At 47.7% G+C, this 141211-nt stretch overlaps 5 protein-coding genes across 11 annotated transcripts in view; 3 read left to right on the top strand and 2 right to left on the bottom strand.

Annotated features, from left to right (window-relative positions):
* Positions 1-41538, top strand: part of EPHA10 (EPH receptor A10) — a 47390-nt gene extending 5852 nt beyond the window's left edge. The window contains exons 3-17 of one of the 5 annotated variants that reach the window (XM_066638466.1): positions 12462-12617; positions 13010-13354; positions 22015-22142; positions 23479-23651; positions 26136-26152; positions 26945-27056; positions 30062-30117; positions 31924-32049; positions 34799-34984; positions 37607-37668; positions 37778-37981; positions 39766-39915; positions 40086-40279; positions 40940-41077; positions 41424-41538. In XM_066638466.1, the coding sequence (XP_066494563.1) occupies positions 12462-12617; positions 13010-13354; positions 22015-22142; positions 23479-23651; positions 26136-26152; positions 26945-27056; positions 30062-30117; positions 31924-32049; positions 34799-34984; positions 37607-37668; positions 37778-37981; positions 39766-39915; positions 40086-40279; positions 40940-41077; positions 41424-41538 (2162 nt within the window). Of the gene's footprint in view, positions 1-12461; positions 12618-13009; positions 13355-22014; positions 22143-23478; positions 23652-26135; positions 26153-26944; positions 27057-30061; positions 30128-31923; positions 32050-34798; positions 34985-37606; positions 37669-37777; positions 37982-39765; positions 39916-40085; positions 40280-40890; positions 41078-41423 lie in introns of all 5 variants that reach the window. The other 4 variants (XM_066638465.1, XM_066638469.1, XM_066638468.1 and 1 more) reach the window with 4 other exon arrangements.
* A 28091-nt stretch (positions 41539-69629) lies between these two features.
* AIRIM (AFG2 interacting ribosome maturation factor) lies at positions 69630-75137 on the top strand. Of its 3 annotated transcripts, none has more exons than XM_066638741.1 (5): positions 69630-69687; positions 70818-71099; positions 71994-72173; positions 72942-73060; positions 74344-75137. In XM_066638741.1, the coding sequence occupies exons 2-5, from the start codon at positions 70819-70821 to the stop codon at positions 74550-74552; spliced, it is 789 nt and encodes a 262-aa protein (XP_066494838.1). In that variant the 5' UTR covers positions 69630-69687; position 70818; the 3' UTR covers positions 74553-75137. The 3 variants fall into 3 exon arrangements, with proteins under 3 accessions (XP_066494838.1, XP_066494837.1, XP_066494839.1); XM_066638740.1 differs by having other exon boundaries at positions 69668-69728; XM_066638742.1 differs by having other exon boundaries at positions 69668-69728; positions 74375-74512.
* Positions 75138-78521: 3384 nt separating this feature from the next.
* Positions 78522-83633, top strand: DNALI1 (dynein axonemal light intermediate chain 1). Its single transcript, XM_066638704.1, has 6 exons — positions 78522-78638; positions 78749-78888; positions 80649-80818; positions 81316-81494; positions 81983-82147; positions 83249-83633. Exons 1-6 carry the CDS (start codon positions 78558-78560, stop codon positions 83282-83284), a joined length of 771 nt encoding a protein of 256 aa, XP_066494801.1. The 5' UTR covers positions 78522-78557; the 3' UTR covers positions 83285-83633.
* On the bottom strand, positions 82776-106704 carry GNL2 (G protein nucleolar 2). Its single transcript, XM_066638703.1, has 17 exons — positions 106584-106704; positions 103297-103381; positions 99921-100015; positions 99595-99734; positions 93972-94156; positions 93271-93337; positions 92280-92438; positions 91748-91861; positions 90445-90573; positions 89381-89485; positions 88952-89110; positions 88010-88117; positions 86291-86691; positions 85816-85895; positions 85590-85681; positions 84435-84606; positions 82776-83000 (listed from the first exon to the last, which is right to left on the bottom strand). Exons 1-16 carry the CDS (start codon positions 106645-106647, stop codon positions 84460-84462), a joined length of 2130 nt encoding a protein of 709 aa, XP_066494800.1. The 5' UTR covers positions 106648-106704; the 3' UTR covers positions 82776-83000; positions 84435-84459.
* A 10147-nt stretch (positions 106705-116851) lies between these two features.
* RSPO1 (R-spondin 1) lies at positions 116852-133939 on the bottom strand. The gene is made up of 5 exons (XM_066638759.1): positions 133828-133939; positions 125608-125799; positions 123063-123212; positions 120353-120541; positions 116852-117000 (listed from the first exon to the last, which is right to left on the bottom strand). Exons 1-5 carry the CDS (start codon positions 133937-133939, stop codon positions 116852-116854), a joined length of 792 nt encoding a protein of 263 aa, XP_066494856.1.
* Between the last annotated feature and the right edge of the window lie 7272 nt (positions 133940-141211).

The following is a 141211-nucleotide window of genomic DNA, read 5'->3' as shown; positions in this document are numbered from 1 at the left end:
CCAAGCTGTGTAGCAGATCTTGTGCAACAACTGGACAAATGCACGGCTTTGTAGTTGTGTCTTGCTTCAGATCTCCAAGAGCGCTTGGAGCACATTCCCCTACCCCCATTTGGGAGCAGTTCTTTTTCAGTGAAATGTGATTTTAAAAAAAATGAAAAGTAGACACAAATCAAGAAAACCGCTCAGGCAGCAGATCTCTCTTGCTTCTGTCTTGGAGAATGAGCCGAGTTCCGATTAATCCTCTCCAGAACAGTGCCTGATAAATGTTCCTTAATTTTGCATATTTGGCTGGCTTTATGGAGAGACTTCTCCGTGGCTGAGTTTCTTTTTGATTTGGTTCCTCTAAACTTGGAAGCCTAATTTTGGAAGAATAAGGAAGCAGACTTGAAAGTCTCCCAGCTTTCTTTCAATGGCCGCTTTCATCCCATGTATCTGGTGGACGGGGGGAGGGGCATTCTTATCCATCGTTCATACAGTAGTCAGTGGAGAGGAGAGGTGACAACTAGGCTTTACAACTGTACTATTCAAGTTTGCCTGAAGACACCCAAAGCCAATGCAGAACGCAAGTCACCAGTGCAAACCAGAAGTCACTTCCACTTGCATTTGGGAGGCCCTCTGAGGCCCACCAGCTGTGGGCTTGGCATCTGTGGATGGTCAAATCTGTGGATAAGCAGGTGCTATTGCAACTATCACTCTCATGCCTGAAGAAGACATGAGACATAGACTTGGGTCGAGGGGCAACAACTGTAATAAACAAGTAAGAATTTGCAGCAGTGTTATCTAACCTAACTCAACCAGATAAAGAGCCCCTCAGCATCACAAGTAAAACTTAAGCTCTCAGCCACATGGGTGCTATGGGAACCCTGGATCCAAGAGGGTTATGGACCGAAGCTAACCCCTGCTCTTCCCAACCACCCTTTTGGGTAAGGGGAACCAATTGTAGGTCGCCTTCCCCCAAGCCATTCAGCCTTTGGGGTGCTGGTGCTACCCAACCCAAGAGAGGATCCCCTGCACTTCCTTGATGTCATGTGGTCTCTAGGGGTTGGTCCAAGAATCCGCTCCTCACTCCTTGAATGATACAGGACACTTGCTAGTCTTCACTTGCCAGTCATGTACCGCCCTTGCTTCCCATACCTTAGCTGCCCCCTCGGTTGTGACCAATATATCTACTACTAGACCACTACTCATACATGCAGCATGCAGTTGGTGAAGACTGACCAGCAGTCAATCGAGTGGGGGGGGGGGCAAAAAACTTCTGCTTGACCAATGCATCAAACAGCTAATTCCATCTTACCTTCCTGGGGGAGTGGACTGCTGCTTCAGCATCCAAGCTGAGTCCAGCAGGTGGGTGATGGAACCTAGTAGCCCAAGCTGTTCCACAACCCAGCACCTTCCAGGAAATTGCCCCCTCCCAATTCTTGTGCCTTTCCTAAAGGCATGGGTGGGGCAAGACAGCTCTGTTCCCACAAATTGTTTGGGGGAAAAGGTGACTTTAAAATAAAGTTTACAAGAAGCTGCTTTATCCGGTTGAAATTTTTCTGATTGATTACCACAAGTGATTAATAGTGCTGCCTCAGTCATGTCAGCTCAGGAGTAAACCTCATTAAGTTTAATTGGTCTTAGGTAAGCATGTATAGAATGGCAGTTGAAGTAAATAAACATTTTAACCCTCATAATTAGCACTAAACAATGGGTGTCAGTTTTACAAAACACATTGATTATTGATTGATTCAGTGGATGGGCTGCTTCACCAAGTTTTATAAGCAAAAATAGACAGTCTGTCAAATGTATTGATAACTTTGTTCTTAGCAATAGGCTGCACTTATCTGAGGGCCAAACTACAGATTATGATAAATTCATAAGTCTGTTGTTTGTGCATGTTTTTTTTGTGTGTGTCCCTTTTGGATGAAGAGGTTGCAGTGGAAGATAAGAACCAAAGCCCCCCTACTACACTGCTATTGAATTACAAAAAAAGGGGAGGCCAAAGTCACAGGTTTATTATAAAGTGTAGTTTGGTCCCGAGTCTCAAATCCTGTTCCTGTGGAAGGTGAGAGTGATGGGTCTCAAGGATTCCAACAATCTTTATGCAACTGACCAGAACTGTTGGTTTCTATTTTCCTGTCTGCCCCTTCTCCCTCACCTTCCTTAAATTTCCCATGCCTTCCACGTGTACAGGAATAACTTTCCCTTTTGTCTGGTTAGGGGCCAGAGCATGGATGAAAGTAAAAAAATGGATGCATGTTAAAGCATTGCCTCTGCAGTGAACATTGGTGCCTTTTTCCAATCGTGATCCACAGCCACTTGCGTCTTCTTGGCACCACAGTGCATTCTGCCAGGCTTCAGAGCTTGGCTTGCACTGCAGAGCTTGGCCACCTTTTTCATGGAGTGAACCATGGCCTCCACTTCCTTGACTTCATGGCGTGTTCTCCAGTGGGGTGCCTGCCACAGGCATCTGCTGAGGTACGCCTCAGCTGCCGTGTCACCCTGCCTTGCTGGACTCTGCCTTCCCCTTTGCAGATTCTTTGGCTGCTTGCTGCTGAACCATGTGACCCCTGAGCCTTGGCTCAGCCCCATGAGCCCCAAGGGAGTTGGGCTTGGGGCTGGTACTCACCGGTGCTTGGGCAAGCAGTGCACTGAGCCCACTCCTTTTTTCATGCTGCACCATGCACCTTGAGGGCTTGGGGCATTGCAGGAGTGCAGCCACACACAGTGATGTCAATATTGTAGAAGTTTGGATGAAATTGGACGAAAGAAGAAAGTATGTGGACGAAGTTTGAAATGTGGTTGTAATTTAAAATGGCTGAAAGAGCAGAGTGACCAAAGTCAATGATGCCAATAAAGGTTGTCATGATGCCAATAAAGGTTGTCGGAATTCGACCAAAGTCAAGTGGATGAAAGTCGAGGTATTGCTGTGTTGGATGAAGAAAGAGGACCTTAGTGGACTATTCTGGGTACGTACTTTTGTGCCACAGGAAACCCAGCGTATAAGCAGTGCCTGACACTTCCCCCCCTTTCTTCTTCCATTCACACAGCAGCCTCAACAAGGAGACTTCAAGTGACACCCAAGGTTAATATTTACCAGCTGGGTTTCTTGCAAATGAGACAACTTCAACCAGCCATCCCATTAATATGATGGAGATCCATTTCCAGAAATAACTGTCCACCACTTCCTTCTGACAGGGGTGTAAATTTGTGCTGTAGCAGAGCTTCCATTTCAATGTGCTCGTCTCCGGCTTTGACAGCCACGGAGGGAGTTGGCTCTCTGCGTTAGCATTCCACTGGCGTTGAGGCAGGAAGGCAGGCTCTGCTGGAGAAATAGCCGTGCGCTTTTGTTGGAGCGGCCTCGCCTCCTCACCTGCCAGTCAAATGCTCTTTGTCAGCCCGTGAAGATCTAATTAGCTTCCCAGGCCTCTGGGTGTGATCTGGTCAGAGGTAATGGGACTTTGAACCGATTTCACGAAGGACTTGGAAAGCGGCTCCCGCTCTTGCCAGTTTTGCAAAAATGCCTCCATTTCTTGTTTGTAAGAGTGTCTTCTTGTTGGAGAAAGGGTCACCCTGACTGCAAGCGCTTTCTGGGAAAGCCGTTTTACTTCCAGTGAGGCTTGTGCTGGAGAGGCTTTTGGGGGTTGTGCCCCAGAGATCAGCGTTGTTCAGCATTCAGAGATCAACCCTCCCGCATCTGAGTTTTCATCTTCTGCAGGGCAGTTCTGTGAACATAAAGTAATAGGGAAGAGCCCATATCATTTACTGCTTAGAACAGTGGTCCCAAAATATTTTAGCACCGGGACCCACTTTTTAAGATGACACTCTATCAGGACCCACCTAGCTTTATGAGACTTTTAAAGAAAGGTGATCTGGAAAGAAATATTTTTATTTATTTACTAGTAATTTATTTGCAAAACAAAACAAAACAAAAAAACCTCAATCCGTTTCTCATAATGAGGCAGCCCTAAAGCTTGAGGGGCTTAGTTATAGGACCCAGCCTTCACCTGTCCCCACTATTTTCATTGGCAGACTTGGGGGAAAAAAGACACCAGAAGAAAGCTCCATTTATCTCCATATGGCTGCAATCCTAACCACACTTTCCTGAGAGTAAGGGCAGGAAGGGCAGTTCCTGGGGCGGGCAGGAAAGAAGCATTTTGGGGCAGGGGGAGGGTGTGTGGGTGGGTAGCAGGAGGTGGGGGCAGGATCCAGTGATTATGCCAGATCCTGGCCTCATTCCCAAGTGCCACGGAGCAGCCTCTGACTGCTGTGCTCTACTTGAATTTGTTCCACCTCCTGAGGTGGCTCAGATCCAAGTACACCATTTGGGCCAGTGTAGCACGACACGGGGTAAGGGGAAAGTTGGGTTGTGCCAATTCTGGCCCTAAACTTGCGCTGGACTCATTGCAAGCCTGCTTGCTCTAGCACAAGTCAGGATTGCGCCTTTAGTCATATATAGAATGTTAGTCGGATTAGTTAGGTTCAAAATGACATTCAGTTCACATGCAGCGCAATCCTAACAATGAGTTAGGCTGGCCCAAGTCCCTTGCACCAGCCTAGGAGGGTCACAAATGTGCTGTAAAGTATGTTTGTGCCTCTGTGGGAGCAAGCTGCACCAGCCCACGGAGGTGCGCTGGCACACAGAGGCTGAAACCGGCCTCTGTGGTGGCTTGTGGGCTGAGTCTTGTGTTGGCAGAGCTCAGCCGACGCAAGGCTGTGAGGTGAGCGGGGAGGAGACGGTTCAGTTCCTGGCCTCTCCAAGTAAGGCAAGGAAAGACCCCTGTCTGAAATCTTGGAGAGCTACTACCAGGCTGTGTTGACTCAAGATGGACTTACACAGTAGAGGCAACTTCCTGTGTAGGGGTAGTGATGGCCTTAGAGCACTGGTTCCCAACCTGTGTTCTGTGGATCACAGGTGATCTGTGAGATTCTGAGAAGTGGTCCATCAGGCCTCAGAAAAAAAGGATTGGTTTTGATCACTTCCAGGATCTTGGTGAGCAAGCACTCCCCATGGACCATCAGAGAGGGCAGAGAATGGACCACAGCTGCAGCATAAGAACATAAGAGTCCCTCCAGATCAGTCCAAAGGCCCATCTAGTTCAGCTTCCTGTATCTCACAGTGGCCCCCCAGATGCCTCAGAGAGCACACAAGACAACAAGAAACCTGCATCTTGTTGCCACCCCCTTGCACCTGGCATTCTGGGGTAGCCCATTTCTAAATTCAAAAGGAATTGAATAGTCCACAAAGCATACCAGAGGAGTTTGCCTTGCTGCCCACTTCTCCTTTGCTGGTCCTCCTTCCTCTGAAGCTGGAGGTGCATGGCATCGCTATGTGAAGCTTCTCTTCGCCCAACTCCCCATCTCTCCCCCTACCCCAGTGCATCTATTGCTTTTCAGCGGCTCTTGCCCTAGCAAAGGGCAAGGATGTGTTGGATGCATTCAGGGATGGGTTGGTAGATGAATGGGGAGAAACGCTTGTGCTCAGCCTGTGACCGAGTTCTGTACTGGATGATGAGGATGATGAGAGAGAGAACATGAATCTTCTGTCTGCTCTGCTGATTAAGCCAAGGGATTCTTATGACTAGCTTTAATTGGCTGATGAAATCAGTAGAAGTGTCAAGGAGCATAATTATTCTGTGTGTAATTGCGGACTGGTAATCATTAGACAAGATTTGTGGAGGCAAAGTGTAAATTGCTATCCAGATCTCTCTCCCCTTGCTCTCTTTAAACTTAACCTTCAGGAACCAGCCACCTTTCGAAAACCTCATGAGGCTCCATTGTGGAAGCTGCTTCCCCGCAGCCCTGTTGCCTTTTCCCAGAGTTAAGTTGAAAAGCTGCTTTGTGACCTTCTGGATGTCAAGCGCCAGCGGTCTGATTCCATTGCCATTTGAGTGGAGCCTTTGGGACAGGCTCAGCTAGTCCTGCAATGTTTTCCAGTGCCTAAAGCATCTCATTCGTACTTTGAGACCCCTCACTCTGCAGGGGCAGCAACAACCCATTTCCCCACCTCCTTAACCTCAGTCTTTCTTCACATGTTTCTTATAATGAAATGGTCAGCCTGCAATGTGCTGGGATTGCTCCCAGACCATGTGAGAAAGGACTGAGACGAAAGGGGCCGGGGCCTGGATTGTTGCCTCCATCTGCAGCAGGTTGGAGAGGGGCAGTGGTAGCAGACTTGGGGTTAAAGGCATCCTGCCTCTGTTTGCCACAGCCCCCTGCATCTTTTCTGTCATCTGCGGGATAGCCCTGTGCTAGGTGCAAAGCACCAAGGAAGTCTATGTGCCTGCCATAAACTCTTCCTGATGATTGATCAACCGATATTTGGACTCACGGAACTGGGCACCTCCAGGAACTAACTTCTCCCTAAATCTGGGCCCCTGTTCAAGCCAAGTAGATTAAGAATGCAATCCTATCTCTAGCGCTGGCGCAGCAGTAAAGCATGTTTGTGATGACTAGTGAGCAGTCAGTGCTGATGGGAAGGCCTGCATTGTCCCACCAGTGCTGTATCCCCACTCATGCCCACCATCGGAGGTGAGTGAAGCGCTGAGTGGCTCATGGGCTGGGGCAAGGTGGAACAAGGGTGAGGAGGGGGTGTTTCTGAGTGGGAGGATCAGGGTGCAGATCAGGCCTGGGAGGGAGAGATTGGTGGAGGAGACCTCTGCAGTATCCTAAGACTCATCCGGGGCCTGACAGCAGTGGCGTCACTAGGGATTGTGTCACCTGGTGTGGGAGGCCAGCATGTCACCCCTATGATAGACCCCCTCCCAGTGCATCACCCCCATAATGGACCTCCTCCCATGCAGTAGGCAGGGCAATGTCCCAGGTCTGTGGGTGTGGTGATACACAATTGCCCAGCCCCTGCTGGTTTTTTGGCTATAACGTTTGATAGAATAGAGATAGTTCAGTGCAGTTTGTTTCATTGCATTCTGCCTGAAATTACACATTGATTGATATATAACATAATGGTATTGTTTGAAAATAACATGGTTTAAAAATTTTAGCCAGTAGTGCTGTCCCCTCCCTGTGCGCATCATCCGATGCAACCTGAACCCCCTAGCAGTGCCACTACCCGTCAGCCTTACCTGGGCCTTCTTGAACTTGCGCCAGCGATATTGCTGGCACAGATCTGAGAAGCCCCATTGGGCAGGCTGGAGTTTTACACGGGGTAAGGGAATAAATTTTTCCTTCCCCCCCCCCCCCAGAAGACCTCCATCCTGCTCCTAACTTGCTCTGGATATGGTGTAGACTACTCAGTGCCTCTGTTCCAGTGTGGGTTAGGATTGGGCTGCTTGAGGGCTAGCTCAAAATGGGTGTAAGCTTGTCTGCAAGGCTATGATTATAGTAGTTTTCTCAAGAGAGTGAGCAGTGAGTGACAAGTGGCTGAGAGTGAGGAATGAGGTTATTTGGGCTTCCCTGGGAACTTCCAGGTTAAGCTAGGGAACTTCTGGAATCACCACTTCTTCACTCAGTTTTATGGGGTGTCCAGGTTACATCATCAAGAAATTGTTGTTCTCTTGTTTCTCTGGGCTGCTTCCCTTGGTTTTGAGAGCTTAGAAAAATCTGATTTCTTTATTTTTAATAGAACAGCCTTGCAATTTTGTCCACTGTATTTGGACAAAGCAATAGTGAGGCTTTTCTGGATCCCTGTGCCTTTTAAATTGAACACTTTTTCTTGGTTTTTCCCTATTTCAGCACAGTCTGGGGATTAGTACTAAATTGCTTGTGGTTGCCCGCTGGGCAGCCTCTGAGTTGCCCTACTGATTTCTGACTTGGGAAGGGAAGTTGTGTGACTTCTGTTCTTAAGAAGAGATACTTCATTGTCAGGGCTTCTTTCCTCAGCAGTGGGGGAATCTCCAGGCCAGGGGTGTCAAACATAAGGCCCACAGGGCAAATGTGGCCCCTGGAAGCAATTTATCTGATCCCCTTTATTATTGGGCTGTCCCAGTGTGATTTGGGCTCTCTCATATCTTGAAAATATGAATAAGATTTGCACATTTTCTCTGGTCATTTGCAGGTTATGTTTCTATGTGAGAACAAAGTGCTTTTTTCTGGCCATCATGTTCTTAATGATGTCACTCTCTGCTTAATGATGTCACTTCCGCTTCTCAGTAGGCAGCATGAATGCTAACCGGCCCTCTGTATGAAATGAGTTTGACACTCCTGCTCTAGACTGCCAGGGCTTCTGTTCTGCTCTTTCATTTGTTTCTGAAGTTGGCAAGCATTCAGCATAGCCTGTGGGTTTGTTCTGTGCTGCCCTGACACTTTGCAGACACAGCCCACACTCACTCCAACCAAAGATGCGATCATCTGATTCTTGTGGGAGAACTTAAGCAGGCCAACCGGCTGCAGGAACCTGCTACATAGCCCGTGTGGGTCCCTAACTAGCCTACATCAACTCCATGGTCCACCAGGGGTCTTTGCCTTGTGCAGATGAACTGTGGAGGTCAGCACTTCTGAAACGGCAACAGGCTCCACCTTTGAAGTTGTAGCACTTTGGCTATAAAAGAAAGGTGTAATTTCCACAAAGGAGAAATGTCTTCTGCCAAGAACATCATAGAGTTGAACAAGGAGATGGTGGACCTGTTCATTTGGCAGTGACTCACAAAAGGGCCCAATCCTATCCAGTTTTCCAGCACTGGTGCAGGTGCAATGAAGCCCCACAGTAAGGGAACATATGTTCCCATACGTTAAGGAGGTCTCTTTGAATGCCTCCCCACCACAGGATGCAGTGCAAGCCCCATTGGCAGAGCTGCACCGGCCCTGGAAAATTGGATAGGATTGGGCCCAGAGTCATTTCTTCAGAGTATGAGCTGGGGGACATTCTATCTTCATGGTGCCTCCCTCTTGTTCTCCTTCATGCTATCAGTGTGCGAGTGCAAGAGAATGAATGTATCTTATTGCCATATATTTCTTCTCAAAATATTGTTTTGGAGAGTCTGTGAAGCTTCTGTATAATTATTGTCCGGAATTGTATGTGACATGCCATGTCTGAGATAATTATGGGGGTGGAAATCGTAGTGAAGGAGCGCATAAATTTCTCTGGCATTTCCTTCTAAGAATAAATGACCCCCAAAATGACACACCTTCCTGCTTGTTTGTACAACGCTAGTAAAACTTAGGGTTATGAATCTTTGGCTGCCTGATGGACACCTTTCTCCCTGCTGCACAAATTCTGGAAGTATCTGCGCGTTGCCAAATGAGTACTGAGCTGGTAGATATTCATTCTTAAAAGAAGTCTGTTCTCATGGAGCTTTTCAGTCCTTGAATGCAAGGATAACTTTTTGGTCCATGTTGGGGAGAGAGAGAGAGAGAGAGAGCGAGAGAGAGAGAGCAAGAGAGCGCATGCATGTGTATATACCCATATCTTCTAAGATCTTAAGACAAGCCCCGTTGGATCAGGCCAAAGGCCCATCTAGTTCAGCTTCCTGCCATACCCATCATGGCTTGTAACCTGTGATGGACTTTCTTCCAGATATCTATCCAATCCCCTTTTAAAGGCACCGTTACCACATCCTGTGTCAAGTAGTTCCACAGACTCTCCTGTAATCAGAATGGCTGAGTTTGTCTTCTGTGCTGTTCCTTTACATTTAATTTCTCCTGTGAAAGGTCTAGCAGGGTTTTGAGAGAAAGTCAACATCTGATAATTTTGTCACTGCGACACACTAAGAATTCTGAGGGCCAAACCGTCCCAACATGTTACCTTACAGAGGTTTTGAATGGATGAAAAGGCACATTGGGTTGTGGTGGGAGTTGGAAAGTACAGCAGGCAATTCATTAAGAGAGATTTTTGCAGGAGAAAAATGAGTGTCCAATCTTCTCCGAGCGCAAAGTTGAAAGAGCCATTTTAATGGTATACCCTGCCCAGTGAACAAATCTGGTTCTTTACGTTGAATGGTGCATGTATTGATCTTCAGTGCTGTTTTGTTCTCTTCCTGCCAAGTACAGAGGGAGGGGATGAAGTGGCCTCCTCTGCAACCCAGTGGGGCTCTCCGCTCACTGGAATGCTCACTGCCTGCAAAATATTGATTACTCTTTGTGCGATAAGGCAGCGTGAAGCACCAGCACAGCATGTAGAGGAGGAGATGGGAAAAGTTCTGTCTTTGCACAGCGGTGACATTTGCCATCTCATTGCCTTCCTTTCTTCTCACTCCAGGTGAACTTTATTTTAACCGTTGCGTTCACAGCAGTCTGTGCCATGCTCTTTGCTTTGGTGCAGGCTGTGCTGTGTCCCTCTGAGTAATTGTCAAGGTCATCCATGTGCTGGCATGAGCTGGATCGGAATGTGGGTGAATAGCCAGATTGCGTTACGGGCCACATTCTGTGTGGCCTGGTCCCCAGAAAGCTCCATCCACCTACATTCACTCAAGTTTTATAGCTCGTGGTAAAATCTTTTAATCTGAGAGCTGTGGCAAGAGAACACTCCAACCAAGGGTGACATTGTTTCAGGAATAGGGAAGCAAGGACGTTCTCGGGTGACCTTGTTTGTCTGTTTATTGAAATGCGCACAAGTCTTGTGCATGAGATCTGGGAACCAGTCTCATACCAGTTCCCTTATTAGATCTGGGAACCAGTCTCAATTAAGTATTCTGCCACAGGTCAAGCCAGCCTGGTGGTGGAAGGAATGCACCACCAGCATGCTCAACAAGGCAGTCAGCACATGTGGCTGGTGGCTGCATGTGTGCCAATGGACATGCCACCCACTGCAAAATACAATAAGTTGGTGGGGGGGGGGCAGTAGGAGGAATGTGGGGGAGGGGGGAGGCAGAATGGGGGAAGGCGGTTGCAGTCCTGTCCAACTTTCCAGCACTGATGCAGGTGTGCCAGAGGGGCATGCACGACATCCTGCAACGTGGGGGGGGGGGGGCGGTCACGGAAGGCTTCCTCAGCATAAGGGAACATTCCTGCATCAGGGCTGCATCAGCACTGCAGAGTTGGATAGCATTGAGCCCGGAGTCTTGCAGCAAGGCAAGCATGGGCAAGGCAGCTCACATTTTGTGCATACTGGGTGGAGGCTGCCTGGGGCAGATGGGGGCTGATTGTGTGACTTCCTACAGGGCTACTATACGCGTGTTTTCCCTTTATTAACTAGTTTATTGGAAGCTACCAAAGTGTAGCCAGACAATAATTCATAAGAACATAAGAAAAGCCCTGCTGGTTCAGGCCAAAGGCCCATCTAGTCCAGCTTCCTGTATCTCACAGTGACCCACCAGATGCCTCACGGAGCACCCATGACAATAAGAGATGTGCATCTTGGTGCCTTTCCTGGCATCTGGCATTCTGAGGTAGCCTACTTATAAAACCAGGAGGTTGCACATACACATCATGTCTTGTAACCTGTGATGGACTTTTCCAGAGGATGCCTCCAGTTGCCGGGAGCCATGCAGCGGTCATGACCTGTGAAGGGCAGCTTTGCCTGTGTGAACCTTGCCTCTGCCACTAACTCTTCAGGTGACCGTAGGCAAGTCACTCCCTCTCAGCTCCAGCTGCAGTATGGAAATAATACTTACCTTACCAGGTTGCTATAAGGAAGGTATCAGGATAATGCTTTGCACGTTCAGAGTGCTAAGTATTTTTATTAGCTGTATGTTTTAAAGCCATCTAAGAAAGCCAGCACCATCACCGCATCTTGCGATGGTGAGTTTCAGATTAAAAATGGATTTTGTGAAATATTAATCCTTTTGGTCCACCTAAACTTACAGTTTCATCAGGTGGCCTTGAATTTTGTTGTTGTGAGATCTCTCTCAAACCCACACTCCATTTGATTTATAATTGTAGATCTTTCATCCATATTTTGTGTGTGTGTGTGTGTGTGTGTGTCTGTCTGTCTCTCTGTCTGTTTTCAGAACTAAAAATCCTCCAAAGCTCTATCCTTTCCTCATAGGAAAGGTACTTTAACCCCCTGATCAGCTGAGTTACATTCTCTCTCTCTCTCTCTCTCTCTCTCTCTCTCTCTCTCTCTCTCTCTCTCTCTCTTCCCCCCCCCCCCAAGTCTTTCCTTTTTATTTCTTTTCTAATGGCAGGCTCAGATTTTCTGATTGAAACCTCTTCATAATTAAATACTTGCTAAAGAGTGTCTAGTATGCACAAGAAGGTGGAAGATGTCATCTTCCCCCTCCAAACTGCTTTCCCCAAGCAGTGTGTGCCCACAAAAGGGCTCTGCTAGTTTTTCCTGGGGTTGCTAATGTAAGTCATGTAATGCAAATATCAAGGTGCCAAATACCCCCAAAACTGACAGGCCTGCTTAATAAGCTTTTGCTGTTTGCCTTCACTCGGTTTCACAACAGGCCTCTGCAAAAAAAATGGTCTGCTTGCACCCCTAGCAAAAAAAATGGTCTGCTGAGCACCCCTAGCTCAGGCCAGGTGTTGTCTTCTGCAGCATTGTCCCCTTTCAGGCTCCTGGGCAGTTCTTGCCAAACTGCTTTGCCCCAGAAGGTCTTCAGTCGTCTTGGCTCCACTGCCCTCTTCCTGTCTTCTTACAGCGTGCCCACCGGGTTATTATAAGAAGTCGTCTCGGCTCACACAGTGCTTCCCCTGCCCTCCCCGCAGCTTCACACAACAGGAAGGCTCCATGTTTTGCTTCTGCCAGGCAAGCTATGCCCGAGCTCCGTCGGACCCTCTCTCTGCACCTTGCACCCGTAAGACATCTTTCTTTTTTAGGGGTACATAGAAATTGCAACTTAATTAATTGGCCCATGGGGGTGAGGGCAAAAAAAAACCCAAAAACTGTTCATAGCTAAGCAGCCCAGTCCTCCTGCTGCACAGGATCTCTTGCCTCCCCCCAGGACCTGGAATTTCTCCTACAGAATTTCTCCCTCTGTAGAAGGAGGGAGGTTTGTAGAAGACCAGGCAGATGCTACTATGTTTTTACTCACTTCTTAGAAGCTACCACTCCAGGTAAGCAAACAAGAGGCAGAATGACCCTCTGCTTTTGCTTTGTAGCTGGCCTCCTAGTGGTTTTCTGAAATGAGATTCCAATGGAATTTGCTATTGTGCAGCAACTGTGCCTGACCAGCTGTCTTGCTTGCAGGGCCCCCGTCAGCTCCCAGAAACCTCCGCTATAGTCTAAAGAAGTCAATGCTGATTCTGGAGTGGAGCGCACCATTGGACTCGGGCGGCCGTAGTGACATCACCTACAACCTCCTGTGCACCTGCCGCTCCTCCGCTTCTCAGCAACAGTGCGAACCGTGTGGAAACAGTGTGAGCTTCATGCCACAGCAAAAGGGCTTGGTGGACAGAGTGGTCACCCTGGGGAACTTGCTGCCGAGCGTGAATTACACCATCCGCGTTGAGGCCCTCAACGGTGTCTCAGACTATGATACGTCTTCATCCAAACAGCCCTACGCGGAAGTGACCATCTCCACTGGCATGGCAGGTGGGAAAGCTGTTGCCTGTCCTTCCTGCTTAACCTGCTTGTCTTCCAGCCTCTGAGGAGAGATTGCAAGTGGGCAATACCTCCCCCCCCCCTTCCAGTAAAGGTGCCTCTCATTTTACACAGGGCTTACATTCTCAAAAATCAACACATAATTATCATAAGAATGTATGTAAGTGGTACGAGTTAGGAAAAAGTCATTAACTACAAGACATTGATGACTAGCAACTTCTGCTTGCCCAAGAATGGTGTGTAGAGGTAGGGTTGAGACTACAGATGTCATTGGCTGAGAAAGTAGTGGTGAAAGCTAAGATATCACATAAGGAAACCAAGAAAGTGATAAGCTGCAGCTCCATGAATGCCATCACACACGTGGCACTCGACTGTGCTGTGGGAGTGTGTGGGAAAGTTGACCATGTTTCAGAAATTTGCCCACATAAATTAGGTTCCACATACATTAATTGAATGAGTGTGTTATTTCAAAAACGTGTTCAGGGCCTGTAATGTCCATGGCGGGAGGAGGCCCCACCCCTGGATGCGTTACTGAGTGCGGGGGGCTTAACCTGTAGATGAGGGTTGGTCGGCGGCGGAAAAAAAGGACGAGAGGCAGATACAGATACAGATGGTCTACTTGCGTCAGCCGCTTTACATTCATGGGGCCTGTTACGTCACAGGCCACCGTACCTCACGCAGACTCGTGCCGTCGTCATCTGATAGACTCTTTCCCCGACCCTTCCCGCTCCCTTGCGGTTCCAGGCAGAGTCCTCCAACTGGTGTCTCTTGGCCAGAGGTAGGAGTTCTCGAGAGCTGCCGCACTGTTGTTTGGGGTCAGACTAGCTGGCCTTAGGAGGACCCCAGGTACCTCTGTGCTTGTCCTTCAATCAGCTGGCCACCCTGGGGTATGGTTGGCTGTGAGTCCTTGTCTCTGTAACCCCAGCTGTCCTGGAGTCACCCCCAGGGCCCGGGTGGGTCCTCGGTCTGGGAGATCCCCCTCCCGGCCCCCTCTCTCCAGGGCTGAAGTAAGCACAACCCCTTTGGGGGTCTGGATTTTCCCAGTTAGGCCGGGGTGGCTATCCCCTTTGACCTTCCCTCTGGCCTTACAACCCGCTGGAGAGGAGCGAACTCTCTCTAGGCTTCCCAGGCTCCTTATGAAGCCAGCCTTGGGTTTGACTAGCTCCACCCCTTCTGGCCACTGGCTGCTTGCTGCTCCCAGCTGGCGCTAGGCCCTACTCCCATGTAGGTGTCCTGCCTGGGACTCCAGTCCTGGCAGTACGCAGGCCTTACCCCCGAGGAGGCCTGTACCCCTGAGGAGTCCCCTGCTCCTGAGGAACTCCTGGCCATTGGGACTGGGCCCTGGTGACAGAGCCCTAGTTCTGACTTTGGGCTAGAGGTTCTTTTGGGGTCCAAGGAAGAAACAGGTCTAGTCCAAGGTTGTCATGAAAGAGCTTTATTTATCTGAAATCTAAGAGCATCAACTTACCGGAGTCCTCCTGACATAGAGAGGCATCTCCAGTTCTGTTTCTAGATGACCCGCCAAGACTTGCAATGTTTCTAGATGACCCACCAAGCTACGCAGCCTGCTTGGTACATCAGCAAAACCTGGGGGGAAAGCAATGGCCAAATTCATGGGCTTATATAGACTTGGGTGTTTACTGCTAAAGTGGTACAGCAAGGCATGTTCCCATGGGAGAAGAACTGTACTCCCAGAGGAGAAGAGCTATCAAGCAGATGCAGCCAAGTTGATAAGCACGGTGCATCTTATCTCATTCTCATAATATCCAGCAGCTGCAGTTCAGGTCATTGTTTCGGTCCTGTATTCTCATCTTCTCCTGGGAACAGCTCAGTGGGAAAGCAGACAGTTCCCAGGGGCGGGGAGACCACAGAAGATGGTTGCCAGGCAGGGAAAATGGTTGCTGGGCCTTACACCATGCAAATCAAACCTGTTTAAAATGAGAGGTGCCTGTATGTGGAAAATGGGGATTTCCCAAGTGCATTAAATGCTCCCTGTGTGGCTTTGGTCCTCTCTGCATGCTCAAGATGCAAACAGACACGCTGTAGCAGAGGGGATGGGACTGTGGCTCATTGGCAGAACATCTGCTTTGCTTGCATTTCCAGGGGTTTTTTTGGGGGGGGGGATGGGACCCTACCTGAAACCCTGGAGAGCAGTCACCGGTCATGCAGACAATTTTGAGCTAGATGACAAATGACCTGCCTCTGGATAAAGGAGCTTCCAGGGTTCCTTCCTAGTGTCTGAGCGTTCCATGCTCACAGGAATGTATAAATCTGCCTTCTACCAAGTCGGATCACCAGTCTATCTAGCCATCTATACCAGAAGCCCCCAAACTCTGGCCCACAGGCTGGATCTGAGAATTGCATCCAGGTGCAGCGGTGCCAATGCCTTACCATTCCGGCGTGAAGTGACCCATTTCTGTGCAGTGAATTTGCAGAGCCTTGCACCGTTGAAATGATTCTGCTGGGAAATGGGGGTGCAGGGCCTCCTGGGATGATCGGCAATGGAATTGTCTGGTACAAGGCTCTGCAAATTCATGGTGTGAAAACAGGTGACTTCACGCTGGAAGGGTAAGGCTTCAGCAGTGCTGTGCCCTGACATGATCATTGGCTGAGCTATGGGCTGTGGTTTGGAGACTACTGGTCTATTCTAGACCATCTGTTCTTTCTTCTCATGGATAACAGCTTTCCAAGTTTCCAAAGACGGGTCCTTTCCAGCCTCACCTGAAAGTGGTGCCAGGGATTGAATTTGGGGACCTTCTGCACTCAGAGGAAGTTCTATTTGCCACTGAGCTACATGCCTTTTGTTCTTTCAATAGTTATTTTATTTATTTTTCACATGTTTATACTGCCCTTCCTCCAAGGAGCTCAGCACACAGTTCCCTCTCTCCTTCTGTCCTCACAACAACCCTGTGAAGTAGGTTAGGCTGAGAGATAGTGACTGGCCCAAGGTCACCCAGGAAGCTTTGTGGCTGAGTGGGGCTCTCATGGCACTGGTGGCCTACTAGGGAGGATCATGAGTTCTCTGGCAGCTGCATCTGTGGTGTAGATAAGACAATGCATGGATTTTGCAGAGGGAGGAGTCCCACTCCATAGTTGTAACCCTACAGTTGCTATTTTCCCTTGGAGGGATGTTCTATCTAGTTGTTCCAACTAGAAGGTGTGTGTGTGGGGGTGGGGGGTCTGGCTGCCCTTACTTGATTGCCAAGGGAAAGTCCTTCTGGGCATGACTAGAATTTGGGTGGTTCTTTTTCCTTGTCATCACTGTATAAGATTCAAGGTGGAGCAGCAGCACTTCTTCTATTTCAGACCTCCCAAGAAAGACCAATGCTGTTGCATCACCTCTCTTTCCCTACAGTTATGTTGTTATGTACAACTTAGTCTTACACAATTATGCAAACCATGTCCCAGCCAGAGCCAGTAGAGAGGAATACCCTCAATTACCTGTTGAAAGTGGCTGACAACTTACCTTAAAAAGATTAAATTCTGATGGGTGGTGAAAAATAATTTCCCTACCATTTGATCAGATGCTCCAGCTTGTGCAGTTGCCTCACTTGCTCTTTGTGCAAGAAATTCGATTATAGTGGTCCCTCTTCATCCATGGGTTCAGCTTCCACAGTTTTCAGTATATGGCAGTGGGCTCTCAGTATTTGTGAAGGATTCATTCCAAGACCCCCTGTGGATCAGGGGCAGACCCAGTGTCTTTATGTTGGGGGACAGGACGGGACATGAGCACTACCTTAACTCCAGAGCCCAGGTCAACCAAGCAGATAAATCTGGGCTCCTGCCTGGACTTGGAGCACAGATCTACCTGCCTGATAGACCTGGGCTCCAAGTTGTGGCCTCTGTAGCCAGCGTTTGCTGGGTGGTTAGACCTGGGGTCCCTCCTGGACCTGCCAGGCAGACCTGTGTTCCCATTTCGGCTAGGCTCTGTTGGCACCGAAGTCATGCCCAGTGGGCATTCCCCAGTGTGCGACTTTGCTTCCTATCCCGATGGGTGCCCTTCTCTGCTGGTGCAACAGTTTGGGGGGGGCACACACCCATGCCCCTCCCTCGGATCTACCCATGCTGCAGATACCAGTTTTCACAGATAATAAAATCCACCTGGAGGGTCTCACAGGACCTCCCAGATACAACCTGAAGTGCCTTCTGGTTTGTTTCAGAGACTTCTGGAGGCCTTCTGAGACCTGGAACAGATCCCCCGTGGATACTGAGGGCCCACTGTATTCTGAAAATATATGTCTCCAGAGTAATCAGAATTCTTCCTAGGGACTGGTTGCTGTTCCAGCACCCAGGGATTGGCTGTTGTAAACCTGTTCTAGGAGCTGCCTTTCTTCTCTGGCCTTTTGGGAGGGGGCACTCATCTCCGTTGCCCCTTACCTGTTGCCTTGGGTGTCCATGAGACAATTGGGAAGGAAAAGAATGTTTTCCAAAGTAGCCTTATGTTTTCCCACAGCCAAGAAAATGAGACCCTAGTGAATGATGATAAAGAGTAGTTTGGGTTGCATACTGCAGAATAAAAATGGATCAACTCTAGGATCGTTCACAGAGAGTGGTGGAGTACAGTGGCTGAGTGGTTGTGACTAGATCAGTGATTCTCAGATGTTTAGCACCGGGACCCACTTTTTTAGAACTAGAGCCTGTCAGGACCCACCAGAAGTGATCTTATGACCGGAAGTGACATCATGAAGCAGAAAATTTTTTTAACAATCCTAGGCTGCAATCCTGCCCACACTTACCCAGGAATAAGTTCCATTTACTATCATTGTTAAAAGCATATACATAGTAGCGAATTAAAAGTACAGAGCTGTAATATTTCCCCAGATGCAGTCACCTGCCATGGCAGCATCAAGTCTAATATATTAAAATAAAATATTGAAATGAATGGTGACCCACCTGAAATTGACTCGCAACCCACCTAGTGGGTCCTGACCCACAGTTTGAGAAACACTGGACTTGATACTAGGCCAGAAGCTCTCGATCTTCTGTTGTGTTGTGGTGTGATGCCCCAACCCAAAGGCAAAAGCTTGACGTTGCCCCTTTAAGGGGCAGGGAGGGGGGAAGGCTGCGATGTGATTCCCAGGATTGTGCCATTGCCAGGGGTGAGAGGGGCTTTCATTGTACTCACCAGCAACAACAGCAGCCTCCTGGGGCTGCGAGGAGCCCCTCTTGACTAGAGGTGGGAAGAAAAATGTCTTCCCACCTCTATGCCTCAGAAAATGTAAAAATAAAGACTGCAACCCACTTGATCGCGTTGGTGGTTTCTAACATCCAGGGACACAGAGAGGTCCTCCGGAAAAGCTGAGGGTGTTTGGTGTGATATGGAGTCACTGGGCTTGGGGGCAATGGGGGAGGGAAGTGAGAGCCCAATCCTATCCAGTTTTCCAGTGCCTGTGCAGCTGTGCCAATGGGGTGTGCACTGAATCCTGTGGTGGGAAGGCAGTCACAGAGGCTTCTTCAGGGTATGGGGACATTTTTGCCCTTCCCTGGGCTGCATTGTGGCTGCACCAGTGCTGGAAAGTTGGATAGGATTGGGCCCTGAGATTGGATTGCTTGCAGCATTCAATTTAGCCTATCCTTATTCCTTGGTACTCTTTGCCTCCTACCAAGGGAGAAGCAGGTGCTTGTGAATGTATCATAAAAGGCTGCTGTTCCCACCCTCAGAAGTGGCTGAATTTGCTCTTTGGGGGATGCAGACTCAGAAGTAGCATTCCTGCACTTAGAGATGTATCTTTCAGGGACTCTTAATAGTTCTGGAGATAGTTAGTACCTTGTTTTTTGGTTTCTCACTGTGTGTCAAGCTATTGCGGGCTTGTCCAGAGGTGGGAAGTTCAGATGGGTCCAATTCCTAACCCAAGGGTGGCATGCTTCACTCAGAATAAGAAACAGGCTCCGGTTTAGCCAACTGAATCCATACTCTGTGCCTGCTATTGCTGCAGAAACCGTTCAGTGTCTGCATACCCCTATGAAGGTTTCAGCAATGACCACGGCCACCCCTTCCTTTCTGTAGTCGCAAGAGGTTTTTTTTTCCCATTCAGAGTGTATGGAGAAAGTCCATACACTCCATAGAAAGTCAGGTGGATCCATAGAAAGTCAGGTGAAACCTCCATTTTTCCTAATGTGGACCCCCACATTTAGTGTGGGACTAAATGCAAATGGATGAAGAGTTTGTTGGAGCGACACGCCTGCCAGAGATTGAGAGTAGCTTGCCTAAGGCAAATCTTGAAATTCATGACAGGGGCAAGATTCAATCTAGTGGGGTCCTGAACACTGGCAGGCTTCCCCAGCCCCATGCCTGAGGCAAAGGTTTGCGATGGCGCCCTCCGCAAGATGCTGCCCCCCACTCACCGCAACGAAACGGAGCCTCGCACAGCTGCAGGACCAATTAGAGAAGCTGTCTGAGGCTTTCCTGCAGTCTTAAACTGTGCTTCCTGCAAACCAGAAGCACAGTTTCTGACCATGTCGGGGAGCCTCAGTAAGGCTTCCGTGTGGTCCTGTGCCCAGGGCATTTGCCCCATTCAGTTAATGGCAGATCCACTACTGGTCCTGAACTGCAGTTCAGTTCCATGACCACTTTGCTACATCAGGTGTTTTAAGTCTGCTCTAAAGTCAAAGCTATGCTGTACCAGATATATTATAGGAAGTTTGGGCACAGATTCCAAAGATACTCTCAACGAGGCTTGAAAGCCCTTCTGAGACTAACACTGTCTGGCAGTTCAGCATCCAGAAGGTGCTACTCTGAACCTGACAACCAGGACCAGTGGCAATCCTGTGCTGCCCAGGACCAGGGCCACAGAATGCCCCCCCCACCAGTCATGCCCAGGGGCCTTCTGCAGCCTCTGGAAGGCCTGAAAACGTCACTTCTGGTTTTCAACCAAAAACCAGAAATGACTCCTAAAGGCCCTCTGGAAGCCCTGAAAACCGGAAGTGATATTTTAAGGCCCTTAGAAGGCCTCCAGTTGGGGGCAAGAAAAGCAGTAGGGGAGTGAGAAATGTGCCACTCCCCCAGAAATGGTGCCCCTGGGAATTTGCCCAGCTTGACTCCTCCCCAGGTATGCCAGTGACCAGGAATCTATGAATTCTATGCACCTACAGAATTTCTGTCCCCGGGGAAGATTTTTGCATCCCAGTTAATCCCAACTACTGTTAAAGGAGCAGTTCCTGGCCCTTATAATGGTAGACAAACATGGTGAACCTCCAGCAAAGAGAATCAGAAGAGGTAGCTGAGCTAGATTTCCAGTAACACTGGGACTTCAGTGCCTGACCAAATGCTCTGACCTAGTTCTTGGCAAATCTTAAAAAAAAAAAAAAGTCAAAAGCAAAGAGAGAGGCTCACCTATAGAGTTCTGAACCATCAATTCAAGTCCCCTGAATGGCATCGGAAGACCCCAGAGCCTTTCCTTGAAAGAGGGTGTTGTAAAGACATGTACACACAATGGAATAGCAGCGTATAGATGCTTGCGATGAAGCATGTGTGTTTGTGTGTGTGTGGCGTCCCTTACATCGTAGCCTGGAAGGAGAAGGCGTCCTCCTTCCCCTGACTCCCAGCTGCACTCATTGCTTGGCTCTTTTCCTTTGCCACAAGCGCAGAGCTCACTGTGATTGTTCCTGCCGTCCTCCTGGTAGACTTGTTAATTAAGGAGAGCCTCATGGCCCAGTGAGCTGGAGTTTATAAAATCACACCAAATGGTGAATAATTTAATGTTTGCTTTTCCAGAATTCAGGCATAGTTGGGGGGAGTTTAAAATATTAATGAAAGCGCACTTTAATCACAGCATGAGTGGCTCGAAAACCTGAATGGTTGTTCTACTCCCTTCTCTGTTTTTTTCCTTTCTTTTTTTTATTTAAAGCTCCTGCATAGTTTCCGCTTTCTAGCTGAGTCTTCAGCATGTGGTCCTGCTTATTAGATTGGAAGTGGCTGAATCTGTCTTTTTTCCACCCACCCCAGAACTGACTTTGATTGGCACCCAACATGATTTATTAGTAGTAGCGGCAAAGAGAGAGGTGGGCTTGTGTGGGTGGCCTGATTTGTGTTCTCTTTTCTCACGCTGCCTAAAAGCAGTGGGAGCGGAGAGCTGGGGAGGCACAGTGGCTGAGAAACGGAGCTGCAACTCAAGAACGCCCTAGTTTGAATCTTGCCTCTGCCACAAACTCGCCAGGTGACCTTTGGCAAGGCACTCTTTCCGGTCTCGGCTCTCCAGCTGCAATTTGGGGATAATGCTCACCCTACAGGGTTGTTGGAGGGACTTACACAAAGGCAACATCTGTGTACATTGTGCACCCTCAAAAGTTCTGTGCAAATGCAAAGTACTGTTATTAATAATAAGTACAGAGGAACTGTTTTGCTAGAGCTTCGGGAATCGGTGGAAATGGAACTCCAGGGCACTGAGCTTAATTTACTTGGCTGTTCAGCTCACTCCCAGTTTCATTTACCAAATGTCTTGCAGCCTTCGATTGGGGGGGGGAGGGGTATAGGAAGGGTGTGTATGTGTGTCCTCATGCCCTAGTAAGAGCTTTGCTGCACCTGTGCTGTGAAGTGACCCGCTCAGGAGTTGAGTCCTACAGGGTCTGACAATTGTGAGTAATGGGAGGAGGCAGCAGTGCCAAGACCAAGATGCTGATGACCAGCCTGTCTTCTCTCTTTGCCTTTCCAGCCCAGAGTCTTGTCGCTGACATCCGTGCTGACAGAATTGAGCAGAAGAGCATCTCTTTGTCTTGGCAGGAGGCCAGCTATCCAAGCACCACCAACATCACTGAATATGAAATCAAATTCTATGAGAAGGTAACAGCTCCTTCCTGGGGGGGGGGGGGTTCTGTGTGGTCTTTCCACCTTTGCCTTGAGGTATGAAAGGTGGGATCCCCCAACACCATGCTTGAGCTGCTCATTTCAGTAAGAGTTTGCCACTTGTGAGACAGTTGGAGAGAACCTGTCCAGGGCGATTGCATCAAGGTGACTCTTACATATTTTGAGTCATTTTTGTGCGAACAGAAGCTTTCTTTCCTAGAATCTCCATCATGTAATGTGGTTCTATAGCAGTGGAAGTGATCTTCTTAGGCAAATTTCTTCCTGTTCAGAACTTGGGGAAAGTGGGGAGCAGTCTGGTGCTCAGACGTTCCCCATTTCGATGTTGAGCTGTGGGCCATTCATTTTTCTTGGTGATGTCCAGGGGAACATCACCACCTAACAGGGTGTCTCTCGCCAGGCAGCCAGGGATTCAATTTTTGTTTGATTCTGGCCAAAGCTCAGTCCATTATATCTCGGTGCCTGAGCTGCTATGCCAAATGCTACCCTCCCCTTACTGCCCTGCCGCCACCTCTGCTACTCCTCCTCCTGTTTCCTGAATTTGAATAGGAAGAAGGGGATGGAGTGGAAGAAGAGGGAGGAGAGGAGAGTGATGGGCTAGAGCAGTGGTCCCAAACTTACCAGTGTCACAGTGCCCCCATAGCCTCCTCTTCTCACTCAACCAGGTGCTGCCATCTTGGATCTCATTCAATCTTGTGAGTTCCATGATGGTGACACCCAAATCTTGTGAGATTCAAGATGGTGCACAATCACAAGATCCAAAATGGTGACACCCAAATCTCACAAGATTTGGGCACCACCATCATGGAACTTGCAGGATTTCATGCGGCACTTGGAAGAGCCAGTAGGAGAGGTGACAGGGGACATCCCACAGTGTCTCTGTGAGTGTATTGTGGTGCCCTCAGGTGCCGCAGGGCACAGTTTGGGAACCGCAGAGCTAGAGCATCAGATGTGGACATGGGTGGATGGTTAGAGGCAGGTGGTCTCCCTCTACGAATTCTCTGCCTGATGTGACTGCCTCAGTTGGCCTTGTGAATTGGTGGGGCTGACCCTAGCACACCCATTTCTGATGAAGAAATTTCATTCTGTGTGATGCCTCAGATTGAGCATCTTGAGAGGATATGTTGGGAGGGGAGCTTGACAATGCTTAGGTATGCTTGAGTACCAACTCCCAGCAAGGCCTCATTAAGGACCTCCTCCCTTCTTAGCTACCTATTCTAAGGCAATAAAACCAGATAGATTAATGAACTGGTCACTTCTTATGAGACTTGTGGAGAAGTTCTCCCTTTCATTTGAATCTCTGGTTGTTTTGTAGGACCAGAAAGATGAAAGCTACTCCACTGTAAAGACCACCTCCCCTGCAGTCACCGTGGGCAACCTCAAGCCCAGCACCCTCTATGTGTTCCAGGTTCAGCTACTGTCTTCCACATCCCAGGACCGCAGAAGCTACAGCCCCAGCATTGAGGTGGAAACACTGGGGGAGAGTGAGTTTGCTCCAGCAAGACTTGGAAGCGCCCAAAGAGGAGGGCTGCTGTGACAGTCTGTGTAATTACAGTCTGTGCCTTTTACAATCTTTCCTTGGAGAGGGAAGTGACTGGAGGAATGGTCTATGCATGTACTGGTCTAGCCACCTGGTAGGAGCTGCTGTTGGGTCTGCAACCCTGAGTAGCTGAAGCTTTCTTTTTATCTATGGCCTTTCCTGTGGCACATCCATCATAAGAACTTTATAATTGCTCTCTCTTGATAGGAACCACCACATGCCCCAGAGCAGCTCACAAGTAAGATGAGGTGGTGATGGCCATCCCTCTATTGTTTGCCACCCACCACCCTCGTAGGTTGTCCCATCTGCAGCATGGAGGGGCAAGAAGAAGAAGAATATATAGGTGATAGGATAATATGCATTGAATTTATACATCAGAGTCCTTTAAAGATGACACTCCTATCTGTCCTTCCCTCTGTCTCTCTCATTTTATGCCACCCTTTCTCCTCCAAAGAGCTAAGGGTGGTGTACTGTTCCCTCCTTTGTCCTCATAACAACCCTGTCCTCACAGGGACAGGGTGAGGCTGGAGGCTGGAGGTGAGGCTGAGAGATAGTGCAAAGTCACCCAGGAAGCTTTGTGACTGGGCAGGGTTTAGAAACGGGATCTTCCAGGTCTAAGTCCAACTCCAGAAGCACTACACCATCCTGGCTCTACTAGGGGTGCTGCTCACCAAGTGAAGGCCTCTGTCGGGTGCCAGAGACCTTGAGGTGCTGTCTAGCATCCTCTTCCTTCCTAGGATCTAGACTGGAGACTTTTTTCGTGCTTGGGAATGAGCCTTGGCTGGAATGTGGTTCCCCAAAGGCTGATGGCTGCTTCCTGCCACCTGTCATTCATCTATTCAAGCAGCTCTGCCTGGCTCCCTGCCCTTTGCCCGGGCTGCTGTCTTTTCCACAGCTTCCGTTTGAAGTATCTCATTTCACCAGCTAACCGGGAGGGAGCTTGGCAAGACGGTCGGGTTTCAGCTTGCTTAATAACCCTGCCCGGCTGGAAATGAAAGCGCTGAGGTGATGGACTCAGTATGAATTTTACAGATTGTGTTTAACGGGGCTTTAAATTGCATCCATTTGCCACACAAGACGGTTTCAGAATGAATTGAATCAAATAAGAAATTTCTTATAGAATGTAGCTGTTTGCAAAAGCCAGAGAGGCAGGTATTAAAGTGTTGAAGGAAAACCACTCGGCAAGCCGTACGTTTTAATATCTCCCCTTCCAAACAGGAGCATGTCCTTAATGCCGCTTAATCGGCGGCAAGGCTGCATGGTGGCGGAAAGCAGACAGTTTGCCGCTTGCCCACACCTCTTCTATCTTGCCCTTTCACCTGATCGCACAGGCTCTTGCTTCCAAAATGGGATTAAAATGTAAATGGCCATAAAGGCAATAAAGAACTGTTGGATATCGGGAGAGGAGTTTTTTTTTTTTCAGAGCTAGAGGAAAATACGTTTGCCTTATCGAAAAGAAAGGAGGCTGGATCTGAAGCCCCCGGACAGCTGTGAATTGAATCTCATGATTGCGTCTGTGGCCTTTTTGCCTGCTATGAATTTGCGCCATTTGAAGCCGATGCTGGAATCCATTACCAGTTCTGCAAGCCCTCAACGGCTTGAGTTGGTCTGTTTGCTGCTGCTGCTGCTGCTGCTGCTGCTGTGTGTGTAGATGTGGGTGTAGAAACTCCTGCCTGGGGTCACTACGGTTTTCGTCACTTGGTGCAAGAGCTCAGTGCGTCACCCCTATGATGGACCCCCTCCCTTTCCAGACCATACAGAATAAATTACAATATTGTATGCAAAACCTAAATGCAGTGGCATCACTAGGGTTGGTGTCACCCCCATTCACTTTATTTTATCAGTACAGGTCACCCAACAAATCAGAAACCAACAAAACAGCAGTGGCCAACTTGATGACCCTCACATAACTGAATAAGGGCTAGTAAGTTCTGATACATGGAATTGAGAGCTGGCTCATACTAACACCTGATTGGTTCCATGCAGTGTCATAATAACACTTCATTGGCTCTCAGAGCAATCAATCTCATTGGTCAGTTTTGAGTTAAGGAAATCCACTTTTTGTTACCTAAGATACTTTCTGGTTAATTGACCATACCATTTGATAGAAAGCAAATATTTCAATGGTTTTGTTTCATTACATTCTGAATGAAATTACATTTCCAATGATATAATACGATGGTCTTATTCATAAATTTCAAAAGGTTTACAAAATTTTAACCACTAGTGGTGTCAACTCCCCCCCCCCCCAGGGTGTCACCCATCCAAGGGTGTCACCTGGTGCAGTCTGCACCCCCCCCCCCGTGACATCACTGTCTGGGACCTCTTCTTGGACCAATAACTATAGCAATGATCTTACACAGATGATTTTGATTGCAAGGTTCAACTTACCTTGGAAGGTGGAGGTGGCTCAGCTTGGCTTAGGGTTACAGAGGCAAATCTTATGCAGGTGGCCAATGCATTCATGGACTCTCACCTCTTCCAGGACTTTGCCTTCTTATTACAGAAAGTCCAGGACAGTCTCATTCTCAATTCACTACATGAGGAAATAGTTAATTTTTCCACCTCTGGCTGAACATCAGGCTTTCCAGGACCTGGATTCTCAGCTTCTCTCTTTCCAACTAGGCCTCAGTTTTAATCTGATCTTGTAAAACAAAAGGGGACAGTCTTGTGTAGCTGTTGACAAGCAAGTGTCCCTTCTGAAGAACCTGAAACCAAAGAAGGGAGTTCATTCAGCAGCATTCCATTCTGTGGTGCTTCAAGGAACACAGAAGGGTTCTACACTGGCCCACTTTAATTTCCACTTCAAGTCCTTTGGCTTATCAGAGAAATGAAACAAATTTGGGCCCAGTTGGTGGAGCTAGGAAAGCCGAGGAGCTTGCTATGGTGGGATGGTGAAGGCCCCATTGGATTCTTTCACTGGGTGCTGAAGAGAACTTGATGAGGCTGGAGGATTTAAAACTGAGACCCGAACTTCTTAAAACCACCCAAAAGTTTACTGGGGGTAGGTGGGTGGGAGGGGAACTTTCTGCATACATTTGTGCAGACAAAGATGCATGCCTAGCCTGGGTGATATGGGAGACGGTCACACTTTGTAATGAAGAGTGGGAGCTGGTGGTGGTGTGCATGACAGCTTTGGCACCACAATTTAGCCCTGGATCAAGAAACATCAGCAGTGCTGTATGCTTAAACCTCGGTTTCCATGACTCTTAACACCAGTCCTTTCTGTCCCCCATCTCAGCTGTAACTGTAGCTTCGAGCGAACAGAGCCCCGTGGTTGTGGTTGTTGTTGTGTCGATCGCTGGGCTGATTGTACTGGTTTCCATGGTACTTGGCATAATGATCTGGCGAAGGTGAGCTTGTCCCCAGTTGCAACACCCCCCCCCCCGTTTTTGCTGAGTGATAAATATATTTTGATCAGATATATTCCATATGAGAAGCTGCTAGAATGTAGTGTTGGTGTCGAGTCCTGCTATCTGGCCCCCTGAAGCAAAACACAGAACCCAGACAAGGGCTCTTTAAGGGTTCTGGCCTCAGCCAAGCACATGTTAAGGCAGTGGTTCCAAAATTCTCAGGGATGGTTTGGGATGCTATATGTGCTTGCAGGGGAGGGGAGGGGAGGGGGCGGTGATGTGATCACCATGATAGCACCACCATTTGGGATTAAAGGGTTTTTAAAAAACTTACCTGGGGGGGTTGCTGTGGCTCTCCGGGGAATCTGTGACCCCCTTCTGCAGGCCTCCCCATGCCTCCAAACTATTATAAAAAGCCATTTCTGGTTTCACGATGAAAACCTACACCCAAGCTGCTTCACCTTTCACCAGCAGCAAGTTGTGTCAGTACAGGGGAGATGGCGATTGTTCCTGCTTGGACATGGGTATTCTCACCCCACTTTGCTCATTCCCAAAACCACCAGCAGGGTGTGTGTGTTTGTGAATGGTAGTGTCTGTCCACACTAGACAGGAGGGTGCTACAATTATGTTCATAGTATTTAGCAAAAAAAAAAAAAAAAAAAAGACCCTGCAAATCAGGCCTGAAAAACTCAGGAGAGGAATGAGGAAACAGAATGCAGTATTTGGATGGGCTGGGTGCCATCTCAGTGCCTTGCAAAATGCACAGAATGTACAGATGAACTAAGGATGGCAATGATCTGGAGTCCTGAAACCCAAAGAGAGCTGGGTTGAGTTGCAGGCCAGAAGAAGTGCCTGTTCTGGCCTCAGCCTCTGAGTCATCTCGAACATGTTCCCAATGTTTTTTCACTTGCGTATTCCTTGGCAGTCCATTTCCATAAATTGTACCCCTCATATTAGCAAACTGTTTGTAATTAATATAGTTGCTGTTATTTTAAATTATGTTTTCAACTAATGATCCATATCTGATAACACAGGCCAACACACATTTTGCTTCCTTAAACGTTACACCAATTCCTGGGTATATTTGGGGTGCCGATTCAAAAATGGCATCCGTTTTACCCTATCACGTCTAGTTTTGGAGACAGAGCATAGCCTCTTTAGTGAATGGTTCAAGCAGCTTCCTCATGAGGAAGTCTACACCATGGCTTCCTCATGGTTAGAGGAAGAGGCTATACCAGGGGTGCTCACACTTTTTTGGCTCGAGAGCTACTTTGAAACCCAGCAAGGCCTGGAGATCTACCAAGAGTTTTTTTTTACAATGTTCACGCCATCATAACATATAACATTTATGTGTACAATGTATGTTGGTGTACCTTGAGCCCCACTGAGTATAACAGGACTTACTCCTGAGTAGACATGCCTAGGATTAGGCTGTGAGGCTGCAATCCTAGCCACACTTACCTGGGAGTAAGGCCCATTGAGTACAATGGGCCTTACTCCCGGCGTTTCCTCCCAGAGGCACCTGAAGGGGGGGGGTCGGCACTCCGCGATCTACTCATTTTGCCTCGCGATCTACCGGTAGATCGCGATCTACCTATTGAGCACCCCTGGGCTATACTGTATAACCAAAACTAGACGTGATAAGGCAAAACGGATGCCATTTTTGGAATCGGCACCCCAAATTCATATCAAACCACCATAAAGTTTGGGAAAAACTTTTCTGACCCTCAATTTTGTAGGCCTGTGTAATTAACAATTTGATGACCAAACACTAGCAGTTGGTGGGGCTTTCACAGTGCCAGGGGTAGGGTTCGGGTTCCTGCCTTGCCTGTTCAAGGGTTCAGGGTATTCTAATACAGACCTGTCTTTTTCCTCCATTTTTAAATTCTTTTTTGAGTACCCCTGGAGGTCCTGGCAAGTACCCCTTGGGGTACACGTACCCCAGGTTGGGAATCACTGGTCCAGAACATTTGTTCCCCAACATTTTATTACTGGGAACCACTTTTTAAAATGACACTCTCTTGGGACCCACCTAGCTTTACAAGACTAAAAAGAAAAAGTTTTACTTTACCAGCCATTCAAGCCTCTGTTTTTATCCTTGTTACCATGGTGGGGGATGGGGACCACCTTCTAGAGCAGTGTTTCTCAAACTGTGAGTCATGACCCACTAGCTGGGTCGCAAGCCAGTTTCAGGTGGGTCCCCATTCATTTCAATATTTTATTTTTCATATATTTGACTTGATGCTTCCATAATATGTTACTGCATTTGGGGAAATTTTACTGACCTGGACTTTTAACAAGCTACTCTGTATATTCTTTTAACAATAATAGTCAATGGGACTTACTCCTGGGTAAGTGTGGGTTGCAGCCTAGGATTGTTAAAAATTTTCATCAGCAGGATGATGTCACTTCTGGTCATGACATCACTTCAGGCGGGTCCTGACAGATTCTCATTCTAGACAGCAGGTCCCAGTCCTAAATGTGTGAGAGCCAGTGTTCTAGAGTATTTGTAGAGCTCCACATTCATTGGATTGGAACCATTCTGGTGGCTTGCATTCCCCTTCGCCTGGCCTTTGATAAGAGGTGAAGCCTACTCATGAGTAAATGGACACGCATGGCTCAGCTTCACTTTCTATAGGGCTCAGTATATTTTTCTTGTCAGCTTGGAGGAGGGGGGATTTTGTTGAGGCCTGAGTTCATTGGATCAGGACCATTCTGGTGACCTTGCATGTCCTTGGGCCTACCCTATGAAGTGGACCAAGGCACGTTTGCTTACTCATGAGTAAATGCGCATGTGCTGCTCCATTTCAGTTTCCATAGGGTTCAATACATTTCCCTTGTCGGCTACCAGTTTGTCAGTTTTGCAATCCACCAAAAATTGGGTCGTGACCCACTGGTGGGTCCTGACTCACAGTTTGGGAACCACTGGTCTAGAGGCGTGCACTGGGCTTAGAGTTGATGACCTGTTTGCTAAGGCCTAATGTGGGGGTTCATTCTTATTGCAGGCAGTGTGGATACAGCAAGGCCAGCCAGGATGGAGATGAGGAGCTCTACTTCCATTGTGAGTGGAGGTTGTGGGAGGGTTCTCTTCCCCTTTCCCTGTCCTGAAGTTATAAACAAAAGGACACCTTTCTCAGCAGAGGCTTCCTCCAGTAGTGCTTGTCTCTGAGAAGGCCAATTCAGCACAGTGAGGGGACAGCAGCCTCTCTCTCAGAGTTTCAGCAGCTAGCTTGGCACCCCCCCCCCCAACCTTCCTGCAGGCATTGCCCCGGATGACTGGGGAGGTCAGCAACATAAAGCAGTTAGTGGCGATGCTTCTGCTTCCCAGGTGCAATGCCTGTCAGCTCTTCTCCCTCCCTGGCTTGGACACATCTCAAGCAGGGAAGATGATTTAGCAGACCATGGCGGTCGGGGGAAATTCAGATGTCAAGAATGATGAGCACATTTCATCCACCTGCTCTTTTAAGGCCTCTTCCTCTCCCTGGAGTGTCTCCAAGGCAGCCGGATCCTGGCTTATGTTGCCAGCAGGGCTCTGCTTTCATATCCCTCTTTCTCTGTGCAATCTTTGATGACTTCCGAGCTGCAGCGAGCAGCTTTGGCGTGCGGAGTGGAGAGAGATGGCAGATGGTCCCCTACTAGTGCCATGGAAAAAGTGGGAGGGGTTTTCCTGGTTCTTCAGCCTCGGTCCAGAAGTCTTGTCACCCTTGGCTCCTGTGAGTCAACTGCAGGTTGCTGCTGTTCCCAGTCTGCATATTCTGCACTGTACATAAGCTCACTAATGTAATATGAAGGCTAAGGTGCAGAAAGCAAAAGAGCAAACAGACTAGAGAAATACAATAGATTTGGCTTGGATCCCACAGCCTATCTCACCTCCAGAGCAAACAGAAGGGTACATATCTATAGGAGCCATGCCCAGCCCTTGAGACATAGCAAAGCTGGCTTTCTTCTTCTTGGGAGATGGGTGGAAACAGCCAGGGAGTCCCTATCACATTCCAGACCAGCTCAGAGTGTCCAGTTTAGAAAATTGGAGCTATTTTTAGTTTGAGCAACCAAGACTAGGTTAGACCAATGGCATTATTTCTTGCCTCTCCTAAAGCTTCCTTTTCCTAAAGCTATACCCAGTGTGAATTGGATATTGAAGTGTCCAGGGGCAAAGGATGTAAAATATCTTCCTACAGAAACTCACAAGTGTGAACTCAAAGCAAGTGGTATAACTTACATTACTTTGGGTCAAACTAATATGACTTTAATCATGTCAGTGGCTCTGGCACCCACACACACACACCCTTGGGGGAGGGGTTTCTGGTCCAGCTCAGAACCACAGTTAAAGTACCCCCTCCCTGGTCCTGATTCCAAATCAGGCAGAGTGGGTGGGTGGGATTCTCAACAGTTGAACACGCCAGGCCAAAATAATGTGATTAAAGGCATATTCAGTCTTATCTATCAAAGCAAGGACTCTAAATTTAATATCTGTTGATGTGCACAGCAGAGACATTGTTCAAGTAAGGAAAGAAAGATGTTCAGTTAAGCTGACTGTATCTTTTTGCTACCACAAAGTGGTGTGTTCTTTTCTGAACTGGGTGGATCAGCCTGTGGCTGCCAAGTCTTTCTTTGCATCAGCTAAGATATTTTTAACAGATTAGGTCACAATCCTTTTTATCTTGGGGCAGACAACAATGGGGTTGGACATGAAAGTCTGGCTTCCGTGACAGAGGAGACGTTTAGGAACAAGAGGGGCCAAAAGCTTTGTCTGTCTCAGATTCTGCTGGGGGGGGGTTCACTTCTCGATCCTGCTGGGAGGGGGGTATTGCTGCTCTGCAACTGGCTCAGAGTCCTCATTGCTGTCCTTTTGTTTCTCCCACTGCAGTCAAGATTCCAACCCGTAGAACATTCATGGACCCAGAGACCTGTGAAGACCCCCTGCAAGCTGTGTACCTCTTTGTCAAAGAACTGGATAACTCCAGTGTCAAGATTGAAAGGATCATTGGGACAGGTGAGTGCTGACCATCAGTGTTTCTTGCCCTTAGGGAGCCTCTCAGAGCTTGCAAGCTGAAGATTGACTTCCAGAAGCAGCAAGGAGGCAGGGAGGACAATGACTGCCTTTCTTTCCTATTCCTTCTCTCACCTTGTCAGTTCAGCATGCCTGCCCGGGAATCAGATGCACACCAGCCAGGAGCCCCTTGGACCAGTAGATGTCACAGCGTTTGCTGCTGCCAGGAGTTCCAAGGCCTTATTGTCTTTTGACTGCAAAAGTGAAGGAGAAAGACTGGCTGACCTCTGACACTGATCAGGGAAAGAAGGGCTGTTGGGTCTGTCCCAACATCCCACCTCTGTCTACCCAAGAATACAGTGGACCCTTAGTATTGGGTGATCTGTTTCAGGACCACCACCCTGTGGATACTGCATTTTGCGGATAATGACATCCTCCAGAGGGGGCGGTGGCAGGTAGCACTGCAATTCCATACCTGCAGGCTGTTCCCAGCCCTCCAGAGGTCACACATGGCCTCCCCACACCTCAGAATACCTCCTGGACGCAACTGGAAGCTACTTCTGAGGCCCTCCAGCCACAGGCTCAGCATCCACAGATGCTAACCCCATGCATTACATTACCCACTGTTACCTGCAAGGGAAGATGATGAGCCTGACCTCAACTAGACAGAATACCCTGTTGACAGCTGCTCACGTCTTTTCTGGCCTTGCCAAATTGATACTCCCCCATATCTTTTCCCTTCCCTTCACTGTCTTGTCTTTTCAGCTTGTAAGTCTAAGGGCAGTGGGGTCTGCTTCATGTTTTGTTTGATTGTGAACTGCTTTGGGAACTGATGTCTGTCTGAAGAGCAGGATAGAAATATAATTTCCTCCTTCCTGGTAAATCAGAAGCAGCCAGGCTTGCCCTTATTACACTATTGGGGAGCCTCAGGAGGGCAGGGCTTGGATAGAATTTTCTCTTGAAACAATTGCTTGTATCCAAAAAGTTGGGCCACGCCTCTCACTGCTAGGATTGTGCCCTGGCCTTACTTCTGGGAACCAGGTACCTCTTGTTGCATATGCACAAAGAGTACAGACTATTTGTGATTGTTGTCCTATTATAGGAGTGGCCAAACTTACTTATGGAAGAGTTGTCTGCTCACCATGAACATTAAACTGATGTCTTAATCCAGTGAATTATCAGTTTATACCTAGTAATAATGCTTGCACCTTTCTTACAGTCAGTTCTCTTTATATGCAAATTCACTATCTGCGAATTTGCTTATCTTCGAGGGGCAGAATTGCCACCTTCCTTTCATTATCTGTGACTTCTCATTTTCTGTAAAGTCTGTGCCAATGCGGGGGGGGGGCTCAGCACAGCTGCAGGTAGGCAGGCTGGTGGGGACAATAGAGGTTGCGAGAGGAGAAGAGTTAGTGGTCTCCTTGTGAGCAGAAGGAAGCCCCGTTGCTATGCAAGGGGGAGAGGAAGAGACAGTATACAGCACTATATATAGCAGAAGGGAGAGAGGGTTGCAGTAATTGTGTCCAACCAATTATACTCATTTTTTAGTAAATTGTCTGGATTGGGTCAATTTTCCGCATTGAATGGGCATTGGGATTGGCACCTGGAGAATCGCTGGACACATTTGTGTCCACTTCTAGACTTGCCCCACCTCTTGGGGACTCCAGCTGAACCTTCACAACCCAGGCAATGATGAGAGGCTGATGATGAGAGGCTCTGGATGACCACTTGAGGACTGTTCTGGGGCTGGGCAAGCCCAGGAAAGGAGCCAAGTGACAGGTGGAGGAGGAAGAAGGGTGAAGCAACCCCCTCCCCACTGCTGAACTCTGGGGTTTCACGGGCCAGCAAGCTTCAATGAGGGTTAGACAGCACAGAGGAGGAAACTTCAGGTGTTGATGAGCCCTTACTATCACCCAGCCCCATAGACTTTAAGTAAAGATTCAGGTTCATAAAGTTAATAGAGTGTATGGTGAAGAGGGCTCCCTGGAACCAAACCCCATTTCCCCCATAGGCTCACTGATTCGGTATCCGCTAATTCAAGTTTTCATCCACTAGCTTTTCCAGGAACCTAACTCATTAACCTTGCAGATAATGAGAACTGACTGTATTTACCTTTATATTACTTGTGATGCAAAAAGGAGCTCGGTCAACATTATTTCTGAGAGCCACATAGTTACCTGCTTCCTGTTAGCGTTTGATCTAGTCTCTTCAAGCATTCAGGTTGCCTGTGGCCTGCCTCCACATCACGCTGTAAGCTTTTGTGCTTATACCGACCTGTGAAGGGAAGGATATTTTCACATCCGTAAGCAAATAAACAACGTTAATAGATGCACAGGGGACGTGGGGGAGGCACAGAGATAGGGGTTCCCCTGTATTCCCATTTCCACGGAAGTGAGGGCCCCTCTGCAGATACTTGTCCCTAGGGGAAAGAAGACAGGAGGGGGGCTCCCATCACGGAGGGGGGCTCATTATAGAAGGGAACAGATCTCCCAAAACAGCAGTGCTCTGCCTCTCCTCATCAAATGCTCTCATCAAATGCACTGTGAAAACCTTGATTCATCAATTCTTCTTCACTTCTAAAACATTTTGCCCAAGAGAATCTTGTGCGGGAAGGTGGGAGGAGCTGAGGAGGACCACACCTTGGTTAATGGTCCCCTTTCTTCTATGAGAATCAGTCCTCTTGCCACATTCTTGCCTTTTTTAATATACAGCATCAGATACTTGGGTTTTAACCCCTCTCCCTTTTGTCCAGGAGAATTCGGAGAGGTCTGCCAAGGATGCCTGAAACTGCCCAGCAAGCGAGAGCTGCCCGTGGCCATTAAGACCCTGCACATGGGCTACTCAGAGAAGCAGAAGCGCACCTTCCTCAGGGAGGCCAGCACCATGGGGCAGTTCGACCACTCCAACATCCTGCGGCTGGAGGGAGTCATTACCAGAGGTACATTCGGCAGACTCTGCCCCTTGGAGAGTATGAGTTTGGTGCCCTCTTAGGCAGGGTCTCTGAGAGGAATTTTATCAGGGGGTACAAAGTTTCTTTTGGGCCCCTTTGCAAAGGGGGAGGGGTGAAACAGATCGGGGGGGAGAGTGGTGATGGGCGAGCAGAATAGGGGCAGGGAGGGGCAAAACAGTTGGGAGGAGGGTAGAGACAGCTAGAAAAGTCTTTGGAGCCCATGTCTACCAACCCATGTGGCATCAGTAGTATCGCCAACATCTCTAGTTGTGGTAGTGTTGCCAGCATGCCCTGTGGGCGACAAGTCTGAGTAGATAGGAAATTGTGAGATCTCAGGAAATTTCTGGGCCCACTTCTTTGGCTCCTGGGCCCCTTTTTGACCCTGGGCCTGGGTACAAATTACCCCCTTAACCCCCCTCTCCTAGGCCCTGCTCTTAGAATGCACAGCATAGACTAGCCGGTGCCTTGGATCTGGGGATGCCAGGATTAAGGACCTCCAGATTCTCTTTCCCCGCCTCCACACCATGCAAGGGACCATTGACTTTTGCACAGAGGAAGGAGGCACCAATACTGCACTTGATGTTCCAGGCACATCCTTCCCTACTGTAAAGTCCTGTAAAAAGCAGTTGGAGGAACACTCTGCCTTAATGCTGTGCTTGCCTCAGATTGCAAGACAGCACAGGTGGCTCTGTTAGGTGGGTTGTTAACACAGCGGGGGGAGGGAAGGGCATTGCATTCTGAGCAAGAGTGGTCCAGGCAAGCAGCCCCCCTATTGCCGCACTCCTTTTCTTTCTCGATCAATAGTCATTAAGTGACTTCAGCATGATTACACACTTATTTGTGGCCAGCAAACCAAAAACAGCAGCTGCCTGGCCTGATTTCCAGGGCTGCAGCTCTGCCTAATTGACTCGGTGATTTAAGGCAATTCGAGGAAAGTGATTTGTCCTATGAAAAGGCTGGAAGTATACGGATTGTTTTTTCTTAATTGCTCGCTGTGGAGTTTTGCCGTGTTAATGCAGGGAGCTGATCTGGCAGTGTTGTTTAGGAATCCGATTATCCCTTCAGAGCCTCTGGGACTCGGCTCCTTTTGCGTGTCTCTTCCAATGACTTGAGCTCAAATACTTAATAGAAATTCTGTAAGGGTTGCTTGCAATACCACAATGATGTGAATCCCCAGCCCCCTAGCAGGTGTGCTCCTGCTCAGGAATACAGCTAGCCTGATTGGGGAGCAGGAGAGAAAAGGGGGCACCTTTTTTCCTTTCTCCCTCCCTTGAGACCTTCTTCTGCTGCACTGTATTAGGGGGTCAGGACTAGAACCCACTGCCAACTGTGAATCGGAGTATTTTTATTGCTGTGCAAGGGAAGGGTGGGGAGAGTCTGAAGAACAGGAAAGAGAAATAAGTGCCCCTTTTCCTCGTCTACCTCCTGTTACATCCTTATAAATAAATGGAAGGGAAAGACTTAAAAAAAAATCTTGCGGCACATACTTTCCCGCTTCACTGCAAGGTCCTTTCAATGAGCAGTGGCGTAGCTAGAGGGGGTGCAAAACACTAAGTTTTGCAGGGAGCTGCACTGCAACATGCATGCAACCCCCCCACCCCCCCCCCCCGAGCCATTCTGGGCAATGGAAGAAAAAGAGAATGCCTCCAATTTACCCTCACTTCTGGGTAAAATGCATGCTTGCATGCTATGCCACTGACTATAAGCAGTTAGAGACTTAAGCAGGCTGGTTCTTTGCTCTCTATTTTCTTAACTTTTTTTTTTTTAAACAGACACAGTAGGTTCGCAGTATTGTCTTGGGGTTCATTCTCCAACTCCTCACAGATACTGAAATCCGTGGATAATGAAATCCGTGTAGTCGGACCTCACAAGAGCTCTAGACACAAACAGAAGTGCCTTCTCAGTGTGTCCAGAGGTCTTCTGAAGTGTGGTCTCAACAAACTAAGATCTTCTGAGGTCAACCTCCTTGCACCTCAGCAGGTCTGCCAAAGCTTTCAGAAAAACACTTCTGGTTTAGCAAAAAACTAGAAGTGCCTTTCTGAAGACTCTGGCAGGCCTTCTGAGGCACAGGGAGGCCCCCCATGCAATCTCTGGTTGTGTCCAGGAGGTCCTCTGAGGTTCTCTATCACAGGCTTCTGATCCGCGGTGAGTCAATCTGCAGATGATGAGGAATGACCTGTATTTCAGTATTCTTTTTTTGTGGTTTCTGCACAGTCACACATAATAAGTTCTGCATATACACAGAGTTATCTTCTGAAGCTTCCAGATCCTTGACGGTTAGGGTGTTTCAACAGTGGAACAGTTTGCCAAGGGAGGTAGTGGATTCTCCCTCACTGGAGACCTTCAAGCAGAGGCTCAACAGGGACCTGCTAGAGAGGCTCTAGGAGGATTTCCTACTACAGGCAGGGGGTGGGACTACATGACCTTGTAGGTACTTCCAATTTTATGATTCTATAAGTATGGCATCAATGGAACTGTCTGCAAGCAGAGGCTTATAAGGGGAGCATAAGAATCATTGTGATCAGACACAACAGACAGAGCCAGGGGAGACCTACTTTCAAGGACGTTGAGTGCTTTCAAGAGAGATCTTATTCTTGTTTCTCTGTGTAGGGAACACAATGATGACTGTGATGGAGTACATGGGGAATGGGGTGCTGGATTCTTTCCTGAGGGTGAGTGCCTTTCATGGATAATAGGGTGGGAGGCCTGCAGCATGTCCTGTTTTTTATAGCCCGTATCAGCCCCCTTGGCAATATGTCTCCTCTTCCTCTTGCCTTGCAGAAGCATGAGGGGCAGCTTGCAGCTTCCCAGCTACTTGGCATGCTGCACGGGATTGCCTCTGGAATGAAGTATCTGACAGAGATGAGCTACATCCACAAGAATCTGACAGCCCACAAGGTTCTAGTGAATGGGAACCTCCTCTGCAAAATATCCGGCTTCCGGCCATGTGAGGATGGGAAGATGGAGATGGTCTTCAGCACACTGGTAAGTATTTGGAACAGAGCTAGCTCAAGTACTACCAGTGGTATGAGTACCACTGGTTGAGAAACTTTGCCATACAGAAACCAGTTGAAAAAGGGCCTGTTAGCTGGGTATCAGAGGTAAAGCACTGGCAACAGTGTAACTTCTCTGGGTACCAGAGGGTATCTGGGTATCTCTGGTTTCTTTGCTGCCAGCACAAATAAACAAAACCTCTATTTTATATTTATATGGATTGGAGAACAGGCAGACAGCTTTAAACACTCATCACTCCACAGCGGTGTTGTTCTCTGAGAGTGTAAACTAGAGAATGAACAAATGCAGGTCAACTTGGGTGCAGTGTGTTCTTGTACATCCCCCTTCTCAAGGTCTTGCCCCTTGCCTGCTGCTCTCTCATAAGAACATAAGAAGAGCCCCGCTGGATCAGGCCAAAGGCCCATCTAATCCATCTAATCCAGCTTCCTGTGTCTCACAGTGTCACCTGCATTCTGGTGCCCTCCCTTGCATCTGGCATCCTGAGGTAGACTACTTTTAAAATCAGGAGTTGCATATACCCATCATAGCTTGTAACCTGTGATGGACTTTTCCAATATTTTTATTTATTTTTCACATTTTATAGTGCACTTCTTCCAAAGAGCTCAGGGCGGTGTACACAGCTGCTCCCCTCCTTTTTGTCACTCTGTGAGTTAGGTGAGGCTAAGAGAAAGTGACTGGCCCAAGGTCACCCAGGAAGCTTCATGACTGAGGGGGGATTTGAACCTGGATTTTCCAGGTCTAAGTCCACCTCCCAAACCACTACACCAGGGTGGCGCTCATTTTCCTGTTCAATTCCTTTTTAAAGGCATCTGTGGCAAAGAGTTCCGCAGACTAATTACACACTTTGTCTGTCCCAACTCTCCCAACACTCAATGTTAGTGGAAGGCACTGACTGACCTGCTTTGATTTTGTAGTGACACTGAGTAGATATGATTACCTCAATTTCTCAGTTCAGTTGGCACTTGAGTGGTCCAAGTATAATTTTTGTGAAACTAAAGACTGCAGCCATCGCTTAGATCTCAGAGGTTTGACATGATACCTTACAGGTACTATTTGGTTAAATGTTTGGGAGCAGCTGGATAAAGTCATCTGAAGGAAGTCAACTAGCCAAAATTTTTTAAATCTTAGTATTTTTTAAATAATACATCATTTTATATGTCATTCAATGCATAACTTCATGCAGAGTGCATTGAAACAATCCCTGTTGGAATATCTCTATTCTATCAAAAGTTATAGCCAAAAAAACAGTGGGAGGGGCTATGGTGCCATCACCCCACCCACTGACCGGGGTTGCCCCACCCACTGCACAGGAGGAGGTTCACCATGGGGGTGATGCGCTGACCTCCCACACCGGGTGACACAAACTACTGCTGTCCAGCTACTGTGGTGTTCTCTGTGCAAACAACATATGGATTGTGCTGGGCAGGCTTGCTTGTGCATTGCTTGTTATTCCTTGCCATACCACCCATGGTTCTGCCAGGAGAAGCTAACCATCACCTGAATATTCCAGAACTTCCCTTCTCTCCACCCCTTGAACTGCTGATTGGGTCACCCCTGATTGGGTCACCAGTTCATTCCCAATCAGTTTGGGCAGAGTTTTCCCTTAGCAATCAAGCTTTAGATTTCGGCCATCTTTCCAGCAACAGGAGAGCAGGGCAGTGGGGACAGACAAGGTCAGCATGTGTGTGCGAATGATGTTCCTGGTCCTTCTGTACTTGAAAGCTCCATGTCTTCCTTTCTTTGTGCATGTCTAGGGTGGCAAAAGTTTGGCGCTGTGGATGGCACCAGAGACAGTCCAGTACCGCCGCTTCAGCTCAGCCAGTGATGTATGGAGCTTTGGCATTGTCATGTGGGAGGTGATGTCCTATGGAGAGAGGCCTTACTGGGACATGTCCAACCAGGACGTAAGTGGCTGTGGAGAAGGGAAAAAGGGGGGATCTCAATAAAACTGGGCAGGCAATAACTCCATGAACTCCACCATTGAAGGAGGAGCAGACCATGTTTTCTGCAAAGACCACCAGTGAGGGGCCGTGCCCTGCTTTTCTTCATGGTGGTGCATCCGTTCTGCTTCCAGGTACTGAGGGCCATTGAGGACGGCTTTCGGCTCCCTGCACCTGCAAACTGCCAGCCAGCCTTGCACCAGCTCATGTTGGGTTGCTGGCAGAAAGACTGTAGTGAGCGACCCAAGTTCTCACAGGTCCACAATATCCTTGGCAAGATGCTCCAGAATCCTGAACCATTGACAGGCACAGCCTTCAGCTATACTAGGTGACTGTTTCTGTTTAACCCCTCCCCCTTACTCCATCCCTGCTGTTTTTGGATACGGCCATTTCACCCATCTCAAGCTCCAGAGTCAAGGAGGTCAGAGTGCCAGGCAATGAACCTCCTTGTCCAAAGCAGTGCCCGATGGTTGACTGCTGCTTGACTTTCCTGCAAAGAAGGTCTTGGTGAGATGTGATAGTCTATAGCAGCGGTTCTCAAACTTTTCAGTCTCTGGAGCCCTTTACACTCCAGAAAGGAGGCTTGGGGAGCCCTGCCCATGCACAGAGTCTAGGGAAGCCCCAGGATGCTGGTATATGTGTGACGTGACGTAGAATTGAGCCCAATACCAGTGAAGGAGGGAAACAGGCAACAGGAGGCAACAGGAGGGAAATGAGAAAGGAGAGCCATGCTCATGGCGGGAGGCGGGAAGGACAGAGGAGCAAACCAGGCAGGGGGCAGCCACTGAATTGTATGCTTGGGATGTCCCAAATGGGGTCTTGGGGAGCCCCAAGGCTCCTGGAAGCACACTTTGAGAAATGCTGGTCTAGCGCTGAGGATGAGGAGGAGGGATGGGGTTGCTCAGCGGTGATTAAGGCATTTGAGATTTCTTGCTCTGTCACCTAACAGCTCCTCTCTCTCTGCTGCCAGGACTCTCAACTCTAACAGCCCACTCTCTGAATGCACTTTCCCTTCCTTCAGCTCCGTGGGGGAGTGGCTGGATGCCATAGACATGAGCAGGTATAAGGATAGCTTTGTTGCAGCTGGATACTGCTACCTGGATTCCGTGGCCAGGATGACAGTTCAGTGAGTGAACCTTCTCTTCCCTGGCCCCCTTCCCCAAGAGTCTGCTGCTTGCTACAGATTGCAGGGCCTCTCTCATGGATCAGAGGAATATGGGAGGCAGGACTGGCTGACTGGCTTTGGCTGCAGCTTCAGACTCACTCTGGGATTAGATTTGCTGCTCTTACTAATAAAAGGCTTGGTTACTATATGGGCAGCTTTGTGGCTTCTGTTGGATGTAGTTCCACATCTTCCAAGCCATTGTTTGCCCATTTAAATCTGGCCATCCCAGTGCTGGTAGTTCGTTTGGTGTAGGTGAGCTACCTTGATAACACTGTCTGGGGTGGGGGGGTGGATTCCTCTCTTCCAGGGATATCCTGAGCCTGGGGATCACCTCACTGGAGCACCAGAAGATCATCCTGAGTGGGATCCAAGCGCTGCGAGCTCAGGTGATTCAGATGCATGGCCGCGGAGTGCAGGTGTGACAGCTGCCGAGCTGGATCTGTCCCCACCACACTGATCTGAACTGTGGCAGGAGCCAATAGCAAAGTCTCACTCTGGCCCTTAATGGGGCTCTGTCTCTTAAGACTTTCCCCAAGAGAGTGGAACAAAGGCGACCGTGTTCTGGAGCAGAGAAGTCAAGAACCCCCTTCCCCCTTCAAGGGGAGGCCCAGAGCAACCCACTAGTAGCAGCCTGGAGAGTACAGTATCTTTTTTTATGACCTCTCCCCATCCATTCACCTCTGTTGTACTTTGGAGGAGCAGCTGAGCTTTTGGTGCTAGTAAAGCAGGAGCCCAGTACCACATTTTCACCAATCACTGGGACTTGACAAAACTGTCCTAGCAGGTTTTCATGGTTAACTGGGCTTCTTTTTCCCAAACCGGCTCCTTTACCCAGCCTTTCCTCACTTCTGCCACCTGCTGCAGGTGAGATGAAAGACCAGAAGATCCCCAAAGGATATCCACTTCTTCGAGAAGTGAAATCTGACACTCCCGTCCTTCTGCTTAAGGCAGATAATGTCAGTAGGGAGCAAGATGACACACAACTGACATAGAGGAAAAGGGTTAAATTCAAGGGCTTGGACTACCTTGATGGTGCTGCTATTGTGCCCTCCTGGTCCAAAATGCTCTCTCACCACTGTTCTATGCACAGCTGGCAAGAACGAGTTCAAGGGCAGAGAGAGCCCCATGCTGCCACCCTCTCCTAGGTGCTCTGTTTTCATGGATAAAGGAGTTGAGAGGTTGTGGGCTGCCCACTTTGCTGAGCTGCAGCCCAAGTGGCACTCTACCCACTGGACTGCTGGGTGCCAAATGCCTTCCACCTTTGCAGTTGGTTCTGCATTGATCTCCGACGCCTTCAGCCACGGAATCCTTTCCTCCAGTTCCCATCACTAATATGGGTCATCTCCTGTCTCCTCAAGCAGTCCTTGCAAGACCACAGGAAAACTCTTAATGGGTTTCTGGACATGGCAAAGTTAGAGGAATTAACTGGCACCCTTGGTGCTAGCTAAGATCCTGACATCTGTCAGGATTGTTGTGGCTGAAGGTCCTCCAGACTGGACCGAACTAGTCTGAAGACTGAATCTCGTTGACAAGGTAGGAAAAGGAAGGTGTATTTTGTGCCAGTGCCAGTTCCAGTCTACCCTTCTGCAGATCAAGATCATCTCTCTCTCCCTTGGATTTAAGAGACTCTCATCCAAGGACTCGGCTGGAGAACATGCCTGCAGAAATTTGAGATCAAGAATCAAATCAAGAGACATGCTGCTGTCTGGCAGGTACTGGCTTGAGCCATATTGGAGCCACTTGGCTGGTCTGGGCAGCTCTTGTGCCCGTTTTGCCACATGAAAGCATCTGACAGACATGCTATAGTGAAGTTCAGGACCTGAAGTCGATGGCAGGGGCTGCTGGAAAGCTCCCTAAGAGCATCTGCCACCTCTTCTGGCTGCTGCTTCTTACTGCCCACTTCTCTTCACCAGGGTGGTGTTTGCCAAATATATATATATTTCTTTTCAACGTGGCCTGATTTAAATGGGCTTCTGCTCTCTTGATGGTTGTGCCCAGATCATTTTTGCAGGCTATTTGTAATTGTCTGAAAAAAAACTGCAGGCCCGTCATGAATGGAGGAAAAATGAAACTGCAAAGGAAAGGAGCCAGCACAGAAAATTGGCAGCACATCGAGAAAACAGTGTGCCTTTGACTTCAGATGATCCTGATTGGTGGGGCTTTCTGCAGACTCTGATCCCCAGCAGAAGTTTTCCCTTCCAGCCCTGGGCTTCCCTTTCCACCTGTTGCTTTTGTGCAGAGACACAAAAGGGTAGAGCACATTTTTCATTTCTGGGGGAACCTTGACATTGAGTGCTCTTTTCAGTAGGACTCTGAAGCCTGCTTCTTTCCTTTCTCTCCCGCTGGTTCTGTTGGGTTTCTGCCTGACTGCTCAGTCCAGTGTGCATAAGGCTTTAGGGGTTCTGGAGGATAACCACCCAGCCGCCTCTCTGTGGTGCGAGGCTCTGATGGCTGTGTAAGGGGCTAGCAATTGCTTCCGTTTCAACGCCTGCTACCTCTGGTCTTAGTCTGGTAGGGTACTCATTTGTTGCAACAAAAACAACAGAGTTTTAAATTTGGGCAGGGTTTCACCATAGCTAGAGAGAGGATCATTTATCTGTGCACTACTGTGGTCAGCCTCTTACCCTTTCTGTGATGCCTTTCTGAGTTTTCTGCCTTGACATTGGCAACTATCATTTTTAGTGCATGCTGGAGCATTTTCATCATGGGCCCACTTTCTTGGCTCATTACTCCGTTGTATTTGACGGTTTATTCCTCCACAAACAAATAACCAGTCCAGTCTAGCTCCACCATGCTTCTCCGCATGTAATATTTGTAGAAGCACCTCCAAATATACAAGATCCTGTACAGAGGCAAAAGGAAACAGTTGCCCCCTCCCTTCAGCTGGTTCACATTCTAAATGTCTGGGGATAGGTGTGCGTGCTTGAAAAGGATGGTGTGGGTCTCTTGGCCCCAGTCCCCTGCCTTCAAACACTGTTCCACGACCGTTTTGGTTCTCCTAGAGTCTTTTCTTTCCAGGGGGGAGAGAGAATCCTTGACATACATACATACATACATACATACATACATACATACATACAACCCAAGCGCATATATGTGGGAGGGCACATATAGGGAGGGCAGTCATCCAGCGGTTTGGGCATCTGCAAGGGAATCTAGAGGGCTGATTGGGCATTGTTTCCAGTGCCCACTGAGGAAATGTAGCAGTCCTTCTCCTTCCTGACAGAACTTATATTAAGAGGAAAAGAATCAGTAGAATTATATTAAAAGGGGTTACAAGGTATTTGTGACAATCTCCCAAGAAGCACCACATTCTCTGAGAAATCTATGCTTCTCCCTACGCTGAGAGTACATAAAAACTACAGCATAGTTATGCCCTAGCTGTACACATAGGGTAGATTTGTTGCCACTAGGAATGCAGGATCAGGTCCTTGATTTCACCCCTCACCCAACTTGATTTCTGCCTGCCTACTGACAATTGTCACACTAAGGGTGCAATCCTGACCCGGGCTTGGGCCGGTGCAAATCCCTTGCGCCGGCCCAGGAGGGTTGCAAACATGCCGTAAGGCTGGAACAAGCCTCCGTGCAGGCAGAGGCACCAAGCCTTGCGTCGGCCCGGTTGGGCCAATGCAAGGCTCTGAGGTAGGCGGGGAGGGGGTGGAGAGGAGGCAGGAGGAAGGGGTTCCTGGTTGGGGGAGGGTGGGTGGTGGGCAGCCCTGGGGACAATTATGCTGGATCCCAAGCCCTGTTCCGGGAGCAGCTTCAAGCCTCCAGAGGTTCAAGCCTCCAGAGATGGCGCAAGTCCAAGGAGACCAATAGGGGAGAAGGCAGAAGTAATCAGAAAACTCAGAAGTACATTACATTACAACTCAGAAGTAATCAGAAAAGTTTCCCCTTTCCTCTGGCTGAGTCGCTTTTGGCCCCTATCCTGGCCCTATCCTCCCCCAAAGCCCCTATCCTCCCCAAGCCTCCTGGCTTGTCTGTTCCAGCGCAGGATAGGATTGCACCCTCAGTCCCCTGAGAGGAGGGAAAAAGGTGGGGAGCATCTTCTCCTTGCTGTTCTTCTGTTACTCTGTTATCCAACCATCTCCATACACTTGCATCCGCACCCAAGCCTTCTCTGGGTAACGTGCAAGGCTAAGCCCGGTGTCAGAGTCAGGAGGCCTATTGCTCTTTTAGTTAAGCACCAGGCGGCAGCATGGTAAGGAGGAGATCTGCTTATCTCGAGTGGGAAGCAAATTGGTCTGGCTTGCACAGGTTGGAGGAAGGCAGCCATGGCAGATTCAGGGTGAAAGGCAGCCCTGGTCTGCTGTCCCCTGGCACTCCTTGCAGTCTGCCACTGATGCAATCCACATCAGGTAGCTGCGTGGATGGACGAATAGTAACCACACCCGTGCTCTGAATGTCAGAAGGTCTCCCCTATGGAAATTGTCCACTTAATTGCAGAAGGCAGTTGGAGTGGAACTTCCCAGCCCTAGGATGCTTTTAAAAAAAAATACACTGAAGGCAGTTGTACCCACTTCTAATCTATGAGGAAATGCCAGTCTCACTACTGGTGGTGTGGGTGTGTCTGTCTTTTCTGCTCAGCAGAGGGGAGTTTTATTTGTTTACATTTTTATACCACCTTTCCTCCAAGGAGCTCAGGGTGATGTACATAGTTCTTTTTCTCTTTTTGATCCCACAACAACCCTGTGAGGTAGGTTAGGCTGGGAGATAATGACTAACCCAAGGTCACCCAGGAAGCTTTGTGGCTGAGCAGGAATTTGAACCGAATCTTCCAGCTCTAAGTCCCAAACAGTCCTAGCATTTCTTTTTCCTCCTTACTTTTCTTTTCCTAGCCAGTACGGCCACTGACACAATACCGACTAGCTTGCCCCTCTTTTCTCCAGGGCTTCCCTGATTCCGTCAGCTCTGATACAGTGTGGTGTTCCTGCTGCTGGTGCTTTTTTTTTTGGTGGGTGCGTTAATATAATCCGACATACTCAGGGAAGTGGAATAAATACAATTACAACAGGATTTCTTGCATTGAAAGCCCAAAGCAGGAGCAGGTGGGGGCAGAGGATCTTGCTGGATAACCCAGCTGAGTGCAGGGAGTGTGCCCTTCCATGCTCCTTGCTGCTTTGTGGGGTTCGCTTTTCCACATTCTCTGCTGGTGTGGAAGAGCATGTCCTGGGTAGCATTTTGGTGCATTTTGGTGCCTCAGCTTCTGGAAGGTCCTGTTTGATCATCGGTCCTGCGCAAACAGATGCAGACTTGGGAGCCAGGGGCTTTCTGAGATCCCTTCACCCTGTGTGGGAAGTACTGTAGTTACCTTAGCAACAGCAACTAAAGGAAAATCATAAGATTTGTTTAGTGATACTGACTTTAGCTCTCTTCCCTCCACCCCCCACACATTGTCCGCAGAGCCTCTCTATTGAACACTTGCACTACACCCAAATGAATGGGCAACTGTGGATTCCATTCTTTCTTCCTCTTTCAAATCTGTACCAGCTCTCTGAAGATTTTCTGGATTAACTTTGCAACAGCATGACACATGATGTTCTTCAGGAGCCTGGGAGTGTGACAACAGTACCATGATGATGATTCGCAGGCTCCATCCCTCACCAATGAATAATTGGTCGCATCCTGCCGTAGGGGGCTCCTGCCTTCTCCCCCTCTTTCAAAGAGTGACTGCCTGCTCTCCTCCTGATTACCTGATTCACCCAGCTGACTGCACATGTTGAAGCCTCTCTACCACAAGTCCAGTTTGGGAGGGTTGTGGGAAGAGAGTGCATATCTCACACATGCCCAGTGCAACCAAGAGTGGGTTTGAGCCCTGGTGAATTTTTTTTTTTTTTTTTTTGCCAGTCTCCCAGCAAGGGTGGACCTGCTAAACATTTTTACGCAAAAAAGAACAACCACATATGCAACGTGTGTGCAACCTTGGGCATTTGCGTTTGCATGGGAGAGGCAGTATATAAATCTTTTAAATAAATAAAATATTTGAGCTCCGGGCTTCCTTGGGGATCACCGAGCCCCAATAATTTTTACCAACCCCCCCTCCCCTGTTGGCCATCCACATACCACAATGGCTGTATTTCAGCTTAGAAGCTATTTCAACTCAGAAGCATTTACACTTGGGTCTGCCCAAGTAGATTCTTAGCACTTGGGATGTTGCAGGGTACTTGAGGCGCACAGTAGTGAGATGGAGACCACACATGAGCTGTAGCCCAAGATTGTGTTGCTCTCATGCCACAAGTTGGCTCTCCAATCCTTCTTTAGTATCTTTCTGTTGTCCTCTGACCTGGTGACTTGACTGTGTGGTTGCAGCTGCTGTTAGAAAGGGTCAGGAGTCCCCCTCTGTCCCAGCTTCCCAGTCTGACAGTGGATTGGATGGGGGGGGGGGTTTCTCCAATGCCATGATCAAATCACGCAACTTTCCTGGAAGGTCGCCAGAGAAGGTAGTGCAGAGATGCTGAAGCCAAGACAGGAAGGGATCTGGGGTGAGTGGTTTGACTTCAACAAGAGGTCAAGTGTCTTTGACATCTCCCTGTTTCCCAGAGACACCATGAGAAGACTGGGACTGAGAACTTTGTAAGCAGCAGCAGTAGTAAAAATCTTGTTTTAATTTGCTCCTTTGCCCCAACACCATCACTACCACCATCACCCCCTCCTCCAAAAAATCCTGGATTCAGATTGGTTCCTCTTACTGCTTTTGATATCAGTGAACCATGTATTCTATACTCTAAATATTTATTTGAAAAGCTGATCTATATTTTTGTACAAGCAAATGTCATATAAGAAATCATATGAGGGGGAGTGAAAATACTGTGTGCGTTTCAGACTTGGAGTGTTTATTGGAAGAACCACCAGGGTGGTAATAAAGAGCTGCTGAAAAATGTGCATTAACTGAAGCGTGTGACAAAAGAGGTGGCAAGTGCAGGAGAGTCAGCAGTTCTGGCGTGCGTTTATTTTGGAATGAATGAAAAATTGAACTGAATCAAGGTCCATTGGCTTCAGTTCTTTGCAATGAAATGAACAGCCTTCAGGGAGGGACTGTGGCTCAGTGGCCGAACACATGCATTGCATGCTGATGTCATCCCTGGGATCTCCAGGTAGGACTGGAAAAGATCTATGTTTGGAACCCTGGAACAGCACAAGTCAGTGTGTAGAGATTGCTACACCGACCACTGTGGTGATTCAGTATAACACAATATCATGTGTTCGAGGCACTTCTAAACCATATGAATTTAGTGGGGATATGAATTGAGTGGGGATTTCAGAAGCCAATTTGTTGCCATTCATGGGATGCTGGTGGGGTTTTCAGTTTTGCCCATGGCCAAAGTGCTCCTCTGTGGAACTGAAAGCTGGCAGTTTCCATTTTGATTTTCCCGCAACGCGCCAGCCGCAGCATCACTATAAGTCAACGGTTCCCAAACTTTTTAGCACCAGGACCCACATTACAAAATGACACTGTATCGGGACCCACCTAGCTTTATGAGTCTAAAAAACCTTTCACTTTACTAGCACTCAAGCCTCTGTTTTAATCCTTTTTAATATGGTAGGGGAACCACCTCCTGGAGCATTGTTGTGTTCCACATTCATCAGGACTGGACCCATTCTGGTGGCCTTGGGTTCCCCTTTAGAGTGGACCAAGGCAGTCACCTACTCATGAATAAATGTGCAGGTGCTACTCCTTTTGGTTTCCACAGGGCTCAGTACATTTTCCTTATTGGCTATCAGCTTGTCAATTTCACCACCCACCATAAATCAGGTCACAGCCCGCTGCTGGGTCCCAACCCATAGTTTAGGAAACAATGCATAAATCATTGCGGGGGCAAAACTGAGGCCACTCTGCTTTTGTGATGACTGCTTTTCCCCCTATGGTCTTCTGGAAATGTGTGGTATAATGGAAGACAAAAATAGCCACAGCCTGAAGGCAGCTATGCAGAGAGCTGCTATAAGAAACTGTGATGCAAAATAGGAGGGGGATTAAAAACCAACAAAGACAAATGGGTCACAATAAAGTAAATGGAAGACAGATCTAGTTGCAAACCTATGCACACTTTCCTGGGAGTAAGCCCCATTGAACACAGTGGGACTTACTGCCTAGCAGACATGCATAGGTTTGTGATGTGAGGCTGCAATCCTCTGCTTCCATCCATTGACTGTAATGGGACTTCCTTCTGAGTAGTCATGCATAGGATTAGGCTTGGAGAAAATGGAAGCACAAATGGAAGGAGAAATTTAGAATGAGAATGAGGGAGAAATTTTAAGAAAAGTCTTGCACACCCCTAATCAGCAGGAATCTGAAGGAAAAGGCAGGTGGAGTGTGGGTTCAGATGTGCCTTAATATTCCTGGCAGTGATAGGAGCTGAAACTTATTGTGGTGTTTGGTGCATCAAACCCCATATTAGAGACCAGATGCCAATAACTGAGCTCATTATTTCAGACCCATCTGTGAAATTCAGCAGTTTCACCTTTTAATTTTGTTCTCATTCCCCTCCTCCTCCGTCTCAGCATCCTCATCTCAGCCTCCATTGCCTCCCTGGCAATTGCAAGCAATTCCAGCTCTCATTAGCCTCAGTGGGGTTCCTGACCCCCCCTTCCCTCTTGTTTACTCAGCTCATTTCCCCCCATCAATTCTCAGACACTCTCTGTCTTATCCATCCTGAACAAACCTACCTTTTGTGAGTTACCAAGGTTAAAAAAGTGGTCCATGCTAAAGTACTTTCCTTATTTTTGAATAATAAAATGCCACTGAAAGCAACAAATAAATAAGTAAAAAGAAATAAAAGAGGGAAATGGGGGGAAAAATACATATGCTCATATTATCATATTATACCCAAATGTACAAACATAGCAATCTATAAAATAGATAATAATAGTCTAAGCATAAGCTTGTAAAAAAGGGCTTCTAAATATCCAAAAATATATCCATACACAGTTGTGTATATATACACAAAAATATATCCATACACATACACTTGGTATGTTCCGTCAGCTTCTTGTTGGACCAGACTCTCTTTGTGAGTCTGGAAAACGTGGTAGCTGTTTTACCAATGCGTTTGTTTAGCTCAGTATCAAGAGAAAGAGTGTTGGAGATCGTTGAGCCAAGGTACACAAAGTCATGGACAACCTCCAGTTCATGCGCAGAGATTGTAATGCAGGGAGGTGAATCCACATCCTGAACCATGACCTGTGTTTTCTTTAGGCTGATCGTCAGTCCAAAATCTTGGCAGGCCTTGCTAAAACGATCCATGAGCTGCTGGAGATCTTTGGCAGAGTGAGCTTGCATCCTGAGTACACTTCTGTACTACAGCGAGTCATGGACTCTCCGCTCACAACAGGAGAGGAAACTGAACGCTTTCCACATGCGCTGCCTCCGACGCATTCTCGGCATCACCTGGCAGGACAAAGTTCCTAACAACACAGTCCTCGAACATGCTGGAATCCCTAGCATATATGCACTGCTGAAACAGAGACGCCTGCATTGGCTCGGTCATGTCGTGAGAATGGATGATGGCCGGATCCCAAAGGATCTCCTCTATGGAGAACTCGTGCAAGGAAAGCACCCTACAGGTAGACCACAGCTGCGATACAAGGACATCTGCAAGAGGGATCTGAAGGCCTTAGGAATGGACCTCAACAAGTGGGAAAGCCTGGCCTCTGAGCGGCCTGCTTGGAGGCAGGCTGTGCAGCATGGCCTTTCCCAGTTTGAAGAGACACTTGGCCAACAGGCTGAGGCAAAGAGGCAAAGAAGGAAGGCCCATAGGCAGGGAGACAGACCAGGGACAGAGTGCACTTGCTCACGGTGTGGAAGGGATTGTCACTCCCGGATTGGCCTTTTCAGCCATACTAGACGCTGTGCCAGAACCACCTTTCAGAGCGCGATACCATAGTCTTTCGAGACTGAAGGTTGCCAATACTAATACACATACACTATAAACCAGTGCTCCCCAAACTTTTTAGTGCCGGGACCGATATTTTTTTTTAAATGACAGTCTATCGCAGTGATTTTCAACCTTTTTTTGTTTCACGGCACACTGACATGGTACTAAAATTGTCAAGACACACCATCAGTTTTTGGACAATTGACAAAGCACACTATACTGTGGGGGCTCACATCCCCCAATGGCCCTACTAATAAATGACCCTCCCCCAACTCCTATGGCACACTTGCAGACCATTCACAGCACACTAGTGTGCCTTGGCATAGTGGTTGAAAATGGCTGCTCTATTGTGACCCACTAAAGAAAAACAGAGATCTAGAAAGAAATAATATTATTTATTAATAATTTTAATTAATAATAATTGAGGTCCTGTGCTCCTGAGGTTGCTAGAGATCTTACATATAGTTGTGCGTGTGTGTAGACATTTGCTAGACCAGGGGTGCTCAATACCGGTAGATCTACCGGTAGATTGCGAGGCAAAATGAGTAGATCGTGGAGCCCTGTCTCTCCAAACTGTTAATATGTCAGTTTCGTCTAGTGACTAGACGAAACTGACATATTTAGCTGACACTAAACTGACACTGAAACTGACACTTTAGCTGCTCTTCAGGCATGCAGCAACAAAACTGATGAAACTGACTAGACTCCAGCAGGGGCTCCATACATTAAAGGGGGTGCTTCCTTCCCCCTGGTAGATCTACGGGCCTTGCTGGGTTTCAAAGTAGCTCTCGAGCCAAAAAAGTGTGAGCACCCCTGTGCTAGACTCTTCCTAGAAACTGAGTTCAAGGACTATTCCCCCAAACCATTACAGTCATTCCAGGAGACCCAGAAGGCTGAACTGGAGAGCAAGATGTGCAATTAGGGACTTCTAGGCCAAACAGAAGGCTGAAACTGGGCTCATTTTTTGTGACCCACCAAAAATCAGTTCAAGTTCCACTGGTGGGTCCTGACCCACAATTTGGGAAACACTGCTTTATAAACCAGATTTAAATGTCAGTAGAATTAAAATGTCCACAGTCGATTGAATAGTGTGTATTTGGGTACTTGTCTTTCCAACACACCTTTCTTTTAGGGCCTAATCCTATTCAACTTTCCAGTGCTGATGTAGCCAAGCCAATGAGGCACACAATGTCGAAGGAGAGCAGTCACAGAGGCCTCTTCCAGGTAAGGGAACAAATGTTCCCTTACCCCAGGACTGCATTGAGGCTGCATCCATGCTGGAAAGTTAGATCAGATTGGCCCTAAGCTACAGTAATGGCACAAAGACGAAAGTGTTTGCAGAGCTGTGCCTGATTCATTTTTTCCAGCGGGTCTTTTTTTTTTTTTTTTAAGAGCTGGGAGCAGATCCTGTAAAGCAAGGTGGGAGGTGTACACCAGGGGAAGGGCAGAGTTGCATTGTGCTATCAGGGGATAGTAAGTGAATTGTGAGCAAAGCAATGTGAAAGCAGGACCCATAGAATCAGCTCACCTGAGCTCTCTGCAAGTGGATCTAAAGCAGGGAGCCAAGCTCAGGAGGGAAAGGCCACAGAGACCTTTCCCTTCTGCTGTGATCCCAGCAGCCCCCTCGGTGAGCTGCCTCCAGCTGCACAAAGTCAAGGTCTCATTTATAAATCAATCCAGAAATAATGTAGATTGTCATATTGAGGCCACACTTCCATTGCCGGCAGGTGGTGGCTGCTGAAGATAACTGTGAAATCATTAGCAGCTGGCTGGCTGCCTCCCTGTCTGTGCAGGAAAGGTCAGCTTGAAAGGCGTGATGAAGAAGGGGGTTTGCTTGGGACAGGCCAAGGGCATGTGGCAGCCACTTTCCCACCACCTCTGGGTTCCTGATGGACAAATTCTGAGAATGCCTAGAGCAGAGTGTTGTGTGGCCATCCAGAAATTACATCTGTTTAACCTTCCAAGGGGCCTCCATAGGTTGATTTCTGGACCAAACATAGAGTACAAGCCTAACAATGTCTATTCAGAAGTTATACCATTGTGTCCTAACTTCAATTAAAGTGTGTATAAGATTGCAGCCATATTTGATGAGCTGCTCCAGTTCCTTGCCTGTCAGGGCATCATGTGGGCAAGAAAGAGTCCCTCAACCTATTCTGTCTTGCAGACCCCAAAGTTGTAAACACACACACACACACACACACGCGCGCGCACACACACACACACACACACACACACACACACACCCCAGTGAATAAGCTTGCCCCGTATGTAGTTGGAGATTGCTTTCCAAAAGAAGGCAGGCTTGAAGGAGCTCAATGGCAGGGGGTTGATTTCTTTGCAAGTCAGAAAAAAAAAATGTGTCTGTAGTTCTGTAACTCCTCTGCCTAAAATGGACACTTACAGCTGAATCCAACATAACTACCTCAGTGCCATTGCAGCTGCACCAATGGGCATGGGAGTTTCAAGTCCCAAAGGCCTTCTCAACGTAAGAGAATATTTGTTCCCTTGCTCTGGGGCAAGCCTCTGCTGCCTCAACGGATCTCATACTTGGACCTGCGCCAGCTATTTTGCTGGCACAAGTTCAATTGGACCTGGCTAGTGGCGTCACTAAGGGTTGGGTCACCCAGTGTGGGAGGCCAGCGTGTCACCCAATAATGGACTTCCTCCCATGCAGTGGATGGGGTAATGCCCTGGGCAGTGGGTGTGGTGATGCACCATTGCTGGTTTTTTGGCTATAATGTTTGATAGAATAGAACGAACGTGGTTTGTTTCATTGCATTCTGCAATGATAACATGATGGTATTATTCGAAAATACCAAGTTTTAAAAAATTATGGTGAGTAGGGGTGTCACCCACCCCCGTGCACTTCACCTGGTGCGGCCCACACCCACCCTAATGACACCACTTTGGGTGGATTGAGCCTGGGAAGGGGGATAGGATATTGGCGGAACTGCTGCCATTGATAACTTCCCACCTTCCTGCTCTGGACACACCCCCATTGATGTCACAGTCCTCGACCAATCCCTCCCCTCCCTGCCCTATTTTGCCCACTATCTGCCCCCCCCCCATGAGCAGATGTCCCTGCACACAGTCTGGCAATCCAACACCCTGACTACATGTCGTAAATGCTTTTCAAATCTAAGACATCTTGAGTTAGCCCCAACGCTCCCTGTTGTTGGTATTTACACAAAACACTTGTATTTTTTGGCTCGTTCCCTTTCGTTTCACTGTCAGAAAGCCTATAGAAGAGCTGTCTATAGAAGAGCTGCACTGTTATGGAGCAATGGTGTGCAAGTGGAGTCATCTCTTCCCCACCCCTCCCCAATTGCCAATCAACCTGGATACAAGGATGCTCAAATGGGGGAGGACCAGCAGAAAGGAAGAGATTTCCATGGCAACACTATTAATGGTCCTGCAAAGGATCTCTTCCTCTCTCTACCCACCCTCAACTGGGCTCTGCATGTATCCTTGATACATGTATCCTCTGCATGTATACATGTATCCTCTGCATGTATCCTTGATACAGCACATGAAGCTTCAAACTGGATTGATTTCATTACTGCAGCTCTTGCCTCTGCTGAGCTTGGTGAGGGCCGGTCAGTCCCTGAGCACAAACCACTTTCTTTGACCAGCAATTTCAGTCTCTTGCAATTTGGCAGGTAACTCACAACACAGGCCCTGAAAAGCCAGCCTTCCAGCTGGCCAACAGATTAGGTATCAGAGGGCTACTGGCTCTGAGGCAGAAGCCTGAGACAGAAGGCAATGTGTGTTTTTCCCAGAAAATCTTAATGAGTTCATGCACCTGAGCAAGTGGAACACTGAAAAAGGACAAATCACTAATTAGGCTGAGGCAACGGCACCGTTGATCACTCTAATCAGAGCGAGTGTCACCAGAAGGGATGCCTCTTTCTTTATATATTAATTTCCCAGCTTCGCTGGCTGAGATTCTACCTCCCGCTCCTCACTAGCAGAATGGTGCAAGTTTGATGCAGTCACAGCAGGGAGGGGGGTAGTTCCTATGAAACAATGCCCTGCTCTCTCCCCTTCTGTGGTAGTTAATCCATTGTGGGGTGTTCCTTGTGGGTGGTTATCCTTTTTCTCATTGGGGTCAGTGGTGTCGCTGGGAGGTACAGGCCACATCAGGTGACATGCACGGGCAGGTGACACCACTTTGGGCCAAAATTTTTAAAATCATGGTATTTTCAAATAATACCATCATGTTATATATCACCTGATGTGCAATTTCATGCAGAATGCAAAGAAACAACCCATGTTGAAATATCTCTATTCCATCAAAAGTTATAGCCAAAAGACCAGCAGGGGTGGAGCGATGGTACATTGCCCTGCCCACTGCATGAGCGGAGTGCCATCATAGGGGTGACACAAACCTAAGTGACACCACTGATTTGGGTCAGTAGGTTTCATCTTAGAGATACAATATTCCTGAATGCACAAACACACCAGAAATATGCAGGCAGGGGAGGCAGAGCCTTACCTGTTGTACAAGGGAAAATAGCTTCAGCCTTCCCTGTGATTGCGCCACATGGGCCACCCAGTTTCTGAATGACTGCAAAACAGAGCTCTAGTCTGCTGCAGCTCTCATCTCTCCCTGTATAGAAACTAGAATTGTGGCAGTGAAAAGTCAGCCTCCGCTGCATTGGTGCATGTGCTGCGTAAAAATAACATGGAAGCTTAGTGGTATTCTTGAATGACACCATCATGTCATAAATCATTGGATGTGTAATTTCAAGTGGAATGCAATGGAACAAACCCTGTTGAAATATCTCTATTCTATCAAACGTTACAGCAAAAAAAAAATCAGAAAAGGAAATCACAACCGCCTTATCCACAAAAAGTGGATTTACCTAATTTACCTAATGCAAAACTGACCAATGAGACTGATTGTTCTGAGAGTCAATGAGTTGTTATGATATAGTAGGGAACCAATGAGGTGTTACCATGAGTCAGCTATCATTTCCATATATCAGAGCTCATACTGGAACTCTTATTCAGTTGTGTATCATCAAGTTAGCCCCTGGTTTTTGGCTGGTTACTGATTTGTTGGGTGACCTGTACTGTTATCTATTTTTGAAAAGTGAATGGGGGTGACACCAATCCTAGTGATGCCACTGCATTTAGGTTTTGCATATGATATTATAATTTATTCTGTATGGTCTGGTACAGGAGGGTGTCCATCATGAGGATGATGCAATGAGCCATTGTCCCAGGTGATGCGAACCCTGATGCCTCTGCTCCTGCCCCCCACAATGTTATCCTCCACAATTCCCCTTTTGCTCTATTCCCCTCTTCCTTTTTGAACTGGGGAACAGAAAAAGGAGGAGTTGGCAGAGGCATCTCAAGCAACTGTCTGAGGCAGCCTTATAAGTGAATTAAAGCAAATACTTTAATTTACTTGCCACTCAAGTGTGTAGAATGGAGCTTCTCTGCAAAGTTTTTTTTTTTAAATGTTACTGCAGAACACTTTTCTAAACTTGTCACTATAACTTCTGAGACAGAAACACACACTGTTAAAAAGTCAAAGCAGAGGAGGAAAGTGATGGAGGCGGACAACTCCTAGGAAGAGCATATTTTGTACTAAAATGTGACATCAATTAGTCTGAGAAGATCATGGATGGAATCTGTGTTGTGCACAATTCATTTTCCCTGGGTTGCATTAACCACGTTATGTGGGCTGTAGATTTGCCCAGTCCAGTCTCCTGAGGAGCAGCTGGGGAGGGATGCTTTGAAATTGCAATCACTGCTTGCTCGGAGGGCACCAAGAAGGCAAGAAGGAAAGAACTGGACTCAGTAAGCTGGACTCCTCTGCAATTACTCCCCCTTGTGTCTCCAAAGTGCCCTTCTATCTGGTTTCTCAAGGCATTATAACCATCTGTGAGAAAGATGGAGAAGGGATTATAGATATGCAGCAGGACAAGTTGTGGATTCTGCTCAAACTATATTGTAAAGGATACATGTGGTTTGGGGGAGGGAGGCAGCTCAAGAGTAAATTTTGAACAGAAAAGTTGACTGTGGTGAAAGATAAGCAGCCCAATTCTAAGTTAAAAAAAAAACAAAAACTTTTCTTGGTTGTCTGATTGTCCACCCCACTTGTCAGGGTCCTGGCAGGGAAATACCCCCTAAATAGCTACCCCACTGCCACCAGCCCAAGTACCAGGTTCACTAGAGGGATTCCCTGGGCTAAATCCCTTTTCCTTGCAACTTAAGCAATTTAATGGGTTCTCTTTAATTCCTCTCTTACTTCCTGTTGGCAACCTTCAGTCTCGAAAGACTATGGTATCGCGCTCTGAAAGGTGGTTCTGGAACAGTGTCTAGTGTGGCTGGAAAGGCCAATTCGGGAGTTACAATCCCTTCCACACTGGGAGCAAGTGCAGTCAGTCTCTGGTCTGTCTCCCTGGCTATGGGCCTTCCTTCTTTGCCTCTTTGCCTCCGTCTGTTGGCCAAGTGTCTCTTCAAACTGGGAAAGGCCATGCTGCACAGCCTGCCTCCAAGCAGGCCGCTCAGAGGCCAGGGTTTCCCACTTGTTGAGGTCCACTCCTAAGAGATCCCTCTTGCAGATGTCCTTGTATCGCAGCTGTGGTCTACCTGTAGGGCACTTTCCTTGCATGAGTTCTCCATAGAGGAGATCCTTTGGGATCCGGCCATCATCCATTCTCACGACATGACCGAGCCAATGCAGGCGTCTCTGTTTCAGCAGTGCATACATGCTAAGGATTCCAGCATGTTCCAGGACTGTGTTGTTTGGAACTTTGTCCTGCCAGGTGATGCCGAGAATGTGTCAGAGGCAGCGCATGTGGAAAGCGTTCAGTTTCCTCTCCTGTTTTGAGCGAAGAGTCCATGACTCGCTGCAGTACAGAAGTGTACTCAGGACGCAAGCTCTGTAGATCTGGATCTTGGTATGTTCTGTCAGCTTCTTGTTGGACCAGACTCTCTTTGTGAGTCTGGAAAACTCTCTTACTGCCTGATAAAGAACATAGTGGTTCCCAGATACCTTAATGAGACCCAGACTAAAAGGAAGAAACTCAATGTTTATTCAGATCCACTATTTCAAACTAGCAAAAGGGGACTTCTACACAATCCAGATGAACAGTTGGCTAACCAGATTCCAGTTATAGGAGGCTCTCAACCTGCAGGACTCCCCCAAAGCAGAACTCTTTTGTAAACTTGCTGGCAAAACAAAAAAAAGATAAAACCCTAACACAGTCTAACTCTTTTACTGACTAGCCAGAATTAGTTTAGGGCACAATCCCAGCCAACTTTCCAGCACTGACTTAGCCACAACGCTAAAGTAAGGTAACAAACATGTCCTTACCTTGAGGAGGCCTCCTTGACTGCCTCCCCACTACAGGATGCAGTGCACACTACATTAGAACAGATAAGTCAGTGCTGGAAAGTTGGTTAGGATTGCTCCCTTAATTCTCTCATTTACTCACTCCACCAGAGTGAGGCTGGCTCCCTTAGGTCTCATCCACCAGGAAGGCAGCAAAGTGCCTTTCTCTAAGGGTTTTTATCCTTTTCACCAATGAAAACAACCAATTTTATTATTTTATTTTCTGGATCTGGTCCCCACTGTCATTTCTAGGCCATCTGGCAAGCCAAGTCCCCATGTTCCATGTCACTGAAAGATTTCCATGACACCTGCAATCTCCATTCTCTGCCTGCAGGACAGACATTCCTGCCTCTTTAGCTCATGGGAGTGTTCTGAAGACAAGCCTGATAAAAATTGGAAAGTAACTGGCACAGCTTTGTGTTGAAGAAGAAAAAAACTGGCTTGAAAGGTCTTCCTGGGACAGGGTGTCAGGAAAGAAGAGGGAGGTCTGAACACATGGAGAAGGAAGTGTTGCCCTATTATTTATTTTCCACATTTTTATACCGCCCTTTTCTCCAAGGAGCTCAGGATCAGCATACACAGCTCCTCCTCTCCTTTTGCCCTCACAACAACCCTGTGAGGTAGGTGAGGCAGTGACTTCCAAAGTCATCCAAGACGCTTCATGGCAGTGTGGGGATTTGAACCTGAAACTTCCAGATCTCAGTCCAACACTGACTACACTATCCTGGTTCTCTAGGATGGCTCTCTATTATTGCTTCTGTTCTTTGCTTTGACCAGGCAAAGGTCATGTCCAGGTTGCAGACTGGTGTGGGCACTATCAGCAGTGGATCTCCCCAGCTCCGCGCCCAGGGCAAAGGTCCACGATGGCGCCCCCCCATGGGCTACTGCCGCCCCCCCACAAAAATCCGCCCCCCCAACCTGAGGTTCACAGAGCCTCACGCGACCCAGGAACACATCAGAGAAACCTTTGTGAGGTTCCCGGACACTTTAAACTGTGCTTCCAGAAAACCAGAAGCACAGTTTCTGCCCCCGTCAGGAGCCTCAGAGAGGCTTCTGCAAGGGTCCTGGTGCCTCGCACCTGGGGCGTTTGCCCCATCGGACCTTATGGTAGGTTCACAACTTGGCACTATCCACTCACTTGTTTCAAACACCCTCCCCCCACTTTGAAAAGGAAGAGAGGAACAGAGTGGAAGAGAAAGTGTAGAGAAGAAGAGAGGGGTGGGCTAGAGTAGTCAGAGCCACTCTTCTCATCTGCACTTCCTCTTCTGCTCTGTTCCATTCAAGGCAGCAGGAGGCAGAGCAGCAGAGGCAGTGGCTAGCATGCTACTAGATAAGAGGGGGTGGCATTTGGAGTGCTGCCTCAGGCCCCAGAAGGTTTTGGGCTGGCCCTGTGTTTCCACCTCCATTTCAACTAAGCAGTGGTGAGGAAGCAGTGAGCGTAACCAAGGAAACGTTTTGATGCATTTGTACTGATACACACTCCTGCTTCTTCAAGAAGTTCCAGTGGCCATGCTATAAGGTTTTGTGTCACTTGGATAGGGAAACAGTGACAACTTCCAGTGGGTTCCGACAGACTGTCATTCTAAAAATTGGATCCTGGTGCTAAAAATTTTGAGAACCACTACTCTGTGTGCACACTGTGATCCTGCTCAGAAAGTGTGTGTGGCTCCTGAAATGCCAAGGGAGAGAGGCTGATTCAAATGGGCCTGTCAGCTCTGCTGTAATGAATTAGCAGATCAATTGCATTGCAATTGTTAATGAAGCCCATGCAACCATGGGGATAAATAGAGCAGCATCACTCTCAATGGTGCTCTAATGAATGTGGGAGAATGTAATTAATGTGTTTGTGTTGTGGAATTAAAAGTCCAGGGAGGAGGAGGAAGAGAAAGCTACCATCCAGATAAAAAGCCTATCCTCTCCAAGAGATTCTCAAAAACTAATTTATGGTAGGAAGTGGCATTAAAAATGAGACACCACAATTGCCTGGGGAGTGTTTAGCAGCTTTTGGCAGCAGCAGGAGAACTCGACAATGGTGGGCAGGACAGAACAGTTGCCCATGAGAGGTGTGAGTGTACAAGGGAAGGAAAAATGTTAGTGACACACACTGTTCTGAGATGAGGTGTAGATCAACTTTTGTTTAACTAAGGGCCCAATCCTAAGTCCCCCACCACTGATGCTGTTGCACCAAAGGAGCACCTGCTGCATCCAGTGGTGGAGGGGTAAAGTTGCTGAGGTAAGTGCATTTTTACTCTGGGGCAAGACTCTGTTGCCCCAATGGGACTCCTCAATCTGAGCCAACAATTTTGCTGGCAGAGAAGCAAGGAGAGTAAGGAAGAGGGAAGGGGACAGAAAGTGGGGTTAGGTTCTGATCATAGTTTACATGCAAGAGGGTTTATGGGAAGAGGAGGATGTCATAGGATAAGGAGGGGGAGGAATAGGGGAGTTTATGGGCAGGGGGGTGGAAGGGACATGGAATAGGAGAGGGAGGGGGCAGATCTCAGCATGCTGGTGCAGCTGAGATCCATCCTCTCTTGTTCTGTGTCCCTCCAACCCCCCTGCCCATAAACTCCTCCATTTCTTATCCTGTTACACCCACCTCCACTCTCAACCTCCAGTACCAGCTTACAGTGCTTCCAGAGGTTGCCAGCAGCAGCAGTAGACCTCTGGCACGGTCACCATTTGCTGCAGTAGATTCAAAATGGCCACAGGTATGCACTGCTGTATAGCCACTTATGACAGTAGAACTGTGTTCTGCTGTCATCAAGGGCACCCCAGTACTGGTTAGGATTGGTCTGCCCATCTGCCAAATGGATTATCTGCTGTACTGATACAACTTGTGCTTTGGTCATTCCATACAGCACCCATTGGAAATGCACTCATGCAAAATGGTGACACACCTTGGACAGCAGATTCACTTGATTTTAGTTGCCCAAATTAAGTCTGGTTACATTGAAAAAGTGGGGAACTGGCATGCGCATGCTTCTCATTGTGACGGTGGGTTCAGAGCTGACAGAATGAGCACATTTCTGCCACAGGGACGGGACAAGCTAAGGCACCAAGGGTTCCCCAGTCTCCGCATGCCAGGTTGCTGACAGTTCATGAGCCATTGGTGGCACTGCAGAGGCCATCATAGGATAGGATAGGAATGGCCAAATCATTGTGATGGCGCACGCACACACACACACATGCACGCACGCACACACAACACGCGGTTGGGAACCAGGCCATAAAAGAGGAGGCTGAGATTGACACAACTTAGCAATTGCCCTGGGAAGTTTACAGCCCCATAAACCAGCCAGTTTCTGAACAAACAAAGCGGAACGATTTGGAGCCGTTTTGTGGCTCTCTTTAGATGTGACTGATTTTGCTGCCACTTCTTGGGTTGACAAAAAGGACCTCAACTTGCAAGGATCTCTGCAAAGTACATACAGTCCTTCATCAGGCAACTGGCTCCACTTTTGCACTAGCTACCTCAGACAATGGCTGCTTCTGCATGCCGGCAGCTCTTAACCTTTGCAATGCATGATGCTTCTCATTTGGTTTGGTCCACATGCTTGAAGAATCTCCACCCAAGTGCTAGGAATGTGCAGCAATAGTGAGACGAAGGCCCTCCGCGCAATTGAGTCAATTAATTAAGTTGGATGCATGGCAATAAGCCAGAAAATATTCAGGCTGACTGGACAGAGCACCGCCCTGGGAGAAGATTTAGTTTACCTCCACGAAGGTGGTGACACTTGAGAGTCTGTGTACAACTTTGCTCTGGTGTGCAGTTTGCGGCCACTGTATGGGGGAACAAGCCCTACAAGGAAAGGTTGAAGGAATTTGGTATGTTCAGCCTGGGGTAGAGAAGGCAGAGAAAGGATATGATAGTACTCTCCAAAGACCTGAAGGGCTGTCTTATGGGACAAATTTATTCTCAACTGCTTCTGAAAGTAGAACTAGATCCAATGGGTTCAAACTGCAAGAAAAGAGATTCTGATTGAAGATTAGTAAAAAAATTCCTGATAGTCAGGGCAGTTCGGCAGTGGGCAGATTGCTTAAGGAGGTAGTGGATTTACCCTCACTGGAGATCTTCAAGCAGAGGCTAGACAAGCACATGCTGGAGATTCTCTAGAAGGATTTCCTGCTACAGACAGGGGGTTGGACTAGATTACCTTTTATGCACCTTCCAACTTATGAATCTAAGCCTGCATTGATTAATGGGTTCAGATCAGGCCCAGGAAAGAGAATAGGATATGTTGTACTCCAGCGCTGCTGATCCTGCCAATTCCGAGGCCCCTCCCTGCTCTCCCCCACCATCCTTCCACCCTGCATGGGACTGACCTGCTCTGGCAGGCATCCTTCTCTCCATTGGCACACGTGCCTTCCTGCTGGTATGCTTGTTACAAATGCTGTCACAAAGCACTTTACAGCACTTTTGCGACAGTGCAAGGATTGTTACAGATCCTACTACCAATGGCTACTGGGCACTAATGAGGGTTGCCTAATAGGGTTGTAAAAACAGAAGCTGCTAGTCTTACACCCAAAATACACAAAGAGTCAAAAGGAGATTTTTGCATTCAAGTTTGCCTGTGAACCAAATGTGTGGTAAATATTATGAACAGGCGCTAGGCTTTGAGATGCCCTGGCATATTTGGCAACAATGACAGCGGGCACACCTGCGTCTGCGCAAAGAGCACACTCTTTGGAGAGCAGCCTTGAAACATGCTGAGTGTCTGAAACCCAGTGCTGGAAAACAGCAGAATGTTACAGAAAGGGCTTTATCTCAAGAATGTGTGGTTAGACAGGCCAGCTAGAAGCTGTTAGTGTAACCTTTAGTAACCCTCTTTGTATTGCAAGGGATTGCGACATGTTTTAAGAATGAATAAAGGCAAGAGAAGGAGGAACTCAACTAAGATGTGTTCCAGCCTCTGCATCTCTCAGAAACCTGGCTCCCAGCATTCATTTACTGTGCCGATCTCATGCTCTTTTAGCCTCAGTTTCCTTCCTTACTTCTTCAGTGCCCTGCACTCATCAAGCCACTAAGCCATAACAGGCCTGGTGGACTTCCCAAGCAGTATCAAACTGCAACAAAATGCAATTTGATAAGTAGGCAGACCAGAGCAGGACACAATAAACTTTCCAATCCACAGCAAATATGGGGAACAAAGAGTGTGGATGTGTCTAGCAGCTGCAGCCACTACAAGCACAATAGGGGAAATTGATCCTGAAGCCGAAGCCTTGGGGAAGAACATCGTCCTCTGTTGATCAGAGGACGCCGCCTGGTGGCCAAAACACACCATTCTGCAGATGCCTCAAGAGTTGTGCATTTGTTAATTTTAGTTGTCTCAATAAAAATAAAAAATAAAGAGTTGTGCAGTGATCAAGCACAGAATGACAGGCACAGGGAAGTAGCCACACCAGAGCTCATCTAGAACCAAAGCAGAGTTCCACCACCAGCAGTGGTGCGTAGTGGTGGAGGGGGGCACAGGTACACTTGCCCAGGTGCGCAACGCAACAAACCTGCAGCTGGGGGTCTGGTTCTGGCACATTCAGGCGAAGATTCAAAGGGTCCAGTTAAGGGCCCAATATCATCCAACTTTCCAGCACGGATGCAGCTGTGCCAGTCGGGCATGTGCTGCATCCTGTGGGGTGGGGGGCAGCCATGGAGGCCTTCTCAAAGTAAGGGAATGTTTGTTCCTTTATCTTGGGGCTGCATTGCAGTTGGATAGGATTGGGCCAGTAGTGTAGCTAGAGGGGGTGCAAAGCACTAAGTTTTGCAGGGAGCCTCACCGCACTGTGCAAGTGGCCCCTCCCCCTCTCCTTTGGAGCCATTCCGGGCAAGGGGGAGCCTACCCAAATGACTCCAAAGGGAAGGGGCTTCTTGCACAGCATGGTGAGGCTCCTTGCAAAACTTAGTGCTTTGTACCCCCTCTAGCTACACTACTGGATTGGGCTGTGACTTGAGAGTTTGGGGGTGGGGAAAGGGGCACTTTAACATAACATGTCAATTAGCTATTAACTCTTCTCCTTTCCAGTTACATTCAAAACAAATAGGATCTGAGTTAGTGGGGGGGGGGTTCATGCTGTTTTCCCATCAACTGTGCAAAACAACTGGGTTCTCTATATTTTCCTAAAGTCAGTTCTTACTTCTGCTGTCCCTGGAGATGGGGGGGGGGATTAGTGATGACTAGGAGAGTGTTTTTTGAGTAATTTTTTCCCCAAAATTTCTTGCTTAAATAGGAAATTGTGGTGTTGTGCATTTTTAGTCCAAGAGTGCATTGTAATATAATTATAGATTATATAACTCGCTTATATATAAAGCAATTTATTTGATCATAAAGCAAACTATTATTAAATAAAGTGAATTACTATCAAAGTGAAATATTATTTTAAATACTGTATTATTTATGATATGGTATGGTGGCAACCTTCAGTCTCGAAAGACTATGGTATCGCGCTCTGAATGGTGGTTCTGGAACAGCGTCTAGTGTGGCTGAAAAGGCCGATTCAGGAGTGACAATCCCTTCCACACCGGGAGCAAGTGCAGTCTGTCCCTGGTCTGTCTCCCTGGCTATGGGCCTTCCTTCTTTGCCTCTTTGCCTCAGACTGTTGGCCAAGTGTCTCTTCAAACTGGGAAAGGCCATGCTGCACAGCCTGCCTCCAAGTGGGACGCTCAGAGGCCAGGCTTTCCCACTTGTTGAGGTCCATTCCTAAGGCCTTCAGATCCCTCTTGCAGATGTCCTTGTATCGCAGCTGTGGTCTACCTGTAGGGCACTTTCCTTGCACAAGTTCTCTATAGAGGAGATCCTTTGGGATCCGGCCATCATCCATTCTCACGACATGACCGAGCCAATGCAGGCATCTCTGTTTCAGCAGTGCATACATGCTAGGGATTCCAGCTCATTCTAGGACTGTGTCGTTTGGAACTTTGTCCTGCCAGGTGATGCCGAGGATGCATCGGAGGCAGCGCATGTGGAAAGCGTTCAGTTTCCTCTCCTGTTTTGAGCGAAGAGTCCACGACTCACTGCAGTACAGAAGTGTACTCAGGACGCAAGCTCTGTAGACCTGGATCTTGGTATGTTCCATCAGCTTCTTGTTGGACCAGACTCTCTTTGTGAGTCTGGAAAATGTGGTAGCTGCTTTACCGATGCACTTGTTTAGCTCGGTATCAAGAGAAAGAGTGTCGGAGATCGTTGAGCCAAGGTACACAAAGTCATGGACAACCTCCAGTTCATGCGCAGAGATTGTGATGCAGGGAGGTGAGTCCACATCCTGAATCATGACCTGTGTTTTCTTCAGGCTGATTGTCAGTCCAAAATCTTGGCAGGCCTTGCTAAAACAATCCATGAGCTGCTGGAGATCTTTGGCAGAGTGGGTAGTGACAGCTGCATCGGCAAAGAGGAAGTCACACAGACATTTCAGCTGGACTTTGGACTTTGCTCTCAGTCTGAAGAGGTTGAAGAGCTTTCCCTCTGATCTGGTCCGGAGACAGATGCCTTCTGTTGCAGTTCCAAAGGCCTGCTTCAGCAGGACAGCGAAGAAAATCCCAAACAAGGTTGGCGCAAGAACACAGCCCTGCTTCACTCCGCTTCGGATGTCAAAGGGGTCTGATGTGGAGCCATCGAAGACAACAGTGCCCTTCATGTCCTTGTGGAAAGATCTGATGATGCTGAGGAGCCTGGGTGAACATCCGATCTTGGGGAGAATCTTGAAGAGGCCGTCTCTGCTGACCAGGTCGAAAGCCTTCGTGAGATCTATGAAGGCTATAAAGAGTGGCTGTCGTTGTTCCCTGCATTTCTCCTGCAGTTGTCTAAGGGAGAATACCATATCAGTGGTGGACCTGTTGGCTCGGAATCCACACTGCGATTCTGGATAGATGCTCTCTGCAAGTACCTGGAGCCTCTTTAGTGCAACTCGGGCAAACAACTTTCCTACAACGCTAAGGAGAGAGATGCCGCAGTAGTTGTTGCAGTCACCCCTGTCGCCTTTGTTCTTGTACAGCGTGATGATGTTTGCATCCCTCATGTCTTGAGGTACTCCACCTTCTCTCCAGTGAAGACAGAGGATTTCATGCAGCTCAGTGACGATGATCTCTTTGCAGCACTTTAGGACTTCAGCAGGGATGCTGTCTTTTCCAGGTGCCTTGCCAAAGGCAAGGGAGTCCAGGGACACATGAAGTTCTTCTAGGCTTGGTTCACTGTCAAGCTCTTCCAGCACAGGCAGGCACTCAATGTTGTTCAGCGCTTCTTCGGTGACTACATTTTCCCTGGAATATAGCTCAGAGTAGTGCTGCACCCAGCGTTCCATCTGCTGTGCCCGATCCTGGATGACATCACCTGCGACAGACTTCAGAGGGGCAATTTTCTTCTGTGTTGGACCTAGGGCCTGCTTGATACCATCATACATCCCCTTGATGTTGCCCGTGTCAGCTGCTATCTGTATCTCGGAACAGAGCTGGAGCCAGTAGTCGTTAGCACATCTCCTGGCAGTCTGTTGGACTTTGCTGCGAGCAGCTCAGAGGACCTGCAGGTTGCGCTCACTGGGACAGGCCTTGTATGCTGCATGAGCTCTCCTCTTTTCCTCAATGACTGGTGTCCACTCCTCAGAGTGAGCTTCAAACCAGTCTGCCGCCTTGTTGGTCTTCTTGCCGAATATGGACAAGGCGGTGTTGTAAACGGTATTCTTGAAATGTTCCCATCTGTTGGATGCATTCGCGTCGGCCGGGCCTGGAAGAGATTCCTCAAGCGCTCGTGCAAATTCCTCCACTTTTCTCTGATCCCGGGTCTTGCTGGTATCAATGCGAGGTCTTCCTTCCTTTTTCGTGTGATACAGTCGCTTTGTTTGCAGTTTCACTCTGCTGCACACCAGGGAGAGGTCAGTGTCGCAGGCAGCACCCTGATAACTGCGTGTGATCTTGATGCTGGGAAGGCTGGAGCATCTGGTGAGGTTCAGGTCGAGCTGGTGCCAGTGCTTTGATCTTGGGTGTCTCCAAGAGACTCTAATGTTGGGGCTTTGTGTTGAAGAACGTTTTGCTGACACAGAGACCGTGATGATAGCAAAACTCTAGCAGGCGTTGGCCATTTTCGTTCATCCTCCCAGTTCCAAACTGACCTAAGCAAGTGGGCCACGAACTGTTATCAGCACCAACTCTAGCGTTGAAATCGCCGAGGATGAACAATGGCTCTTTTACAGGGATCTTCTTGATAGTGGTGGCCAGGTCATCATAGAATTTGTCTTTGGCTTCTGCTGGAGACGACAGAGTCGGTGCATAAGCACTGATGAGAGTGATAGGTCCTGCTGATGACTGGAGCTGCAGGGACAAAATTCTTTCACTTCCCACAGTAGGTGGGATGATGGATTTCAGCAGGGTATTTCTGACCGCAAAGCCAACGCCATGTTCCCTGGTTTCATTTGGTGGTTTTCCCTGCCAGAAAAATGAGAAATTTCTCTCCTTGACAGATCTGGAATCTGGCAGCCTCGTCTCTTGAAGGGCGACAATGTCCATCTGCAGTCTGCTCAGCTCCATGTCGATGACAGCTATTTTACATCATCATCTTGCAGGTCATCAGAGAAGCCAGGTGTCATTGCCCTAATGTTCCAGGTGCCCAGCTTTAGGGCAGGAGTTTTCTGTTTTCTGTTGCATGGTGCAGAGTTGTCGATCTGCTTGTCGGTTTTCACCCTAAACCCCACGCACCCCATGAGGTTAACGGACCGTGGCGAGGCAACACCTTACTGGCTGGGGACTGCCCAGTTTAAGGCGGGCGGTAACTGCCCAATGAGATGCAATGATCTCTTCCACCGTCGGAAGCAGCCCCTGGCGTCTTGCTCTACGCCAATCGAGCAAAGACTTATAACCAGTAAACTGCTGCTTCCTGTGTTGTGCCGACGCCGTATGGCAAAGTTGGAGTGTCCTCTCCAGTGCGCTAAGCCTGGGTAAAGAAGGTATGGAGGATAGGCTGTTACCCATGCAGCAAATCCCCCCTCTCCACGTCGCTGGAATGGTCCAATGGAAAGGCAGAAGCCAGTACGGTTGGTTCCAGCGGCGTCGCAGGAGTTGCCAGAACGTGACTGTGTATAGCCGCGAACTGCCTCAGGGACTCCGGCTCCTGATTTTGCCTCGAGGTTGACTCCTGAAGCCTTTTCCACAACTGGATATAGCCACAAGGCAGTGGAGGTTTGAGGTCAGAGTTTCCTTCTTTTAGATGAGCTGCCTTCCTAGGCTGACGAGTCCCATCTACCCAGTATTGCAGAGGGAGAGCAATACTTCCATTTGCCTCCTCCCTGCTCACCCTCCGCAATCCCTCCCTCTCCCCCTCCCCCTGCAAACACCTGTCTGCCTCCCCCCGCCCACCCTCCGCAATCCCTCCCTCTCCCCCTCCCCCTCCGCAAACCTCCGCCCGCCTCCTCCCTGCTCCCCCTCCGCAATCCCTCCCCCTTCCCCTCCCCCTCTGCAAACCTCCGCCTGCCCCCTCCCTGCTCTCCCCCCACAATCCCCCCTCTCCCCCTCCCCCTCTGCAAACCCCCGCCTGCCTCCTCTCCTGAGGATCTCCCCCCACAATCCCTCCCTCTCCCCCTCCCCCTCTGCAAACTTCTGTTTGCTTTGGCTTCAATTGAGGAGGGGAAATAAACAGTCTAGGTGTCAGTATTTTTCTTTCAAATGGAAACTGACCATACTGATACGGAAGAAACGGATTTATGATATAAATCGCTTTAAAAATGTACAAGGTAGTGAATGTAGCCAAAGTTTTATTTCTATTTTGATTTCTGGAAAATAAAATTGTGAATTTTTCATTTAAAAGTAGTATATTATTATTATATTATTATTATATTATTATATCATATTTTATTATATTATATTATTTGATCATCATCATCACCACCACCACCACCACCAAATTTTGGTATTTAAGGTATTATTAAATTATATATATATATAATTTATATTATAATTAATAATTAATATAATTATATATATATAATATTATTATTATTATTATACTAACTATACTATTACTATACTAACTATACTATTATTATTATACTAACACCAAAAAGGTGGAGTTTTGTGTTTTTATGAGTTTGTGTCCATCCTAAAGGACCCTACAGTCTGAGAAAAATGAGTTTGTGACTCTCTTCTTTTCATACCTCTATGCACCTCCCCTTTTGTTCTGCCTCCATTCAATGAAGGCAACGACCAATCAGCGATGGGAGTGCCTGCAGAGACAAGAACAGGGGAGGTGGAACTCTGGGGAAACTGCTGAGAACTACGTTTCCCAGAACCCCCCAGGAGAATCAAGGTATGGGGCGTTCCAAGCATGCATCTCACTTCCTTTCCAGAGTCAACGTGCAACTCTGCGCTGCTGGGACAGGTGGGTGGTATGGCTGTGCAATCCCCAGAGTCTCTCTGCAGGTAAAGAGAGATGCTATTTCTTTGCACGCTGGTCATGAGGTGGCTCTGGACTTACAGCCACAGCCTATGCATGTCTACTCAGAAGTAAGCCCCATTATAGTCAATAGGGCTTACTCCCAGGAAAGTGTGGATAGGATTGCTGCCTTAATACAGCGTTATTACCAGGAAGGTCTACACTGGTTCTTTGTCAGTGCTGTATTCACACATTATGTTCAACATACAGTTTGTACCCTATGCCTGTGAGGGCTTCTGCCTTCTGTCTTTGCAAATAAGACCTAAGAACATCAGAAGAGCCCTGCGGGATCAGGCTCTCTTGTCTATCTTCCTGTTATCTCACAATGGTCCAGCAGATGCCTAGGGAGCATGAAGAACAGCAAGATTATTGCGTCCTGTGGCACTCCCTTGCATCTGGCATTCAGAGTTTGGCTACTTTCAAACCTGAACATTGATACAGTCATCATGGCTTGTAACCTGTGATGGGCTTTCCTTCCATAAACCTGTTCAATCCCCTTTCTCAAGGCGTCTAGGCTTTCAGGAGCTATCAACACCTTATGGCAAGGAGTTCCACTGATTACACTCTGGGTACAGAAATATTTCCTTTTGACTGTGATTCACACAACAGCATATATAGATTCTTGTGCAATGTTGCATGTGGATAGCCCTTCCTTTTCCCCTGATCCCCTCTAGCACACAGGTGGAAGGAAATACGTTTCAGGCTCTTGGAAAGCAGTGGAGATTCTCTCCATATTGGTTTGGCTGACTTAGTCTCATTTGCATAATTTTGTGTTCTGAATGGTTGCAAGGCAGTTTTCTGCATGTACCTGTTGCTGCTGTGATATGTATCTGTCTTTTGTTGCTTCTAAAAAAAAAATTTGTTGCTCTCACTGCTTTTTGGAATAGGGTACTGGACTTGTTGGAGTTTCACTGAAAAGATATCATATAGATTTTATGGGCAAAGCCTGCAAATCAACAAATGGGGTGCATATGGAGAATCTAGAACGAATTTGACAAACCTGGTTTGTTGGAGCCTTGTCGTACCGGCTGGTGTGTGTCCCATCTCAGCTAACTGGATTCTGCTTTTGTCCCTAGGATGGCTTCCGACAGCTTGGCTCTGCTCAACACCGTTCAGGGCTCCCTAGAGACGTGTTTTCGTGTCCTCCAGGAGCAGCACGAGGCCTGGAAGAACACACTGGTGGCCTGCACACCTCTTCTGGCTTCCCTGGCCAACCTGGCAGAGCAGATGCAGGCTTCCCGGAATGTCCCCTTCACCAGTACTTTGCCGCTGCGAGACTTCCCATGTTTGCAGGAGAAGCTCCTGCTCAAGCAGCAATGTGCAGCGGAGGCTGTGCTGGAAGAACTGCAGGACAGGCTGTGAGAACACCTGTCTTGTGCTGTTTGTGGTTTGGGGAGGGGGAGATGCTTCTGTGGGTGGGTGGTACCACCATTAACACTGGTAAGGGAAGAGGGCAGCTCTGAGTCCTCTAGTGGGAGAAGTGACAACCCAGAAAGTTCTCTTGCCCTACTTTAACTGAGCATGAGCATGTATGTACATGAGCATGAAATGGTTGCATGTTCCTCCCTAGATTATCCTTGCTTCCATCCCCCTCCCTGTTTGGATTGTGAGACTCCTTGGGAAAGAGAACTATCTTATTCCTTTCTTACGTTAACTGCCTTGAAAACCACTTGTATGGAAATGGTATACAGTAGGCCCCTTTTATCTGCAGGTCCAGCACCCACGGATTTCGCTAACCGTTGATACTACAGATGCTGGGGTCTGCTTTTAAAAGTGTTTTAAAAAGCCAAAATAAGTCAGAAAATAGCCTTTCCTACTGTAGCGCTGCCAGACTGCACCATCTGCAGGGCTGCAGGGCACTTGATGGCATTCCAGAAGCCACTTCCAGGTCACTCTGGGGTGAGCCAGGCCGAGGGAAATCAAAAGTGGCTTCCAGAGCACCATTGGGTGCTCTGCACTCAATGTCTGGATTGGCCAGAATTGTCTGCATTAGCTAGTGTTAATCTTGGAGGATCAGTAACAGTTCTATAATCCTTTTTATGTCAAGGGGAGCTTGTGCAATTAAGATGGGGGTGTCAAGAATCTCATCCTGAATCTTTGTCAGCTGCTCTTCAGGCGCTCTAGAAGAAGCACAAAAGGTCTTGGGAAAGTCTTTTGCACATGGGTTTTCCAGAGCATGCCTGGTTGTTCAGGGTAATAGATCTTTGTGCCGAACCCAAAGTCACGAGTTATGTGATCTTTGTCCTTTATAGGGCTGACCTTCAGAAGGTGCGAGATGCTGTTTGCAGCCATGTGGCTCATGTTCTCCAGCTTTGTAAGCAGCCGGTTGAAGGTCTCAGGCTGGAGAGTTACTTCCAAAGGTCCGCTATCTGCCCTTCTTTGGTAGACATGTTGGAGTGGTTGCTGGATGCCGAGAGGTTTTACCACCACATGTATCCTTGGGAAGCGTTCTGAATCTATAAGGTCTTCCAGAGCTGGACTGTATTTGAATTAATTTATGCAGCTCAATATATGTTGCCTTGCAGAGGAAGGTATGTGGCCCACCAGCTGCTTTGTGTGTGCAGAATGTCCCAGGCTCAGTTCTCGACAACCTCTCTAGGTAGAGCTTGGAAAAATCTGCAAGCCTGAAGTCCTCGAGAGTTGCTGCCCAATATAGTAATGGCAGTAAGGAGTTGGAAGGGCCTAAGCAGTCCAATATGGTCCTTTCTTTTTTAAAACTACTTGAAAATAGCTTCCAGTATTTCAGACGAATACATTGCGACCTCATTATCTGCAGAGGATCCATTCCAGGACCCCCGTGGATATGCGAATCCATGGATAAACAAATCTGCTTTTCCTCCCAGTATCCACGGCATCCGCGGTGAGTCAAGTTCATGGATGCGAGTTCCGTCCATACTAGGGAAGTACTGTAATAACTGCTAAAATCACTCAACTCCAGAACAGAAAATGCATCACAACAGTATGCCTGGTTGTGTGTCTTGTGGTGACGGACAGTGGTCATGTTCTGTGGGAGTTGCAGAGCCGTTGCCGTTGTCCGTTTATCCCTCTGACTTGTGCAGTGTGTGATTGTCGTCAGAATCCTTCCTCTGGACCCAGCCACTTCTGACTCTTCCCCAGTGTCCCTTAGCAGTGGTGAGGATGTCACCAGTCTCCCTGGGCCCCTGATCTCTTTGGGCTTGCCGTCCTTAACTCCTGAAAAGATACCTGGAGGTCAGGCTACTCCTTCTCCAGGTCAATTATGAGAAGCTGACAGAGATGCAAACTCTCCCCCAAACCTGGGAAAAGGTGCTCCAGCATAGCCTCCAAAACCCGGTAGAAGGTAATGAAGATAATTTCATTTAAAATATTTTTAACCCACTTTTCCAAAAGGGAGGTGCTCAGGGTGGCTTACAGTCAACTAAAAGCAACAGGCTGTTCCAGAACACTAGATAGGAATGCAAGAAGCAGTCATCTGGAATGCTAGCGGAGGGAGATTAAGAGCATAATCCTAAAGCCATGCTCAGCTGGCGCAAGTCTCGAGCCATCCTGGGAGTGTTGTGAAATGTGCTCTAAAGCATGTTTGCAACAATTCCAGAGTTGGAGAGGCCAGTGCAAGGATGTGCACTGGGCTCCCCATGCCATATCCCCACTGCACAGGGATGCAGTTCATGCCCATCTGGGGAGGCTTGTGCAGGGGGTTGGGGAGGGCAGAGGGTGGGTGGGCTGGCAGCAGATGGGCTTGGTGGGCAGACCAGGCCTGGGAAGTGGGTGAGACCAACCTCCAACACTTATGCCAGATTCTAACCCCCCTCTTGAGCAGCCTGGTGTGATTTCGCTGGCACAGATCCAAGTAGCCCCATTGCAGTGGCTGAAGCATTACTTGGGGTTAAGGGGCATAAGTCCCCGTATGCCAAGTTGCACTCCTTCCACCTTCAAACCTGTGCTGGATACAGTACAGGCCAGTTGGCCTGCCTGTTCCAGCACAGGTTAAGATTGAACTGTAAGAAAGCTAACAGGAAGCTGCTTCCTGTTCTCTTAGTCTTCCTCCTCTAGTGTTCTGGCTGACCACTTCTTGCATTCCTCTCTAGTGTTCTATAACAGGCTGCAATGGAAGAGAGATGAGTGCTTGAAGTATAGGGTCCCCTTTTGCAGATAAGTAATGGGCATCGGGGTTGGAGTACCATGGATAAGTGAATCTGTGATATGGGATCCATGGTTCTGGGGGAGCACCTCTACTTAAGGTTTCTGTGACACCTTTGGAGCCTTCACAACAGCTCTGTAAAGAAACCCAGGGCACCATCCTAACCAGGTCTACTCAGAAGTAAGTCCTATTTTGTTCAGTGGGGCTTACTCTCAGGAAAGTGTGGTTAGGACTGCAGCCCCTTTGTTGTTGTTTCCATATTGCAAATGCTGGGGCAGATTTCACAACAGAGGCAAGCTTTTAACTTGAGCCTTTGATTGAAGCCATCAAACTGCACCAGCAGTCTTGATGGGGGTTGGCTGTGATGGACCCTTCTGCTGTGAGCAGCTGTACATATGCACCAGCATTTGCTTGTGCTAAGCTCTGCAGAGGTAGCCTAAGCTGTCCTGTAGGGAGGCGCTGTGCATCTGACCTCAGACTAGATCTTTTGGTCTCTTGCTCTCTCTCTCTCAGATACCCTGCTGAAAGTTGCCTTCTTCCTAGAAGCTGTGTGACTGCCTCCATTGCGTGGAAAAGAGGCCACTTTGCAAAGAATGGTTTGCCACCTGGCAAGGCTGTGGCTTTGGATGGTGCTTCCCCAGCCCTGCTGGTGAGCAAGTCTGGATTTAGCCCTGTTAGATGGGATGTGTAGGCACCAGGGCCAGTGGTGATCATCGAACATGGAAACAAAGACCCTGAGAAAGCAGCAGCTGTGTGGACTACCTGCCCTTTGGGGCAGTGATTTCTGGTGGGCATCTCTATACACAAATAAAAGTTGGATTTTGTGCCCTCTTGGAACACTGCAAAGTATCCCTTTCTGTTCTGTCTTGAACAGCAGCAGGAGGCAGAGGGCCTGTGGGGTGGTTTAGATGAGAGGTCTGTGCCAGCAATCATCAGTTAGGGACTGACAGCCCAATCCTATGCATGTCTACGCAGAAGTAAGTCCCATTAAAGTCAATGGGGCTTACTCTCAGGAAAGTTTGGCTAGGATTGGGCTGTGACTCTTCTATAGTTTTTCTGGCAGGGGGCTGTGATGTTTTGTTTCTCCCACAACTTTTCATTGCTGCACATCAGAGATCTGTGTCACCTGCTTTGAGGAGATATTTAGCTGCTTCGAACATGGAAACAAAGACCCTGAGAAAGCAGCAGCTGTGTGGACTACCTGCCCTTTGGGGCAGTGATTTCTGGTGGGCATCTCTATACACAAATAAAAGTTAGATTTTGTGCCCTCTTGGAACACTGCAAAGTATCCCTTTCTGTTCTGTCTTGAACAGCAGCAGGAGGCAGAGGGCCTGTGGGGTGGTTTAGATGAGAGGTCTGTGCCAGCAATCATCAGTTAGGGACTGACAGCCCAATCCTATGCATGTCTACACAGAAGTAAGTCCCATTAAAGTCAATGGGGCTTACTCTCAGGAAAGTTTGGCTAGGATTGGGCTGTGACTCTTCTATAGTTTTTCTGGCAGGGGGCTGTGATGTTTTGTTTCTCCCACAACTTTTCATTGCTGCACATCAGAGATCTGTGTCACCTGCTTTGAGGAGATATTTAGCTGCTGATCTTTCACTTTAAAAAAAAAGAAGCTCCTCCTGATGAAGGAGGGGGCGGCATGCGATCACACCCAGAGTGACTGCCAATTACAGTTACTCTGGCCGAGATTCAGCACCATTCTGGGCCTCCACCACTCTCTTTTATAGGAGGAGAGGAAAGAGGCGGCCCAGAGCAACAGCCTCCCAACAGTGGCAGCCACTCTTGGGGTGATGCCACGCTGTTCTGAGCTGTGTCCTTCCTCTCCTTGGAGGAGAGGGGGCAGCGTAGAATGGCATGGAATCACACCGGGAGAGGTGTCAACTCCTGCAAGTGATTGCTATGCTATTTCTTTACTCAGTGTGGAACTCCTTGCCGCAGGATGTGGTGACGGCATGTGGCCTGGATGCCTTTAAAAGGGGATTGGAAAAATCCATTATGAGTTACAAGCCATGATGTGTATGTTCAACCTCCTGATTTTAGAAATGGGCTATGTCAGAATGCCAGATGCAAGGGAGGGCACCAGGATGCAGGTCTCTTGTTCTCTGGTGTGCTCCCTGAGGCATTTAGTGGGCCACTGTGAGATACAGGAAGCTGGACTAGATGGGCCTATGGCTTGATCCAGTGGGGCTGTTCTTATGATGTGATGATGTCACTGCAATTACTTCTAGGTGGGGGGGGGGGTGGCAGACTGGAAGGTGGCCCCCGGTGGAGAAAAGCCCAGGACTGCCTCTGCTAATGAGGGCAAGCCCTTTGACTGGACTTCTGAGTAAAATAAATGGCACAGGTTTCAAATGTCCCTCTACTCACACAGCACAAAGCTAATCAGGTTTACTCAACAGTGAATTCCATTGTAATGAGATTTATTCTCAGGAAAGTGTGTACTGGAGGGGTGCAGCCTCGGCTGGGGCTTCAAGTATCCCAAACAAAAAGCCAGAGGCAGAGCATGTCATGTGGGCAACATGGTTGGTGGCCAGGGTCTGATTAGTCACAGACAGGAAAGGAGGACCCCTTTCCATCAGGTTTACCATCACACAGCAGGGAGTTGCACTTTTTAGAAGCATACAGGTAGATTTCCCCTTATCCAGACATCTGCAGTGCAGACTATTTTGAAATCTGGACACTTTTGTCCAAGACTTGTTCACCCTACAGAAAGCACTAGAAGGTCTTGTGCTCATTCAGTGCAGGTATAGGCTGTGAGTTCTATTCTCTATACCAGGGACTTTTCAACCGAAGGGCCACATCAGATGTCTGGTACAGTGATGAGGGCTGGAAAAAAAAATATAAAATTTAAATAAATACATTAATCCAAAATTTAAATAAATACATTCAACTTAGATGAATGAATAAATGGGCTCAAATATCCAGGATTTCTCCTAACACCAACACAACCCAGAGCACACACTTAAACAGACCCCCATTACCCCATTACACAACTCTGGTTGTGCTTGGTTAACTGGGTCAGAGGCTCTCAGGAGATCAGAGGTTGGCCAGGGGCTGGATAGAGGTTCACTGCTCTAACCCGGGCCAGGGTTTGGAGACCCCTGCTCTACTCTGTGGTGTGTCCCTCTACAGACATTGCTGAAAAATGTCAAAAATGCCAGTAGCCACCCATATGCACTGGTTCCCAAACTTTTTTGACTGGCAGCTCCTTTTACCTACTGGGCCATTGGCTGTGGCTACAATTCTCTACATTGTAGTCGGCAGCAGTTTTGTCGTGAGGATTCTGCAGCTCCCCTGGCTGGTTTCCGCAGCTCCCCAGGGAGCCATGGCTCACAGGTTGGGAACCACTGGTTCATATAGGTAACAGTAAAAAGAGCAAGAGGAAGCCTTTCTCATATTTATGCAATTATTCCAAAATCAGTCAAATCTGAAATCCAGGCACCTTCCCATCTCAAGCAGTCCAGATAAGGGATAACCTGCTATTTGTTTTGTTTTGCTTTCTTTTGCAAAGGGCGCTTCCTAAGCACCCGGCTGGCCCAGGTCAGTCCTCCTGCAAAAAGGTTAAGCCCAGCTTGGCAGTGGCCCCAGGAGAGAGGACCTGTTTGAAAGCACATGCATAGGGGTCTAAACTGCTGCTTCCCAGTGCAACCTGCTGTGCCACTAGACCAGGGTGGCCAATCTTCCAACTTTAGGGCTCCTGGACCTTGAATAATGGTGTAGAGGAAGGAATTTCAGCAGGTGCACCTTGTCATCTCACAGGTGAGAAGGTGCACCTGTTGAAATTCCCTCCATTGTTCCAGGTCCAGGAGCCCAGATGGGCCATACCTGTGCTTGACAGTGTAAATGCCCTAGTCCATGCATGTCTATTCAGCAGTAAGTTCTATTCTAGTCAACAAATAGAATTGCAGCCTGAATGTGCGCTGAAATCCCAGAACCAGGGAGAGGCAGATGCACTTAGGGCACAATCCTATGCATGCCTACTCAGAAGTAAGTCCAATTCTGGTCAATGGGGCTTACTCCCAGGTAAGGGTGGTAAGGACTGCAGCCTAAATTTCCCCTGAAATCCCAGAACCAGGGCGAAGCAGATGCCCTGCGGCCAAATCCTGGGCACTGCTACTGAGCCCGTTGAGTTCAAAAGGACTTACTCCCGAGAGTACAGCCCTGCCCACTCAGCCCTCTTGGGACCTTCCAGCCCCGCCCTTCAGTGCAGCTAGCCACAGCCTTTCCTGGACGGCTCGTCTGTTAACTGCCCTGATTGGCAGATTCGCTCTGCGTGCTTTCATCATGAGCAACGCGATTGGACGCCTTTTCCATGGCGCCCCGCCTCCTCCGCCTGCCCTGCTGGGGGCAGCTTCGCTATGAACGACTGTCTGTTAAACGTGCCCTGATTGGCGAATTTGCTCAACCTGCTTTCATTACGAATACGATTGGCCACTTTTGCTTGAAGCTCCGCCTCTTTTCCCGCCCTGCCGTGCTTTTATATTAAATCTTTCCTGATTGGCGAATTCGCTCTGCTGTCTTTCATTAAGAACAACAGGATTGGTCGCCTTTTTCTCGGAGCTCCGCCTCTCTCTGCTGTGGGTGAGGCTTCACTAGTGGTCTCTGTGTCATGTGACCCGAGCTGCCTGCGTCGCGGCGTCCCGGTCGCTATGGCAACGGCGGCACAACAGTCGGGCCTAGCCAACCGCGGCCATGATCCCACCGGCGGACTCGTTGCTCCGCTACGAGACGCCGGTGCTGGTCAGCCGCAACACCGAGAAGCGCTCGCCCAAGGTACGCGGGCCGGGAGGGGGGCGCTGCGCTAACGTTACCCTCGCAAGACACGTGTTCGGGCTGACGCGTGTCAAGGGCCACAACTGACCGGCCTCTCGCTGCCCCCGCAGGCCCGGCCGCTGAAGGCGAGCCCGCAGGTGACCGCGCCCCCGGGGCCGGTGCCCTCGCCCAAGGGCAAGCAGGCGCCCTCGCCCGCCGCCGACCCCACCAAGCAGGCCGAGGAGATCCTCAACGCCATCCTGCCCCCCAGGTCAGGAGGGGGCGGGTGGTCGCTGGGGGGAGAACAAGGGGGAGGGGTGGTCGCTGGGGGGAGGGGGTTGTCACTGGAGGGTGAAGAGGAGGGGAGGTCGCTGGGGGGAGGGGAGGGGTGGTCGCTGGGAGGTGAGGGGGAGGGGTGGTTGTTGGGGGGAGGAAGGGGGGAGGTCGCTGGGGGGGTGAGGAGAAAGGGGGAGGTCGCTGGGGGGGTGAGGAGGGGTGGTCTCGGGGTGAGGAGGAAGGGGAGGTGAGGTCACTGTGGGGTGAGGAGTTGGGGGAGTTCACGGGGGTGTGGATGAGAAGGAGGGGTAGGGGTGGTTGCTGGAGGGAGTGAGTAGGGGAAGGGGTGGTTGCTGGGAGGGCTCAGGGCACCCTCTGCTGCTGCTTCACACTGAATCCCTGGTGCAGTGTTTCTCAGACTATGGGTCAGGACCCACTAAGTGGTTGTGAGCCAATTGCGGGTGGGTCCCCATTAATTTCAAAGCGTATTTTCTTTTTAATATAGCAGACTTGGTGCTGCCATGGTACCTGACTGCATTTGGGGAAATGTGACAGATCTGTACTTTTTAACAGGTTACTATGTATGCTTTGAACAATGCTTTGAACAATGATAGTCAGTGGGGCTTAATGGGGGGGGGGGTAGGTTCTATCCCACAGAAAATTTCCTCCAAACCTCCTATTCTAAACTTTTAAAACTATTATAATTTATAACGGCATTTCTCAAACTGTGGCTGAAAACTCCCTAGGTGTTTTGCAAGCCAGTTTCAGGGGGTCGAGCAGCACCTACCGCAGCTGAAAATACAGGGTACAGAGCTGCTGGGCGGGGGAGGTTCCCAGTGGAAGAAAGTCTGGTGCTTTGCCTGGAATAGGTGGGATGCTGGGAAGGGATAGAGGGCTGTGTGGTTGGAGAAGGATCCAAGTTTGCCTTCTGCTTTGACTTTCAAGCTGGAATGTTTGAATTCCAAGCTATGCAGAATAACAGCACAAGGGACTTTTGACTAATCACAGCTTGGGTCTGAAGCCTAAATTGATGGTGTCATTTGCAGGTTAAAGACATCTGGTGGGTTGTGATTCTTATAAGTGGGTCCCACTACTAAAAAGTTTGAGAACCACTGATTTGTAATTATAACTAACGTAGTTTTTGAATACAAACACATAGTTCTGCTTTCTGCACTTCTAACTTTTGAGAAACACCAAAATCAGCACCAAAAAAGTTTTCTCCTTGGTCAACGTTCTGCCCTGTGGCACATTCACTCTCCTCCAGAAGCTGCAAGCTTTGTTCACTCACACCTTAATTCTGACCCTCCTAAGTCCTTGTAGTTTATTATATTCCAGAGATATCCCTGCAGACTTCTAGTCCATTAACCATGCAACGAACCCACCCTGAACCACTAACTCCAATTACAGTATTTACCAACTCCTTATGGAACATCAAGGCAGGCATCCTGTACTCTTACCAGCAATCCCCCCCCCCCCAAATTGGTGCACAGGACTGTTTTTAAAAAGGTGTTCAAACTAGAGCTTAACATGGGTGACAATGGGAGGGGGAAGGAGGCAGGAAAAATGGCTGCACAATATGCTATTTCAGTTACAGTACGAGTAGTTCTCATTCACCAAGTTACAGTACATGTAAGTGTTCATGGTTTTATGGAAAATAAGACTTTAGTAAAGTCTTAGCAACAAAACTCAGATCTACTGCAGCAGGCATCTTTGTGCCTGCCATAAACTGGTATCTTTCTGCTTGCTTTGGGACAGAGAATGGGTAGAAGACAACCAGCTATGGATCCAGCAAGTGTCCAGCACCCCCAGCACACGCATGGATGTGGTGCATCTGCAGGAGCAACTAGACCTCAAACTCCAGCAGCGTCAGGCCCGGGAGACTGGCATCTGCCCTGTGCGGCGAGAACTTTACTCACAGTGCTTCGGTGAGTGAGGCAAGACCTCTTCCGCCTACCTTTGCTATGAGGGGAGCAGAAACCTCTTTCTCAGTGAGTGGATCCTTGCCAACCCCTGTATGCTGCTTTCTTGCTTCACTCACACTTGTCATATCCTTCCCATTCTGCTTCTAGACTTTCGATCTTTTATACAGAACTACAGTGTTCATCTTTTCCCCCACCCAACATACTCCCTTATCTGCTTATTCACTTTTTAACCTCTCTGCAGTTTCCTAAACAGCCACAGGATCTCTCATCAGAAAGGCACTGCAAACACAGCCCCGAAGCAAAACACAGCAGCCACAGAAGATTGGAGCAGCTAGCTGCACTTTGCACCAGATTTGCAGGGGAGACACAATAACTCCTGGACTTTGGGGTCATCCCAGAACTTTGGCCCCTGTGGACAGAGGAGAGCACAGATCTTGGGCCAAGTGCTATTGAGCTGCTCTTACCAGATACTGCTTGATTTGTGGCCTTTGTGCTTCCAGATGAGCTGATCCGGGAAGTGACTATCAACTGTGCAGAGAGGGGGCTGCTTTTGCTACGTGTGCGGGATGAGATCCGGATGACAATTGCAGCTTATCAGACCTTGTACGAAAGCAGTGTTGCCTTTGGTATGCGGAAGGCACTGCAGGCTGAACAGGGGAAGTCTGACACCGAAAGAAGAGTAAGTGTTCTTGTGGGGGGGGGGCGGTGGCATGTGGTAGCTTTTGCACCAAGATTGCTGGGGTTAGAGGAAGCTGCCTACAAGGCGGATGAAAAATGCAACCTTCACAGAAGGTGAAGAAGGTGGGCTAGTCCTTAAGCCTTACCTGCTGTCTCCAAATCCCACTCTTCCTAAACAGAAAAGTCACTAGGCATAACTAATACATTTTAAAGCCAGCAACTTATTTTTAAAAAAATTCTGAACAGCCACCATGTGTGCATTCACTTCATCTGCACAATGTCTGTGTCTCTCTCCAATATAACTGCATTTTCGCAAGTGTCACCACCCCAGTAGCTCAAGGCTGATCAAACAATGAAAACAATTTGGGTTTTAACTGCAGTGAAATTCCTCCTTCCTCTGCTGGGTGGCAATAAAGACACTTGAAGGAAGCCAGAATTGGTAGTTTCGCTTCAGCTGTGGTTACGTCAGTCTGTGGTTTCTATTCCAAGATTGCAGAGTTAGAGGATGAGAAGCGAGACTTGGAAAGGCAGGTGAATGAACAGAAGGCAAAGTGTGAAGCCATTGAAAAACGGGAACTTGAAAGGCGGCAGGTGGAGGAGAAGAAGCACACAGAGGAGGTCCAGTTCCTGAAGCGAACCAATCAGCAGCTCAAGGTCAGTTGAGGGGGTGGGAATTAGTGCATATGGAAACATCTTCTGCTTGGGTGCAACTCTCTCCTCTTTAAGAAGTTTCACTCTCCTTCTGAGGGGGGCTATCCACACAGGTTGAGTTGGTCAAGATGACCGTTTCCTCTCGCATTCAGAACATGGTGCCATCTTTAGACTAAATGATGGGTTCTTTTCCTTGGGTCAGATTGACAGCTGAGGCTGAAAGTGTTGTGCTGAAAGTGTTGTTCTGTCATCCATCAGTGATATAGCTTGCTTGCTAAAATTGGCCTATGTGTACCCTGCTCAGGACAGCCTATGAGCTAGCCCACCTGGACAGATCTGTTAGAAAGCAATAGAACCTGGCGCAGTAGCAGCACCTTTGAGTCTCTCACACCTTGGTACAGGAGAGGTATTCAGCAATATTAGATTCTATTCACCTAGAATTGCAGTATCATCCTTAAGAGACAAATGATCACAGTGGTGTATTCAAGCACCCTTTCCTTGCCCAGAAAGTTAATGGGGCTCCCAGAGCAGTGAGTGCAGGCTCAAATCCCAGCATGGCTGGCTGCAGATGTGTTGCAGATTGTTAGTGGGACTGTCACAGGCACAAACAGCACATGAGAGATCTCAGCTGCTCAGTGGAAAGTAGTAGAACCTGGCTCAGTGCAGCACATTCAAGTCTCTTGCCTTGGTACAAGGCAGAGAGGTTGCTAGTTTGGTGGGAGGTGTCAAATTACCAAAACCGCTTGTGAGGAAATGAAGGCCAGTTTGAACTCACAGTGGTAGATATTCTTCTCCCTCTGTCAGTCAAGCAGTTCAGGGACTTTGTGCTTTGCTTCTCCCCTTCTCAGGGCCCTTTCTGCCACCATCCAGGGAAAAGACCAACAAGGAAACTGAATATGGCACCCAGTAACCAAGGAGGAGAGAAACTAATCTATAAAATATGGGATGGGGAATGCAAGAATTAGCAAAAAAAATCCTCCTGGCTTGTTTCTGCCTCCAGTACTGGAGAAGCCTCCCAGTGGAAACAACCAAAGTTACACAGCTTTTGGTGGAAGTTAAAGAGATACTAATTAATTAACCTGCTTGTCTTATTTTGTGTTTCAGGCCCAGCTTGAAGGCATCATTGCACCAAAGAAGTAGATCTTAGAGCAGCCTTATGCCCAAAGCACCTCTTGAGCAACAAACAGGAGCACATCTTCAGAGGTTTCTCCTAAAAGCTTTCATAATTGAATCTCCAAACTATGCCTGCCTGCAGCATTCTCAAGTGGATCAATTAAGATTCAAATACATGGGTCAGAGCTTTCTCCCCATTTTTAGTGGCTCCCCAATCTCAGCTGGCTTGGGATTTGCCTCACAGTTCACACTAACTGGAGATTTTTAATAAGAATTTTTTATATATTTCAGCACTGGACAGCCTGACCCCTACAGCAAGGCCAAGGGTTGTAACAGTGTCACACGTCAATAAAAATGGCAATTCTGAAACTCTGTATATATCTGCTTGTTTAGCATTGCCTACTAGGCTAGATTTCATTGGTGGTCTGTAAAACACTACATGTTTCACCCTCTGCTACAGGAGAGACAGACAGCACTCATCTCCAATCAGCTGCCTGCTGCTTCAGTGAAGCCTTTGTGTAAGGGTTCAAAGCTTCTACTCCAGTGGTTCTCACACATTTAGCATTTTAGAATGAAAATCTATCAGGACCCACCGGAAGTGCTGCCATGACCAGAAGTAGGAAAATTTTTTAACAATCCTAGGCTGCAGTTCTACCCACACTTACCTAGGAGTTCCATTTACTATCATTAAGAGAATATACATAGTAGCTTGTTAAAAGTACAGGTCTAACATTTCACCAAATGCAATCACATAGCCTGGTAGCATCAAGTCTTGGGGTTGCTACCCCACAGGTTGAAGAACACTATACTAGACAATCCCACCTCTTCCTCACAGCAGGTTAATCTTACTGATTACTACAAAGAGTCTAGAACCCCATCCGGGTAAACCAGGAGTCTACATTAAGCCCAATAACCATAGAGGAATATTTTTTTCCCCCTAGTACTACATTTAGAGAGCTGCACCTGCAAATAGAATTTAGGCTTCCCAATAAACTACAGTATTCTGGCTGGAGAGCTTGTGGGTTTGGGTGGGAAGAGATGGTTCAGCTCCCAGATGAGTAAATAGTCAAGATTTCTGATTCAGAGACAAGGGAGGAGATGTCTTAACTTGCAGCAGAAACAACCGGTTTGCCCAATACATTCAGGGCAGGGAGGGGGAGAAGAAGAGAAGTGTCACCTTTAAGACAAACACAGAGCCAGAACTACTGTTTCTGTTTATTTCTCTTTGTTTTTGACTTCTGTCCCTCTAGGTTACGTTTCTTGTTTCTGTTTTTGTTTTTGACATTGTGAGTATCGTAGTATCGAGCCCCAACTTTCTTTGAATGCTGTTGCCGTTCTGCTCTTCTCCTCTGTAAAAGCAGAAGCACACAGGCGTTAGCCATGCCTTTTAAAAACCAAAGAGGAAGCAAACAGATTAGCCCTACTCTCACACACCCACACCCCAAATTTCTCAACTATTTTCTCCAACTTCAAAGATGGGGTAGGGGCACCATTGCAAAGGCAGAGCTGGAAATGAGGGAACATGATCCCGGTTCCCTTCCCCACCACCACACACGAATGGAACAGAGGTGTCTCAAAAATCTTCCTTCCCCCAGCAGTGGTCTCCATGACAAAAATGCAGGAAAAAGACTAACACTAAGACAGGGACTGCTGGTTATTGCTCACTCCCAAATGCTGCTCAGGCCAAAGAAGAGGCAAACATCAAGGTCAGTGTCTGTGGAACTGCTTGCCAAACATAACCCTCACCAAGGCCAAGAAGTGACCCTTCCCCTACGCCTTGCAAGTCAAGATCCCTTCCAACTTTTGCTCCATGTCTTAGATGTATCCCTAAGAAACTCTGAGACAATCACAAGTTTGCAATCACAATGGGCAAGTTTGCTTGCCCATTCACTGAACACCACCTAACCTGTTAATGTCTAAGGCAACTGAGGCACCTGTCCTGCTCCCCTTCTCCATTATGGTCAGTCTAGGAAAGCATCTGTATCCTGCCCCAAGAGCACACACAACAGAAGTTATGCAAACTTCTAGAAATGTGGAAATGAACATGGTTGCTATGAGCCTGCTCAATTTGCAACCTTTATTTAAAACCAGATCAGGTCTGGTTTCATACAATCTCATTTTCACAGCAAGGGAAATGAAGGGACACAGACTTTATGGAAGCCTACAAAGAACCTGCTTTAAAAAGACACAAAAAGCTGAATTTACACAGCAAGCCAGCAACACATGCTGTGCATGTAACTGCAGAAGGCTCCTTTGTCAGAGAACCATGGCATTCCTTATTCCCTCTGGGAGCAGGGAAGGTCAAAGAGGGAAAGAAAATTCCGATACCTACCTCCTTGGAACTCAATTTTTTCTTAACCGGATGAGCATCAGCCTCCTGTTCCTCTTCTTGTACCTTCCTTTTCTCAGCTTTCCTCAGACGCCCTAAAAGAAATATTTTGAGAATTGCATGAGGCAAAGAAGCAGCCTTTCACGGACACTTAGCCAGTCCAACTGCCTCAGGTGTAAACACTCAAAAGGAAGCTTAAACCAACACTGCCCCACAGCTGCAAGCTCACCTTTAGACTGATCACTTGCAACAGCCGTGGAATCAGGCTGAGATTTCACAAATACTTTTTCACTCAGCCCTTTTGGGATTCTGTAACAAGATAAGGAAGGCAGACATTTAGATCTTATAGGCACCCAATACCCAGGACAGCATTTCACTGCTGGACACAGACACACCCCTTCCATGCAACAATAAAATGATGCACAGGGCCAGAATGAGACTTTCCATCATATCACATGGCCCCTAGACTGAAAAGAAAGCAGTCTTCTTTAACAGTACATGGCATCACTGGGAGCGATCTGATCTCCACCTGTGACATGCTGAAATCGGGATTGTCTTGGTGATGGAGGATGAGAAGTAGGTCAATGGCTGGGGAGCAAAAGGTTGGTCTCAACCTTTGGCAGCAGTCCCTCTTTATAGCCATGGAGCATAATCAGGCTCTACCACCCACAGGAGTGGAAGGCAAAGGCGCTACCCATGCATACCTTATAGCTGAGAACCTCTTGGCCTTTGCCTTGTCCAAGAATCTTTTATACTTGGCAATCTTATCCTCTAGAGACTTCAGCACTGCCTTTGAATCCTGCTTGGTACCTGGCTGGCCAAGCTGGCAACATTCCTCCTCTTTGCCCTTTTCTTCCTCCAGCTCACTGTCAGTTTCATCAGCGTCCAACACATCCACAGGTACCAGGTCCTCTTGTGAGAACTGAGGAGCCACAGTGAGCTTCCCAAAGTTCTGCCGCACATGGGACAAAGGCCATTTTGTGGCCACACTGGGGCAGTCATCTCTTGTAGTCTGCTCTGCAAGCACCTCTGACTCTGTGGCCTCCCCAGTCGTCTCCTCTCTCTGACTTGTGGCTATGGATGTTTCTGAGGTATCTGCTGCAGGCTGGAAGAAAAAAAGTTTCATTTTTATATCATATATCAAATACAGTGGACCTGCCTTATCCATGGGTCCAGTATCTGTGGCTTTTACTATCTGCAGATGCAGGGGTCCCATTTTAAAAACTGTTTAAAAAGTAAAAATCTGTAAGAGAATAGCCTTCACTACCTTTGTACTAAAAAACCATGACAGTTGCAGGACAGTCTTCTGCATTTCTGTAAGCCACTTCTGGGTCATGCAATGCATTCTGGGGCAAGCCAGGCCCAAGGGAGGTGGTTGCATGACCTGGAAGTGGCTTACAGGAATGCAAAAGACTGCCCTGCAAATGGCATGATTTTGCAGTGCAAAGGAAGGGAATCTTACTGATTTTTACTGTTTAAAACATTTTTAAAAGGGGATTCCAGTATCTGCATATCAGTATCTGGGGGGGGGCAGGGCGGGCAGAATTGAACCCTCATGGATACCGAGGGACTATTGTATATGGAAAAGGAGCTTATCTACAAATTGCAACTATCAATACACTCTACCCGGTCATTTTTTCCTCTCCAGATATTCTTGATGAAATTTAGCACTATAGGGCCTTGAACTGCTGACTCAATTTGAATCCAGTTTCACTGGGATCCAGTCGCAGAAACTGATCCAAATGTAGCTCTGTGTGAAATTACTGTCAAAGAGCATCTCAGAGCACACTTCCCTCATCAATGAGTAACTCTAGTCTCTCTCCCTCCCTCCCCCAACTTAGGGACAGGGATTCCAGACTGGTGGGGTGTGGATTCCCAGAACCTTTCTTTTTAGAACTAATAAATGACCACAACCTGCATATTGCAAAGTGACTCAATCACAACTTAAAACAATGGGGTCCAGGTGTCTCAATTTTATCCATGGTAACAAAGCACTGGTTTGTAACAAAATATCACAGGGGAAATATTTAAACAGAAATGAACGTTTAAGGAAGATCTCCATTATCTAAGCGCACCTGCTATGATTCTGGGAGTGGGAAATGTTTAAGGACTGTGAGTCAGCAGGACTGAACTGAATGGAAATCCTTCTCAACCTCTTACCAAGAGGCTGGGCAAGAATTCTCTGCCCCATTTGGGGAAAACCTTCTGCAAAAACCACTCATTTAGCCAACAGTCACACAATTTTCTGCCATGGCTGGGGCTGAGTGTTAGCTCAAATGCCAGTTGCCATCAAAGTGATTTGCTAAGAGATTCTCTCTCTCTCTCTCTCTCTCTCTCTCTCTCTCTCTCTCTGACAATGCCCATAACTTATGTGTTACTGTAATCAAGACATTTCTTCATTCAACTTGCTCATGTGATCTTACCTGAGGGCTCTGCTCCATATTTGGGGGCTTCACAAAGAAGGGGATACGGCCCCGCTGCCAGTCATTCAGCACCATCTTGCTCACTGTGCGAACATCAGGCTCTCCTCCCTGAAACAGAAATACTCTTTCAGGTCCACTCAGAACAGCTCCAACCAAAAAACCAAGAGGAACACGCTATTCAAAACTCTCTAATGCAAAATGGACAATCTGTTTCTTGAGTTCTGTCTGGTTCCATTAACCCAGCCACTGCAACCTACAGATACAGGAAAAGGAGGTTAGTTGCAGGCACATGGATTTCAACATCTTCTTTTTCAGAACAATGTGTTTCTCAAACTGTGGGTCGGGACCCACTATGTGGGTTGCAAGTCAATTTCAGGTGGGTCCCCACTCATTTCAATATTTTATTTTTAAGATATTAGACTTGATGCTACCGTGGTATGGGACTGCATTTGGGGAAATGTTACAGACCTAGACTTTTAACAAGCTACTATGTATATTCTTTTAACAACGATAGTAAATGGGACTTACTCCTGGGTAAGTGTGGGTAGGATTGCAGCCTAGTATTGTTAAAAATTTTCCTGCTTGATGATGTCACTTCCAGTCATGACATTCTGGTGGGTCCTGACAGATTCTCATTCTCAGAAGTGGGTCCCGGCACTAGATGTGTAAGAACCACTGTCCTAAAATCAAAATCCCAGCTGAATTTATGGAACCAGACAGGAACCTGCTTGCTCCCCTTATCCTCATTTTTTGTTGCTGAAAGTCCTTCCCACAAATGGCATCACTTCCTGAAAAAAGACTGGCCTATTCCTGAGCCTTCTGAATCAGACAGTGGTTCCACAGGTAAGCCAATCCCACATCAGCAGCCCCTTCCAGGGTAGCCTTCCCAAACTGTACGGGGGGGGGGGGGGGTGGAGAGAGAAAAAAGGCAAGCTCCTTCACCTTGAGCAGCTTCCCAGTCTGGGCAGCCAGCTTCTCGAGGAAATCCTCAGCATTCTCCCAGGCGTCTACTTTGTAAGTCTTGCTGACGTATTCAGGCTTGGCTCTCTCCAGCACTGCAGAAATGTGATCTTCGGGAGTTCTGATTTTTTCAACTTGTACCTGGGAACAACCAGGAAATCAGCCCCTCCTCACAGACACAGCATGTGCAGCTGAATGCACAGAGCCAGGTGGCTTTGAACAGCAAAGCAGGGGTTTTCCAGACCTGTGTGTTCATTTCTCCCTTTATCAGTTACCAAGGAATCATGCTTTGCAAAGGAGGGGGAGTCAGGTCTGGAGCTCAACATCAGCTGCTGAATTATGGACCGCAGACCCAAAATGAATCAGTCTGATCACAAAAAAAGTTTCAAAATATTTCCCCAAGACACTCACCACTCCCTTCAGCACAATGTCAGTTTCTGTGTCTCCTGATGGATACACCACACCTGGGCAATCAATGAGGAAGATGCGTCGCATCAAGGTGATGTACTGCCATACCTGTTGGAAAAAGAGTAGCATCCACCTTACCTTCCCTTGGCTGGAATTAAAGATGAATGTCGCACCTATTGGCTAGAATTAGAGGTGAAAGCAGCACACCTTTTGGCTGGAGAGCGAAGGCCTCAGGTCTTCTCAGGGATGGGCAAGTGAGATAACAAGGGTGGCTAACAGAACTAGAGAGTGGGAGAGGCAGATCGGCCCAACCAAGAGCCAAATTCAAATCACTTCTCAGCCATGAAGCTTTCTGGGTGGCCCATGGATGTTACCATCTCACAGCTGAACCTTCTACCTCTCAAGACTATTAAATCTTGGGGCATCTGGTGGGCTGCTGTGAGATACAGGAAGCTGGACTAGATGGGCCTATGGCCTGATCCAGTGGGGCTGTTCATAAGAAAATAAGGCATGTAAATAAGGCATGTACATCTTGCAGGTTGCTCCGATCCACAGAGGCAGGACAGATTTATTTTCTTTCACTAAGCAAGGCTTTTGTCTGCTTCTTGCTGTTTCTACTGAGATAAGTGACCCTATCACATGCGGGGGGGGGGGGGAGGGAACTAAACCAAAGCCCTCATAAGAGGGACTGCATTACTCATTTTTGGTAAATCCAATTATTTGGTGTCTTTCAACCAAACAAGATTCTCGCTGCAGAAAAAGACTTACAGTGAGTTTCTGCAGTGGACTAATTTAAGCCGGGTGTACTTTCAGCTCTGGAAAAATCCAAATGAAACAAATTAAGGACTTCTGCTCATGTGCACAGTTTATTCTACTAGGCAGAGCACAGAAGCAGATGGAAGCCTTACCTCCTGACCACAGGAAGTCCTGCTAAGCCTCCTCCCCATTCCCCATATTTCATTAGGCATTACCCATATTCTCAAGCTTATGTTTCCAGTTGCAAGGGCTAGAAACTCCAGCCCACAGATGGCTCAGATTCTGACAAGCCCTGCGGGAATGAGACTTGCCTTGGTTTCACCAGCAATGGGAGCCACGTTGCAGACCTTCTTGGAGCGAAGCGTATTGATCACAGAGCTCTTTCCCACATTGGGGTAGCCGATGAAGCCCACACTGATCTGCTTCTTGTCCACATGCAACTGTTGGGAAATGCGCAGAGAAAGGCTTGCTGCCAGCATCCCAGAAAAGGTAGAGACAGTGGTTTACAACAACTAGTTTCTCCTAAGTGTGCAACTGGGGGAGCCAAGTAGACACTGGTTCTCTGAAAGGGGCCTTGTCAATTGATAGGCTCCTATCCACCCAAAGCTACTTAGACAAGCTTGCAAATATATATTATATTTATAACATATATATCACTATCCAGTGGGTCTCTTCTATGGAGACGCAGGAAATAGACATGGGCAGAAGGAAGGAGAAAATGGAGCTTGAGTCGTGAATCAGCTATGGAGGGCAAGCTCCATTTCCAGAAAACCGGCACACCTTCTCAACTCTGGTTCAGAATTACACTTGAGAGGAGCAAGGAGGGGTGCTGAGCAGCAACAGCAACCACCACTTCATTGGTTGCACAGCCAAGTAGAACACCTCTTTCTGTGAGCTCAACTGTTCTTGTGCACCACTGTTTCCCTTCTCCCAGAACGTAAAATCAGGCTGAAAGCAGATAGTGTTGAGTTGGCAGTGGGAGCATACAGGAGTACAGGAAATCACTGGGATGGAGAACAGGATCTCAGCTAGGAAGGCATGTGCATGTACACACCTCCTAGCCCTGTACTTCATTTGTGCCCCACTCTATACAGGCTGTGCCAATGTGGTGTTGCTACCACGACTAGTGCCTGGCATCAATATTCGTTGGTTTGGCAGATCTATGCCCCCCAATGCCAGAAAAGTACACAAAACCATTTAGAACAGTAAATCCATGTTGCTTGTATACCAACATCAGCATTTACTGTCCTTTATATTGCACTCTTTTTCACATGCTTATTTTATTGCAAGTTGATGCGCCTCAGTTTTAATAGGGAAAAGCAGAACAAAAAAAATCTGTCAAATAGAAAAAATGACCAGTGCAAAAAATGTACAGCTGAACAGCAAATCAAGGTCATACAAGGACTCCTAGTTTTTGCTCCCTTGTGTCTCAATGGGAGATTCAAGGCACCCTTCAGCAAATTAGATTTGCCAGCACATCAGGAAACATTCCCAGGTAAACTATGCTTTTTCTGAAACTGCTACTCTCTGCCAACAGAGAGACACACTTCAACACCACTCAAAGTCTACCACTCACCACAGATTTAGACTGGCCAAAACAAACGCATCCCATACCTTTCCAAACTGTCTCAGGAGCTGGATGAAGGCTCCTTTTCCAAAGGGATTTGTAAGGCTGGCATGGAAGGCCAAGGTCGGGTATTCATGGGAGAGGATGGCAACCCAGCGCTTCTGGAAGGAGAGAACAAAATCCGTGATTTACTGTCCCATGTCACAAGGCACAGATTTTGCGTGAAAAACCTTAGACACTCTCCTCCAACACAACAGGTGATGCTTTGTCCGGTGCTTTGAAACACTCAAATTGTTTCAAATTGGTTTTCTTGCTAACTCAAAGCAATTAGTTCAAACTAACAGAAACCAGATCAGCTGCAGCATAACACTTCGTATAGCTCTAGAAAGCTATTTCAGACAGTCAGCCAGTGAAATTGGAAACCATGCAGCTCGCTGGGTTTTACTGACTACACAAGTTACAACTACATTTGCTGGAGAGCTGGTCCTCCACCAACAGGAAGCCTTAGAAGGACAGCTCCTTCTCAACCTGTGCCACCTGACACCCCTCCTCTGAATGCAGCAAGGATCTGGGACTTACTGTGGCCCACGTGGGCACAAGGTCGCATTTATTCAAGACAAAAATGAGATGTTTCCAGGGTTTCTCCTTCTTCAGGTAGGCCTCCACATGTGGGGAGCGGGTCCCCTGGGGATCTCTGGCATCCAGCACTTGCACAACAACGTCGGATGAATCAATCACCTGGCAGTTCACAGAGAGAGGTGAGGAACATCAGAGTGGGAGATGCCATTTTGCAGGATTCTAGTTCAGTTCTTGCCAGGCTGGTTCAGACTATCCTGCCCCATAGTCCACTAACCGGGCCTCTTTCAATAGTTAAATAGAGTTAAATAGTACACTAAAAACTCAATTTCAGAGTTGTTGCTAGACTCAATTGCTAGAAGCATGCCCAGGACAGAATGGTAAAGGATCCGAATCTGGGACTGGTTTAACCTGAACAGAAATATGAGAACATTAGAGAATGTGATGTAAATAGGTTCAACACCAGAATACAAACTTAAGTTCACAAGGCGAGTGCAGAAATTCCAGCCAGCAGCTCCCCAAGTGCTCCATAAAGTCCAACATCTTTCTTGGATTATTCTTAAGCAGAGTGGCATTAAACGTAAATACAGGGTGATCCAGCCCGGCCCCCACCTTTTCTATGTACTGGTTAGTGCTGCAGCCCCAGCCTAAGCAGTTCCTTTCTGAAAATGCTACATTTGCGCACACTGGCAGAAATCCAACAGCTGGGCCACAGGAAGATACAGAGTGCAGAAAAGCAGCTGGTGCTCAGGTCAGTTTAGGAAGCCTACTGGGGGTGGTTATTGGGCCCAACAGCTATGGTCCTTTCAAAATGGGTCTTAGAAGCTACAATGGAGTAACCATACACCAGCAGGCCTCATTGCAAAGCCATGGAAATGGTCAGTGGCCTGGTTTTTCCAGAAGCAGCTCTGGATGGCACATTGACACAAAACAGTATTGTGTCTGTATTGGGGAAGGCAAAATCCTGCAGCTTCTGCCCTCCACGTTAGCATACCTTGTAGAGCTCTCCCCAGATTCGCTTGGATTGCCCCTTCTTGTAGATCTCCTCTCGTGCCTCCTCCCTACAAAGGAGTGATTGAAAAATAACAGCAGTTCAAATTTCCCATTGTACCCCCCACATCACCAGTAATAACTGGAGGTTAGGACACAGTAATGGTCCTTTGGGCTCCAGGTACTACAACCACTCAACCAGGAAGGCACAGAGAACACAGCAATTCTCTAGACTCAAGTAGCAAAGTCATACCAACTTGGAAGGCATGCAGGAACATGATACATAGCTGGGGCAAACTAGTACCCTCCCAAAGCAGAAATCAAAGCTCCCTAACAGAGCAGAATATTGGGGAAAGGAAAGAAGGGCCCAGGAATAGTAGCAGAAATCATTTGTATTTACAACCAGGCACAACCATCCACACAGGAGGCTGTCCATAATGGAGATGGATTCTGCTTTGTTGCAAAATGGAATAATCCTACAATGGCAGGAAAGTGGCCTACAAACATATGCAGGAGAAGGACCAGGAGGAAGAGATTCAGCTCAATCAAGAGACAGAAATCCACGAAGTTAAGCATGATTAAGATCAGCCCGAAGGACCACAGATATTACTTTCTGGGCACTGTGTCACTAGGTCAGCTGGCAGCAGACACAAAATTGAGGAGGGAGATTTCTACTTCCCCAAGATGAGCTTTTAAATGGCTTACTTCACTCCAGTATCTTCAACCACCAAATCCCGGTCCTTGTCTTGATCGTAGCTGCTGGCCTCAGCCGCTGCATTTTCCACTAGAGACTGCACATCGCTCACAGAAAGATTTGGTCGCTTCCTTTGCGATTTGGGACCAAACGTCGTTTCAAATGTTTCTGTGTCAAGAATGTGGACTTTGGAATTCTGCAAGGATTGAAAGAAGTCACAAATAATTTCCCCTGGCTCAGTGCATGACCTCAAGTTCAGCTGGGTTGGGAAATTTGGGACAAGATGCCCTAGGGACTGCCCCACTCCATGGTTTCCCCCAGAAGCAGCAGCACAGCAAACCCAAACTCGGGTCACGCTTGCTAAAAAGCCGTGCTCCATTCCTCCTCTTGCCATTAACTTGGTCCAAAGTAATTAAAGCGACAAGGATGAAAATAAAACTTATCTCTGCTCGCTGCTTTGTTTCATTAACAAGACAAAAGATCCTGCCAAAATCCAGATTTGTCAAGGCCAATCTGTCTAACAATTGTATTTCTCTTTTGAAAGGCCAGCTGCGTTTAGCGATGTGCGCTTGAGTTGTAGAGAACTCTTTTCTTAATTTAGGATGTATTTGTTTTATTAGAGACACATGGAAACTTCTGAGAAAACAAAAATCATCCAGCAAGAGCCCAAGATACAAAAAAGGAACAGAAACACAGCAAGTGGGCCAGAGCAGAAGGGAATTTTTGACTCAAGATGAAAGCACTGGATGGGGGTTGGATCTGCCAAGCAGAGGGCAGAGCCAGCTTAGCCCACCTTTTAGAGCAGCTTTTAAACTGATCCCTGGGGGAAGGCCGACAGGAGCCGAGGGGCATCCGGTTCGGGACTCCTCATCCCTATGGGATGAGGATGGGGAGGTTAGAGAACAACAAGACAAAGGCAGAGTAGGAGAAGAAATTGGGAAAGGTAGGGTGATGGGATGTGATAGACGGTTTGGCACAATGAGAGGATGCGGGGACAAAGGAGCGAATAAGCAGCGCATCCTGGGGCATTCCGTGTATAAATGCTTTTATGCGAATGCCCGAAGTCTACGAGCAAAGGTGGGAGAACTGGAATGTCTGGTGACAAGGGAAAATATTGACATAGTGGGCATAACGGAAACCTGGTGGAATGCGGAGAATCAGTGGGATACCGCAATCCCGGGCTATAAACTCTACAGGAAGGACAGGCAGGGGCGTGTTGGAGGTGGGGTGGCCATTTATGTTAAGGAAGGGATAGAATCCAGCAAAGTAGAGATTGAAGGTGGGTCCGACTCCACCGTAGAATCTCTGTGGGTTAAATTACCAGGCTTGTGCAGCGATGTAATACTGGGGGCGTGCTATCGTCCTCCAGACCAGAAATCGGATGGGGACCTTGAAATGAGGAAACAGATCAGGGAGGTGACAAGGAGGGACAGGGTTGTAATCATGGGGGATTTCAATTATCCTCATATTGACTGGGTCAATTTGTGTTCTGGTCACGATAAGGAAACCAGATTTCTTGACGTGCTAAATGACTGTGGCTTAGATCAGCTAGTCACGGAGCCCACCAGAGGACAGGTGACTCTGGATTTAATTTTGTGCGGTACGCAGGACCTGGTTAGAGATGTAAACGTTACTGAGCCATTGGGGAACAGTGATCATGCTGCGATCCGTTTTGACGTGCGCGTTGGGGGAAGAATACCAGGCAAATCTCTAACAAAAACCCTTGACTTCTGACGGGCGGACTTCCCCCAAATGAGGAGGCTGGTTAGAAGGAGGTTGAAAGGGAGGGTAAAAAGAGTCCAATCTCTCCAGAGTGCGTGGAGGCTGCTTAAAACAACAGTAATAGAGGCCCAGCAGAGGTGTATACCGCAAAGAAAGAAGGGTTCCACTAAATCCAGGAGGGTGCCTGCATGGCTAACCAGCCAAGTTAGAGAGGCTGTGAAGGGCAAGGAAGCTTCCTTCCGTAAATGGAAGTCTTGCCCTAATGAGGAGAATAAAAAGGAACATAAACTGTGGCAAAAGAAATGTAAGAAGGTGATAGGGGAGGCCAAGCGAGACTATGAGGAACGCATGGCCAGCAACATTAAGGGGAATAATAAAAGCTTCTTCAAATATGTTAGAAGCAGGAAACCCGCCAGAGAAGCGGTTGGCCCTCTGGATGGTGAGGGAGGGAAAGGGGAGATAAAAGGAGACTTAGAGATGGCAGAGAAATTAAATGAGTTCTTTGCATCTGTCTTCACGGCAGAAGACCTCGGGCAGATACCGCTGCCCGAACGGCCCCTCCTGACCGAGGAGTTAAGTCAGATAGAGGTTAAAAGAGAAGATGTTTCAGACCTCATTGATAAATTAAAGATCAATAAGTCACCGGGCCCTGATGGCATACACCCAAGGGTTATTAAGGAATTGAAGAATGAAGTTGCAGATCTCTTGACTAAGGTATGCAACTTGTCCCTCAAAACGGCCACGGTGCCAGAAGATTGGAGGATAGCAAATGTCACGCCTATTTTTAAAAAGGGGAAGAGGGGGGACCCGGGAAACTATAGGCCGGTCAGCCTAACATCCATACCGGGTAAGATGGTGGAATGCCTCATCAAAGGATCTCAAAACACATAGACGAACAGGCCTTGCTGAGGGAGAGTCAGCATGGCTTCTGTAAGGGTAAGTCTTGCCTCACAAACCTTATAGAATTCTTTGAAAAGGTCAACAGGCATGTGGATGCGGGAGAACCCGTGGACATTATATATCTGGACTTTCAGAAGGCGTTTGACACGGTCCCTCACCAAAGGCTACTGAAAAAACTCCACAGTCAGGGAATTAGAGGACAGGTCCTCTCATGGATTGAGAACTGGTTGGAGGCCAGGAAGCAGAGAGTGGGTGTCAATGGGCAATTTTCACAATGGAGAGAGGTGAAAAGTGGTGTGCCCCAAGGATCTGTCCTGGGACCGGTGCTTTTCAACCTCTTCATAAATGACCTGGAGACAGGGTTAAGCAGTGAAGTGGCTAAGTTTGCAGACGACACCAAACTTTTCCGAGTGGTAAAGACCAGAAGTGATTGTGAGGAGCTCCAGAAGGATCTCTCCAGACTGGCAGAATGGGCAGCAAAATGGCAGATGCGCTTCAATGTCAGTAAGTGTAAAGTCATGCACATTGGGGCAAAAAATCAAAACTTTAGATATAGGCTGATGGGTTCTGAGCTGTCTGTGACAGATCAGGAGAGAGATCTTGGGGTGGTGGTGGACAGGTCGATGAAAGTGTCGACCCAATGTGCGGCGGCAGTGAAGAAGGCCAATTCTATGCTTGGGATCATTAGGAAGGGTATTGAGAACAAAACGGCTAGTATTATAATGCCGTTGTACAAATCTATGGTAAGGCCACACCTGGAGTATTGTGTCCAGTTCTGCTCGCCGCATCTCAAAAAAGACATAGTGGAAATGGAAAATGTGCAAAAGAGAGCGACTAAGATGATTACGGGGCTGGGGCACCTTCCTTATGAGGAAAGGCTACGGCGTTTGGGCCTCTTCAGCCTAGAAAAGAGATGCTTGAGGGGGGACATGATTGAGACATACAAAATTATGCAGGGAATGGACAGAGTGGATAGGGAGATGCTCTTTACACTCTCACATAATACCAGAACCAGGGGACATCCACTAAAATTGAGTGTTGGGCGGGTTAGGACAAACAAAAGAAAATATTTCTTTACTCAGCGTGTGGTCGGTCTGTGGAACTCCTTGCCACAGGATGTGGTGCTGGCGTCTAGCCTAGACGCCTTTAAAAGGGGATTGGACAAGTTTCTGGAGGAAAAATCCATTATGGGGTACAAGCCATGATGTGTATGCGCAACCTCCTCATTTTAGAAATGGGCTATGTCAGAATGCCAGATGCAAGGGAGGGCACCAGGATGAGGTCTCTTGTTATCTGGTGTGCTCCTTGAGGCATTTGGTGGGCTGCTGTGAGATACAGGAAGCTGGACTAGGTGGGCCTATGGCCTGATCCAGTGGGGCTGTTCTTATGCTGCTAGACTTGGGGTAATGCCTGCAAGGCAACTGGCACAATGGGCACCACAGCCCTGCCTGGGACCCTCTGCCACAGGAACAGTAGAGGTCTCATGGAGGTAAGTGCCCTCCAGAAGCATTGGCTTGCATTCAGCATAGGCCTCTTAGGGGCTGGGGCAATTATCCCAAGCAACCAGCAAGGTTACTGATCCCTGCATGTTGGACACAGACTATACCAAAGTAATGGTTTGGCTCAGAGACAGCAGCAGACCCAGGAGGTCTAGCATTATAACAGACAACTCGGGATTTCCAGATGTGGAAGCTGAAGGTGTGGGGTGGGAAGAGGAGAGGTAGCTCACAGGCAGCCCAGGTGCTTCTTAACGGAGAAAAAATGTGTAAATTATTTTAAAATCTAAGTTGCCAAATATAATACTCCATAGTTTGACTGCTATTCATGCCAGCATGCACTGTCTGCCCATAAAGGCTGCCTCCTATGGGGAGATCCTCCTGAAATACCAGGAGCACTAGATCAAGTTATATAGAAGAGGTAGCTGTTGTGCCTCAAGAATAATGTTCTTTATCACCAAGTAGGATTCCAAATAATTTTGTTTAATTCATAGTGGTAACACTGATATCCCTGATCAGATGCTAGAAAGCACACTAATCTAACGGCACGCAGATTGAATGGTAACCAGATACACAATTACAGTCAACGAGCAACATTCATCTGTCAGAAGCAAGTCTTGCACATGCTTGAAGACAAACAGAAGCTGTCTGAGGTTGCCAGACCGTGATATCAACCCCACCTGGTTTGCAAGCAAGGGAGAAGACAACCGTGGTACCCGTGAGGATTCCAGAAGAGAACTTAGCATTTTTCCTTCAACAGAGCATGGAAGATGGACTAAGCTCAACTAATATTCGCCAAAGGATACGGCGAAGGTAAGACTCATGCCAATTCCCAATGCTCACTGACTTAATACTACAGCGCAGCCACGCTTACGTGCTTCTGAAAAGTTAAGGCACTTGCAAAAGAGGGCTTGGCCAACTGGGTTAACTGGGCTTGTCAGCCATCAGGCCCTCAAGAGGATCTGGGAAAGAGCAGCGGTAGCATGCCTGCAGAAGGACAATGCAGCTTGGGCCTAGTCAAGTCAGCACTTCACTCGCCATCATTACACAAATGAACCAAAGGGAATAGGGGCCTGCACCTCTCTTTTAAAGCACACCAGGCTTGCAAACAGTCACTTCTGCCCAGCAACAACCATTTTCAGGAAATCAAGCAGAGCTTTACAAAGGTGGGTGATGTGTCTCCTTTAGGCCACAAATGACAGATGAGCTCATGTTTTCCAGCAGCTGGACTAGAAAACATTTTTGTATATCATACTTGTTTTGCATGGCCAACGTTTCTACCTCCACAGGGTTTTCCTATCAGGTTTCTATGCAAATAGCTGAAAGAAGATGCTCAAATCCTATACACACAAAACACATCTACCTGCCCATACAAGAAAGAGATAGAATGTAATCCATAAGGTTTTCCCAGAAGCTCAGAATTGACACACACACCCAAGAGAGGAACAGACTCAGAATATTTGGGAAGCAAGGGAGAATGAGCTTCCCAGATCAAAGGGATGCATGGAAGACTCACATGAGGCTTAATTCGGTCATAAAGAAGGGACATGGGCAGTTTGCTTTGCTTCATGATCACCCTGTAGGGGTCCTTCATCACCGTCTCCATCTCCTCTTGGAACTTCTGGAGGGATGTCTGCTTGATCACACGAGTGTTTCCTGCATTAAGATAGAACCATATATGGTGCACCTCGGGGCCACGATGGTGCTGGCCTGCCATATTTTGGTTTGCCAACAAAAGAAGCTGCTCCTTGGCACTTATCCCAGTCAATAATCTCACCCTCCCTGGATTCAGATTACCCCCACCCTGGCAAAATGGCCAACTACATCTACAGAAAGGCTCACCAAACCACTTGATGTTGGGCTCCACTCTTGCCACTGTGCCTGGTGCCACGGTGGACTGGTACTGTAGTGGCCTGATCAGTTTTCCACGATTGTTCCTAAGGATAAAGAAAACCACTGGAGAGTTGACCTATGTTCACCCTGACTTGGGAAAGTAAGCACATCTCAGCCTCAGTTTCCCCGTCTTTCCACTAGGAAACAGAAAACACCTTCATCAACAGGATGACATTTGCCAAACTAGAGTTATAAAAAATTGAACAGAAGCAAACCTGAAGCCCAAGGGTGATGAAGGAAGAACAAGACACAGCTTGTTAATGGGTAATTTCACAGATGCTGTGAATTCAAAAAGAGTGAGCAAACACTCTCTTTTCCAAAACAGATTTATATTTACTAGGATTTGTTGTCAAGGAGCACAGGGCAAAACAAAAGTCAGCATCTGGGGCTCTGTTTCTCTCCCAGCAGCAACCCACTCAAGCAAACAGCCTATCCTGCTGATCTTGCCAGTGTGCCTCTAGGGACAAGGAATCTGACTGGCTGCCTCTCCCATCCTTGGTTCACAGGAAGAAAAGGGCCATGGGCGAAGCAACACACAGCACTGTCTGATAGACAACCAACCATGAAGCCCCAGGTGAACAACTGGAAGCAATAAGGGATCCTTGGCCACAAGTCAGGCGGGAGGGCAGTGGGGTCACTGAGGTGGAGGCAAGAATGTCTGTTATCCCAAGCTGACACTTTTCCACAGACTGTGCCAAGTGATGGAGCAGAGCCTCTGAAAAACACATTGCTAAGAGGTTCCACATTGTGCACTTGGCCCCCTTTCACAGGCAGAGATGTTTGGGAAAACAAGGCATGGCTGCTTCCATTTAGCACCTGCTCATGGGTACAGAGCACATGCCAGTGCACAACTGGCATGAAATTGACTTGCTTTGCAGATGGGAGCGAAGCAGCCTCTGAGTTTAAGGGAATTAGTGGGAACAAGTTCCAGGGCCCCAGCTCTAGCCAGCCCAAGAGATGCCCATGGCCCTTCCTGGTGACATCAACAGAAAACTTGTCAGCTGCTCCCATGCACATCAAGGCTGAGGAAGCTGAAATGAAAAAGCAACAATATCCTACAAAGGGAAAAGAGGTTTTAAAATCCTTGAGCACTCAGAAACCTGGCAAGTCCCAAATGCCTTGATCCTAATCAACTTTCTAAGAAAATTCTATGAAAGTTTTAAAGGCAGCTGTTACCCATGCTCAGTGAGGAAGGAGAGGTATGCAAAGGTGTTTGCCTTTGCAATTGCCTTCAGAATAAAACCCTGGTGTCCCAAGTTCTAATGTGTGGGGTCTAGGGCAGTGGGTTCTTACAAAGTCTGCTCAAAAAGGTACGGATGTGGTTGCAACCGTGTTCCTAAGAGTAGAGCAGGCAAGGATGGAGATGCAAGGGAGGGAGAACTAGTGAGCTTAAGAATCTTTGAAACAGAAACCCTCCTGGCAACCAATAATGTTAACACACACTTTAGAGGGTAGAGCTCATTCCTGTTCTACCTCATGTTTTTCACCACATAGTGAGATTCAAATAGTAAGGAGGCCAGGGCATTTAAGGCACACTCAATTTTTGTTAGAGGAGGAAAATCGGATTGGTGGTTCAGTAATTTAGCAGGTGACGCTAGAAAGGGTTTTTGACACTTTTTCCCCCATAAACCCATTTTAGTCCATTGATTTGCTGTGTGAATTTAAAATACCACGTTTTTTCTTTCTTGGAATTTTATTAATTGAACCATTCAATACTATTTTATACTAAGAGTATAAGAAGTCTAAATTTGCTGAATCAGACCAAAGTACACCTACAATACAAGTCTTTGCATTCTACTTATTGTGTAGAGCAGTGTTTCTCAAACTGTGGGTTGGGACCCACTAGGTGGGTTGTGAGCCAATTTCAGGTGGGTCCCCATTCATTTCAACGTTTCATTTTTTATTAGACCCTTGATGCTACCATGGTATGTAACTGCATTTGGGGAAACGTTACAGACCTGTACTTTTAACAAGCTACTATGCATAATCTTTTAACAATGATAGTCAAAGGGACTTACTCCTGGGTAAGATTGCAGCTTCGGATTGTTAAAAATTTTCCTGCTTGATGATGTCACTTCCGGTCATGACATCATTTCCAGTGGGTCCTGACAGATTCTCAATCTAAAAAGTGGGTCCTGGTGCTAAATGTGTGAGAATCACTGGTGCAGAGTCTCATTGTGTTCAGTGAAGAAATTCCCAGGAAACTGCATACAGGTTCGCTGCCCTAGTTCAGCATTTTTTAAAAATCCTAGCAAGAATAAGGTGGAACATCAGAAAGTGGCCTTGCTCTAATCTGTAAGGTTTCTGATCAAAATGTGAGCTTTCCAGATGCCAGATCATGTGTTTTGCCTGCATGAGCATTAGCTTGCCTCTGTTTATTTAGGCAATGCCAGCACTGCCTCCAGAACGGCATGGTCATCCCGGAAGCCATAGCAATGAAACCCACAAGTGAACTGGAAGACAGGACATTGCTTGCCACATCATGAAAAATGGCTGCAAGCTGCAGCATGAAAAGTTGGCTTTGGTGCAGTTAGTATTAAGTTTTCTGAGGGAGAATAAGAATTTGCATCAAGTTCCATTTAACTTTAACTCCATTTAAGTATGCTTAGATATTGTACCCTGCTAAAAATCCTAAAGAGCAGACATTCAAGGTGTTCAAATCAAGCTACCAGAAACCAAAATCCTCCAAGGTCCCTTCCAATTGTAGCATTCAATTATCCTACATTTTTCCTTCCCTCAAAGCTTCCATGGAGCATTTTATGAACACTGAAGATTACCTTATGATTCAAAGTGTGATTCGTGATTCAAAGTGTCTTCTATATTGACTGTGTGCAAGAACTAATACAGACAGTAACTAAATAACTACTAAATCAATACATAGACTTTCTGATTCGTACTTCATCATGAAATATCACCATCTACCATCTTTAAAAAGAGGATCGAGCAGCTTTATGGAAGAAAATTCAATCACAGGTTACGTCATGATGACTGCATGCAACCTATACAGTGACCTGTCTCTGAATGTTAGATGCAAGGGAGTGACAACAGGATGCATGTACCTTGTTGTCTTGAGTGCTCCCTGCAGCTCACAGGCAGGCCACTGTGAGATATAAGAAGCAGGACATTTGGGCCTGTGGCCTGATCCAACAAGGCTCTTCTTATGCAGCATAAACTTAACATGTTTGTCCAGGAGTTACCACATGTCTTCTTCAGACATCATCTCACAAATCACAAACACTTATTCAGTGTGCTGTATTAAACATTTTGAAATGCCAGAAAGGACACATCTCTCATGTCCATCATACCCCCTCCCCATTCTTCTCACCTGCGTTCCTTCTGCCGGTACATATTGAGACGCCGGATGGTTGCCCGGTCCCGCATGTTGTGGCCTCCAGCACCAGCTGGTCGGTCTAAAATCAGAAGTGAGGATTTAAAAGTTATATATCATTACGTTAGGATGCAGTTATGAAGCAAGAGGGCAGTTGTGTGCAAAGACCTCAGAACGGTGGCCTTGTCAATCTGCTGTAGCAAAGCTAACAAAGGACAGAGATAGGATCCTTTCCAGTAGGGTCTACCCTTTTGCATCAGACCAACACCTATGATCAAACACCTACAGCACCAGGGAAAAGAAACAATATTGATTGGTAAGCTTTCTACACTGTCTTATTGCCAATGACCTTCAAGTAAATTGCCAGATCCAATTGAAACCACTGCTGGAGACTTTATTTCCCAATCTGACACAATTCTATCCCCATGTCACAATCCTCCTATCAAAAAGCAGTAGTCATCTGGAGGTTGATGTTAAGCCCTGAAGGTTCCAGGCCAATCCTGACTAGGCAGACAACCCTAGGCTCGAAAAACACTGATTAAACCTATATCAGTAGGGTGGAGAGTCAGGGCCCTGGCAATGATACCCCCCAGTAGCAAGAAACAATGTACAGTTAGTTCTCTTTATATGTAAATTCGATATAACCTTCAAGGAGCAGAACTGCCACCTATCTCATGTTATCTGCCAATACTGTGCTGGTGCCACAACAGAACGGGCATTAGTATTGGCCTGTGGAGAATCATCGAATACATTTGTGTCTGTTTCCAGACTTGCTCCTCCAACTTAGGCACCATCTTGGGGACTTCAGCTGGACCATCACTGGACCAATCACAACTCTGGTGATGATGCTCTCTTTGGCAGGTTACCTGAGGGCTGCTCTGGGGCTGGGACAAGAACAGAGAAGGAGTCAAGAAACAGGTGGAGGAGGAGGACATGTGAAGCAACACCCTCTCCAGTGCTGAACTCTGAGGCCTCATTGTTCAGCCAGAAACCTTCAATGAAGGACAGCCAACACAGAGGAATCACCTTCGCCACAACCTTCAACACATCAAGGGATATCCAGCATGGAGGAGGATGCATCAGAGGTTGGAGATGTTGATAGCCCTTGTTATCACCCAGTCCCACAGACTTCAAGTTAAGATCCATGTCCTAATGGATGGACCATAAAGCTGATAGAGTGTATGGTGAAAAGAGTCCCCTGGAACCCAAACCCATTTTCCCCATAGGCTCAATGATTCAGTATCCGCTAATTTGGCATCCATTAGGTTTTCCAGGAACCGTAAGTGGAGAAATTACATAAGAACATAAGAACAGCCCCACTGTATCAGGCCATAGGCCCACCTAGTCCAGCTTCCTGTATCTCACAGCAGCCCACCAAATGCCTCAAGGAGCACACCAGATAACAAGAGACCTCATTCTGATGTCCTCCCTTGCATATGCCATTCTGACATAGCCCATTTCTAAAATCAGGAGGTTGCAAATACACATCATGGCTTGTAACCCATAATGCATTTTTCCTCCAGAAACTTATCCAAACCCCTTTTTAAAGGCATCCAGGTCAGGTGCCATCACCACATCCTGTGGCAAGAAGTTCCATAGACCAACCACACGCTAAGTAAAGAAATATTTTCTTTTGTCTGTTCTAACTCTCCCAACACTCAATTTTAGTGGATGTCCCCTGGTTCTGGTGTTATGTGAGAGTGTAAAGAGCATCTCCCTATCCACTTTGTCCATCCCCTGCATAATTTTGTATGTCTCAATCATGTCCCCCCTCAGGCGCCTCTTTTCTAGGCTGAAGAGGCCCAAACGCCTTAGCCTTTCCTCATAAGGAATGTGCCCCAGCCCCGTAATCATCTTAGTTACTCTCTTTTGCACATTTTCCATTTCCACTATGTCTTTTTTGAGATGCGGCGACCAGAACTGGACACAATACTCCAGGTGTGGCCTTACCATCGATTTGTACAACAGCATTATTATATTAGCCGTTTTGTTCTCAATATCTTTTCTAATGATCCCAAGCATAGAATTGGCTTTCTTCACTGCCGCTGCACATTGGGTCAACACTTTCATCGACTTGTCCACCACCACCCCAAGATCTCTCTCCTGATCTGTCACAGACAGCTCAGAACCCATCAGCCTATATCTAAAGTTTTGATTTTTTGCCCCAATGTGCATGACTTTACACTTACTGACATTGAAGCGCAATTTTGCTGCTCATTCTGCCAGTCTGGAGAGATCCTTCTGGAGCTCCTCACAATCACGTCTGGTCTTCACCACTCGGAAAAGTTTGGTGTCATCTGCAAACTTTGCCACCTCGCTGCTCACCCCTGTCTCCAGGTCATTTATGAAGAGGTTGAAAAGCACCGGTCCCAGGACAGATCCTTGGGGCACACCACTTTTCACTTCTCTCCATTGTGAAAATTGCCCACTGACACCCACTCTCTGTTTTCTGGTCTTCAGCCAGTTCTCAATGTAGGAGAGGACCTGTCCTCTAACTCCCTGTCTGTGGAGTTTTCTCAGCAGCCTTTGGTTGTCAAATGCCTTCTGAAAGTCTAGATATATAATGTCCACGGGTTCTCCGGCATCCACATGCCTGTTGACCTTTTCAAAGAATTCTATAAGGTCCGTGAAGCAAGACTTACCCTTACAGAAGCCATGCTGATTCTCCCTCAGCAAGGCCTGTTTGTCTATGTAATATTCCCCCAAAGGCATGCAAAGCACCTTACATGAAGTTATTACTACAGACAGGCTAACAACAGCCCTGTAAGGTAGACTAGCACAATTGTTATCCTTGGTTGGCAGGGAGGAAAGATGCTTATCTGGATTAAGGTCATTTCTAAAAGCAGGAGGCTGAACACAGACCCAGCATGGCTTGTAAGCTACGATAAGGTTTTCCCCCCATAAATCTGTCCAATCCCCTTTCTAATGCCACAGATGCCATCCTGTGGCAAGGAGTTCCACAAACTAATCACACACTGGGTAAAGCAACGTTGTGTTTTGTCTGATCTAACTACAGGCAGCCCAACAAGAACAATCGTGTAAAGTGGTCCAGATATGTCAAATCCTCATTTCAAAGGCAACGCGGTCAAGCACCGTCCTGTGGCAAGGAGTTCCACAGACTAATTTATATTCCGGGTCGATTCTAACTACAGTCGGGCTGCCAACACCCTGCGAGACGGCCTGCCTGGATGGAGTCCCAGGGACTGTGCTTGGCACCATCATGGGGCAGGAGGTTCCACAGACTCCCGCAGGGCGCCACGCAGTCGCCCTCCCGCCCCGCTCACCGGGGTTGGTGCTGGCCCGAGACGGGTTGATGCTAGCGCGGCCCTTGAACTTCGGCTTCACCATCCTGGCGGCTCCACGAGGACTCGCTGCAAGCGCTCTCCCTCTAGCTCCACCACAACCGGAAACACCCAAGACTTCCGGAAGCGCGGTGACGTGTTTCCGCCGAGCCACCGAGAGGCCCGCGAAGGGGGCGTGGCCTGTCATGTGTCCTGGTTTCCTTGGAAACGGGCAGGGAATGGGCGTTGGCCTTGGGAAGAGATGCAGCCAAGGGGGCGTGGCTTAGGGGTGGGGGCGGGCCGCAGAAGGGCGTGGCCTATAACGGTTGCTCCGGGCTCCCCCTCGGTTCCCTTGGAAACGGGCTGAGGTGGGCGTTGGGCTCACGGGTGGAAGGGGCGTGGCCTGCAACGCACCCCCCTCCTCCGGTTCCCAAGGAAATGGGTTGGGCGTTCGGCTGAGGCGGAGGTGCAGCAAAGGGGCGTGGCCTGTTACTCTCCTGGTTCCTGCAGTTCCCATGGAAACGGGCAGAGCGCTGGGCCGAGAGTTGGAAGTGGAGAAGGAGGACCAAAGGGGGCGGTCCCGCCTGGGCCCTCAGTTGGTCTCTGGGGGGCGTGGCCCTTCATGTCTGGGGGGCAGGGGGTGCATAGAATAGTCTGTGGAACCCCTTGCCGCAGGAGGCGGAGCTGCTTCAGGAAGGGGATTGGCCTGTGGAACTCCTTGCCACAGGAGGCGGAGATGTGATGTCGTCTGGCCTAGATGCCTTAAAAAGGGGATTGGACAGGTTTCTGGAGGAAAAGTCCTCCACAGGTTACAAGCCATGATGCACAGGCTCCTGGTTTTAGAAGCAGCCTGTCTCAGCATGCCAGTTGCAACAGGATCTCATTGTCTTGCTTGCAGGCATCTGGAAAGGCCTTTGGTCTGATCCAGCAGGGCTCCTCTTATGTTCTTATTCCCACAGCTGGTTTCATATCAGTGCCTGCATAGAAGGGCTGCCTGTTGAGAGGGCTGGGAATCCCACCTCTCCAAGAGCTGCTTCCCTGAGTCAGCCTGCAGTCAGCACGGTCAGCATGGCTGTGGGTCTCTCTGCTGGCTTGTGACTTGCACTGCAGTCCTGGCCACACTTACCTGTGAGAAAGGGCCATTGAACTGTACAAGGCTGACTTCTGAGTAGATGAGTATAGGAGGATTGCACTGTTGTACTTACAGTCTTGTACCCACTTACCAGGAACTTCCACTGAAATAAAAGGTGAGTAGAGTAGAAGCAGAGCAGAGTTGCTTCTGAGTAGACATGCATAGGATTGTGCTGAAAGGGTTGTAATGCATTACGTCTAGCCTTCCCTGTCTGCAGTCTGGGCACCTGGGACTCACTTGGAAAAGGGTGCAAGAATGCTGCTATCCAGTGCATACAGAGCGAGTTACTGGGTGGGGGTGCGGGCACCTGGCTGCAGGGGGTTGTCTGAGAGATCAGTAATTCGCAGAGGGTGCAGTAGTTCCAAGTGCAGCAGGTTTCCCAGGCTCTTGGGTGCTGCTCTTGGGGGGCGGGCAGCACTCATCGCTTAAAGTGGCAAGCTCTGCAAAGGTGAATCCACCTGCTGTCTCTTCTCTGTTTTTGTCTCTGACATGGGAGGGGGAGGGTGTCAGGCTTGGAGGTGACTCAGTGACACAGGGGTGAAACCGACCCAGATGCCGTTAGTCCCTGAGCTGCTTTTGCTGCTGTCAGATCTTGCACTAGAGGTGTACTGGACACTGCACAGTACTCTGAAGTGTTGAAATGGATCTAGCCTAACAGACCACACCAGTGAAGTCTGGGGACCTTGATGGTGGCCTTAGCCTTAGCATATTCCTAGGCAGGGACTGCAGACTGGTTTCTGTGTCTCACCAGCACATGGGCACTAGAGAAAAGAACCATCAGCATGAAAAATAGTGTAACTTGGCAAAGAGCATCCAGACCATACAGTATTTCTTGTGGGAGTATTCATATTTTTTAAAAAACTTTTACTTTCACATGTTCAAAACTTTTTTTTTAAGTGACTCTTAAGCCTCCTCCATTATTTGCTTTTATGATGCCTTACAGTGCTTTGCTTCTTGAAAGTGGATAGTCCCTCAGGTCTAAAGCAGTCTGAAATTAGAGGGAGCTAAGAAGCAGTTGCTTAGACTCTGATTTTAATTTCCCTTTGAAAAATGAGGGTTTTCCTCTCTCCCCTACGCATTTATTGGGATAGATTTATCTGTGTATAAAGCACTCACTCAAGTGGGACATTAAAAAAAAGTCCAAATTGCAACTAATTCTTTAAGCTCTCAGACTGGAGGCTTCGATGGAAGACTTCACCCAGCCACAGTGTGGTTTTGATTAACGCTGATATCCATCTGTCAGAGGGTTCTTTTGATTTCCGAACTCTCAGACTAAATAGTTGAGTAATACTTGCTCTTCTCACCCCGCACTCTCCCTCCTCTTCTGTAGGAAGACAACTTTGTGTGTTGTTTGGGGGTGGGGGGAGGGAGAAAGAACAACTTGGGATGTTCCCAGAAAGCCAACGTCCCATCTCTTTGTAAGAATAGAAGAAGTGAGCTTCAGGAATGTAGCTCAAACTCCGGCCAAACTTGCTAAGAGCACACAGATGAAGAAATGTGCTATGAGACAACAACATTCTGCTCTGATGCATAGGAAATAACAGGATAACTCAGTCCAGAGCACATCAGAGCAGACAATACAGTGTTAACGGATGATGCAGAACAGGACCTGTGAAGGATGTTCAAGGGCAAGTGTCTCCTTTCTGGTGCCCTTGGTGGGTGGGTGTTGTTTGAGCAGGGCTCTCTTTTGGTGTCCTTTCCCCTTTGTTCCCTCATCACCTGTTTCCTTTCCACCCTATCATGTCTGCTGACGTCCTCCCATCTGGTTTATCATTTCTAGTTCTCTGGACTGAGTTATCCCGTTCTTTCCTGTGCATTACACAGCATCTGAGCAGAATATTGTGGTCTCATGCCACATGTCTTCATCTGTGCACTCTCTTAGTAATTCCCCCCCCCCCCCGAAAAAAGGGAGCAACAATTGCGAAATCATTTCCATGTAGGAAACGAGCTTTTTCCAGTCAAATGGAATCTGGAATGGCTTTCAGTGTGAAACTTTGCTGCTGCTTCCTTTTGGCAAAATTTAAAATGCAGACACGATTCAAACCTGAGACAACTGAAGCAAGATGTACAGCCTGTGAGGCTTCCATTTTAAGGGCATTGACCTTCCCCACTCCCCAATATTTTTCTCTTTGCTGTACGTTTGAAGGTTCTATTGCTGGAGAGAGGCAGTCCTGTCTTCAAAGAGTAGAGAACAATTTGAAAGAATAAATTTGCCACTCTGCAAACAGATATGGGAGTATTCATATTGTTTTAGTGCAGGAGTCCCCAAACCCTGGCCCGGGGGCCAGATGTGGTCTGCCCGCGGCCAGCATCTGATCCCCTGAGAGTCTCTGGCCCAGTTGACCAAACACAACTGGAGTTATGCTTGTGGGGTGGTGAAATGGGGGTCCATTTAAGTGTGTGCTTTGGGCTGTGTTTGCATTTTGAGAAATCCTGGATGTTTGAGCCCATTCATTCTTTTATTAGATCATCTAAGTTTCCGCCTTGTCCATATTCGGCAAGAAGACCAACAAGGCGGCAGACTGGTTTGAAGCCCACTCTGAGGAGTTGACACCAGTCATTGAGGAAAAGAGGAGAGCTCAAGCAGCATACAAGGCCTGTCCCAGTGAGCGCAACCTGCAGGTCCTCCGAACTGCTCGCAGCAAAGTCCAACAGACTGCCAGGAGATGTGCTAACGACTACTGGCTCCAGCTCTGTTCCGAGATACAGATAGCAGCTGACACGGGCAACATCAAGGGGATGTATGATGGTATCAAGCAGGCCCTAGGTCCAACACAGAGGAAAATTGCCCCTCTGAAGTCTGCCACAGGCGAGGTCATCCAGGATCGGGCGCAGCAGATGGAACGCTGGGTGCAGCACTACTCTGAGCTATATTCCAGAGAAAATGTAGTCACCGAAGAAGCACTGAACAACATTGAGTGCCTGCCTGTGCTGGAAGAGCTTGACAGTGAACCAACCCTAGAAGAACTTCACGTGGCCCTGGACTCCCTTGCCTTTGGCAAGGCACCTGGAAAAGACAGCATCCCTGCTGAAGTCCTAAAATGCTGCAAAGATATCATCGTCACTGAGCTGCATGAAATCCTCTGTCTCTGCTGGAGAGAAGGTGGAGTACCTCAAGACATGAGGGATGCAAACATCATCACGCTGTACAAGAACAAAGGAGACAGGGGTAACTGCAACAACTACCGTGGCATCTCTCTCCTTAGCGTTGTAGGAAAGCTGTTTGCCCAAGTTGTACTAAAGAGGCTCCAGGTACTTGCAGAGAGCGTCTATCCAGAATCGCAGTGTGGATTCCGAGCCAACAGGTCCACCACTGATATGGTATTCTCCCTTAGACAACTGCAGGAGAAATGCAGGGAACAACGACAGCCACTCTTTATAGCCTTCATAGATCTCACAAAGGCTTTCGACCTGGTCAGCAGAGACGGCCTCTTCAAGATTCTCCCCAAGATTGGATGTCCACCCAGGCTCCTCAGCATCATCAGATCTTTCCACAAGGACATGAAGGGCACTGTTGTCTTCGATGGCTCCACATCAGACCCTTTTGACATCCGAAGCGGAGTGAAGCAGGGCTGTGTTCTTGCACCAACCTTGTTTGGGATTTTCTTCGCTGTCCTGCTGAAGCAGGCCTTTGGAACTGCAACAGAAGGCATCTATCTCCGGACCAGATCAGACGGAAAGCTCTTCAACCTCTCCAGACTGAGAGCAAAATCCAAAGTCCAGCTGAAATGTCTGCGTGACTTCCTCTCTGCCGACGATGCAGCTGTCACTACCCACTCTGCCAAAGATCTCCAGCAGCTCATGGATTGTTTTAGCAAGGCCTGCCAAGATTTTGGACTGACAATCAGCCTGAAGAAAACACAGGTCATGGTTCAGGATGTGGACTCACCTCCCTGCATTACAATCTCTGAGCATGAACTGGAGGTTGTCCATGACTTTGTGTACCTTGGCTCAACGATCTCCGACACTCTTTCTCTCGATACCGAGCTAAACAAGCGCATCGGTAAAGCAGCTACCACGTTTTCCAGACTCACAAAGAGAGTCTGGTCCAACAAGAAGCTGACGGAACATACCAAGATCCAGGTCTACAGAGCTTTCGTCCTGGGTACACTTCTGTACTGCAGCGAGTCATGGACTCTTCGCTCACAACAGGAGAGGAAACTGAGCGCTTTCCACATGCGCTGCCTCCGACGCATCCTCGGCATCACCTGGCAGGACAAAGTTCCAAACAACACAGTCCTGGAACGTGCTGGAATCCCTAGCATGTATTCACTGCTGAAACAGAGACGCCTGCGTTGGCTTGGTCATGTCGTGAGAATGGATGATGGCCGGATCCCAAAGGATCTCCTCTATGGAGAACTCGTGCAAGGAAAGCGCCCTACAGGTAGACCACAGCTGCGATACAAGGACATCTGCAAGAGGGATCTGAAGGCCTTAGCGATGGACCTCAACAAGTGGGAAACCCTGGCCTCTGAGCGGCCCGCTTGGAGGCAGGCTGTGCAGCATGGCCTTTCCCAGTTTGAAGAGACACTTTGCCAACAGTCTGAGGCAAAGAGGCAAAGAAGGAAGGCCCATAGCCAGGGAGACAGACCAGGGACAGACTGCACTTGTTCCCAGTGTGGAAGGGATTGTCACTCCCAGATTGGCCTTTTCAGCCACACTAGACGCTGTGCCAGAACCACCTTTCAGAGCGCGATACCATAGTCTTTCGAGACTGAAGGTTGCCAATACATAAGTTCCATCTCAAATGTATTTATTTAAATTTTATATTTAATTTTTGTTTTTCCAGCCCTCGACACTGTGCCAGATATTTGATGCAGTCATTCGGCCAAAAATGGAAGGCTGTTTCAATCCATGCTCAACTCTCTTAAAGCTATTGTCTGTCTCCAGCTACTTTTTCTTTCCCTTAATACGCCCCCCCCCACTTCCAAATGCTCCCAAGGTAAGGCTGGCAGACCACCTCACTTGCAGCAAGAGTGTGGAGTTCACAGGGTACAATACATTATTATATGTATAAAATACTCCTAGAGTGATTGATTTGGGGTGACAGCTTGTATAAAGCTGGGATTTCTGAAATTTTAAAGGAATCCCTTCTACCTCCTTTTCATCTTTTTATTTCACAAAAAAAGTTACTCTGCTTCAGTGTCCTTAGGTAAGGCCACTGAAAGAACATGTGAGAAGGACCCCCTTACTTTCTCTTTGTGCTCAAGCTGAGATTTTGTTGGAAGGAGAAAATCATTTTTAATGTAAACACACATCAACAAGGTATATACGTACATTCCCTCCATTGTGATGGAGGCAAAAGACTAGCAAATTTGGAGGGGAGGGGGGATCCGGCATGTAAGCATGTTAAACTTGACTTGCCCATGGAGCTGTTGAAAGTTTGGATTTATATTAAACATGGAAGAGAGAAGGTAATCCTTTCAATCAGTCACTGTTAGGAGAGATTTGCTCAATGTTGAAAGAATGACTTTGTAGATTGCAAGGGAAAGGGAGTCTACCATACTCTATTTTTTTTTTTTTTGTAACTGTTGGTTCTGTACCACTTTTTTTTTTAAACTTGAATTTGTATCCATAATGTTGTTAAATGGACTAGTTTGGCCTCCCTATGGTCTTGTATGTTCTGAGGTGTTGTATGTTCTTTTATGTCCGTTTGGGTGGAAGAATCTGACAGCTGGCATCAATCAAGATGATATTCTTCAATTCTCTCTGGGGTCACTCCACCAATGGACTAATTCAAGGTGCTACTTTGAGGGTGCTGCTGGAAAATCGAAGAGAAAAAGAGAAAGGTGCCAGCTTGCAGGGCTTGTAGTTCCTCCCAAGAGCAAATTTTATCTGGCCCATAGCAACTTAAAATATTTTTTTTCCAACCATGCGATCAGACAGTTAACACATGTAGTTCTGTCCACTACACTCCTTTCCAAATGGTGAGAGTTTATGTCAACCTGGCTAACCTTCATTTTCAGTCACCTGAGCCATGTACTTTAAGATCCTCAAATTCATGATTTGATTATTCGTGATTATTCATGATTATTTGATTGACATGATTATTCAATGTCAGCCTCACCCCACCAATAAAACAAATTGGGTTTCCGCATGCTGACTTTTCAACAATGCTGTAAAACGATCACAGTTTATAGTGTCATTTTTTGCACATGTGTAAACAAATAATAACAAACTGGTTGCACAATGGATTGGGCTTGCCTCTGCCCTATATAAAACTGTTTTTTGTTTTTTTTTTACTTGTGAAAATTTGTAAAATATATGAAGTGGCCCAAGTTTGGATACCCCTGATTGAAAGCTTGTTATGGAGAGAAACTGGGCAGGCTTCACACTATCACGTGACTTAAGGAAGTTGTGCCAGACATACTGTGGCCTTGTGAGTGATGCCATGTGTGTGTTTTGTGTGTGTGTGGAGTTTTGTATCCCACTCCTAAGCAGATGCACCACTGCATCTGTCTGTAGCAACAGTTCAATGGCCTTGTAATGGCAGCCTGTGATGCTGCACCAGCCACAGTGCAAGGGGAGACCTTCCCAAGGCTCTTGTTCCAGCCGAGGCAGTCTGAGTCCCAGAGACTGAGTGACTTGAGGCCCCACTCAAACAAAGGCTCTTTTTTCATCAAGAGAGCTAAGAGTATTGAAGGGTCACAGCCAGTGGCTGTGTGGTGGGAGGTACATTGCTACAGGTACTGCATCTTGAGGGTGAGTCTTAAGTGCGGAAAGTGCCTCTCAGAGTCCTCTAAGACACCCCCTCAAGGAGTGGTACCCAGGACCTCAGAAGGAACTCAGTGTCCTCCTGACCTCAGAAAGTGTCCTGGAGGCCTCCAAAAGGCACTTCTGGTTTTCACAGAAGAGGAGAGTCCTATAAGATGTCATATGTGGAGTGTTATGGGGATTATGAGGGGCATTAAAAAATTTTGTGCCCTTGGGTGCCAGATGCTTTAGCTACGCCACTGGTCACAGTCAAGTGCTGAGCTGTTGCTAATACAGGACCAAGCTCTCTGTCTCTCTCTCTCTCTCTGTGTCCCTTCTATCTTTGCCTCTGTCTCTGGGAGGAAAAACTGGAGAGTGAGCTCGGAAGAGAGACCTCCTTCAGTTTTTGCCTTCACATAATCTTTGTACAGGTCAAAGGCTGAACTTAGAGACGCTCCTGCCCACTTGTGGTCTGGTATGCTGCTCGTTTATCATCATCGTTTATCATCATGGTGAAATGGAATCCCCTCGGAAAGATACAAGTGTGCAATGTTTACTTAAGTGCAAAGTAGATGATGGGGCTGGCAGCAAACACTCCAGGAGAGCTTGGTACAGCTCTGGAACCGACACAACTATGCGGCTCCCACACCCCTGGCGGAGCCAGGAAGACAATTCAATTAGCCTTTCCTAGAATTGCAACTGCTCAAAGCCCTTTGGCTGTGAAAAGCTGCAAGCAGGGAAATTCCAGTTGGAGGACAGAGCGGGCTGTGTCCAGCCAAGAGGCCACTTGGCTTGACTCAGCAGGGGCACACAGAAGGGGGGCCTCTGGGTGCACCTCACCTCTGGCATCTGGCTCAGGTCATAATGGACATAGTGATGATGGGAGGCATCATAATAATCAAAGGCAGCTCAGTGAAGCACAAAGTTGATGAAGCTGGCTCTCTTTTGAGGTCTGGCTTTACTATTCCAGATGTGTGTGGGTTCTGCTGGTCTCTCTTTTCCCTCCTTCAGATTAGCTTGGGGAGGGGGAAGAGGGAAGAGAGAAAAGGCTCACACCAAGCCCCAGCAGTGTATTACTGTGAGTGTGATCCAGGACAGTGTTTCTCAAACTGTGGGTTGGGACCCAATAGGTGAGTCATGAGCCAATTTCAGGTGGATCCCCGTTCATTTCAATATTTTATTTTTAATGTATTAGACTTGATGCTGCCATGGTATGTGACTGCATTTGGGGAAGTGTTACAGATCTGTTCTTTTAATAGGCTATTGTATATATGATAGTAAATGGGACTTACTCCTGGGTAGGATTGGGAAGGATTGCAGCCTAGAATTGTTAAAAATTTTCCTGCTTAAAGATGTCACTTCTGGTCATGACATCACTTCCAGTGATGTCTAAAACAGATTCTCATTCTAAAAAGTGGGTCCTGGTGCTAAAAGTGTGAGAACCACTGATTCAGGATATCTGAACTCTGAAAAGCCTGAAACAAAATGTAAAGATTGGAAAGGAAATAGGGGGGGAAAGGTTGGGAATACAGGTGGACCAAGAGACAATGATAGGGAAAACCTTGGAAACAAAAAGAGATAGATACAAAAAAGGAGAAAAAACTGGAAAAAGAGAAGCAGGATGAAGGGGGGGAAGAGAACAGAAACACAGAGAGACAAAGCAAGCAACCGGCTGAAGAAAAGAAAAAAGAAATGAACCAAAAACAGAAAGGGGAGGTACACACCAGCCTTGTCCTATTCAATTAATAAAACGAACACATCGCTTGTTTTAGGGGCTTGTTAGTCATGATATTTTGTGGCATGCTCCATCACCACCTTAATAATGAGTTATCACGAATATCCTTGCCTTTCTGGTCATCCCCACTGGGAGGTGGACCTATAAATATAGGAATGGGACCTTTGTTTGTTTTGTTTTTAATCTGAAATGTTGAAGCCATTTCAGGGCAGACACCCCTGAGCGTTTACCACAAACATGAAACATGTATTCTCAATACTGCTTGAAACACAAAAGAGAGGGGGCTTGAAGGAAGGGCCATTCATTGCCTTTGTGCAATCTCAGGGTATCGAGCAGGCGACTTCTGGTCTCATCCTGTGTTTCAGAACCGACATTGCACTCTGCTTCTGGGGCGACTTCAGCTGAGGACACTCACTCATGGCCCTTCTGGACTTGTTTGTACCTCCTTTAGCATCCCAATAGAAAGTTTGGGGTACTTGAGTGTCACCTCTGAAAGCCCCTTGCTGCTCTCCCAAGGGGTTTGCATGTGTCCGATGAATGCAGAATATGGGTGAAGCTGCAATGGGGTGTCTTGTCCACTTGTGCCTCCAAGTGTCTGTCTGTCTGTCTTGCCAGGTCTGGTGTTGTCTGCAGTGTTCGAGTTCAGTAATAAAAGCTTTCATATACATAGCAGCAATGGAGTTTTGTCATCATGCGGCTGCGGAGGGCCAGCTATGGAGGAGAAGTCACAGGCACGACTGTTCCCATTGGTGGGCTTTTCCTTCTCTTGCTGCCAGACCTGCCATCTTTGCCATCCTTCCGGTTTCTGTCCTCGTTCGCGTTGACTCGTCTGCCTTGCTCCTCCTTTCTCCTTTTCTTTTCTGCAACAAAACAAAAGGGGAGGAATGAGGCTGATGAGCAAATTCCCCATTGGCTGAGAGGTGAGAGTGACCACACAGTTATTCAATGGCGTAGCTAAGGCATCTGGTACCCAGGCAGCACAAAAAATTTTAACAGCCTCCCATACCCCTATACAACATCTTAGAGGTCTCCAGAAGGTACTTCTGGTTTTTAACATTCCCCTATACAATGAAATTTTTAACATTCCCCTATACAACATCTTAGAGGTCTCCAGAAGGTACTTCTGAAGGTACTTCTCCCTGAAAACCAGGAGTGCCTTTTGGACACCTTTATGACACCCCATCAAGGTGTGGTATCTGGGGCAATGTACCACCCCTGCTCCCCTTGGCTTGTTATCAACAAGTTATCAACTGTTTAAGTTATCAATCAGTAGTAACTGCTTATTCTGAAAGAGCCTGGAATCAAGATCACCAAACATGGGCGGTTGACTACCCAATGGGGGGAAGAAGAGAGGGGGTTACCCATCCTAGAATGTATTATATCAAATACAAAAAGCCTTCTGTAGAAGATGAGCAGGTGCTTACAATTATCACATGTACTCTTAACAAGCATGTCAATTGCAAGTTAAGGTGGTGACCTTAACGTCTGCACCATTTACACAATAAAGCCTTTATACACAGTCTTACATATTATGTTGGCTTCACAAAGTAGGTTCAATGTACCCATAATTCTCCTTGGCTTTTCACCTTGACGGGCCAGAGAGAACTGTGTCCAGGCAGAAATTCATCTTCCCCAATCACTCACTAGAGATGCAGCTACTACAGGTTGGGCATCGCATATCCGACATGCTTGGGACTTGATACATTTTAGATACTGGATTTTTCCGTAGTTCGGAATACTTTGGCAGAGCCCTTGCTTGTTAAGAGGAAGTTCTTAAGTTCTTAATAGGCAGTGGCAAAATGACCAGATTGATAGGCTGGCAGGCTTGGTAAGAAGATCATCACTACCATGAATCAGCTGATTGGCAGAGCCGTGGCTTAAGAAGATCATAGCTACTGCCAAACAGCTGGCCCAGTGAGTGGAGGAGATCCCTCTGAGGACCCCTCAATGCAATCCTAGGATGGTAAGTCCTTCCCCAGATCCCCTTTTTTTTCGCCTCCCAAACATTCATGTTGAGTGTCATTTGAGTCCGAATACTTTCAATTTTTGGAATACTTTGTTTTTGGGGAGTGAAAAAGGGGTGCCCAGAAACCTGAACATTTCTGCCTAATACATTTCTGCAAGACCTAAAGCTTCCCCCAAATGCATTTGCTTTGTCAATGTCAATGCAGGAATTCAACAGGTGCTACCATTCCACTGAGCACTGTTTCAGCGAACCTTCCCAGCCCCCATTCAAGATCTTGGCCTTGCAAGGCCTTCCAGGTGGAATGGAAGAGGGGGTTTCACCCAATAGTAGTGCTTGAGTTGAATGGGTCAGCACAGCAGAAGTGATATTGCTTGTTCCCAGAAGAAGGTGGTCAGGAGAAGCAAAGAGAGAGAGGCACGTCTCAGTTCTGTCAGCTTGGCTGGACAGGACAGGCATGGAAGGCAAGGAGGAGAGGTTGGCAGTAAATGGACCAATGAGGGGTTTGAGTTGCATTTGTTAATCTGATTTAAAGAACAGCCCTTTTTTTGAGACCATCACAACCATACAGAACATGATGGATACTCAGGGAAGCACTTTCCAAGGATCACAGATAAAGTGACCCTAAAAAGAAAAGCCAGTGGCATAGCTTGGGGGAGGTGTCCTGGGTACCATGCCTTGAGGGGGGTGCCATCCTGCACCCCCAACACTGGATCCAGAGGAAGGTGACGACCTCCAGCAGGCCTTCTGAGGTCTGGGGAGGCCATGTGCAGCTCCCCCAAGCCTTGGAAGGTCTCAGAAGAGGCCTTAGAAAGGCACTTCTGGTTTTAGCAAAAACCAGAAATGCCTTTCTAAGATCTCTGGCAGGCCTTCAGAGGGGCAGCCTCTGCACACCTCAGACCATCTCCAAGATGCCTGCAGGGGTGTTCTGGACATCTGGCCCCCAATGGCTTTAACACCACATTAAAAATGTTTGTGCCCCTGAGTACCAGATCCCTTAGCGACACCCTGAAAGAAGCATGGCTTCTGCACGCAGTTGAGAATTCCTCATCCCATGTATCCTGTGTGGGGCTTCCTTTTGCTGAGCAGCCTCACTCTGTTTTTCTTCTCTGCGAACCAGGCTAATGGAACCAGAATGCCAACACACAGTAAAACCAGCTGGAAGCATCCAGGCAGGACTCTTTTGACCTTAATCCTATTAGAAATGAATGACTCTGTGGCTTGTTTCAGTTTTGCAGCCAGGGGTTCCTCAGAGTGTTTTGTACCAATCCCCAGCCCCAGAGTATGTTTGGCCTATGCAAGGTCCTAATCAAAGATGCCTGCGCAAAAACTCTGTGCCAAAGAACAGAAGGAGGGGCCTGATGTGCTTAGGCTCTCTCTCTGCTTGCATGCAACATCATGCAGAAGGATTCCAGTGGAGCTACAGCTGGGTCAGAAATGAAACTGTATTTCATGTGCAAAACGTCCTGTCCTCTAAATAGGCACTGCGTGTAGCTTATATCATGGTCCTTTCATTTCGGGTGTGCAGAGAATAAAGAAAGGAGCATTTATGAGTACTTTTAGCCTTCAGGCTACAATCCTATATATACTTTCCCATGAGCAAGCCCAATTGAACAAAGTGGCACTTAATTCTGAGTAGGCATGCATAGGATGGGGCTGAAAATGTATCAGACCTTTTTCACGGTTAGCGTTGAGATTCCCCACTGAGCAGCAAGAGACACAAAAGAACTGAATTTCCTTGATGCTTTGCCCTGTGTGCATGCAGTCAGATTGAGTGTTCATGTCAAGAAGGGAAGGAAGGGGTGGCGACAGGTGACCGATGTCTCTCGCACAACACCAGAACAAGGGGACACTAAAATTGAGTGGCAGGAGGTTTAGAACAGATGAAAGAAAATATCTCTTTACCCAGTGTGTGATAGGTCTGTGGAACTCCTTGCAACAGGATGTAGTGATGGTGCCTAGCCTAGATGCCTTTAAAATGGAATTGGATAGATTTCTAGAAGAAAAGTGCATCACAGGTTACAAGCCATGATAGCTAAATCCACCTCCTGGTTTTAGAAGTAGGCTATCTCTGACATGCCAGGTGCAAGGGAGTGGCAACAGAATGCAGGTGTCTTGTTGTCTTGTGTGCTCCCTGAGCCATCTGGTAGGACCCTGTGAGATACAGGAAACTGGATGGGCCTTTGGACTGGTCCAGCAGGACTTTTCTTATTTCCTTATGTCCTTAACACAATCAGTGTCTCATTCACCTTCTGAGCACTGAATTCTCTGCACTGTGCACCTCCGGTGCTCTGTTGTGGGAGGACACACAGACACATCCCCCGAGGGTGCCTGTAGGATCTTCCGGGAGCGCACTTCATTGCCTTTCCTGAAGCCACACTGCTTTCCTTTCTTAGAGCAGGGACCCCATGGGCCCCACTCACTCATTTCACATTGTGCTGTCAAAAAAAAGAGAGAGTCAAAGAAGTCATCTGCGTTTCAGCCTTGTGATTGCAATTTGACACTTGCCTGCCCACTTCCTCCATTGTTCTGAGTGGCCCAATACACCCCCAATTTTTGAAGCACTCTTGCCTTTTAAGGTATAGTATCATAGCCACTAAACAATTAAACCTGAGAACTTCTATTATGGGATGGAGCTTGATTCCACCATTAGAGTTGCTAGCATAGTTGTATTCTCCCCGACAGTAAAGAAACATGCTGGTTCAATTGCAGTAAACAGTGTGTACATTTTTTCTTCTGGAACATGGGGCCCAATACAAAGTAATGTATAGCGCTCACTACACATCTTTTCTGGGAGGAAATCTGAGGTTTCTGATCTCATCTACCCTACCAACATCACTCCACCCTCTCAGTTTAGGAGATCTGCTGCTTTAATGGATTTTCAGCCAAAACATGTACGAGTTTGATAAAGTACCACCAAATACAGATCTCTGGAATGGTGTCTTCACCCTCAGCCAGTCTCCTGGATCCATCTGCAGTTTCTTTCTCAGGGACTACGTCATTGACCCCCAGAGGCCAGGACAGAGTCTCTACTACACGTATCCCCCTCCCCTTCCCCCGCTACAAACTTATCCCAACTATAATTGTCCTTTTTGTATGCATTTAACCATAAACCACTCAGGAGACAAATTTGTCTGACAAGCAAAGGATAAAGAAGAAATTCCAAAAACTGTGGATAAGATCATTGTTAGTAATAATACGAATGCTTTAGAAATGCTTCCGTTGGTTTTCTTTGCCCCTCATTATAAATAAACTGGACATCAAAGCATTTCAACGTACAAAGGAATCACTCCAAATAAGTGCAAGCAAAGCAACAGCATCTGATCTGATCTGGTGTCCATTTTGGTACAGCAAAGAGGTGACTACTTTTGCTAGACCTGCTTCTGCTACAATGGGAACTTACAAGCATGGCCCAATGAATGTAGAATGTAGATGTCTGCACAAAGACTTGGTTCCTTCTGCATCTTTGGGCAGGAGAACACAGCAGGAGGGTCTCATCCTGCACTCATAGCTCCTAGGCCAAATGGACTTGAGCTACCTGTCTGGATCACTTCCAGGAGAGTGGCTTCCAGGAGAGTACAATCCTAGGCATATCTACACTGGGTTTAATGGAACTTTACAGCGCAATCCTAACATGCTGGAACAGGCGGGCGGGCGGGCCTGCGCTGTATCCAGCACAAGTTTGGGGCTGATTGCAAACCAGCCCGGGGCAAGGGGAAACACTTCCCCTTACCCTAGGTAACATTGTAGCATCCCCAGTGGGGCTACCTGGATCAGTGGCACAAATCCAAGCAGCCCAGGGCATAAGTGCTGGATCCTGGCCCTGCCTCCCGCTCCCTGACCGCCCGCCCTCAGTCCTGCCTGCCACCCACTCTCTCCTGCCCCAAAACGCCTCCTTCCTGCCTCTTCCCCACCCTCCCCATGCCCCCGACCCCCATGCCAGCCTGGGGGACCCAATTACCCATCCACCAGTGCAACAAAGCCCAATTCAGTCTCTGGCGTATGTCCGTGCTCTGGCCTCCCTCCTAATATATCAGTGCAAAAGTGCTTTATGGGACTTTTGCAACAACTATGGGCTGGTGCGAGGGACTTGCGTCTGCCCAGGATGCCCTCTGGGTTGCACCCTTACTCTCAGCTAAGTGTGTACAGGTTTGCAGCCTTACTACCCAATCATATCCCCCACCTTTGGCACCAACGCAGCCACACTGATGTTGTGTTGTATCCTGTGTGGTGGTGGGAGATCAGAGCCAAATCCTAACCAACTTTCCAGCCCTGGTGTAGCTGTGCCAGTGGGATGTGTGTTGTATCCTGTGGTTTGAGGGTAGTTATGGAGGCCGCCACAAGGTAAGGGTTCATTGGTTCCCTCACCTAGGGGCTGCACTGCAGCTGCACCGGTGCTGGAAAGTTGGATAGGATTGGGCCCTCAGTCAGCCTTTAGGGGGTAAGTAAAAGTAGGCTGCTGAATAGCCTATGGGTCTTCTTGGAAGTAACCCCACCATTTTGCTGGCAGATGTCCAAGGAGAGAAAAGGATTGGGATGTCGTGGAAAAGAAGGGATGGGATCTGACACATCCTGGTGCTGCCAAGATTCGCCCCTCCCTCCTGCTCCCCACTTCCTGCCTGTTCCTGATCCACCCCAAAACTCTCCCCTTCCCCATCTACAGCATGCCTCCATCGCCAACTTACCAGTGCTGGCAGAGGTTTCAGGAGCCACAGCTGTGCACACCACTGTGCGCAGCATGCCAATGGCCATTTGCGGCAGTGGCCCAGAAGTGCACAATAGCAGCTTGGCTTTTGTGCCACCATAAGGAGCCTTGCACAGCTGGAATGCTATTGGGGTCTTAGTCTGTTGCAACAAAAGCAACTGAGATTCTTGCCACACCTTAAAGACTAACCATTTATTGCAATGTAAACTTCCGTGGACTGCAGACCCCTCCATCAGCTGCATGATGCTACTTACCAGGACTGCTGCATTCCATAGTGCCATTGGCAGCAGCATAGCTTTCCGGGCAGGAGGTGTAACATTTTCCTTTGTGCAAGTATAAGCCTTCCTTACACTTTGTGCAAAAGTTTCGGCTGAAACAGTCCTCACAGTTCTCAATTTTGCATTCTGTGTCCAGCGGTGGGGGGAAAAATAGAAATGATCAGCTAGAATTATTCCATCCCAACCCCCTCATTTTTTTCCTACAAGGTCAGAAATCTGGCTTTGCTGGTTTGTGTCAAAGAAAATGACCCAAAGGACCTTGCATTTTGATTACTGGTGGGAGAATGGGAAGGGGGCAACACAGCAGGGATCAGAAGAAATAGAATGTGCTCACTGCCTGCCCCCCCCCCATCAAGAAAATGACTTCTTGGGGCACTAAAGGTGTTGGTCTTTGTAAGACAGGAAATTCTGCTTACAGCTTTGTTTGAGGAAAGGGGACGTGGTCACTCTGTACCCTGACATGCATCTGGACCTCATCTACATATGATTCCTAACACAATGGTCTGCAAATCTGTGCCACCTCACATTTAATTTTTACAGGTTTTTCTCCTGATGTCCAGGCCACACTCTCCTGGCTACTCCTCTCTTGCACTGGTGCATGTCTCTTGCACTGGTGCAGCATGTGATTAATTTGTGGAACTCTTTGCCACAAGAAGTAGTTATGGCATCTTGCCTGGATGCCTGTAAGAGGGGATTGGACAAATTTCTAGAGGAGAAGTTCATTACGGGTTACAAGTCACAGTAGGTATATGCAAGCTCTTGGTTTTAGAGGCAGGCTGCCTCTGATTGCCAGATGCAAGGGAGGGCACCAAGACGCAGGTTGTGCCTGCTGTCTTGTGTGCTCCCTGGGGCATTTGGTGGGCCACTGTGAGATACAGGAAGCTGGAATAGATGGTCCTTTGGACTGATCCAGCGGGGCTCTTCTTATGTTCTTATGTCGCAGGAAAGTGCATGGGGCAGGAACTGGTGCATGCCCCCTGCAGTGCATAATTATTCCAGGGTATATTCTTGCAAAGGCAACCAGCACCTCATGATCCCAGCTGTGCTGTGCAGGTAAAACATTTTTTCTACTCCAATTGAAAATAATTGCTTGAGATCCATCCGATATTCTTCCTTCCAGAAATGTGTCTTTTAAGTGGAAATAAATTACAGCAGCAAGTAGGGCTGACCCAAGACCTCCCGGCGCCTGGCAGAAAGCTAAAAAGCTGCTGTCTTGTGCAGTACCTTTCGGCACCAAATGCCATTCTCCCTTCACTAGCAGTGGGCAAGCTGCCCGCCTCTGCGGCTTTTCTTTGGCTGCTTATGCTTTTCAGCTAGCTGCTCTAATTGCGCAAGAAAGGTGTATGTAAATCTCCTCCCAGCATGCTCTGGTCACATATGTTTTTCAACTTCTAGCACAACCACCACGCTTGCAACCTGTCCTTAAAGCTCCAAGCTATTAAGCATGGCAGCCTCCATGCATTTGAGTTCTAATGACTTGTCTACAACTTGACACTATTTTGTCGTTTGTTAACAAATCGAAACAGGAGCATGCTAGACGGATGCTAGTGATGTCACTTCCTGTTAGCCGCTAGCTGAAAAACACATGCAGCCCTACTTCTGCTTCCTGGATTTGAAAAGGAATAAGGGAGTGGAAGTGGAAGATGAGAGGTGGGCTAGAGTGTCCCTCCGGCCGTTCTTTCTTTTCCAACCACGCTCGTCTCCACCACACTTCCTCTTCTGTTTCCTACTTTTCAAATTCATTGAGCAGGAGGAGGAGAAGCAGCAAGGGCAGATAGTGGGTACCTCCTACCAAACTTCTGCTTGACTCAACAACCTCAATCAGCTTCATGGAATGGGCCAGTCCTGGAGATAAGAATATTCCATATTCTAGCAGAGGCAGTTAAAACCTGGGCATGTATCAACTGTCCCCAAAAGTAGGCATCACCTAGAGCAGTGTTTTTCAACCTGTGGATTGTGACCCCAATGGAGTCACAAAGTCCCATTTAGGGGGTCGCTGCAACCTTTTAAAGCCTGTGCAAGAGAGGGCTTGGATCCAATCCAATAATGGTGCTGCCTTCTCAAAACCAAGTTCTTGATATAATCCTGCACAGTCTCTTCTCGCAATCTTGCCCCACAGCTCCTAAGGCCGGCCCTGTTCAGGCTGCTACCTCACAGGGTTGTTGTGATGAGACAAGAGATGGGGGCATGGGGTGGGTAGGGCAAGGGGTGGGTGAATCAGGTTCCTGGAGGGTGGTGGGATCAGCAGTGGGTCCCCTGTCTTATACTTTATTTTTGGGAGTCATGGCATAAAGAAGGTTGAAGACCACTGACCTAGAAAACACCAAGCCAATGACAAGAAAACTCTGTAATAGAAAACCCCCTACTTGAAGCACAAGAGCATTTCACAAGAAAATCAGGTTACGTCAATCTTTTTCAACAAGCTTTGCTTCAGAAGCCAAAATTACCAAACCATCTCCTCTGTCCTCTCCCCTTTGTCCCCACTGCCCCACCATGGCCCACGTTGGGCTGAAAGACTCACTGATGCACTTGTTCATGTCTGGATTGCGCATGTCGAAGTAGCCCAGTGGACAGGAGGGTAGACAGATGCCAATCTGCCGGATGTCGTTCCGCTCCAGAAGGATGAAGAGTTTGGGGGAGCACCGAAGGCACCCGTTGAATTCGGAGCACAGGTCACACCCTTTGGCACAGCCCTGGCTCATCTCTGTGCTGACTGAGAGGAAGGAAGGAAGAGATCAGCACTGCAGAGGAAGCTGGCAGCTTGTTCCAGCTTGTGAACTTAAGAAGAAGCACCTGGATCCAGAAGCGCCTGAGGGTCACCTCTAGAAAGCAATGGTTGGACCAACAGAAACAAGGCCTATTCTATTATTCATTGCAAAGAATAAATGAAGTATTCAGAATATTTTATTTTTATCCCACCCTTCCTCCATGGATCTCAAGGAAGCATATGAGGTTCCCTCCCAATTACATCCTCACAACATCCCTGTAGGTAGGCTAGGCTGAGAAGTAGTTACTAGCCCTACTAGTAGTTACTTGTAGTTACTAGACTACAAGGTCACCAACTGGGTGTACTATGACTAAATGGGGTTTGCACCTGGGTCTCTGCACTCCTCATCCAACACCTACACCAGTGCGGTGTAGTGCCTGGACTCAGACCTGTGTGGGAGAGAAAACCCAGGGCTGTGTGGGAGAGAAAACCATGTATGCTGCCCTGAACTTCTCAAAAGAAGGGTGGGACAAAAATGCATGTGATGAATCATAGTCAGTTCACCTCTTGGCTCCCTGTCAAGCCAAATTTGTCCAAAGCATTCTTGGCCTTGAGTATACCTGCTGCAACTGCTGTTCTTCAGCTCTGCAGCAGCCTTTCTTGCAGGCAGTGGCATAGCTAAGTGGGTGGGGGGTACATTGCCCTGGGTACTATCTCTTGAGGTGGTGTCTTTAGAGGCATCCAAAAGGCACTTCTGGTTTTCACCAAAAACCAGAAGTGCCTTTCAGAGGCTTCTAAGAGGTCTTCTAAGGCTTTCTCTTGTTGCTGCCTCTAGCTCTACACCTCCACTCCCTGCCCTCCTCCATTTAGCACCTGCTCCAGAGTGTCAGAGGACATCAGAGTGTAAGAACATCTCTGTCTTTTCCCTTCTAGCATCTTAGAAAGTTCTAGGAATTTTTTTTGAAAGGGGTGTTATGGGGGGTTATTAGCCCCCCTGGGCCTCACTAAGAAGCCTGCAGAGGCCCCGGGGATGTTAACAATGGGGGGGGGGTTATGAGGGGTACAGGGTGTGGTGTTTTTGTGCCCCCAGGTGCCAATGCCTTAGTTACACCACTGCTTGCAGTCAATCTACTCTGGTGCAGATTCTGACAGCGCAAGAGGCCACTGGTGGTGTCAGGCCTGTCTTTGGAGCAGGCTGCTTGCATTCATGCTGCATCATCATCATCATGGGGAACTGTCCTTCTCTGTGGCTGAAGTTGGAGCAGAAACCATGCCACCTTTCACTTCCACACACAAACCCCATGGCTTTGTGGCCTCTTGAGAGATGGCCCCTATATGGACTGGAACTGGTGTTTACAGTATGCACATCTGCAGTTATCAGCCCTGCAAGTAGGGTATTATTTGCTGTTGGCATCTTAGCAAGATGGAGCAGTGGCATAGCTAAGAGGGGCAGGGGGTACATTGTCGCAGGTACCATGCCTTGAGGGGGTGTCTTAGAAGCCTCTGAAAGGCACTTCCAGTTTTTGGCTAAGACTGGAAGTGCCTTTCTGAGGCCTCTAAAGCACCCCTTCAAAATGTGGTACCCAGGATAAGACCTCAGTGCCCCCAGGCCAAACCTCATAAAGTCTCCAATGCCCTCCGGGCTTCAGAAGTCATCCTGGAGGTCTATGAAAGGGACTTTGTTTTTTGCTGAATGTGACTACAATGTTTTTTGTTGCCATGACTACAATGTCACATGGAGGTGTTAAAATTTGGTGGGGGGGTTATTATGGGGGGCATGAGATATAGGGTGATAAAAAATTTTGTGCCCCCAGGTGCCTTAGCTATGCTACTGAGGTGGAGTGTCACAAGCATGCATATGAGGCAGTAGCCGTGTGCCATGAAGCGGGACTGGTTTGCTTAGGGATTTTGTGACACCGGTTTCTGAAGACCAGTATCAGTCAAGGTCAACAACCAGTGGTGAAAGGACAGTTTCTCACCCTTCCCCTCCAGAAATGGCATGTGATCTGGCTTCGACTCCCATCTCTGGAGGATTTTGGTTGCATGTGCGAAACAAATGAGAGTCAGACCCAGGAGCTCAAGTAGAGCTGTTGTCAGGTCACTCTGCGATCATACCCTTCCTTCTGTATTAGGCTTTGGGAAGAGCAGGATTCTGTCCCAGCAGATCCCAGAAGGAAACAGATCTCTTTCAGACAAAGAGAGAGGGCCTCCTCTCCTCTCCTCGGAAGCTTCCCTCTCCAACCTCGCTCTATTGGAAGCACAAGCCCAGATCTGGGGACAGACTCACCCCTCCTAGGCACACAGTTTGGGCCAACAAAAACATCCACTTTTATGTCTGCACCGCTTTCTGGTATCAATTATCATGGACAACTCTGCCTGGTTTTTAAACAAATCGTCACAGGTTATTTATACTGGTTAATTATGCAAGCATTGCCTTTTTTGTTTATAGCAAGTCTACATCTTTTTTGACTTTATTTCAAACACATTATTTATTCTTCCTACAGAGCAAGTGCTGGGACATTCCTGAGAGTCAAAAGGCCTGCTTTCGCTTCCCCAAGAGTTAGCCAAAGAAGTTCCATGACCTCACAGCAGCAGCCCCGGTTGTCAGCTAACTGGACCAGTTGGACTTAGCTGACAACCTTACAGTACAACAGCAACAGTACAGTTGCTGTTTGACACAAGAGGAAGCTATAGTCAATTCCTCCTCCGGCTGTGATATCAACTGACTCCCTGACTCAGGGCCACTCAAGTGCACCAGTTTCCTAAATTTTACAGATACTGATGTTCCATGTACCAAACTTTGGTCTGATGGGAGAAGGTACACAACAGAAGCCATGCCACCCCCCCTGCCCCCACCTAACCTCGCTTCTTTTAGGATCCATTGACACCATTTTTTTTCCTTTTTGTACAATATGTATCCATCCATCAAGGAATATATTACACTGTTGATACTGATGGACACATGAAGAGCATTGCACACAAAAATGAGGAGGTGACACCTTCAGGCCCTCTATGGCCAGGGAGATGGAAGAGAACATACTCTTGGCAGCCTTGATAAGTCTCCTACCCTCTCTCAACAAGCCTCAGATGAGCAGCAGAGAGCAGATTTTTATTCCTCCTTTTGCATAAAGGAGACACAATGGTTTCAGCCACTCTGAAGCCACAGGCTACACAGAGGTGTAGCTAGGTCATTTGACATCCGGGGCCCATAAATTTTTGTCACTCCATACGACTCAATTAATTAATTAATTCACTTTTTATACCACCCTTCCTCTAAGCAGCTCAGGGTGGTATACATGGTTCCTCCCCTTATTTTGTCCTCACAACAACCCTGTGATACCTCAGACAGAGACAGAGATAGTAATAGGTGAGACAGAGATAGTAATAGATAGTCATGACATGGAATGAATAATAATAATGGCCAGAAAAATAAATGCAGTGAATATTTCCTCACAAGCAATCGATGAAATTCTGCATCAAATGGTATCTAACATGATGGTATTATTCCTAAAAGCCAGTTTCCAGAATTTTGGTCACTAGGGTGTCACCCCCCGCTCCGGATGTCTCATTGGCCTGTTTTGAGTTAAGGCAGTGGTTCTCAAACTTTTAACACTGGGCCCACTTTTTAGAATCACAATCTCTCCAGGACCCACCAGAAGTGATGTAATGGCTGGAAGTGACATCATCAAGCAAAATAAAATTATAAATAATTAAATTAAAGAAAAACAGATAAATATGGGGAAGCCAGCCCTGTTTCACCAAGTGAATTTTCTCTGTAGCCTGCCTGCAATAACACCACACACACACAGATAAAGCAGTGAGATTTTCAGCTCTCCCCAGTGCCCATCTTACCAGCTCAAGCCTCTGGTGTATTCTTTGGGGGGGGGGCTGCCTTCTCGAGAATTTGTTGAGCTCCACTTTCATTAGAAGGGGACCATGCAGCTAGCCTTGCATTCCTCTTTGCCTGACTTGACGAGGAGCCAAGGCAAATTTGCTTACTCGCGAGTAAACGCAACTGTGTGGCTTAGTTTTGCTTTCCATAGGGCTCAATACGTTTGTCTGCTTGGAGGGAGAGCCTTCCTTCTTTGGTGTTTTTTGGGGGTTGCTTTCATTGGATAGGAACTTTTCTGGTGTCATTGGATTCCTCTCAGCCTGCCCTTTCCAAAGAACTATGGCACATTCGCCTAATCGTGAGTAAATGCGCGATATGGCTCAGTTTCATTTTCCATAGGGTTCCATGCATTTTCTTGTTTCCGGTTCTTTGGCCATAAATTTTGATGGAAAGGAGATATTTCAATCTGGTTTTTTGCATTGCATTCCGCTGGAAATTCCACATCTAACGGTATATGGCATGATGGGGTTCCTTCTAACCTTGCGATGTTAGTTATGTTGGGGCATTTGTGGTGTTACAACCCCTCAATGGTGGTACCTGGGGCGGACCACCCCTCCCGCCCCTAACTAGCTATGCCACTGCCAACACACATTTTGCTTCCTTAAACATTACACCAATTCCTGTGTATATTTGGGGTGCCAATTCCAAAAATGGCATCCATTTTGCCCTATCATATCTAGTTTTGGAGACACTGCATAGCCTCTTTAGCAGTCACGTAGCTAATGAGCATGTAGCCTGGTGCGGAGCTCAAAATGATGTCCTGGAAATGATGTCACAACCGGAAGTGATATCATGCCCAGCCTTTTTTCAAAGTGCAAATTGGGGGGAACCTACCTCCTTCCCCCAGCAGCTCACCACCCACTTGATCTGCCACCTCCCTCCAGCCAGTGGCATAGCTCTATCTGCTACCTGGGATCAAAGAAAATTTTGTAGACCCCTCCCCAAGACAAAATCAAATTTAATTAAGTAAATAAATAAAAAGTTTGCCCTTTATTGGTTAGAGACACTATGCTGGGGTGAAAATTTATCTCTCCCTGCTAAATAGAAGAGGAGCACCATTTGAAAAATTGCATCAGTTAACAGGAGTAGCTATATTATAATACATAGAAATGAGAGCTGACTCATATTAACTCCTTATTGGTTCCATGCTGTATCATAATAACATCTCATTGGTTCTCAGAACAATGAGTCTCATAGGTCAGTTCTGAGTTAAAGAAATCCACTTTTGTTCCTAAGGCAGTTGTGTTTTTGTTTTCTGGTTATTTGGGCATACCTTTTGATAGAATACAGTTATTCTAATGTGGTTTGTTTCATTGCATTCTGCATTAAATTACCTTTCCAATGATATATAACATGATAGTATTATTCGTACATGCTAAGATTTTCACAAATTTGGTCACTAGTGTCAAGTTCAGCTTGTTGCCCCCCTAAATCTTAATGCCCAGTGCGCTGCTACCCCCTGCACCCCCTTAGCTATGCCACTTCTCTTTAGTGAATGGTTCAAGCAGCTTCCTCCTGCTTCTACACCATGGCTTCCTCATGAGGAAGCTGCTTGAACCATTCACTAATGAAGCTATACTATATCTCCAAAACTAGATGTAATAAGGCAAAATGGATGCCATTTTTGGAATCGGCACCGCAAATTCATATCAAACCACCATAAAGTCTGGGAAATACTTTTCTGACCCTCAGTTTTGTAGACCTGTGTTACAAATACTCAGAGTGAGGAAAGACTGCATTGACCACCACGGGCAAGAGCAGGGCTGATGTTTGATGAACTGCAACATCTTGGAATGTTCAGCGGCTCTAGCCTCCTGACACAGACAGAAAGAGCAGTTTTTGCTCACTCTGTTTCTTTTGCTTTGGACAAGCCTCTCTCTCTCTAGGATGCTGAGGTTGAGTCCAAAGGACAAGCAGTATTTCTTTTACATCTTTTGTTAGATTGTGAGTCTTTTGGGTTTGGGAACCATTTCTTTCCTTTGCTATGTAAACCACGCTGTAAACCTTTGGGCGCAATCCTAACTGGCAGTTATGCCGGCATAGGAGCCCCTGGAGGGTCGCAAACGTGCCGTAAAGCACGTGTGCACCTCTGTGGGAGGAAGCTGTGTCGGCGCATCCAGATGCGCCGACGCACAGAGGCTGGCAGAGGCCTCTGCAGCAGCTTCCTCCCCACCGCTTGTGCTGGCGCATCCGCACTGACACAAGCGGTGAAGATAGGCGTGGGGGGGGCGAGTGGAGGTAGGAGGGGGCATTTCTGAGCAGGGGAGGGTGGGCAATGGGCAGCCCCAGGGACAGGCGTGTGGGGAGCCGGGGGCGGGGCTGGGACCCAGCGGTTATGCCGGATCCCAACCCCCGTCCTCAGGGAGAACAGAGTGGCTTCGAGCCGCTCCGCTCTCCTTGGACTTGCACCACCTCCAGAGGTGGCGCAGGTCCGAGGAAACCCATTGGGGCACGCAGCCCTTACCCAGGGGTAAGGGAAAGAGCTTCCCCTTGCCCTTGGCTGAGCCGCTGCACCAAATGAAACTGCGTTTGGATTGCACCCTGTGTTGTTTAAAAGCGGTATATAAATATTATTCTCATTATTGTCACTAACAATTTAAATTTATTTTACATTAATTATTGTATCACCATATTATTAATATGTTTTACACTATATTGTAAAAAGGAGAGAAAGAGGCTAGAATGCTTCTTCAGATCTCTCGATTCTGCACAGTTGATGCAGAATAGCTCTTCCGGTACCTCTAGAGCAGGGTTTCTCAAACTTTGAGGGAGCTTTACTCCCTCAGTAAGTTCTTGTGGGGGAGGGGCTAGGGCAGTGACGCGATCCCCAGGATCGCACCGCTAAGGGGGGCTTACTTTGAATGATGCAGGGCTGCTGGAGGCTGCAGGAGGTGCGGTGAGCCCTCCGCAGCCCTCCACAGTGCTCCCTGAGGCTTGGAACCTGCAATAGAAGTGGGCGCAAAGCACTTCCGTTTTGCAGGAGGTGATTTGCGCCTGCTTCTATTGAAGCTTCCAAGAGACAGAGAGCACTGCGGAGGGCTCCCCGCACCTCCTGCAGCCTCCAGCAGCCCTGCATCATTCAAAGTAAGTCACAAGCACCCCCTCGCCCCCATTAGTGGTGCGATCCTGGGGATCGCGTCACTGCCTCCCTCCCCTTCCCCCGTCCCTTAAAGGGACGGGGAAAGCATTACACAGACTGGTGGGTCATGACCCACCAGTTTGAGAACAACTGCTCTAGAGCAATGGTTCCTAAACTGTGGGTAGGGACCCACAGGTGGGTTGCAACCTGATTTTTGGTCGGTCGACAAAGGGTGATGGAATGATCAGATAACTCAGTGGTTCCCAAATTGTGAGTCTGTGGCCCACCAGTGTGTCCTGACCCAATTTTTGGTGGATCATGAAACTGACAATTAGACTAGACTATGACTAGACAAGACAATTAGATTAGACTGTGTGCTTCAAGGTTAAACAATCTGCTACTTGGAGATTGTTGGAGAACTATGGCCAAAGAACCTTTATAGCCACTGAGGTTTGAGTGGTTGGTAAAGATTTTTTTTTTTAAGCTGGGTCCTGATGCTAAAAAGTTTGAAAACCACCGAGATTAATAATTGCCTCAAGCCCTGAAGTTATTCAAAACTCAGATACTGTAGCTGATAATCACCCTGCAAAGACCTCAGCTCTTGCAGTTAAGATAGCTGCTAATTGCCCTGCAAGGAACTGAACGCCTGAAGTTTGGAAGCATTTATAAAGGGAGATAAATGTATAAGGTCTTTTCTGGTTATTATTACTTATAAATAAATAAAATACTATTTCTTTCTAAATCTCTTTTTTTTTTAAGTCTGGTAAACCTAGGTGGGTCCCGATAGAGTGTTGTTTTAAGAAGTGGGACCCGATGCTAAAGGGAACCACTGGACTAGAGGCCTTCCCACCCCACATGGCCTTCCTTACCCCATATGGTAAGGCCAAGGCTCACAATCCAAGATAGCACAAGGTGGCATCATATAGCATTGCTTGCCATCTTACAGTCAAACCTGGGTAGAGATTTCCTCTTAAGACATCTGGAAATGTAATGTGAAAAAACAGCCCATCATGGGTCTGTTCCGTAGCTGAACTTGCCATTCAAAGAGGGGTCTCATACATACTTCGTCTTTGCCTCTTGCCCTTCAGTGCCTTGCTGCTGCTGCTGCCACCGCCACTGCCTGCAATATCCACCAAGCTTAGAAAAACCACCACTACAATCAATCCAAGCTGCATAGTAACTCCCCAGCAGCACAGGCCCTCCAAGGCAGCGTGACTGGGACTCTGGTCCACAAAGGGAATGACGCCTGGGCCCTTTCAGGATCGTCTTTGGGGCTTGATCAGAATCTTGAGTCTGTACACGCCGCCCGGCAAGAGACCATCGCCATGAACCAAGATCTTGGCCTCAAAAGCCTTAGGTGGCAGATAACATGATTCTGTTCCCAACCCCATCAGGAGCATGAGAGCTTGCAGGCGATTGTCCCATGTGGAGGGTGGTCACGGACCGCGAGGATGGAGCTGCATGAAGCTTTTCTGCTGGGTCCTCGAGACTGAAAGGAAAAAGCAAAGCCAGTAAATTTGATGGAAGTGGACTGTTCCATCACCCACCGTTCCCTCTCCACTGTGCTGGATACCTGGGTTAATTATTGTCAGGGCATCTCCCTTTCTGAAAGCAACAGAGGCTGTTTATGACTGCTTCCAAATCTCCCCAGAACTATTGCAGCTGTACAGTAATATCTAGCTAAGGCCACTTGGATGCAGTTTGAGACATAGAAGACCTAAATGAGAAGTCAGCTGACTTAGGGCCCAATCCTATCCAACTTTCCAGTGCTGGTGCAGCCGCAATGCAGCCCCAAGGCAAGGTTCCTTGACCTTGAGGAGGCCTCCATGACTGCCTCCCTACATCACACATCCCATTGGTATGGTTGCATCAGTGCTAGAAACTTGGATAGGATTGGGCCCTAAGGATCCAATCCCGTCCAATTTTCCAGTGCTGGTGCAGCTGTGCCAATGGTGTGTGCACTGCATCCTGTGGTGGGGAGGCAGCCACAGAGGCCTCCTTAAGGTATGGGACCATTTTTTTCCCTTACCTCGGGGCTGCATTGCAGTTGCACCAGTGTTGGATAGGATTGGGCCCTAAAGGAGTGTAGGACAAAGTTTATGTGGTATGTGTACCATTGGTGTACTTGAAGTAGTGCCCAGTGGTACATGTGGGACCCCTGGACTCCCTTTGCCTGACAGTGAGACCAGCAATGCTATGCAACAAACTGTGTTGGGAGGTTTAGTGAGCAGAGCTCCAGTGCACACTTTTCGCATGCTTGAAAAAGCTCTCCCATCAGCCCTGACCCCTCTTATCAGTATTTGTTGCGTTGTGTCTGGCCTCCCAACCCATAAGACCATTAGAACTCAGAAGTAACTGGTGATTATGTCATCGCCAGACACTTCTGGTGGTACTTTCAATTGGTGGATCACGCCAAGTGATAAGGCAGGGGGCAAACATTGAGAAACGCTGCTATAGAACCTCTATTTAGGTTGACCAAAATTCTTTCCCTGACATGTAGAGCCTGCCCTCTCCACTCCAGCACAAGTGCCAGTGCCACAAGCAAAGTGCAAGGCATTTGCATTCTGCAAACCTGATGCACAAAAACACAAGAATGTGTGCTTCCACTTCTTAAAAGATACTGGTGAGGCACAGTGGTTAAGAGCATGAGCTGCAACAAAGTGCTGGTTCCCAGCACTGCACTGACCCCTACAGGGCTACATAAAATATTTCTTCACCCAATGTGTAATTCATCTCAGACTTACTTCTGAGTAGACATGCACAGTCTGAAAATATTTCAGACTTTTTTGGTGGTTAGTGTTGACATTCCCAATTGGGCAGCAAGAAGCACAAAAGAACTATATTTCCTTGATGTTTTGCCTGGTGTGCATGGAGTGTTCACATCAAGAAGGGAAGGGGTCTCCTAGGAAGAGGTGGTGACAGGGGGCTCTCTCACACAACATCAGAACCAAGGGACATCCACTAAAATTGAGTGGCAAGAGGGTTAGAACAGACAAAAGAAAATAATCCTTTATGCAGCGTGCAATTAGTCTGTGGAACTCCTTGTCACAGATAGCACCTGGCTTAGATGCCTTAAAGGGATTGGACAGATTTCTGGAAGAAAAATCCATCACAGGTGGACAAAACATCCAGGTGGTAAGTTGTAGGCTATCAGAAGTAGGCTATCTCAGAATGCCAGATGCAAAAGAATGGTGCCAGGATGCAGGTCTCTTGGTGTCTTGTGTGGTCCCAGAGACATCTGGTGGGCCACTGTGAGATACAGGAAGCTGGACTAGATGGGCCTTTGGCTTAACTTAGCAAAGCTGATGTTCTTATGTAGAGCAGCTAAGGAGGCCAGCAGTGATCATGACTACTGGTGACTCCTGGTTCAGTGTTAAAAATCCCCCAAGGACTGGTTGGTAGTTGCAGGAAAAACTGCAGGCCTAAGAAACAGGGTCGTTGAGGGCATTGGCTCCGAGATAGCAACAATCTACACTCCAGGCCCTTGAGCCAAGCAGATGGAGCTGAACCTTCTCTCCACACTTCTGCTGTCACTATCCAGCCAGTTGCCAGAGCTGCCAGGTTGGACGGGTGTCAAGCATGTGTTTGCACTTAGAGTGACACTGCATCATTAAAACTCATGTGCGTGTGTGTGTGTGGATTTCAAATAAACAATTAGGCACTTTTGTAAATCCTGCCTGGCGTTTGGCTTGGAAGCCTGTTTGAGATGCAACCCTGCATTGCAAACGCGATCAAATGTCTAAGCGTCTTTGGCCAAGCCTGGCTGCATCTTGAGTCAGAAGCAGAACTGGGAGCACTGAGAAAAGGAGAATGATTCTGAAATTCACTAGAACTTCTCTGAGCAAAATGTTCTCATGTAAACCAGGCCAGGCACTGGCTCAGGGGCCCATGCCCATCAGAGAACCAGCCTGGCCTGGTCCATCTCTGAACCCTCAGTGGAAGTGGTACTGCCCCCAATACACCATCTGGGGTGGGTGGGGAATGCCATGCGAGTCCCAGTTCAGGGCTTTGCCCCAGGATCCCCAACATAAACCTGGCGCCATCACTGATGCAAGCACAAGAACTTCTGTTGAACCCAAGTCACCCCAGCATGGCAATGGAACTTATTTCTGAGTCACCCCAGCATGGCATGGAACTTATTTCTGAGTAGCCAGGCATCGGACTGAGCTATGGGTTGAATGGATTGCAACCTTAATGTGCACGCATTGAATGAAATTGACATGAACTCATGCAAACTCCATTTATTTCATTGCCAGAAGATAAATATTCAGTTTTAAAAGTTTCAAAATTATTTTTAAAACTCTGTGCCATGTTTCTGCCAAAATGGGCCCCTAAGGCAGTTAATGACAGTATAACACAATAAAATCAAAAGCAAAACAAATCAAATTACATCAAACTGTAGAAAACAAAGAACCAGTGCGAACAGCATGGCGAATAAAAGCCAAGAGTAACATGTAATCATGTAACAGAGAGAAACTTACAGCATCAAAACAGTCTGCTGGAGGGGGTAGGCCAAGCCAGGCCCCCAGGGGAAGGGAATCCTACAACCTAGGCATAGTTACTGAGAAGGCCCTCAGAAGCCTGCCAAGAGTAGGCCAAGAGCCTACCTGCCTAAGATGAGATATAGAGCAATAAGATTGCCAGATATCAAGTTTTTGTCTTGATACTCAAGTTGTTAAGGATCCTTGTCAGGATCTCCAGCTAGGCTGCTAGATCTCAGGTATTCAGATTTTTGGATGCCCTGAGACAACGTTTTGGAAAGCCACCTCTGCTACCTTCTCCCTCCTCCAGTGCAAGATTGTGGTGCACCCCACCACCTCCTTCCATTGACCGGGAAGAAGGGAAGGAGGTGGTGGAGTGGGGTGGCAGCAGGGGTTTTGCAGGAATTTAATTGCCTGCAACAACATTATTTTAAAATATGACTTGAAAATAATTCACCCATCATTCTGAATGAGCAAAATACTTCCATTTTCCCCACTGGAAAAATGGGGAACTTCCTTTTGAAAGAATTCGAATGTGTCCTGTCCCGTCCCCCCGGGTTTCTTTTTCCTGTTTCCCATCCCTTGGCTTGGGGCTCCCTGCAACACCAGATTTTTTTTGGGGGGGGGGGATCATTATACAACTCTGATATCACCAGGCCCCATCTTCTGAATCTCAGCTTTGGGAGTGCCTTCAGCTTAGCAACCCTCAGGAGCAGAGCCTCCTCCAATGACCTCCATGGTTGGATAGACTCTATGGAGCAAGGCAGTTACCCCAGTTACCCCAGACACAAACCATTTCAGGTTTAAAGGTCATGACCAGCACCTTGAATTGGGCTGGGACACAAAATTGGGAACCAACACAATAAAACTGGATCATTGTGCTCTAAGTACTGAACCCCCCAAAACAACCTGGTGGCAGCGATGGACACACCAGCTGCAGTTTTCCATCACCCCCATTTAGAGGATATTGAAAGAGTCCAGCGGTGATATGAGGAAAACATACACCACCTGGCCAGATATACCTTAGGCAAGAAAGAATTGCAGCTGGGAGCAAGCCGGAGCTTTGCAAAGCCACAACCTGCCCCTGCATGAGTAAAGCTGAGCCCAGGAGGACCACCACCAGATTGCAGTATTATATAACCCATTCAGAACCAATTGGATACCCTTGGCTTTCCTGACCAAGTGTTGTCTCAGTTGGTTAGCCCCCATCCAGTCCATCACAGCCTCCAGACACCGATTAAGGCAGGACTGTCAAACTCATTTCACACAGTGGGCCGAATAGCATTCATGATGCCTGCTGAGGGCTGGACGTGATGTAATTAAGCAGGAAGTGATGTCATTAAGTGGGTCATGACCAGAAATAAGCACTTTGTTCTCACTTAGAAACTCCTTCGCTGCCAATGACAGAAAATATGCAAATCTTGATCATATTTTCAAGATACGGGAGAGTCCAGTTATCATGCAGGCTGTCCTTTCAGCAGTGACACGTCAGCACAGCTGAGAGAAGCTGATGGTGATGGGAGGGGAGCCCAAGTGCCAGATTAAGAGCTTCAGGGGGCTGCATCAGGCCCACAGGTCTTATGTTTGACACCCTTGGGTTAACCATGGTCTCCATGGAATTTGATGGGAAGGACAAACAGAGGCTGTATCATTTCCATATTGATGACACCGTATTCTGTGTCCCCAGATGACCTCACTGAGTAGTTTTTTGTAGATGTTGAACAAGAGGTCAAGTTGCTGAACTGGAATCCCCTTTTGATTACACCACTCATTTCTGTGTGCGTGTGTGTGTGTGTGTGTGTGTGTTGGGGGGTGTTTCTTGCTTGTAGTTGAGAGGAATATCAAACCTCTGCAGAACATGCCTTTGCAGAACAGATGAACTGGTCATCTCAGGCTCACGCTCACTAAGCCTGTTCACCATCCCTTGTCTCCTGTTACTGCTTCTGTCAGAGTCATTTCTGAAGATGAAATCCTCCTTGTGTAGCATCATGGAGCCTCTTGAAGTGGCTGTTTCCTCATTCCAGAAATAAGAGATGAACTGGCAGCCTTGTCTGTCTTCTATTTGATCAATAATTCAGAGGTAAAGCTCAGCACTGCCAATGGGAGGCTGTGACCACAGATCACACTTCTGGAGCACATGTACCGTCTTCTCTCCAGGAGTGAATTCAAGAGAAAGTGAGTTCTTTTCTGGTTTTTCATCAGGCCCAATTTGTAGAGCACTGATTTATCAGCCCTTGTGTCAGTCGCAAATCCCACCTTCTCGGAGCAGTTTGTAAAGCACGCAAACACACACAAAAGTTACCCACAAACTTAGTTTTAAAGTGTCAAGTGAATGTTTGAGCAGAAAAACAAGATTAGAAAAAAACAAAGAACTCATACTGGACTGCACACCTGAAACATGGACTGGAATGGAATGGAAGGGGCCGGAGGTGGGGAGGGCAGTGTTGTATCCAGAATTTGTATGTGAGTCCATACAGCAGTGAAGGAGGAAAGAAGTAGAAGCCATCTCCTGCTCGTATTGGTTTTTGGTGATTGGTTTGTACAACTATATAGCCAGATAATGCCTGATGATCAACCCTGCTGCCTGGTTTTTGTTTTTGTTATTCCAGCTGTGGACTAAACTTGCAGTGATTTTCAACCTTTTTTGTCTCATGGCACTCTGACAAGGTACTACAGTTGTCAAGGCATACCATCAGTTTTTTGACAATTGACAAGGCACACCATGCTGTTGGTGGGGGGCTCACATCCCTCAATGACCCTACTAATAAATGACCCTCCCGTGGTACACCTGCAGACCATTCATGGCACACCAGTGTGCCATGGCACAGTGGTTGAACATGGCTAAACTAAAGGTCTAAATCTCGACTGCCTGTCTGTCGAGAACCAAATGAACTCCTCTCACTAAGTGCACAGGTCCCCCAGGGACCAGGAGACCACACCAAAAGCCACAAGCTACATTACTGTCTTCAGGGAGCTGGCTGTCTCTTTGTGTGATAGGCTGGGATGGAAGGGGAGAGGGGTTGAAAAAATGAGACGGCAAAGGAAGTACTTGACACAGTCTTTCCATCAACCTTCCTTGGAAAATCACATGTCCTGGTAGAGAATCTAAAACTTGGCAGCTGAGCTGGGCATGATTGACATGTGATAGTACAAAGATATTAGCCTACTGACTTTCTGGGAACTGTGAACAAGTTCCTTCGATAACTGCAAGTCTGAACAGGTCAGCCAGCAACTAAAGCCTGCCAGGAGAGGAAACAGCAGGTGGGAAAGCCTTGAAGCAAGAAAGGTAGACTCCCACTGCTTCTGCTAAGAGTACAAAGGTCAGTAGCACTATTGTATTGAGGCCCTTCTCTGACAAATTCTCTGACAGATATATATGACCAGGGCTTTTTTTCTAATGGAACGCGGGGGGACGGAGTTCCGGCACCTTTTTGCAGGGGCCCCTCCCCTTCGGATTCCTGGGGGGGGAGCAAAACAGAGACAGAGTAGACAGAGTAGAGGCAGAGGTACAGGATTGGACTCTAAGGCTGCCATTCTATCCACAGTAGTAGTAATAATAATAATAATAATAATAATTATTATTATTATTATTATTATTATTATTAACAACAGTATTTATATACCGCTTTTCAACTAAAAGTTCACAAAACAGTTTACAGAGAAAAATCAAATAACTAAATGGCTCCCTGTCCCAAAAGGGCTCACAATCTAAAAAGATGCAAAAGAATACCAGCAGACAGCCACTAGAACAGACACTGCTGGGGTGAGGTGGGCCGATTACTCTCCCCCTGCTAAAAAAAGGAGCACCCACTTGAAAAAGTGCCTCTTACCCAATTAGCAGGGGTTAAGCCCCATTCACTAAAGTGGACTTCTGAGTAGACATGCATAGGATTGGGCTCTTAGGCTGCAATCCTAGGCACTTTCCTGGGAGTAAGCTCCATTGACTAGAACGAGGCTTACTTCAGA

This window comes from Tiliqua scincoides, chromosome 10, assembly GCF_035046505.1.
Source record: "Tiliqua scincoides isolate rTilSci1 chromosome 10, rTilSci1.hap2, whole genome shotgun sequence".
NCBI classification, from domain to species: Eukaryota; Metazoa; Chordata; class Lepidosauria; order Squamata; family Scincidae; genus Tiliqua; species Tiliqua scincoides.
The sequence above is the reverse complement of the archived record's forward strand: the minus strand, read 5'-3'. Positions and strand labels throughout refer to the sequence as shown.

Coding starts and splice junctions, on each gene's coding strand:
- AIRIM (XM_066638740.1), top strand. CDS start 69,697: ATGGCTGTGCAATCCCCAGAGTCTCTCTGCAG. Junction 69,729..70,817: donor TCCCCAGAGTCTCTCTGCAG/GTAAAGAGAGAT, acceptor TTTTGTCCCTAG/GATGGCTTCCGACAGCTTGG. Junction 71,100..71,993: donor GAAGAACTGCAGGACAGGCT/GTGAGAACACCT, acceptor TGTCCTTTATAG/GGCTGACCTTCAGAAGGTGC.
- DNALI1 (XM_066638704.1), top strand. CDS start 78,558: ATGATCCCACCGGCGGACTCGTTGCTCCGCTACGAGACGCCGGTGCTG. Junction 80,819..81,315: donor ACTTTACTCACAGTGCTTCG/GTGAGTGAGGCA, acceptor TTGTGCTTCCAG/ATGAGCTGATCCGGGAAGTG. Junction 82,148..83,248: donor GAACCAATCAGCAGCTCAAG/GTCAGTTGAGGG, acceptor TTTGTGTTTCAG/GCCCAGCTTGAAGGCATCAT.
- GNL2 (XM_066638703.1), bottom strand. CDS start 106,647: ATGGTGAAGCCGAAGTTCAAGGGCCGCGCTAGCATCAACCCGTCTCGG. Junction 100,016..103,296: donor TACCGGCAGAAGGAACGCAG/GTGAGAAGAATG, acceptor CTTTATCCTTAG/GAACAATCGTGGAAAACTGA. Junction 91,862..92,279: donor TTGTGCCCACGTGGGCCACA/GTAAGTCCCAGA, acceptor CTCTCCTTCCAG/AAGCGCTGGGTTGCCATCCT.
- RSPO1 (XM_066638759.1), bottom strand. CDS start 133,939: ATGCAGCTTGGATTGATTGTAGTGGTGGTTTTTCTAAGCTTGGTGGAT. Junction 123,213..125,607: donor AGACATGAACAAGTGCATCA/GTGAGTCTTTCA, acceptor CGCTGGACACAG/AATGCAAAATTGAGAACTGT. Junction 117,001..120,352: donor GAGAATTCAGTGCTCAGAAG/GTGAATGAGACA, acceptor GTTTTGTTGCAG/AAAAGAAAAGGAGAAAGGAG.